Source organism: Hakea prostrata, chromosome 7 (assembly GCF_041222555.1).
Source record: "Hakea prostrata isolate BN-2017 chromosome 7, UWA_Hpros_2, whole genome shotgun sequence".
Lineage (NCBI taxonomy): Eukaryota > Viridiplantae > Streptophyta > Magnoliopsida > Proteales > Proteaceae > Hakea > Hakea prostrata.
This window is the reverse complement of record NC_142606.1, coordinates 7,881,765-7,989,403: the sequence shown is the minus strand read 5'-3', so window position 1 is coordinate 7,989,403 and position 107,639 is coordinate 7,881,765. Positions and strand designations below refer to the sequence as shown.

The following is a 107,639-nucleotide window of genomic DNA, read 5'->3' as shown; positions in this document are numbered from 1 at the left end:
CTATAGTTTACTATCCGCTTCGAAACTTGTATCGTTTTAGAGTTAAACTTCACCTGAAAAATTATTTATTTAAAATAAAGTAAAACAAGTGGTAAAAATTTTTGTCTCAATCACAAGTTTTGATTTAAATCATAAATTGCATTCTTTTTATTGCATAGCACTGTGGAGTCTTTGAAATAACAGTTGTACTTAAAAGGGGAAGGTTTCTAATTTCGCTTCCATGAAAGTCATTGTCTCTCATTGGAAGGGAAAGGTTTAATTATTTAATTCCAATAATTGTCTCTCACTTGAAATCAAATATGTTTTGTAAATGATTTAGTCCATATTTTAAATTTCAGTAGCCTCTTGAAAAATAATTGTGCTTACCTATCATACAATCATGAGGTCAAACAATGGAACAGCTTTAATTATTATTTTTTTTTACAAAAAATAAAATAAAATGCGTCATGTCACATGTCATTTCTTATGCTTTTATATATGTTTTTTATTATTATATTAGTAATAACATCAGGGTTTATTTTTTTACCTTCTAAAACTTGCAAGCTATATTTCTATAGTTATCAACACTTATCAGCATATACAATAAGACTAGCTTACACACCTTGATGTTATCGTCATGATAGCTTTTTTATGTACGACTTAAATTTACAACGGACTGAACTTAGAAGATTTAAACTCTTGATATCATGCTATGAGGCATTAGCCTTTGTCAAGTGAGCCAAATCTTTGAGATCAAAATAAAATATTACAATTAATCAACTTAAAAGATAAATACACTATTACAGTAAACTTCAAAACAACTCCTAAAGTCAACTAGCATGATTCACATACCAAACCCAAGTAACCAAAGAGCAGAGCTAAGACTCAACATGAGGGGAGAGGGCATAATAACCTTTCTACTCATTTTTTTTAACCTTAAAAGTTTTCCCCACTAACCGACAACCCCAAGCCAAAAAAAAGACAAAACAGGCAAGAAGAAAAGGGGGAACGAAAAAAGAAGGAAAAAAGGGGCAAGAAAAATGAAAAGAAGAGACAAGGAAAAAGAAGGAAAAAGAGGGAAAGAGGAGACATCCCCACCGAACAGAAACCCAAAGAAGAAAGAATCACAACCAAGGACAAAAGAAGGATTTGGAGGTTTTCATATTAATAAAAAAATCTTGTGCCAACAAAAAAAAGAAATTCAAGCAGCTGCCAAGGCCTAAGTGCGGGCAAGTGCTCAAATTTTATATATATATAGAGAAGACCGGGTGTCCAAAAAACAAAAGAAAGAGGACCAGAAGGTAAAACTCAAAAAAATTAAATAGGGGCGGGTGGAGGGTTATGACTCTGGTGCAGTTCTCGCCTGTATGTAAAAAGATCAAGACTATCCATCTATTTCTTTAGTTCCCATAACCTTCAAGCCTTGTGATCGTATGAGATGATTGAGCTCCTCTTCAATCCAAGATGATGTGTAGAACAAGTTGGGATTACTCAGCAACTATGCTACACACATGTATCTGATGTTCACTTGTGAGAGGAGTTGAATCCTTAACAACAAGCAAGTTTCTCGAAAATTCATGAGTTGTATAACTGTAGGAAAGAAAATCTATGATTTTCAAGATATTTTTTATAAGATTTAAGACAACATTAGTAAAGATGTTTTTCCCCTTTTTCTTGGATTCAAGTAAACTTGTTCATTTTTTTCCCCGTTAAAGAAAAAAGCAAAAAGTGAAGAATCATAATATAGAATCATTGATCAACATCGACCCCTTAAATTTGTAGATTTCATTTGAACCACTTATCCCATAACTAATCCATAACAACTCATGATCTTAGAATTATTTATTTTTGTTTATGTATTTTCAATGAAGAATCAATCAATATAATTTCAGGTTTGAATGCAGTCTCAAATCCATATCCAACTTGTTTTTTATTTTTTTAGTCCACATCAAACTTACTATTAAAATGACACTCATTTTTGGACCACTTTCCTAATAAAAGGAAATCTACCAAATACCCAGCATCATAGGTCAACATTTTTGTTTATCTAAAAAAATAATATTAGAAGTTATTAAGAAAGAAACAAATAATAGACCTTTTATTTTTTTCTTTTCTTTTTTTATTTGGGTAGGAAAAAACAAACACAGCAAAGAATATTTTGTCACTTGCAAACCCGTGAATGTCTTATATGAGTATTTTGTCATTAAAATTTTAACTTACTAATTGGGTTAAAGGGTGTACACTTTCTTCTATGATTTCAAGAAAGGGTCCACTTCAGTTTTTTCTTTGAATTTTAATCAATAGATTATAGCTGTTGCAATCAAACTATGAAAATACTTTCTTAAACTAGACATTTCTTCTCCACATGTAAAATTAGTAAGCCTTCGAGAAAAGAATAAGAAGAGAATCATATTCATTTTAATTTCGAAGAGGATAGGAATACATTAAGGAGTGTAACGATCGTTACATGTTAAGGACTAAAGACCGTGTTGGCTAGATCTTTCACATGTTGTCATGAGGCTCCAACGGGTATTAAGGGATTATCATTGAGAGATTCCACGTAAATAAAATAATATCATTAGGACTTGTGAAATGCATGGTGAATAAGAACTATTATGAACGTTATAAAATAAGTCAAAGAGAACTGTTAAAGAGAAAGTCATTGTTCATATATCGTCTATGTGCCTCTTTTTTTATAATATTACTTCATATCACATGCACTTTCTTTTTTAAGGTTTTTCATATTAGATCTACATTTTCCTTTCCTTAGTAGAAAGACGTATTATATATGCAATTTTGGTTTTTTATCATAAGAATTCATATTAAACCTTCTTTTTTTTCTTTCATTATTTTAGCAGAAATTTATATCAACTTACATTTTTTTAAGAAATTTTTGTCACATTTGAGTAGTACAAATGGCTACACGTATGAGAGACAGCGAAAGAGAGGGATTTAAATGTGTGTACACATATAGCATGATGTCCTTGTGACTTCTACCAAAAAAAAAAAAAAAAAAGTCCTTGTGACTAAACACATTATGCCCTAAAAAAAATGGTGAAAATCCCTCAAAATGATATAACAATCATCTGAGACACCACTATATTTACCCATTGGAGCAATGCCTTGCACATTCTCATTCTTTCCTTCTCCATGTCTCTGAATCTATCAAAGCACATTTCAAAATTTTGGCTTCTTTTTGTCTCAATTAAGTTCAAAATCTTTTCAGAGTTAGAAAAAGACCTAACAATTCAATTTCAAATTCGTTTAGACAGAACTTGTAGACTTTGAGAGAAAAAGACCTTATGTTTCTTTCTCAATTGAAATGATGTGTCCACCTACTTGTCTTGGCATCATCAATCAATGCCAAAAGAAGGGACCAAGTAGAAAGAAATTGGTTTCTCTTAAAAAGTTTGGTGGAGCCTGTATTCATTTGCCTTCTTGCAGCATTTATTCTTGGACTTGGAGGTAGACAAATGTAAATTGATAAACACATATAAGATAGAAAGAGAGAAAGAGAGAGAAATGTTCGATATGTGGGATCTCTGCCAAACATGCCCAACTACATATCTGGTAGATATCCATTGATGTTCTTACCAAAAGAACGACATCCATTGATGGGTTATACTTACTTGGGTTGTAAGGTACATTAAACTTTGAGAGTTCCATTTGTGTGAGAGAGAGAGAGACAGAGATGCTATATGAGATGTGCTGCCCCAACTTCTGTTTGTGTTGATTGGCATTTTGTACTTGTTTGGTTGTTTCTGGTTGTGTTCGAGCTCTAATTATACAATATAAAATTCATCCAACATTTTTTGGCCTTATAACATACTACCCTTAGCTTAAATCATTATTTATTTATTTATTTCACATAAACATATTTATAAGGAGTCCAATATCCTAATAATGCTCATATAATTAGAACTTTACCCTTCTACAACTAGTTGAACTTAAAAGTATTTTCCAATTACATATATAAACTTAATTATAATCAAACTTTAATTATGTGAGTGACCTCAGTAAATAGACGACACACCCAACCCTACCCATGAGATATAAGAATTAATTTGAGATGCGGAATCTTCCTTCATTTATGGTTGAAAATCAATCCAAAATGGAGGACTAGTGACCTATATATGCGTTTATTGAAAGAAATATGAAGTTGCCAACTTGACACCAGTTTTCGTTGTCTAGCTACATATGGGTATGGTACCAGAACTACTACTTTTCCTTTATTGAATTTGAATCCCACCTCCATTTGATGAAAATAATAGATTTTAAATTTCTCAATCGCATCAATATCTCCATCCGTCATATTGACTTTATGTCCACAAGAAAGATTCAGAATTGTGATTTTAAGGCCAAACAGTTAAACCCAGATGCATTTTGAACTTGAATTTTGGGACTCATTGTCTGGAGGATATTATCAGAAAAGAACAAGAACTACATATATGTTTTCTCCACTTTTTTTCACGATAACAAAGACAAGAACTAAAAATAGTCTGATAACAAATCACTTCCAAATTATTTTACAAATATGTATGGTTGATTGGTGGGCTTAACTAAATTTTGAGAATAATTTTAGATAGACAAAAATGTAAGGTCATCCAGCTACCTGGTGACAGAAAAGTATAACCTACTTGTTATTTGGAATCCATGGCGTTAAATACTTTGAAATTTGTTCACGAACTTAAAGCGCATAATGGTCCAACGGCCACTGGTCCATGCTTTTGTTCAAATTGAAAAGCTTTGACATGATGATAGAAACAAATAATGTTCAGCAATTGTTGCCCGTGAGACATAGCTGCTTCACCTAATCAATTTTGGTCTTGTTAGGGATTGTATAGCGACGTTCTTCTTTTCAATGTGTAATCCAATTTTTTTCTTCTTCTTGAAATGGTTTTTCTCATCTTGAATACCCGTACATGGTTTTAGCATATCATAAACAGAGAGGGAAAAAAATGAGAATACATAAAAACAAAGAAAAACTGTTTCATAGTTAAAAGACATTATCAACCATATATGAGCCTCTTATCCAATGGATGGTGGAAGTTTGCACACACAATCTAACAACCAAACGTGGCCCACCAGATGCATGAAGAAACCCTTTTTCTCATGCTTTCAAGTCGTCAACATCAGCTGCTGGAATGCTGGGTTTTTTAAAATAAAATTAAAATGAAATCCAAGTCTAAGCAGATGGCCGACCTGAATTGCATGTTTTGATTCGCATTCACCTGTTTTTGTCACACATGATCTGATACTGATAGCAACCCCATTTCACTAATTTTCATTTAAAATAGAAATATGGAGGATGATATTCTAAGCATAATCCTTTCATGGATTAGAGATTCTCTTATGGGGGGGTCACAGCTTTAAATGTAATGTAGTTAATGTACCACGAGTACTTAAAGGCTGCAACGACAAAGAGACGATCGTTCCAGATTTCAATTCCCAGTAAGCAGAGAAAGAGTATTTTAATGGTCTGGACTCTGGACACAGTGTTTTCTGCTATTGCTTTCGGTGCATTACAGCTCTACGTAAAAAGCTACGACGACAAAAAGGACATTTCAGAAGTGGAGAAGAAGGTTGGTTATATAAATAATCTTCCTTACATTGTCTTTTCCGTAGCAAAGGAGGAGGATATTCTCTGAATCTAATAGAGTATCCAAAATTCAAAAGTAATGGCTTTTTGCAACCAATAGCAACTCCAGAATTCACAACTAAAGTGGTGCAGTTACGTCCCCATCAATAATATAATAGAGGATGAGATGAGGAAGTTTGCTGATAATTCATTTCGACTGTGAGAAGAGAAGGCATACTACTACTGCCCAAGGAGAAACAAAAGCAAAGGGAGATCTAATCCAAAGTGACAAAACTACTATGAAAGCACCACTAAATTCAATTAACATAAGATGATGGCATTCTTGTAATATTGTGGGTATTTGAACTAGCTTTTCAACCAATTCCATGCTCTCTCTCTCTCTCTCTCTTCAAGGTAACAACTGACCAGCAATCATGCGTAAAACAAGAAAACAGTACAAAATACATTTTATACACATATTCACACATATAACCTAGGTACTAAATTGAAAGCCATGTCGTTACTCACAATTCCATACGCATTAGAAGCTTTGCCTTTTCTGAACTAGTAGTAGGTGCAGTTTCTACCATCTGCAGTCATTATATGAACAATAGATGAGAATACAGCTAATAGAAAGCTACTACTTAAGGTAAGTTTTCAGACCACACAGCAGGAAACAAGAAATCAGTATTAACATAATGACACAGTTGGACACACACATATGAACCATGACACAACATGTACATCTGTAAACATCAACCAAACCTTCCAAGTTTGCCAGTAAAATGTCTAAGAAGACTGGATAGTTCAATAAAGTACAAGTGCAAAGACTAAGTTTTTGATTATATACTTCCAACTTCCAAGTACCATATCTTGGAAGTTCATTTAAAAGAGATGCAAGTTTATAAAGAACAATTTGGCATGCTATAAAAGATGAAGAAATTGCCCTGGGTAAGAAAGTTCTAATGGATAATAAAGTGAACTTACTTGGATAAGATGATAGCAGATCTTTGAAGCAAGAAATATTTTATTTTATTTTTAACGAAGTCGTTGAGTAATTCGATGTATACACGATAAGGATAACCAAAGCATATGACATTAGCAAAGAGCTGGATATGGCACATACAGAGGTGTGGAATTTCACAGGCAACTTTCTTAAAACATGGTGAGGATAGGAATCAAATGGATCCAGACTCAAGTGAGTCTGAGGATACAGGGACGTCACCAAATGAGCTGGCAAATTTTAAAACAAAGGCAATGGGAGGGAGAAGGATTTTTAGCAGTCCAATTCTGTTTCCTACTGTGGCCATTATACCATAAACTACATTGATGGCTTTGCTTCTCTAAGTAAATTCCATGATTTCCTATAAACATGGTTTCTTAGGAAGCACAGTTCAGTGCTCAGGTTTCTATTGATAAGCTAACTTTGAAATTACTGCACTTGTAAATTACAGGGAAAACAATTTGCAGAAAACTGACACTTGTCTGAGACAAGAAACTACTATTGTGGAGAGCCAATTCGGCTTTATGGTATGAAGATCCATAGAAGTTATTTACTTAGAAGACTCAAGGAAGATATAGAAGTTGCAGAAGGATCCCTCTATAGTCTCTATTGAGCTAGAAAGAATTTGTGATCCTAGAGAGTTAACCTGGCAAGTATTAGAGAACAGTATTTCAAGTTAATGTGCAAACATAATTGAAGACATGTATTATGTATATTAGCGTACTGACTGATGTAAAAACTATAGGGGATCAAGGAATGAATCCTGATTTCAATCGGGACAAATCAATGATCAAAGAAAAGCCCATATCCATTTGCACTTATCATGGACAATAAAACGCCATAGACATCCAAGCTAAGGTTCCTTCAGTATGATTTTGGCCGATAAAATTGCTTTCAGGGATGAGACAAAAGCAGGGTTTAAGACGAGTAAAATGAAAGTATATGGACTGTAGATATAGTAACACTAAGGCAGATCAGGAGGTGGCGAAAATTAATGAGAGTGAGATTCCGAAGTGGTTAATTTGGGTAATATGGGTCAATCATAAACAAATAGGTTATAGAGCATGTTGTTTCAGAAATTAAAGTAGGATGGATCAACTAGAGAGATGTCACCTAAGTGGTGTGATTGACTTGGGTATGTTAGGAAGCATTATATAGATAAATTCAACGTAGTTGAGATGGATGTATGGCAAAACTAAGAACTTATCATATTAGAGCTGATTTAGGAGTAGTCTTGATGCTTGTGAAAGCTGTTTATGGTGCCATGACCTTGCTCAATGCAAGCCTTTGGTTGCTCCTGTACAAAGAATGATTTGATTCAGATTGAAGGAGCCAACAGCGCCAATGGCAAACCTGATATAACCCTAGCTGTCAATTCAAGCTAACAAAAATTAACTAAGCATTCTATTGGAACTTGGAAGAGAAATGTCCCATCATGATCTTTCTTTTATTTTGAGTAAGAAAACAAAGAATTCACCAAAAAAAAGAAGAAGCTATATCATCAATAGGGATTACAAAAGGTTCCCCATCATGATCTATTTTGATCTAAATTAATACAAACAAATATTCCTATTCTTTTTCCCTTCCGCCCTCCACCATGGAGGGTGGGCCCTCTACATATTTACCTATGCCATGAAAGCTAGCTATTTAAATATTCCAAAATATGTTATTTGGCTCAATAAGGATCTGTTCCTATGCTGCAAATGTGCAACATCAATGATGATCAAACCTAACACACAACCCCCCCCAAAAAAAAAAAAAAAAAACCCAAAGAATTTATTTATTTATTTATTTTACTAGTGGCCCACTTAAGTGGGGGTGAAACTCTAGGCACTTCCCTTAGGCTGCGGTTGTTTGCAAAGGTGGGGTGGGAGAAAAAAACCTGTGGGCCCCATGTGTAGTGGGGTGAGGGAAAAAGAAAGGAAAGGATTTTGTGGAAAAGTGTTAATAATGGCTCCCACTTTTTGGTTTTCCACACTTTTCCACAAAGTCCCACATATTTTGTGGGGTTTTGAAAAGGCATGGGGTAGGAAAGTTAGCTTGCCACCTCACCAGACAAGTTTCCCTAATTTAAATAAGTTTGTTTCTAACTTTCCCACCCCAAGCAACCAAACAAACCACACTTTTAGGATTTAATGGAAAAATTTTCCCACCCCACATTTATTCCAGCAAACAAACGCAGCCTTAAGGGCCAACTATTACTGATGGCCCACTTAAAAAATTATTGGTTACCCACACTTAACTGATTGGCCTTGATTATGTTAAGTCCCAATTAAAATGACGAAATACCCTCCAATATCAATTTACAAAGCTACCCTCCCATACCCAACCCTTAGGGAATCCCTTCACCCACCTCCTTCCTACTCCTTGCCTATCAGAAACCACCTGCTACCGCTGGGGCCCTTGCTGGAAATCACCCTTCACTGATGCTCTCAATAGATCCTCCAAATCAAAGCACTATAAATCCCACTCTCAAAGAATACTAACTTGTATCTCAAGTAAAAACCATCGAGTGGGGCTGATTTAGGAACATCATCTATAGCAACAGAGTTATCAGTAACCTCAACAACACATATGGCATAAGCTCACATCCTACGATCGGAATGACGGACGGAAGGTGCACCTGCAGCACGCTCAGCATACTTTCCACTGCAACTTCCGCTCCATAATCCTCATAAGAAAACCCAAAACCAGACACTAAAACCTTCTCCACTATTAAACTAAAACTGAATCCCAGGAAGAGGGGAAACCAGGCAGATCCGCCATCACTTGACCTTGAAATACACCAGCCTTGATAAATCCAACTTAACCATTGATATCAATTATCTTTGAAATGTAACATATCAAAGCAAAATGTTTCTAAAACCCTAAAGAAACACAAAGATTCACCTCAAGAATCTTCGAACAATTCGATTTGAATCCAACGAAATTCTCAAGCAAAAAAATAATCTTTCTGTTGAAAGGCAAACAACAATCGTCAAGAGATGTGATGATTCTATAAATAACAAGAATGGAAAGTGAAGAACCTCTTCTGGCTTGATTTTCTCTCCATTTTCTTAGGGCCTGTTTGGTTACATGAGTCTGGAGATTTCAAATATCTCGAGATTTCAAATCTATAGACTTCAAATCTATGGAGTTATAATTTATAAAATTAAGTGTTTGGTTGTGGAATGAAATCTGTGAATTCATCCTAAAAATTTATTTGATCGACATGATTTTTGTGAATGTACAATTGTATAGCTTTTCTCAAATCTCTCTATTTCACCCCTTACCCATAAATCTACAGATTCACCTTTTTACACTAAAAACGTGAATCTGTAGATTTCATGAATCTAGAGATTTTTACAACCAAACGGGTATAATTCTCAGATTCATGAATCCAGAGATTTGAAATCTCTAGATTCATGTAACCAAACAGGCCCTTAAGGAGCAAACCAGAGAAGCCCCTCCTCTATATATATATATTTCTGCTTCGTTTCTTTTGGTATTTCCGCCCTTTTGATTCTTCCACGGCCTTCTCTTTCTCTCTCCCTAGCATCCACTGTTTAATGTCTATCAACAATTTTTCTCCTTGAGTGGGACGGTGGTGGGTAATTTCTAGCGGGGGGCGGCGGCGGCAGGTGGTTTCCAGCAGGCAAGGCATAGGAAGGAGATGGGTGAAGGGGGAATCCCTTCACCCGCCTAAGGGTTGGATATGGAAGAGTAGTTTAGTAAATTGATAAGGGAGGTATTATAGTCATTTTAATTGGGACTTAACAGAATCAAGGCCAATTTGTTAAGTGTGGGTAACCAGTAATTTTTGAAGTGGGCCACCAGTAATATTTGGCCCTTAAGGGAGGTGCCTAGACTAGAGTTTCACCCCCACTTAAGTGGGCCACTAGTAAAAAAAACTCAAAAAAATTGCTTAAAGCCTAATGTGGACGGTTACCATAAGAAACCCAAACCATTATATATATATGGAGCCGCAATGAAGGATCACGAAGCCAGCATGCATCCCAAGGCCAACTTAGATCCAACAGAGATCATGAAAGACTGAGACAGGAACTTGGCTTCAAGATTCTCTTCTTTTGCTTCTCAAGTTTCTTCGTTGATAAAACACTACAGTTTTGTTGATTAGGTGACTAATTTCACAGAAGTAGATTCACAAACATACAAGTACATCCCCCTGGTACAAAGATGATAGAGATCTATGGGGGTTGAAGAAAAGAAAGAACCAGCAAAAGCCAGTGCTGAAGCCCCATCATAGGGGCCATATGGATAAAAAATGAAGTCCATAAGCCAGTTTTAGAACTTGAACTGATAGACTAAGTATTTATTGGGGTTTACTAATTTTACTATCTAACTCTAACCATATGCTACTGTTGAATTGGGAGCCATTACATGAAGAGGATTCTTGAGATGGTTTACTGTCCATTATATGCAGAACCTCTTTGGTATTTTACAATATTCTGTCTGCTGGACTAGAGTATACCAGCAATTGTTAAGTTGCAACAAGATTCCTTAGATATTTGGCCACCGGTTTTGGCTGTGATTCTTATATTTGTTGATGTCCTTAACACCCTTAAGCCCTTAAGGACTAAGGACTATGACTTTGTTTTGTCATTTAAAGTAGGTAATGAGACATGGTGTTAAACTATCATTTTGAATCTGCTAACTAGTTCCTATTTCAGTCTTCTGCTCATAACCTGAAATCTCACCAATGGCATCTTAGTTTCAGAGAATGAAGTGCCACTAGTTGACTGTATGTGACACGATCTTGGGGTGGATCAGAAATTATACATTTCGGTCAGTACTGGTGATAGTTTTTTGGTTTGAACCCTCCAATTATACCTTTCGGTTAGAATTGGAAACCCCTAAAATATGCAATGGTTCCACACTTCCACCACAAGATCCTTTTGCCAATCTCTCTTTGCAACCCTGGGTAATGGAGGGGCTGGTGGGTTTTCAGAGATGAAAATTCATTAGTAATGTACTCATTTCAACAGCTTCTAGGCATCTATACCAACTTCGTGGCTGAAGTGGGAAGTACTGATGAAAGCATTTGAACAAGCAAGGCAGCTGCAGATAAACATGTTGTGGGTGGAGGCTGACTCTAGGGCTGCAGTGATGACGTTCCAGAATTATAAGATACCATGGTTAATTTACAACAATGGAGGAACCACTCCGGAGTTAGTATAATATTGAATGGAAAATTCCTCACTGTTTCCATGAGGCAAACCCTGTAACTGATTGGTAAGCAAAAGAAGCAGTGAAGACTCGGAATTATATAGTCCAGAGATGGTCAAAAATGATGATCATGGAACCTGAAAGGGATGTGCAGTAAGGCAGCCAAGATTCAGGCTTGATTTCCCATATTATTACTGTTTCTTCCTGTACTGTTAACACTATTTTTTTTTCTAATCAAAGTCAATCTTTGATGCATACAACTATTTTAGTTGGAAAGATGGTACATAACCAATGGAATGCTTAAAGTGCCTCCATTGCCCAAGAAAGTGATCTTGTCAGTACCTCTATAAAAGATCTTGACCTCACGTTTTGCCATAGCAGAAACCCCTGAATCTAAAGCCACTTGGCGTTCCAACTTCCAACCCAGTTCCAACAACGCAATTTTTAGATTGAGAAAGGGGAACTGTTGAATATATCTCTTTCCATGAGAAACCGTTTTGCTGGCGAAGTAGTTTACTAAAAGGATTCTAGTCACTGACTCACTTGCTCTCCTTATTTTGCTCCAATTTTATGATGTAGTTCACAAATTCCAAGAACTAAAGTTCACACTATTTTAACTTTTATATGAATAAGAAGTTGCTTCTTTTGAGGCCTTTCTCTGTCAGTACGAAAAGGAAATCAAAGCACAAATACCAGAATCACCCGATAGTCATTCTGGTCATATGTCAATGATTTTGAGACCATACCTCAAAGCCAATTTTTCTGTACAGATCCTGGGCAGGTGTGTTCTTAGCATTCACATGAATGTACAGTTGCTTCACACCTGTAGGAGCAATCCAAAAATAGAACAGGTTACTAGTCATTATTCATTAAGGTAAAAGTTCAACAAATAGAAAATGCGACAAATTTTTAAAGTGATACGAGGTACCTGCTGCAGAAGCAACATCTATGGCAAAATAAAGCATATTAGATGCAATTCCTTGACGCCGAGCACATTTTGAAACAGAGACATTTGCAACATATGCATAATTCAAGGCATCATAACCTTCACGGCCAGCCACAAAAGCAGACGATCTCCTGATTTCCTGAAGATAATTAACAGTGTCAAAAAAAAAAAAAAATCTAATCATGAAGTTAAGACTATGAAGAAAGAAAGTTTATAGGTGTCATCGCTAAACAAGGAAGCATGCTTACGTACTCATATCTCACTATAGATGGCATGTCTTTGCAAGTCATCTACAAAAGAGATGAGTAAAGCTTAAAAGTGAATTAAGGGCATACCCCAGGGTATAATTCTCCTCGCAATAATTGCCGGATACTAACATCCAGTGTTCCAACAACACTGTTTAACACAGAGCGTCTTACATTTTTCTCTTCCTTCTTAACCTGAAACATGTGCAAAAACATTAGTACTGAATCAATCCTATGTTCCACCAGTACTGCAATGGTAAGTGAAAATGTCTTTAGCTCATTGTTGAACAATACTTTGAACACGTGAAGAGAAAAGGTTCCAAGATCATTAAAGATCTAAAACTAACACCAACAGAATGCCGAAGTGAGCAGCCGTGCAAGACATAGGAGGAGCAAAATGACCTCGTTGACTTGCCCCTCAGGATTCTTCCACACATTCAGATTCAGGGTACCAGACTCCCGAATGGTAAACACTTTCTTTAACATAGGTCACTAAAACAGTTTCAGGAAATTAAACAGGTTCTATATCATCTTTCCAATCCCATTTCTTCAAGAAAGTGACCTCCTCTTACATCTGTGAAGCATCAGGGTTTGCCCAGACTCAGTTTAATCTCAGTAACACAAGTGATAGATCAAATTGAGGTGGTCAATCAACCTAAAACAGTAATCCAGTTAACATAAATTCATAAGTTCATATATAGTTTCAACAGTTCACAACTGGACTACAAACTCTTAAAATAAATGTAATGTAACTAGCTTGTTCTCCAACAAATCTATGTATAAAAGAAAAATGACCACTTTTTTTATTTTTTTTTTTTTTTTTTTTTTTTTTTTGGGGGGGGGGGGGTTGTTTCAAAAGTAAGCCCCATTACAAGCTGGTCCCTTCTGCAACTCTTGTTTGTTTTCCTTCACTATCAATTTTCCAACAAGGAATCTTTTGTAAAAGGAATAAAAGGGCAGGCACCAGGGGGAAGGCAAAAAATTGAGGACATATAATCTTGCTTCCTAGTAGAACCTCAAGTCAAGCATACAAAAGATTGAGGGGCATTCTAATTGATCTTCCTGATGGAGCCTCAAATAAAGCACACTATTGGTCAAATTTACCAGGAACCTAATTCTTGTGCTATCAATTACTTGTGAGCACCAAGAATATGTTTTGCACGACCATCAACAGCGCAACAAGAGATCTGACTGTTGAAATACATTGTTGGCCTGGGCTCCAGTGGCGGAGCCACGTTGGGACCGGAGGGGGCCACGGCCCCCCCCAGATTTTTTGAAATTGTAAATATCCTTGTTTTTTTCCTTATTTCTCTATCTTTAAATGTGAAATACCACTATTTGGCCCCCTCCAAAAATTAAAAATAAAAAAAGATAAAGATGAGAAAAGAAAAACAAGGAAAATCCTATAAGGAATAAAAGGAAAAAAAAAAAACACGATCAAAAAACAAATATTGAAAAAGCACAAAATATTAAAGAGAAATAATAAACAAGACACCAAAATAACACCGAATATAATATAATAAGTAGACCACATAAAATAAAAATAACGAGATGGGATACTGGGTCAATTGGCACATACATTGGCCCCTCCATGTTCAATCCTGGCTCCGCCCCTGCTGGGCTCCAAGGCACATTTGACAACTGGTCCCCTTGATTATGTCCAGCCATCAGGGTACCATGTAACCTAGGAAGCAGCCAATAAATACCTTGGTAATTATGCTGGTAAGGCATCTCATGTTCTTGGCCATTGTCCAAAAGTTTAAAACCTTTGAAATGTGATCAGGCTTTTGGGTTTTATTCAATTAAGTCATTTATATAACTTTGCTTGATTATCGATTCACAAAACTTCAATTTTAAGCATCTAGAGTACTTGGACTTGTGCAACTCTTTTTATTCTTTCATTTGAGCCTTCCTGCTTTTCTGTCATGTAGACATGAAAGAAGAAGACATGGATCAACACGATGAGAGAAAGCTCATTGGAGTAAACAATTAACTGTGGATTTACTTGTCCTATATAAGCCAACTAATATTCTCCGGAAAAAAGAAAGAAGCAAAAGCTAAGACAAGTAAAAGGAACAACGTACTGTGAGAATGCAGAAATACTTCAATAAATTCCAATCCCGGCCTGCACACCGTTGTTTTAATGTATAGAACTCCTGAAATTTATTGAGTATAAGTTGTATATAACCCCCAAAAATAAAGAAAAAAAGGGTAAGTAATTCAAATTGATTATATTAAAAGATTCAAGCTACTACAAAAGGCCAGAGCAATAAATAGGTATTCTAATTTGCAAAATATTGCTGAAATGAGCCTAGACAGCTCTCGGTTTGAAAATAATGTGGGTAATCACTGATAAATAGGATAACCAAATTAAAAGCTCAGGGGAATTTGTGATCTTGTCATAACCAAGTCTCAAGAACCAAGTCTCAAGAACCCCACTACGTGGCAGATTTCTCTTCATCCTGGAACTCTTCAGGGATTTTAACACCTCATGGCACAGGGAATCTACTAAAGGCTTATTGGGGGATCAGCCTAAGAGCCAAACAGTCTTAAAAATAATGCAGGTAATCCCCAACGTAAGAGATTTTGAATGGAAAAAATTTACAGTGGGAATAACCACATTTTAGACTGAATTCAGTTCTACGTATTCTTGAGAAGAGCTGGCAGATGATACAATATTTTGTGCAAGATCTAGGCTGAGATATCAGCATCTCACTGATCTCGAGTTATATCTCAATCTCAAGTAGAGCAAAACCCAACCAAACCAAACCGAGGGTACAAAGGCATTGCCTCTGCGAGATTTCCACCTCAATGCAAAATATAGCCTCTCACTCTGCTGTAAAGAAAAAGTCAAAAAACACCTCCAAGTTGGGACTTTGGTGCTTTTTTTTTTTTGGCTTCAAATCTTACATCTCCAGAAGATTTAAGTTTGGAGATTCAAGATTGAAGCTTCACCATCAAGAGAGGGAGCGACACTGCATCTCAAGAACAGGTTTAGATAAAAACTTATCTATAGGAAAATACAGACCAAAGTGATGATCACTACGGTGTGCTTCACAGAGAAGAATAGAAGAACAGAAGGAACCAGCGCAGTAGGGGGAGAGGAGAAATTACATTAGAAGAGGAGGTGGGGGAAAGAATCACACACACACAACCCAGAGGTTGTTCAAACCATGATGCAGACCAGTCCCTCAAATATGATTAAAACTTTTGACTATTTATAAACCCAAAGATATAAAGATTCCTAATTACTTAAAAAACATAGATTAATAAGAATAGAAAATCAATAAAACTCAAATTGGAAATTTCCCTAATAGCTGCCCAAAATAAAAGACTAGATATTTTTCCATATAAAATAAATCCTAAATATCTTACTGAATGAGAACATGGTAAAGCTCACTTAAGCCATAGTCTTCCAACCTAGGGTCCATGGAAAAAGTACCCCACTTCAGGTTTGAATTTTAAAAAATTGATGATTCCATTCAGTTCAGAAGGAAGATACTATAATGGATGACAAGTTTCCGCCTTTCAAGACCTATCTTGGCCATATGTCCACCAAAACCCACCACCAAGTCAATAAGGGGAAAAATACACAAACTCATCAGAATCTCAACAGAAGTGGGTTTCATGGCCTGGCAAAACAAAGACCTAAAACATTGCTTGTTAGTCCATTACAATCAGAAGTTAACTGACTCCTTTAAGTGATATTATTTGGGCACATTAAGCATGAGGAGTAGAAAATATGGACCTAGTCTTACTTCTGCTTTTTTCATACTTGCCCCCATGGAGGAGGATACACAGAAACTTCCACAAAGGCGTCACATGATTCAATACCATCATACTTACAGCCAACTCTTCAGGATCTGTCCAAGGTGACGACATCGTCTAACTTCATTTCTGACTCCTGTATGCTTGTGCACTAAGAGAGTAGTGGCTTTGACAGGTTCTAAAGAGAATCCTAAACCCACTTAAAGAAGAATCCAAAACTTCATTGTCCAAAGATTCTTTTAAGGCACTAAATATGGCCCTATGTAATTAGAACACTCAACCCAAACAGTTTGCCAATTGTTTGTGAGTTTGCTTCTACTGTCTATATATTACCAGTCAAAAAATCCTGATAAGCTGAAAACAAAATTCCAAGCACGAAAAGCAAACATTAACTTCTACAGCTTACATATTACCGGCCAAAAAATCACCAAACTGCTGAATGAACGCACAGCACAGACAATGAAAAGTTCATGTCCTATTTCATGGCACACATATTCATATTAGGTTTTGTTACCCTAAGAAAGATTCATACTGGCTCTTCAGTGTAAAATTATTCTTACCTGTTCTACATATGTCCTCTTGAAATTCTCATGATTCCTGAAATCACATGGCTATCATTAATACTCAAACTCAGGTATCTGAATATTATGGTGCATGGCATCAGAATAAGCTTAGTCCAAAAAGCACAACACAGTCAACGTGAAAATTTCAAGATTATAAGTAGTAGTAGAAGGAAACAGACCTTACATAATAGTCTTCACAATGAGCTTCTGCCCGCAGCCATGCTGCTGCCTGAGGAAGAATAAACAGGCTGTAACAAGCGTAAATATGAGAAAAGAAACTTAAGGACGTGTTCAAAGAACAGAAAGTAATAAGAGTCAAGCCTACCCAGTATTCTTCATCCAACACAGCTTCGCGAACAACAAATCGTCCAAATGCTCGGTTCTGTAGTGCACAACATTCCAGGTCATTTGGTTGCAAGCGGTTAAACGAGAGTTGTGGCAGCATTCCCCTGTCATTCTTGATAGCAGGGGACTGTTGAATAATACCATGTGAGTTGTTGTTGCAATGGACTCTAATAGGTTTCCATCTACGGTATGACTCTGGAAAGGTCTCCCTGCAAGAACTTGTAAAGATCAATAAACCCGGATGCTAAGAAAGATATAAATTAGTCATAACTACCAAGAACATAAATCTACATGGCTTATTAACCTAAAATTGCAGACATTACAATTTAACTTTTACGCGACCATTGGGAGCATCTAAAGCTACTTCAGTGTTGAGGGTAACCAACCAGAGAATCCTATTGCTGTGGAGAATGGGAAGGCCAAAATACTTTTAATCATTAAAGTCCCTATAGAGGGTCATCTAAGGTCTAATGCGAGCTAAGACCCAATTTCACTCCAGTGCTCAATGTTGTAGTCGGTTACAATATTAATAAAAATCTATGGAGATCAAGTAGTTTACCATGCAGAAACAGATTGACGAAGATATCAGAATGGGAAGAAATTATAGATACCCGATTGATGTTGAAACCTTCGTCAGTCGAATCAGAGGATAGCGCTTGGTTCTTTTGACGACCACCTTGTTTATACGAGAAAGCGGAACTCGAAACTGAGGGACAAATGTCCCTTTAAGCTCCATTACTTTCTCAAGCAGATCTTGTAACTAAATGTCATAAGCAATCAGGAAAATCTTGATGTTTTCTCCCCCTCAAAAGAGAGAATTATAAGACGATAACCGAAAACTGTCCCTCCTCGTACAGAACTTCAAGATCATAAGAAATCAGTGACTTCAATTACTGACTGCACATGGAGAATTTGTAGATGCATAAAGAAATTAATGCAAATCCAGGAACTATGAAGAAACCGAACGAAATGAAGAATTCGAAAGCATGTCGAAGGAAAAAATCGATGAAACCCTAGAATACAAAGAGACGTGAAATCAAACGAGAAATGCGAACAACAAAAACGATGAAATTATTTATAGGTTGGTCTTACCGGGAAAATCTGATTGGGCTGGACTTGGATCATGCCTTTGTGACTCGGAAACTTGTCTTTTACGTTATCCATTCATCATCGCACGTGGCACTATTTATTTCCGCTTTTGGGTGAGTGGTCTGACCTCTGAAGGACACAAGACTTCCGATATTGCAATAGAATACCAGGAAAAGGTTAAAATTGCATTTTCAAAATATCATGAAACTCGGAAATCACAGAATTGTTCAACTAGGGTTGGATCAAACCAAGATCGGCAGGAATGAGAGTCAAGACACCAAAACATGTGATGGTTTATGCTAAAAAACAAATGAATGCAATATTCTCGGGCCTCGTTTGTGAATCTTAAATCCTAGAAGGGTTATGTTGCAACAAAATTTGACCAGATCTTATTGCTTGGCTTGGTGTTGAAAGCCTACACAATAAATAAAACAAGTCAAAGGTGAGCTGACCCTTTGGCCGACCGATCACCTTCGATGTTGAAGTCAAATTATGCCCAACACCCTCCCCTTTGGATTAGAAGAAAGCTATCCGGTAGCTTAAGAGAAGACAAATGAGAATAAATTGAATTGCAAAAGTTTTGAGCCCCTTTATGGGTGGGGAGAGCCAAGTATTTATAGTTTGACCAAACCATTGATTTGCCCACGTGGATCAGCCATTGAGCTGAGTTTGAACACATACTTATTTAGTGAATAACCATCAATACCTACCCAATTGCACCATTGCAGGTATAAATGGGGTCTAAGGTGACACATGTCACATGAGAGATCATCGTACGCACCGACTAGTACTGTTCACCATGTATTCCTTTGTCAGGGGATTTTCTAGACAACCTCCAAGACTAATTATAATTTTTTTGTTCTCTTTAGCTTCCTTGCCTCTCATCCTCTCACTACAATATCTCGTATGTTTCTCTCCTCCTCTCTTCACTTCCTTACCCCTTCACCTCCCATTACAACACCCAATGGCCCCTACTTCTCATTATGTTCACTTCACTTAACCATAGCAAAACGAAGTGTTAGGTCAGCCCAAAACATTTTAGCCAATGCGTAACTTAACTAAACTTTGGTTGATCCTACTATGGGCTAAGGCTTGTTATAATTATCTGTTATCTATAATCTCTGAATTTGATTTTTCAAATTCAAAACTGATAACAAATCTTATCTGTTATATTGTTTTTTAATTTGATTTATATAAATTAAAATTGGATAATAATCTTACAAAATTTAGGACAATTTTAGAGTTCGAATTCACTTTGTAACTGATAGAAGCATATCAAAGCCCTGCGGCTAAACAAATCTGCATGTAATCTCTTGTAGGTTCTGAGAACAACAACCCCTCATGCCCAAAAAAAAAAAAACGAAAAATTCCTTGAATGTGAATCGACAGGCTCTATATTCAGAGACTCATACGGAAAAGTAAAGCGGGCTTCTCAGCTTCTAAATTCTCTCAACTAAATTCCACTATTTGAGAGCCCATACACTCAAAATTCAAAATCAGAACTTCCAATTTTTTCTATAATGGAGCCTCGGCTTGTTTTGTCTAGTGTTCATGAACTCCCTCCACACCTGCTTCGGTTTCTCGATGAAAACTTCAAGACCCAAGAAGATCTCAGTAGGGCTCCCACTCTTTCTATGGAATTGAAGAAAAGCTGCATAAATTTGGACAGGAATCTTAGGACCCTGCAGAAGAATCTGTCTTCATGGATTTCTCGTCCAAATAGCGCCACAAGTGCCCTTCACGATCTCAATATTAGACTTCAAAACTTTAGTCTCCTGACGTCTCAAGGTCTAGATCTTTTACCCTAAGTGGAGATCCAAGATTCCCTTCATTTCTCCTTTTCCTTGTGCGTTATTATGCTGGTTGCTTCTTCCTTCTCGTTAGAGAAAACCTGGGTTCTCCTTAATTTGACAGATATGTTTTGATTGATTTCTGTTTTCATTTGGCGTCTTCATTCATATTTATATTCATGTATTAACTTTGGTTGAATTCAGATGCAACGGGGATGGTGGGTTTGGAGAAAACACGGGAAATGTTATGCGAGGGCTTGACATTGCTTGCAAAGGAAGGGCATCGAATCGAGATGGTTCGCATCTATGCTGGTACGCGTTGAATTTTTTCTATAAATCGGTCTGCATGTTGCTAGTTCGTAGCTTCTTTTCCATAATGCTTTGTTTACTGTGGGATGTAATTTAGTGTCTCAGTTTAGTTGAATATGTTTAGTTATCCATCCCACCATGGGAGAAGATACTGATTGCCTTGGAGAGAACTATAGCTCCTCACAAATAGGTTGTTTCCATTTCTTTTCGGGAGAGAATTATTTTCCAATTATTTCCTAATTGCTTCTTATAAATTTCCTAGTATTGAATCCTAAGCAATAATAAAGCTTATAGGGTAAGGTTCTTTCTGTGGATTGAACCTTTTTGCATCAACTGCTGCCCATGCAGAACGATACTGAAAAGAAATAAAAGCATCTGCTATGATAGCACCAGGTGGCCTTTGTCGTAGTAGGAAATAGTCCATAGCCTCCACCTGGCTTTAGATAATTTCAGGTTCTAAGCCATGGTATAAATGAAAGAGGCTTAGTGCACTAGGTTTCCAGCAATTGTTCATTCAGGTGCCAGTAATGTCATAAATATTTCTGCTAGTTCAATTTATATGTTTCTGATTATGCTTTATTTATGGCTTGAGAAGCCAGGAACTTGTTCGTTTAAACCCAATGTGGCAGGATGTAGGTTTGGAATTAAGCCAGCTTCTTATCAGTAGGCAGATCTAAACCCTTGGAGCTGTCTGTGATCCGTGGTGCCAGCTTCATATCATGAAATAGCCCCATAACCCTTCCATGGGAATTTAGAAGTCCAACTTGTCACCAGTTTGAAAGTCTGGACATGCACAGATTGTTCTCAATTTTCAAAGTGACGAATGAACAAAAAAGTTCAGAAGGTTCAGTTCTCCATTTTAAGAAGATATATTGTACCCTCTGGATGATTTGCATTGTTGTCAACCTTGCTGAATTTTCAATCTGCACTAGAACAGGTATCCAAGTTATGAAGCAATGGTGAGAATTCTTGGCTTCAATTAGGGAATACAAGTGGTAGAACCCATTGATCTTCTTTGCTTATGGGTATTTTGCGAACCATTTAGTAGGACTAGCCTCTAGGAGAAGGACACCATCGGCTATTCTGATATTGGATCTTTAGGAAAGCAGCTAAGGTTTGGCAAATTTCAAGTTTTAAATTTCCAATTTCCAAGCTGTCTCTGGGTCTGTAAGTTCTTTTATAACCCACTAGATTTTTCTCAAAAGAGGGGGGGGGGGGGGATACAACTTCTATATATCTAGATCTGTAGTGGACTTCTGATTTTGTGTTGTTATTTTCACAAGGATGTAAATAATCCAACATTCAGTGAGATGGCTTTAGTAGCAACTGGATTGCTTGAATCAGAGGAAGGGAATGAGGATTCTGGCTTAACTGTGAAAGAGGCAAGAGTGCATACCGTATATAAGGTTGCTGCTGCATTTAGGAGTTTTTTCCCTTCCTCCTCAAGCTGATAATGATCTTACTTTCAGGCGAGTCTCAACTTGACAGCATACACAACACGCCTAGCTAGTGGAGTGGCTACCAAGTGACTCACCTATTGAGCCAGGTAAAAATGGAACTGAAAGAAGGACCAAAGGACAGTCATATCCTAAAGTAGGAGGAACTAATTTGAACCGGAACAAAGATTATGAGAAAAAAAATGAGATACGTCAAACATGAGAGAGCACTTAGACACTTTACCTTTTTACTGACAACTCTTCTGTGAGGAATTCTCTGGGTGTATTATAGTTTTTCACCAGGTGGGTCGATCCTGCATTGAAGAATTGACCTGGAAAAAAGCACTTCAAATATGAGCAAAGAGAAGATAGAGTATAACCCTGATGCTCAACTCTCTTATTGGATTTGTCCTGTATGATGGATTGAGTGGATTCAGCTAGGCTGCCAAAGCAAATGCAACAAGATAGAACAGTTCGCTCTGATGTGTAAGATCCCCAAACCTGTGCGAACACTTCTTTAACCCAACAAGTGATCACTGAACCAAGCTTGGTAGTCTCCTAATTCACTACTCTCACCAACCACAGATTGAGATCAATAGCTGTAGCAGCACTATCCATAGAGGCAGAGTTTCACCAGGGGAAAATTCTTGAACTGCTGCAGTAACAACTTGGCAGTTGGTGTTGTTCATGTTGTTCTTGGAAGCTTTTACCTCGATTAAAATGCTCTTAAATCATTATTTTTCCTATCTTTAAGATGCTGCTTCAACATAGACACATTGATCAACCACTCGTCCACCCTTGTGAAACGAAAGAACATATAGGAATTTGAACCTCTTATCACATTCTCAAGGAAAGGCAAGAGACTTCATTGATCACATTCGATTTAGTAATATGTAGAGAGAATCAAGAGCTTGCTCGATTGAGTATTTGCACAGTTAGCAAGACGTCACTTAGTCACCTTGTTGGCATTCACTGTTCAGGGCCCTCAGACCTCCTCCAATGGCTTGGTCTTCTAGATAGCATGACAACTATGTGGTGTCATTGGTTGAGTTGATCTGCGAGATAAATGCCTTTTATTTTTGCTTATTATTTTTTGTTGGTGACTTGTGAAGTTACCTTGGAATAACTATTGACCTTAACACAATTCGAGGACAATAGATAAAGCATTGTTTTTTATCAGCCCTGGAAGCTTTTCCATGTATGGACTTTTATCATGTGTACATTTCAAGTTCAACCGTACCATGAAATTGCTCCTCCACTGAGTCTGGTTCCAAAGCTTCTGCATTATCAAAGGATATGTTCATCTCTGTTCTCTCTAATCCACCTATAGAACACTTCTTCTTTTTTCCCCTCAAAATGTTGCATTCAGAGTCTTTTTAGCTGAAAGGTTGAGGTATATGCTAAGGAGTTTGAAATTTGGTCTCTTGCTTTAAGGTTACAAGCATCATGTTGTAGTATTGCAGCAAATGGTTCAAATAATGCACCTGTGGCAATAATTAGTTAGCCCTTTCTTTGTCAGTTCTCCATGATATATGGCTTTCTGATTGAATGCTGATCTGTATGTATCTTTGTCAGTTGTCCATGATATATGACCTTCAGGCAACACCTTATAATCAATTATTATCACATCTTACTTCACAGAGACCACCCTGCAGTTGGAAGCTCTGGTGGGAGATCTTGAAGATGCAGTTTACTCCATCATGAATAGAACCACATGGGACACCTTCCAGGCGAATCTATCGCATGACTTAGGTTACACTGTGAGGCTCGCTGGTTGTTTTATTGTTCATTTATATTGCTTTTATGTTGTATTAATGGCTCTAGAAATGTGGCCAAATGCTGAAAATGGTTGACTCTGCTCTATTCTAGGAATGCAGGCTTTTGGTCAAAAGAAAGAAAAACTACTTCTCGCTGTAAAAGCCATGAATGATATGGAGGATATATTGGTGACTATTTCTAGATGTCAGCCTCAGTGGGGTCGTCTGCTGAATTCAGTTGATGCTAGGGTAGACAAAGCTTTTACTGTTCTCAGGCCTCAAGCTCTCACAGATCACAGAATTCTCCTTTCTTCTATTGGTTGGCCACCGCCCCTTCTGACTTCAGAACAAGGAAGAGAAAACAATTCAGGCCTCCCAAACCCACTGGTTCTGATGCAAGGAGACAAAAAGGAGAGATATTGTGAAAGTTTTCTAGCTCTTTGTGCTTTGCAGCATATACATACCAAGAGAGAAAAACGAAAAATGGATCTTGCAGAGCGAAAGCTGGATGATACTTTAAATCTTTGGACTATTGAAGCGTTGGTTTCACCCATTGCCTCCAGGGCTGAACACCATTTCTCAAAATGGTTGGAACAGCCTGAGTATATGTTTGCTCTTGTGTACAGACATACACGGGATTTTGCTCAAGGAGTGGAAGATGTTTTGCAGCCTTTAATTGACAAAGCAAGGTTGGTGGGTTGTAGTGCCAAGGAAGCTTGGGTTTCTGTAATGGTTAAGATGCTTGCAGGGTATCTCTCAACAAGAAAATTTTCTGTCCTTGCTGAAAGATACAAAGATAAAGATAACAAGCCAGAGGTGACTTCTTCATGGCTTCATCTCCTGGACCTTCTTATTGCTTTTGATAAAAGGATGCTATCACTTGCAAGTATGGGAACGCCATACTTTCAGAATAACTGGAGAGTGTCGATGTTGTCGATATTTTGTGATCGACCTGACTGGCTCAGAATTTGGGCTGAGATAGAATTCAAAGAGGCCTGGAGAAAACTGAAGGTGGAGTTGAAAGATGAGAAAGCATGGATGATTGATCCAAAGGCAAACTATGAGTTTTATACTGCCCAAGAACCTAAACCATTTATCATCTCTACTTGGCAAGATCATAAAGCCCCATTAATTGCAGAGGCGGCTGTTAAATTAACATGGGGAATGATAGAACGTTCACAATCCCTGCCAAACATCCTTATGCAAACACAGTTTATTAGATTATCTGCAGACAGATTTTTGTGGCAGTTCCTTAAGTGGTTGCTTCAGCACCACAAGGAAGTACAACTAAGATCTGGGGATGTACAAAATGAAACACTGAAGAGTGTATCTGCATCTGTTAATGCTGCTAGGTATTGTGAATCAGTTCTTCACGAATGGAGTGTGAATGTGGACTTCTTGGAGATGAGTATTGCTGAGGATGATTCACGTATCCAGGCAGATGGTCTAGATGATCGAAGTTGCTTTTTTGTAGAACATATAAAATGCTTGATTGAGCTGGAGGATAACTTGCTGACGGAAATGCATGCTGATCTTCTCTTACAATTCAAAACTCTGACCTGGGAATATGTCCAAAACAAGGAAAAATGGGGGCAAGAGCAAGAGTTCATTATCACAAAAAATGAAACAGGGACAGGTGTATTGACCGTATCTGTTGAGTTTGTTGAAGCACTGGATTCTCTGAGAAGTCAGCTTAGTACTTTGGAGGAGGTCCTGAACTCGAAGGACTTCTTGGATCTATGGAGAAGTGTTGCAGATGGACTTGACCTTTTCATATTCCACAGCATCGTCATGAGTAATGCGAGATTCACTGTTCAAGGAGCCGGTCAATTTGTAACTGACATGCAGGCATTGTTCCTTGTTTTCAGGCCTTTCTGTGTCCGGCCTGAAGCCTTTTTACCCTGTATCAGAGATTCTTTGAAGCTGTTGGAGATGGATGAACAACATGTGAATCAGTTGAGAGATTCATTCAATGATGCAGGAAGAAATGAATCTATGCATCTCCATGGAATTACACACATCTCTCTCCAGCAAGCTGACAAGATTTTGAGGAATAGGAATTTTGCAGTGTGATCCTGATGCAAAGGTTTAGTTCAAATTATTGTTAGCTACATTTCATTGTACATAGTTAGACCTTTAGTCAAGGTTCAAAACTTGGTACAGGAGATGGAATTGGGCTGCATGGATCATGATCTTCAGAGGGTCAGATCCGACCTTATCCCTATCTGGTGATCTTTCGCCAGTGAGCCGACCTATGTCCTTGATGCAATCCTGCATGGCTGATAGATCATGCATTGTCCAGGGTCTGACTCATGAAAATCTTTAAACCTCAGTTCCCCTCAGTGCAAGATTCAATCGACTGAGTGGGCGGAAAGATAGATCTTATGGTCTTGGAGTGTTAGTTTTTTTCCTTATTGGATGCAAGAGGAAACCCAAGAACTTGTGAACTTATTACAACATCAACTACTACTTTATTTCCAGAAAGCCATACAAATCCACAAACTGTCTTTCATCTACTTAAACGAAAACCTTACAACTCACTTTCTATAGATGTTCCCATGAACACAGAAAACATAACAAGGTCATACAAATTCACACAAACACACATTCTGCAAGAAAACAGAGTCTTGCAGGTTATTGGACTTGGTCTGCACGCATCTTACTAGCTCCGTATTGTTCATTGTTATTTATAAGAGAGATGAACTAGAAGCGTATATATATGGTGAAATCACAAAGCATTCCCGTGGCAAACTAGATCTTTACTGGATGCATTAGTAGAGATCAGCGGAAGCTTCTAGCTCGAGGTGTTGGTGGAACAATCTCTTCATCTTGCAACTTCACGGCCGTGTAAACGCCAGCACCTGCCAAGGCTCCCAGAGTTGGTGCTATAAGGTAAATCCAGATTGCTTTGAAATTACCAGCTGCAACTGCAGGTCCTAGGGTACGTACTGGATTCATCGAACCACCACTTGAAGGCCTACATCACATCAAGAACAATGAAGGTATAATTAGCATGAGAACGGAATTATTCCCAATGGAACATTAAATCTCTTTCGAGGAATCATCGCTATTCTCACATTTGTAAGTTGATGTCATACTCCTATCACACAAATCCAAATCCTTAGTGAACTAGTCTACTCAGAGTTAGCCATTATCGGATACCCACAATCCTAGTCCCATTTTAGATAATTTTAATTATAGTTATTAGAAGATCTAGAGCTGCTGGAACCCATTAAAGTGAGTCGATTAACATATTCCATACATAATTAAATGGATTCCCAATAACAAGAAGTACAAATTTTATGAAGATAAAAAGCAGCGATATTGTAAGAGAAAGATTAGTTACTAACCCGGCTATCAAAATGTTAACCATAACTGTTGCCCCAACTGCTATCCCTGCCAATTCTCCAACCTGAATTCAGAAGCCATGGTGAGATGGTGAGTGATTGAGAACGTGTGAGGGAGAGATCGAGAAGTGGTGTTTGAATTAAAACCTACCGCTCGTGTATCCGTGGCAACAGCAGTGACCACAAACAAAAGATTGAAGGTGATGAAGAACTCGAGGGCGAAGGCCTGACCAGTGCTAACGGAGGGGACGGTAACTCCACCAGCCATGAAAGGGTGGAAGACACCCTTGAGAGCAAAAGAAGCGCAGATGGATGCCGAAACCTGTGCTGCAATGTAAGCAGGAACCTGGACCCAAGGGAAGTGACGAAGTGCAGCGAAGGCAATGGTGAGAGATGGGTTAAGGTGTGCCCCTGAAATGTGACCGGTGGAAAGGATTACAGCCATCACTGTGAGACCAGCACATGCTGCATTCCCTATGAGGGTTTCAGCGCCATCATACTTCTGGTTTACTATTGGCCCAGCTGTTGCTATGAATATGAGAATGAAGGTTCCCACAAACTCCGCTCCTAACTGTATGGGGCTCATTAGAAATTTACAAAGAAGATAATTAATAAGCATGTAGAGGATTGACAGAGAATTCTCTAGTCAAGTAAGAAGTTTATTGTTTTCTTTTCCAATTAAAAAAAATGTTACTAAAACTATATACATTTCATGTGTATCTCATCATAATCTTCATGCTATGTATTGAAAATCTAAATCTGGCCTTCCTTCTTATATTTAAATCTTCTATATCCATCGAGATAAATGTTTTTGTTCTCTTCATACATGTACCACACATTAAAAGCCTAGCCCACTTAAGATTCATTAGGGACAATGTTCCCTTTATTTTATCATTACCCAGAGGTGGGTCCTACCCTTAATATGTAGTAGAAAAATATGAATGAAACACAAGTTTCATTGGGTGAAACTACATGATTTATAGAATTAATTTTGTATTAAAGATATAAATTGATATAAACAAGTACTGGGTTGATTGATAATTATCCATTACAAATTATTGACAAGGGCACAAAATCTTCGAACTACTCTTGGTAAAAAGTGTAAGGTACTGCTATCTTTGCAAGTAATTATCGGTACAAATTGAAATTGACATGATATTAATTACAATACCAACACTAATAACATCAAACATAAATCAGGAAGAATAATATAAGAACTAAAACTTCATAAAACCAAAACAATAATTTAGAAGATGCCTTGTGAATGCGTTAAAATACATCAAATGTTGTGGCTGATTATTCGACTCAGTCGACAGCGAAGTTTCAGACTTCTACACTAGTAACGGAGCGGCCATAATTGATGCCTATTGAGATGGGAAGGAATGGTGATAATCAATCAAGTTTTTGGTTGAGTTAGTACTGTGAAACAGTAGATTTTTTAGCCTCTTTCTTAGAAGAAAGGATGTATTAGTTTCTCTAATGGTGTACACTATTTTACGGTTATTTTAATACATATCGATCTTTTATCGAAAAATACACAGGAATCTGGAAAATGATATCACTACAGTGAACATAAATGATTAAAGAGAAGAGGTGGATAGAAAAGAATACCGATATTTCCATATCCACTACAAAAAGGTAAAACGAAAACAATTGATTACTTGCACTCCTAATGTATCTAACCAATGTTGGATCAAACAGGAATATCGTATCATTGACTTAGGCTATTGACCATGATGAACCTCGATTAGCAAAGAAAAACTTCAGCCACTAATTTATTTTTCTGTTTATTTATTTATTTATTTCTTCGTTGTAGCCTTGTTGGTAGGGAAAAGAGCCACGAAAAGAGAGGCCCAAAAGAGTTAAAAAATGAAAAAAAAAATAAAAAAAGGGCATTCACCTCCCACTCCATTCTGCCTCTTAGTCAACATTATTTGCAACTTTCCTTTCTCTTTAATTTGATAGCAATGCCAGGGGATGTCTGTGGTGATTGTGCCTAATAAGGAATCTTAAACTTTTCATTGTAAAAACAAGGGACAGATAGTAATTTAAAGAATGTAGTTTAGCCAACAACAACCAGGTAAAACATATCAAATGACATTAAAATGTTTATTAGATGGGTCACACCTATGAGTTAAAGGAGAGGAATAGTGACGAAAATAAATATGGTAAAGTGATCATATTAGAACAGTGCTAATTTTTAAAGGAGAAAGCCAATACTCAAACCTATATATGCGATGGTCAATTTTAATATACACGAAAACATCATTAGATAGAATTTCTATAATTTCAGAAGGATAAGGTAATAGTCATTACACAACCCCATGAATTTAGGTACAAGCACTAATGGTGTGGCTGTATTTTTTCTCCTAACAGTGAAAAATCAATTAATAAAAAATATACAGTTTTGATGAAATTCTAAATATCGTTATGGGTATTGTTTTGGTCGAAACAGTGATGGGTAGGCACTAGATACGATGGGATAGGTTTCTCTTTTCTGATAAAAAAAAGTCAATGTTTTAACTTTGAGACATTAATGGATGAATACAGTATGACTTTGATGAGAAGAGAGAAACTATAAGAAATATATGAATAATTGAAGAAAGAAGTGAAGAAAACAAAGAAATCTTGGAACTTTCCTCAGCAAAGAATCAAAGAAAACTGAACTAAATATTAAGAAAGAGAATAAGTTAAATGAGAAACGAGTAGTAACAGAAGACAGAGTCACAGAGAGTAAAGAGATAAGAGTAAGGACGTTGAGGATTACCTTTTTGGTGAGGGAGACGTCAGGCTTGGGGAAGTCGGTGAGACATGTGTTTTGTGGACCCCACGAAGAAGCATGCATCACAGGCAAACACTTGCATCGCGGCATCGACATCGACGACAGAGACTTCCGATCATACGACAGTGAGTCGACTCGGTTCGCCGGAAAAAGTGGCCCCCCTGGCGTCCCTGGCGTTGCCACAGGCGATGCATTCGCTGTTGTATTCTCTAATTCCGCCATTCTTTCTTCTTCCTCTCTTCTTCTTTTTTAGGTTTTTTTTTTTTTTGATTCGCGAGTTACAATGTTCAAGGAACTGAGAACAATTCCTTGAAACTATACGGCGAAACAAATCATGGACTCATACAGTAACTCGGCAATTTTTTTTTTTTTTTTTTTTTTTTTGGAAAAGAAAAAATTCAAAGCTAAGTGAGACCTAAATTACATGTTTTTTGAGTTTTTATAAAGGTTTTTCTAAGGAACAGGAAGAAAACGAAAAGCCAGATTGCTTATACACAAAATAAGAAAACTATAAGCTCAAAAAGCATAATGGTAATGACAAATCTAATTTTTTTTTTTGTTTTTTCAGTTAAAATGTCGAAGAAAACTCTGCAGAAAACTAATTTACATGCTTGCCAGGTTTTTATAAAGGTAAATTCAAGGAACAGAAAAGAACAAGCGATCCAGTTTCAGAAGATCAAAATCCTCAATCAAGATAGAAAAACGACAAACTTAAGATATCCAGATCGAGAGAGAAGAATGAGAAATCAAGAACACATGTAAGACAATGACAATAATAATAATACACTGTGTGTACCGGATTTCGAGATCTGGAAAAGCTGCTTGGTGTCTTCTTCGACAGAAATGAGATTGGAGCGATGAAAACAACAAGAGAATCAGGAGGAAGAAATAGAGAAGAGAATGGTAACAAGAACAGCGAGGATTTAACCAAATATAGAGAATGAAAGCAAGCAGTAGTCCAGACTGTTCTGTTGAGTTAATCAGGTTTATATATATAGAGAAACCTCAAATATCAAATACAGAGAGAAAAGAGAAAGCAGAGAGAGAGAGAGAGAGAAAAAAAAAGAGAAGGTCAATGGCTCCACCTCGATTTCAATATCCGAATTCCAAATCATCTATGCGTTTCACTTTCACAGCGTAGATGAACTGAGGATTATTACTCATTCGGTTTAATACTTTAAAAATACGCAACAAATACATGCACCGGTCCAGATGGGCCAGATCTCAATAATGACGTGTACATTAGTACTTAAGCACTAATTATATTGTTAAAAAGATTATTGTTACGGTGGCGTCCAGCTAGGATTCTTTTATCCTGCGCCGTCAGGGGGGAGATGATCATGATCGACACTCGCGGCTCCCTTCAGCCTATATACCCTTTTGTACTGTTGAGATCACGCCATGTCAGCAGCAGAATATATTCGATGATGATGATGATTTAACGATAAAAAAATATAATCTTTTAATTACATGTATTCCAAAAGATAAAAATACTCTGATGTAACATCAAGGGTGGCTCAGTTGGTAAAAAAATCAACTCTTTCATTGAGGTCATCTGAGTTCAAATCTAAGGTAGTTGACGCCCGCATAAATGGACCCAGAAGGAATTCAGATTAAAAAAATAAAAATACTCGACCTAATTAATTGCCAACTTAATTCCCTCTTGCATTCATGCAAGGTTTCGCCTAAGGGTGTCAAAAAGTTGGTCCAAGTCACAAATTATGTTGACGGAACTGATATCACTCTAAATCGGAGTTGATATAAAGGGTTTTGTGACCATTTAGAAGAAAACTAGAACAAAACCCAATATAAAGAATTGATACTGATGTGCCAAGAACCAGAGCTCGGTCCCAAATTGGTGGTCGGACAAGGTTGTTCACAACTTAGTTGCAATGTTCGATATCCCCGGATCTTGGTACAGAGTTGAAAAATGACTTAAAGTGTCGACCCAGCATGAAGACAAAGGTTGGGTTTTAGGAGCTCGGTCTCAGCCCTAAGCATAACAGTAAGGTCACACATGAATAGAAATCGAGAGTCCTCCAAAGAACCTAGATATTTTCTTGCCTAGGAGGATGCACTTATGGGTGAAGCACTGAAGAAGTTCTTCAACTTGGGAAGATATACTTTAGCATCATTAAGCAATTTGCAAATTTAGTACCATATCCATTGTGAACAAAGTATTTGCTATCCACTGAAGGTATTATTCCGGTCGAGTAATCTACAACATGACATTCGGATCCACGATGCTTGGATTGAAAGTTGCCTTAGGATAAATTGATGTGTCCCTTCACTTGTTCCATTCAAAGATAATGCTCATTCACTTTCCTTAAGTTGATGACTACTTACTTGAGAGCTCTTTACTTCCCATCTTTGAGTTAATGTTGTTTTTGTAGTCTAACTTGCTCGTTGGAGGTAACTTCTTGACCACTCAGATTGACTACACCTAAGTAAGTCTCAATTCAATCGTGATTCATTCGATCGAGAAGTCAAATTTGAACACAACAGACATATACAAAAATTGTGTGGGACCAATAAGAATATGTTTAGAATTATTTTGGTTTTAGAGGTAGGGTGCTGGTCCACTTCCTGTGGTGGCCCTATATTTTCACAGCGGTTAGTTATGGGCACACCATTTCTGAAATCAGAAGAACCCAATTTTATAAAAAGAGAAGACTCTTGGCACAAGATATAACTTTAATTTTTATGGGAGGCATGCAAGGATTAAATTCCTCATGTTCCTATATTATCTTATCTTATATAAAATATTTATCTTAATTTGATGTTGACCATTTGCAATAATATCAACACATACGTCAACCTCTATGCATGCAAATAATTTCTTAAAATATAATTTAGAGCAAATTGTTCTGAAATTTCAAAATAGAAGCCTTTGTTTTTTGAAAAGCAAAAACACTTAGAAGTTAGATTTTCAAACATATTAGTCCAGTTTCATTTAATACATCAGTTCAAATTAATTTATTATTGAATCTGACACAGATTACAAAATACAATGTCGCTTATTTATTTATTAATAAATTTAACCATCAAATAAATCAAGCCACCATCATATGAGATAATCTTTTTGTTTTCGCTTTTATAAATTACTCAAAGAAAGAAGAATGGTATTTATATCTACACGGGCTAATACGTCATGGATATAAAAACTATTGATCAGGGAAAAACAAAAGGATTTTTTTTGTTGGCATTTTTTAAGCAAGTGTTCATGGGAGGTAGTGGGTGTTCATTGCTGCACATTTAATGCACAACACTGTGCTGCCAACTACTATGATTTCTATTTCGACCATCACCAGCAGGTGCTGCGTATTTAATGTGTAACATGCAGGTCTCGTTTTATTGAACATTCTTAGCAATCTTATCATTGAATCTAAATCGTTCATTATAAACAGTTCAGATTTAATTCAATAAATTTAAAATAAGATCCATTTACACAATATTTTATATTTTTTTTATTTCAATTATTTTGAATCGTGATTAAATGTATTGTTTATTTGTTTGACTGCAGCCAGCATGGCCATATCCTCATATATATATATATATATATATATATATATATATATATATATATATATATATATATATATATATATATATATATATATATATATATATATATATATACTAAATATGCATATCCTTCCAACTCGGAAATTTTAAAATTAGCATGATAGAAGATTAGAGAATTTGGGAACGTTGTCTCCATCAAAACTTCTTACTGTAATTGTTTTTTTAATAATTCTGTTTAACATAACAGATTATCTAATGGGTTGACGTGAAGATAGGGCGGTGCCGATATTAAATTTTCGTACTAAACAAAATAATAATTTTTCTATCTATTATTTTGATTATTAAAAATTTTCTCCAATAAGAGAGTCAGATACTGATATTTCACATTTGAAAATAGGGCGAGGCGAGAAGAAATATTTCAAAAAATTAATGGGGCCATGGTTGCCCTAGAATAAATCTGCTTTTACGTGGAGATATCTTATTAAAACAAAATTACATGTTAAACATTAATTTGGGGTGAAACCGTGTTCTTTTCTACGAGTAAAAGAAGGAATGTTCCATTAAGAGAGAAAGACAAACCACGTGCCTGATATACGATGAGTGTGCATCTTTTACCCATATGGACAGGAAAAATTCCAATTCATAGGGTTGGATTATTGATACATATCTAATCTAAACACAAAATCCTTTTTTGTAAGAAACGAGAGAGAGAGAGAGAGAGAATAATTGAATTCCTACATTTTTGAAAATTTTCTAGAACTATGGATTTTGTGGTTGGCTCTAACATGTGTCAAGCACTCAACCATATGAATTGAAAATTTTCCTTTCCATGTAGATAGAAGATTCGGACGTATATTTTTTATCTCTTTTTCAAAGTAATGTATATAGTACGTATGTTTCACCTTCTCCACATAACAGCTAGATCGGAAAAAAAAAAAAAGGAGTCTTTTCTAATTGTATTGATTTTATTATCCTCATTAGCATTTCTGGTGAACTTCTCTCTTAATCTGTCCTGTCATTGGCTAGTTTAATCAACCTAACCACAAATAAAAAAATTAATCTAATTACCTGACCATTAGAATTTAGAAGATTAAAAATATTAATCTAATGGAAAAGTTTTCCTACTTTATCAGTTAATCCGGAATTCCGGAGTATTTTAAGTTATAATTTGAGAGCCAGCTGAGCCTTAAACCACATCGATTTGCTCCCCTAATCCTGAGCAAGCATTTGATTAGCCTAAGTAATTATATGAATTAATTAAGAATACTTAATTATTAATGCTCAAGTGATGCTTCATTTCTACCCAAAGAAAAAGTTACGGTTCATTAGTGCTTCCAGCTAGATTCTTCTGCTTAATATTTTCTGCGGAGGATCACATTTTGGTTGTGCATGTTCATAAATTCCTTTCTCCTACTAAAGAAAATGGTTGATTCCCGTGGAACACGTAAAATTATGAGGTTTGTTGAATTTTTTTAGGGTTTAGAAAATTGAGATTCATCTAATTTTCTTTATTGTATCTCGAGGATATAAATGTTATATGCATATGCGACAGGACTTTGCCCAACCAACCACTGACTGAAAGGGCTTTTATGGCTAAGAAATCCGCATGCAACAATATTGGAACTCCTAGGAATATATATAGGAGGCATTACAATGCTAAAATTTGTCTAAGAAAAAAGAAAATATCCTAGATCAGAAGCTCAGTAGACAGAAGAGGTTCGACTTTAACCTTGATGTAGCGGATTAATTTGTTGCAATTGGACTCAATAGGGACGGAGTCAAACCCATAGGCTATAGCCTCCAACAAACTAGTCCTGAAAGCCACCGTGGTTTCACTTTCACCGTCCTCAGCCAAGTTTTCAAGTCCCTAGAAACGACAGTGCGTGCCTCCCAAATCTCTAGCTAGTTATAACGACTCCAACACCTCTCTTAATTTGGTTTTTTCAATCCACGAAGCATCTGTATTTACCTTTCTTAAAGAAACCTATGGAAGGCGGTTCTCGTCATGCAAGGAGTACATTTGATTTGATATAGACACTGGCACCTTTACACGAGTGCAGTTTCTTTATCTTGACATTCTTGTTCTGCCAAACAGTACTTAGAAGAAGAACTCACCACTGAACAGTACTAAACAGTACTGATGATAAGATACATTATCACCTCTATATATACTCTTGAAAAAGTGATCACAACTATTATTTACATACCAACTATGTTCTGTCGTTGCACCTTGTCCATGTGAAGAAGGGCAACCAAAAATAAAAGAGAGACATGGAAAAGCCAGAGCGTTGAAATTTGATAGACAAGAATCAGAGATTGAAATTTGATAGACAAGAGTCACATAGCTAGCCTTACAGTTGGAGTGAAGGAGACCTTTGTGGTTTAAATGTAAAGTTTCTTCTCTGTAGTGTGTCCATCTCTATACAGTGTTAAATGCTTATCGATCGAGATCTCATGCATAGACATTATTATTATTATTTTACCTTAACCCTACCACCATCCATAAGTCCATTGATGATCACGACAGCCACTGCAACCAAAACCCTAGAAATACAACACTTTCACTGCTATCAACTTTCTAAGCATGTGATCGATGTGGTGCTGGAAGAGATTAGAATCAAAAGTCAAATCCATGAAATGAAAATACACTCTCAAGTAAGGACAAATTAATTTAAACTGGAAATATTGGACCGGCCGGTTTTACATTCAATGATTTTGTTGTTTGAAATTGGATAATCCAGATCGATTGTGGAAGTTAATTTGTCCCCATTGATATTTGAAATGATGATCAAACATTATGAAAGAATAGGCAGCAGCAGGAACTGAGTTCCACTCCACCAGGCACCAGCACACATGTACACCCATTAACTCTTAAACCTTTTTAATATATATATGGTTTCAAATAACTTTGCATGGAAGAACCTAGATATATAGTACTCATTGATCACTCTAATTAAAGTCTAAAGTATTCTATAGTCTAAAACCAACCAGAAAAGCTAAAATCAAATTGCAGCCTAGCTTACTTCCTTTTCTAATTCTTTATGTTCACGTTCTCATCATTTGTTTTGTTCTTTCTCTTTTCTATAATTTGTCTTTTGACTTAATTAGGAGAAAGCCATGAGTTCTTTAAGGGAATGGTGGGCCTTGCATATACACAGGACTACACAATAACATCAAGAGTCACATTTCTAGCAGTTTATTTCATAGAGTTGTAGTAAAATGAATTATAGACGATGTGAATCCGTATTTGAATGAGAACTTATGTCAATTGCTCAACTAATATAAGAATTTAAATCCTCTACGTTCAGGCAAGGCATCCGCCCAGACATCCAGCCATTTGATGCCCTATCCATGATACCTAAATACCATGAGTAGAGGGCATCAAGCAGCTGGATGCCTAGACGGACGACCCCTGTCAAGACGCAGGGATCTCAATTCCATATATAATGCACGAGTGTGGGTCCCACATGATGAATCTCATATGCGTGCATTTACTTAGAACTTGGCATTCATACAAGTGAGTTGCCATGGTGATTTACCCTCTTCCCCCCTCCTTGTCTAGGTCACTTGACCTCTACTACACCAATATGCAAGAAAACCAATGAGCTAGAATGCTTAAGAAGGCATTTCATAGAAAATCAATAAGTAGATCTAACTTTACAAATTTCTTTTCCACTTTAATTAAATGTGCTCTCCACTAAGCATATCCTAGTCCCCTTCAATTCCTTTCATTTCAATCCTTAATTTTAAACACATCACCAAAAGAAAGACAATTCTAAATTACACACAATAACGGGTTCAACTCCAGTGCTGCGTGTAAAAAACTGTACTGCCAGTGGTTGAGATTGAAATCTTTACCTCAGTCTCGCTTTTAACCAGGATGGTCGATCTCGACCGTTGTTGATAGCAGGTGTAAACACACACACAACATTCAACTCTGCCTCCATAATAAGTGAGAATCCCACCTCCTCCCTCTTCTGCATTATTTCTTGTGAGAATCATTATTAAATCTTGCCCTTTGAAGGTAGAAAATGTTCCAAAGAGTTGACTACTATATGCATGATTGGAAAGCAGGAAAACTCCAGATGCAGTGCTCACTTCTTTAATGGCAGAGAAAGCCTGACATAACTTAATCAGAAGGAAGGGTCTTGTCCTTGTCCTTGTCTTATGGTGGAGCTATAGAAAATCCATGACCGAGGTTAGGTGGAGTGTATTTTGGAATTTGGATGTCCTTACCCATTCATTGCATCACTTTCTCTTTTTGGTGAAATTCATTGCTAGCACCCACATCTACTCAATGAACTCAGAAAAAGAAAAGAGAATCTAAAATTATAATCAATACCAATAACTTATTTATTTATTGTTAATTAATGAATCTATTCAATACTTAATATGTAGCTTGTTATGTTATTTTTCTTTTTACATATGTTCTTGGTTATGCCTTTTCAGAGTTATGTTTTGTAGTGTGTCTGGTAGTTAATTTGCTTTAATTTTGGTTTGTTTTATCACCTTTGTAAGATTATTAATATATAGTTAATTACTTATGTTATTAGGGGTAGGTCATAACATCTTTAACATATTAAATAATTTATTCTTTTAAATAAATAATTTTATTTATTTTTTCAATGTGGATAAAAGATAGTTTTTATATTGCAAGTGGATAAAAACTCTCATTTCATACATTAAATATGCTTGAAATATGTGCATGATAATTTTTTTATTTTATAGAGAAGAGAAAAAAATTTAGTGACATAAAGGGAGGGTCTTAATAAAAACACAGAAAAAGAGGGAATTTTATTTTATTTTATCTTTGATTAGAAGGGGGTTGGGATTGGTTGATAGGGGTTGGTGAAGGAGTAATTTGTTTGTATAATAAAATAGGAAGATGCATTAGTTAAAAACAATATATATGGGGTGGGATGAGGGGATAAAAAGTTAAAAATTAAAAAAAAAATGAGGGAAAAAGAAAAATATATAAGCTTCACAATTTTAATGTTTTTCACAAATCTCTTTTAAAATGGTTTCGTTTAGCCATAGGGTAGGAAAGAGTGGGTACCAAATAAGCAAAGTTTATCTCCTTATTCCGTCACATCGGTCTTAACTATTGAATTTGTATTAGAAACAACACATTTTTCCCACATTCTTTCTATTCCATCAAACAAAAGTTCTCTAAACCGAAAAGATTGCTGACTAATATAGGTGACCCTTGTAATGGCACAGGGACGATACATGCTTGCGTTGAATCTTAATTCATCACTTTCTTTTTTTTCTTTTTCTAAACCTTAATTCATCATTGAATCGAAAAAATCTTGGTGGATTTGAACCACCATCTCTTGAAACATGCTCATGTTCCAAATGTTCTATCAATTGAGCTAAAGATCCATAAAATAAAATTGTCAATTAAATAAGATTACAAAAATGTTTGCACTAAGGATAAAGTGCCTGAAATAACAAACATCATTTCTCTCACATCAAGAAAAGTTTAGTGTTTCTAGCATCATAATAAACATATGATTGAGACAACACCAAGCTCTTGTATTCAGTGAATTTAGGTTACAAAGTATAAGTTAGCAGCACCTTAGAATCAATGTCTTTAAATAACAATCACACTTCTTCTTAATTAGAATCATTGGATAATTAAAGAACAATTAATAAAGCACCACTGAAAACGTACAATCTAAAACTAATTCCACTGCAAAGAGGATTCATAAGAAATTTGGAAGGCTAGAGTACAATTCTATTATTTTAATTGATACCCCACTTCAATCATATGAGAGAATTGCATATTCTGTGATTGTCGAATACTATCTAGTCATAGCAATGAGAGATGGAGTAAGTTTCATACCTTATGAATACATTATATGTAGGCAAGGAAACGAGAAACTATATCATACTTTGCAAGTTCTAGACCCATTAGCTCCAAAGTAGAACATATGTAAATCCTGTTTCAAAATCATATATTAAGTCAAAATGGAGATGAGGATTGGAAAACTTGATGATTCATTCATTGAGACAAAAAAACAAGTGTAATGATTTGGCATTATCAATATGTTGATCTAGATTTTAGCTCTTATCAAGCTAGATAACTTCTTGATCACCTTAAAAGTAGTATTAACATTGGGAGGAACGGATAATGAGAAACTGGATCATCTCCCTATCAAATGAACAATAATACTTTTTCACCACATATTTTATGGGCCTATGTGGGATCTACTAAAAATCTCAGCTTTGAATTATATTATTATGTTTAGACATGACCCTTACACTCACATATTAAAAATATAAGTAATCATTAATAATAATATTTTTACCATTACAAAAAATATATAAATTATTTACCTAAAAAAAAAAAAGGCTAACAATTAAATATCTTATAAAATACTTTTAAGAATTATGAATTAATTTTTATTTTTATTTTTATTTTATTTTGTTCCCTCTCCTCCTTAGGGAGTAGTTAGGAGTTAGCAGCCGTCGAAGCTTGCCGACCTTTCTTCTTTCCCATCATCACAAAGATCAATGAGAATGCACAGAAAGGCATCAACGTTTGGAACTTTGGACACTGGGCTTCGGTGGACACCACAAAAAGCCCACTCTTGTATCATGATAATCCAATGTATGTATATGCACTTCATCCCTTTTAAATCAAGGGTGGGCTAAATGTTGGGCTTGGGTATTCCAATTAAGCGAGGCTTTGCTTGCAGGAGGATCCAAGCCCAAGCCCAAGGCAAGGCCCACCCACTTGCTTAAATTTTCAGCATTAATTGCACAAAAACAATGAACAAGTGATTCTGGATTTAAAAAGACTAGTCAAATTTGGTTTCCAATTTATTTATTCTGATCCAACGAAGGACATGCTAGCTACAAGTGAGAATCATGCCCAAGTGTGCGACAAGACTGCTTACCTTGCTTCATAGGGGATAAAATAGAATAAATTGGTCCATTGAAAGATTTGTCACAGGCCAATGACGTAGTTAGATAATAATGATACGAATAACAGTAGTAATAATAATATGATTATTATATTTATTTTAATATGATCAATTAATAGTATTATTAGATATCGAGTAATAATAATTATACTTATGAATGAAAGATTAAAATCTTTCATATCATTCATCAATCACTAATTAAAGGCTTGATGAATTGAATGGATACAGGTATTTAAGAAAATGACAATATAGTCATGTTTCTTGAATTCATACTACTTTTACAATATTGGTATGATTTAGCACATGATTACATTTTCTTTTCTTTTTTTTGGGAGGGGCGGGGTGTGGTTTGGGGAAGAACGAGAAGAAGTTACATGGTGCCTAGGGTTACAATAGGGTCGAGGTGGGTCAGGCTTTTGTAATCCCAAACTCAACTAGCCTTATACATTCTATTCTAAGTCCATTCCGCCCTGACCCTAATTTAGGGCTAATGATGATTGTCTCTGACCCTAAGTGCTACAAGGCCAAGATAAGCCCATTCCCGCCCTGATTTGCTCTGTCTCTGACCCTGATTGTCCCTATCATTAGCCCTGTTCATGTCCCTAGCTAAGTTTGAATGGCCCTATCCCTGATCCTGATTGGCCATATCCTTGTTCATATTCCTAATTCATTGAAATCAAACATCAGGGACAAAATTAGAATTACAATCAAGACTAAAATCAGAGCCATGATCAAGGCCAAAATCAGAGCTAGGGCTAGGGCAAAAAGTCAAGGACAGGTCAGGACAAGCCCGACAAACTAAAGAGTAATCCCAAGCCCATTACCCTTGGCCCTAACTCACCTTCAGGGCCAAAATCTTGAGCCCATGCCCTCTTTGAGCTCAGGGCGGGCTTAAGGCAAGTCAAGGTCTTTAGGGCCATACTTGCACTGGTGCCCCACTAGAGCCTCTCTTTTTGTTTTTGTTTTTTTTTTTCCTTGGGAGGGGGGGGGGTGTGGTTTGGGGAAGAAGCTGTATGGTGCGCCCGGCTAGGGCCTCCCTTTCTAATGTTTTCCGGAGAGCTTGCTGGCTTAGGCTTGTAGAAAAGGAAAACCAGTAATGCTGACGGAATCATCATGATAATGGGTATGAGAGTGACTGCTGCAATTGATCAAACAGTTGGTGAGCTAATATATCAACTGATGATATAACCTGCTTTGTCTGTTCTTAATGATTAGGTAAGCATTATTGGTGTCGTGTTAATTAAACCCATATTGTGAGTGATTACAGAAAAAAGAAAACCCATCTCGAGTTGGCTGTTCTTTCTTGTGAATCATATCCAAGAAGGTGGGGCTTCTTATATGATCCAAAATGAAGAGGAGTAGAGCATTTTAGGTTTACCTGACAATTCCCTTTTCCAAAACATAAAACTGAACTAGTTTAGGACCACTAACCATATTGTTTTAACGGGGTTTTTTTTTTTTTTTTTTTAATTTCTTGTTAATACAAGTAATATATACACAATCTTATCTCTATTTTCAAAGAAATTATTTTCAGAACTGAAATAAATACAATTCTATCAAAACATAATCAAGTAATGTCACATAAGAAATGCATAAATATTAATCTTCTTTGGATGCTGTGTGCTGAACCATATTAAATTTCTTTCAAAACCTTGGCTTATATGAGTTCAGCACCTTCATCCATTATACATGTAGTTCTTCATGTGCTGAATAGTGAAAACACAACCAGCGATGATCAGAAACTAAAGCAGTGGTTGAATATATTTAGATGTTCAGATATTAAAGAACTTTAGCTTCTTATTCATTTGGGTCATTAGATAAATGTTCAGTTCCACGGTCCAAATCAAAAGCCAATACTGGCGAATCATTTGTCTAATAAAAACAAGAACAACAAACAATAATTCTATTTTATCCAACTAAATGGAATTGATTATTAGATTCTTTTTTCTCCATTAATCAGCTAGTCTATATATCTAAACCCATATTTGTTAGTGAATCATTGATGTAATTAGAAAAGAATCAATTATTTATATGACTCTAACCAACCTTCTCGCCCACCCACATTGAAGCATGGTTGAGAATATAAAAGTTTATGGTTCTCAATCTATTTACGTCAAGGGTGGCTAACCTTTATATATATAATACATCCAATTAATGATTTAGTGGCTTGTCTATACAGGTTTCCTTTGTGCACAGCCCTGGTATCTACCCTTTATTAACTTGGATATATATTTTGATGAAGAGTTTCTTCTATGAGACTTTCCACAAGACCTTGTGATTCATACTGATATTTCCTCTTCTGCTAGGAGGTTATAATGTCCATTTTCAATAAATAAATAAATAAAATACAAATCAAATTGTACGTGGGTTCTCTCTCTCTTCTATTTTATTTTTATTTTTGTTATGGAGGGGAAGAAAAACCCTTCTGTCCATGCACTGCAAGTAGCATGCGTAGAAAATGTGAGAAAACCTTTGGTATGTTCAAGCAATTAAATAAGATCTACTTGAAACTCTTTCCTGCAAAATTAGTTTTGGTATTGAACCCAACGACCTGGATGAATCATTCATGCATGAAAGTTGAGACGTCGCTTCGAGTGGTCAAATGCCACGGGAGCTCAAAATAATTTGATTTTTTTTAAGTAGCACAACAATCAAACGCTACCCAATTTAGATTCCTAGTTTCTGTTCATTCAGATTGTCTCTTACTATATATCCTATTTCTGCAAGCAAACGAATGCCAAAAAAACACAAACACACACCAACAGCGCAATATTTTCCTTAAAACTGCTTGATTGAGCAGGAAAACATAAACCTCTGTGTTCTCTAGCTCTTTCTTCTATCCTGTCTAGTTCTTTAAAGGATGGTACCTAAGTTGGGTTATATGCTTCTTCATCTTCTTCCTCTTCTGTCACGGTTTCTGGTTTCCATGTCTGCTGCTGATTTGGGCTCAGATTTTGAGTATCTGTTTGGAGAACAACGTGTGAAGTTATCTGAAGATGGGAAACAGATAGATCTCAGCCTTGACCAGTATAGTGGTTCAGGCTTCCAATCCAAAGAATCTTTCATCTATGGGAGGTTTGATATACTAATGAAGCTCCCACCTGGGAATTCTGCTGGCACAGTCACCACTTTCTATGTATGCTTCTACCATCATTCCAACTTCTTATTCTTCTTCTACTTTTCCTTTATAATATATATCACTGGGTTTTTGATGATTAACTGTGTTGCTTTGTTCTTCTTGCTTATTGTAACAGCTTAATTCTACAAAAGGAGAATGGCATGATGAGCTTGACTTAGAGTTTCTGGGTCATGTTGATGGAAGCAAATTTATTCTGCAAACCAATGTTTTTACAAAAGGTGTAGGCAACAGAGAACAAAGGATTAGATTGTGGTTTGATCCAACAATTGACTTCCACAAATACTCAATTCTATGGAATCCTCAACAAATAGTGTAAGTTAATCTTCAAAATCTACACAAACTCGAAGGAAAGAAGATTTATGTTGTCTTACATAGTCCATTTGCTTACCTTGAAAAGTCATAGAACACCCACCCTAGTGAGCCATCTAAATTTGAGTAAGTAGAATAGAATGAGAAGAACTGTTACGTGAGGGCTCCAGTTGGTGTACGAATGTTAAATTAAAGAACTCGATTAAACTCATTCCTAATTTTAGAGCTTTTGTTGCACTGGTCAAATACCCAACAAGAACTATTGTTTCCATGGGTGAAGTTACTAAATGGATACCAACAGCTTAATGATTTCTTGATTCATAAACATAGCATATCATAATGAGTATCTAATCAACAGTTTGTTTTATGTTGTTTTTTGTTTCAACTTGCAGTTTCTATGTGGATGATGTTCCAGTTGATTTTTTCAAAGCTGGAAGAGAAGGAATTCCATATCCACACCAACAACCAATGACACTATATGCAACTATATGGGATGGAAGTTCTTGGGCAACAGAATATGGAAAGATCAAGCTTAACATGAGCTATGCTCCCTTCATTGTCTCTTACCGTGATTATGAAGTTGATGCCTGTGTATGGACTGGAAATGGTTCTAACACCATTTGTTCCAACTCTGATGGCCCATGGATGACACATAAAATCACCCCCCTAGAGAAAGAGATGATAGCACATATACACAGGAACTACATCTTTTATGATTACTGCACAAGTGATCCCTCAAAATTTAATCCTACTGAATGTGCTGCTGGGCTGCTCGAATAGTGGTGGTAGCTCCAGAAAATCATTTTGGTGGTTTTGATCAAAACCTGTTCATGTATTTCACAAATTTTTTTTCTTCCAGATTCTTTAATTGGATTATTATTATTATGGATATGTAAATATAACCGGCAGGCTGAGATTTTGTTGGTGTGAAATGGAAAATTGTGTGGGAATTATTCTTTCTTGGTTGAAACTCGTATTTCCCTTGGAAAAATGAAGAGATGATAAGAAACAAAACCCATTACAAGAAGAAACCCATAAATATTTTTCAGTAAGTCAGAAGTCTCCCAGTGAAGATACCATTAGAGATTCTCAATAGAAGATAAAGTTTAGTTTCATGGAGCTCTTTCAGGTCAACAATCGAAAGCGATACGATTCGAAAAAGTTCTACACCTAAAAAGATCAGGAAGGACCTCAAGGGCGGGTCATGCGTCTATTTCTTGTGGTTGCACGACAAACCAAGCAATCTACAGAGTAAGCAGACAGGTGTCAAACAAGTCAAGGTTTCAGGTTTGATTATCTTAACTAATCAAATTTTCAAATACCTGCGCTACCAAACATGGGAGAGGCATTTGGTGTTTGGACTTTGAAGACCCCTTTTAAATTTAATTGGAACTCAGTTGTCCATTTTCTTGAAAATATATCAAATGGAAGTACTTTTCCTCCTTCTTGTAAATGTTACGCTATGCCATCCAGGGTTACCTGGCTTACGGAAAGAAATTCCAATCAGAAGAAAATGAGTTTCGACCACATATGACTTATAAAGTTGTAGATGTGGAAAGCCTAATCTAGATTTCCATTTGAAGACAAAACCAACTCCAAGCCACCAACCCTGGAATACAAATCGAAGCATACTTGTGAAAACAAATTTCATGTAAGCTAACTCTAAAAATTAAGATATATATAATAAAATAAAGGTGAGATGAAGAGAGAGCATGTTTCCAATCTCATTAAAGAGACCATTTTAGGATATAATAGGTTTAAGGGTTTGACTCGTTCCATCAGCTTTGGAAATCTTACAAAATACATGATAACATTAAATTTTTAAACTAATGCACAGTATCTTTCCGAAATCCGTAAACACCCAGAAGAGACAGTGCAGAGACGATGGCTCTTCCCATTCGGAAAAGAGTTAAGAAATAACATTTGAGCATCTTTCTTCGCCATCAACATCAGAACTCACAAAAGTAGCAACACCATGTCTCGTCCACTGGTAGAAAACATAAAAGGCAGAGTACTGCTATCGTTATTCGAAGGCACCCTACAAAGTTCAATATTAATTCCATCACTGAAGAAATATCAAAATCTAGGGTAAGCCAGGATTGCTTATATTTCTCGTTAGTAACTTGAAAAAGGTCACATTTGTCTCCGCAACAGCTGCAAAATTTTCAGGTGCATAAAGAGATTAAATTGATTCCACTTTCTTCATGGTGCTATTTGAGCATTCTACATGGCTACCGATTTTATAAGAATTCAATTATTTCAAAATAGAGAATACATTTTCTGATATTTTGGAGATGCTGGAAACCCCCAACAGTGACTTGGCAAAAGAATGATGTACTCCAAAAATGTTAACATGTAATAAGCTTGAAAAAAGTGTTTGTTGGCAGATTGAATAGAATTCCATCAATCCATAACTGCTATCACTGCATCCACTATTTCTTGGGTGGTGCTGTCACCCCCAAGATCTTTTGCTCGGTACTTGCCTTCTGAGATCACACGCTTCACAGCAGTTTCCAGTCGATCAGCAAATGAAGGGAACTGGAGATGCCTCAGCATCATTGCAGAAGAAAGAAGCAGGGCCACTGGGTTAGCTTTTTTCTGCTCCAGCAACTTCTCATTCCCGACGTTACCTGCTGAAGCACCTTGCTCGAAGACAGCATGATCGGCTCCAACATTGCCTGTGAAATGCCAAAATCATGAAAGGAGAAAACTAGGACAGAAAAGATAAGAAACAGGAGAAAATCAGGGGTGCATCTGCAAATTCTTTTACGAAAACAATAACAATAATAATAAAAATTTCTGAAGACCAAATAGCAGTTGAAGTAACTCCACCCCACATGTGCTAGGATGAAAAAAGCCACTAAAAAGTAAATTGGCATTCTCTTATGTATATGAAATTAATCTCCTTGATAGAACACGGTCAAGTTAAAACTTGACGTCATTGGGCAGAATGAGCTAAATTGATAACTTAAAAATCTATTCATTTTGGTTTTAAAAAAAATATAATAATAACACAAATGTTAACATCAATGCGTAAGGACAAAATATGAAGTCCAAGAGTACCTATTCACAAGTGAAAATTAGCATCTAAAATCATAGCATGGAAAGACATCACAAAAGAAAATCAGGGATATTGAGTGGCATCAATTTTTAAAAGCCTACCACCGGGCATGACACCAGTCCCTCCAGCAATACCCGCTGCTGTATTTGCCACTAGGTTACCATAAAGATTGGGTGTTACCTGCAAAAAATAAATAAATACACATGAACTATATACAAAAGTGTTTGGGAGTAATACCTCCAACAACATAAAAATAGAGCTATTGAGTCAAAACTTAATCCTAATTTTGAAAGGCTTCTGAATAACCAAATCAAGTTAGTGAATCGGCATGAAACAATACAAATGAACAAGCATGAAATGCAGACAGAACTGTCTTTACAATAAAGAATCTTAAAGACAACTACAAAAGCAAAAGCCCTAATTTATAAGGGCTGCAACCAATACACCAATTCTAGTTAGTGTATTGCATGTTCATTTGTCACGAAACAGGAAGGCATAAAATTTCACCCACTAAACAAATCTGCTACACAACCTAAAGTATTGACCAAGTCCCATGGATCCTTCAAGCACTAGATGCAAGTTAGAAACCCCGTCAATAAGTCAAAACTAGAGATCAGTCCTAAAGAACTGGCATCCTCCAAGGTGTTTTCTGCATCATATAAATCTAATCATCTTCTAATAAGCCTCAAGCCTATGAATGCCTTGCAACACCCATTGTGTAGTTTCATTCGTCACTTCAAAGATACAAGTGGTAAACAGAAAAATTTAACCACTGAAGTCATTATGACGAAGAAACCATTAATAATTAGAAAAACGCCCATTATCCAACATATGCTGAGAGCCATACACAGAAACAATTCCCACATCAGAAGAATATAAGAATCAGTCGCTCACTTATTTGCACTTCATAGAAAAAAACATAAACTATATTAATCTTTGACCTATGAAGAGCATCTCTATTTGTAGGTCCGAGCCTCCCAGGGGTGAATTGAGGATTCTTTTCAAGAGTGGGAACAATACGCCTATCCAATAATTGTATTTGGTCTAGTATTATTTTCTACTAATGTAAACTTTTGACTCATTAAGTCGATGACAAATTGCAGGACAAAGAGGAATTTTTTTTAAATAAGAAAAAAGACCATTTAAGTCATCAAAAACAAAAGATCATCAATAATTAGAAAGAGTCCTCTATCCAACATATGCTGAAAGCTGAACACATAATGATTCCAATTCAGAAAACAGAGCAGCAGTCGTTCACTTTGAATTGCTTCACAGCAAGCCAAATAAAATTTACTTATCATTCACCTAAGAAAAAGGTGCTAGGGGAAACTTCTCCATGGCAGAATGATGTGGAAATCCAACCGTTGGATAGATAGTGGTCGCCTGGATATACCACCTGTCAAATTTTTTAAACTTAAATTCACCAATATATTCCACCATTTGTTGGCATGCATCCCCATGTCAAGCATGCATACAGAACTCCGACCAATACAGTGCACCCTTACATAGCCCTGGATTCTTTAAAGCTCTATTTTTCAGTGGACAAGCTTTGTTTCTGCTGAAATTTGAAATGTGAAAGCTATGAAGGTGTATATGGAGGTTATGAACTGGTGAGAACGAAGAAGGGATTACAGCTTTAACTATTGGTGTCACCTATGGTTCATCCATTCTAAGTACTTGATTTTTAAAAGAAAGGTACATGTTACTTATAAAGGTAAGCATCATAATAGCCAAATAAATTTCTTCCTTACCTATGAGGCTTGTACAATTACAATGTAAGGATTGTAAGGTGTTACCAGGTGACAACCCATCCACTTGACATAGACTAGCGGTCATGGACATATGCCTCCCTCCAATGGATCATAAGGAAGAAGAGTTTCTTGGCCCTAGGAGATAGTGGTCATTTTACCATGAAGCCATTCGCTAATGAAGTAATTAAACAAGAAATAAACAAGGAAAACCAGTACTTTCAGGGGGAACCCAACACAATGCGAAGGGAGACGACAACTTCTACTGAAAGTTGCCAAAGATGTCTTAGCAGAATCAAAAGGAAAACATCAAGCTGCAAGAGAGACTTGGTGGTGAAATCATGAGGTTCAAGCAGGCAGTAATACTAAGAAAACCAGTGTTCAGACTTCAATTTGTAGTTTTGACTTTTGGACCCTAGGAAACTCTGTCCTAAATTGCTGTATATACAAATGTACATCTAGAATACGCATATTTATAATAAAACAACTAAAATACAACTTAGGAATGAGCAACATAAATTAGAAAGCATGTCATAATTATCAAATCTTCAAAAGATATGGCAGTGATTTGGCCAAAAGTCACAAAAAAAGAGGTCTTCTAGGAGGCAGTTGCCATCTTTGAAGTCTGACACTAGAAAAGCAATATCAAACCTCAAAACATTGTCGAAATTTCATTGAAACAGCAAAATTTTGTTCAAAAGCGTGCGTTTCATGAAAAGATTAGATTGAAACAATACAGAAATCCAAGCATGGTTGAAATTTTAGTTGAAACTGCAAATTTCAGTCTAAACGTTGAGGAAAAAGTATATTTTGAGTCATTAAGAAGCAAAACCATACTTGACACAACCTCATACATTGACCATTAATCTCTACCGAAAAAACATTGTAACTCTGTCCTCAAAAGCACATCAACTTCAAAACTCTCCATTATAACAATTGAGCATTCCTACCAAGGAGAAATAAGAATAGAAGACAATATTCAGGAAGATTTGTCTTGCTTCATTACTTGCTCCAAGTATTAAAACCATTTTTCCATAATTTATCCACAAAAAAGGATAATTCTGTACTTAAATTCAATAGGACAGAAATCATGATACAGAAGTCAGAAGAATCAAATGCGGGTACACAAATATAAATGAGGACAAGAGTAATTTAACAGCAGAATATACCATGACATCAAATTGCTCCGGCTTTGAAACAAGTTGCATGCAGCAGTTGTCGACAATAATCTCATTATATTTGATTCCTGGATATTTTGTTGCTACCTCCCGACAAGATTCTAAGAATAGACCATCTGCAAGCTTCATAATATTGGCCTTGTGCACAGCAGTTACTTTCTTCCTATTGTTAAGGTATGCATACTCAAAGGCATATTTGGCAATCCGCTCCGAGCAAAACTTGGTAATTACCTAACAGAAGGTCTAGATGAGAAACAAACAATACCAGACCAAGGGGTCCTACATAAACATTTTATATTAAATACAAGATACGAAATTTGAAGAAGAAACACTATTAGAAACTAAAAATGGAAAAAGATCAGTTATCGCAAATCCCACCTAAAACTTTAAACCAAGAACAAAGCAATCAGCAACCTCACAATGTAATCCATTAGGCAGAGGTAGATTCAGCAGTTAAATAACACTACAACCTAACTGGAGGATAAGAAAGCTCACCCCATGTCCCATATCAAAGATGAAGTTACATTCCAGGGTTTCATGCATCTCAAGAGATCAAGTCATGTTACTTAAGAAATGGAAAATAAGATGATTGCTTATAATGCAGGGATGGCTCCAGAAGCTTTACATGCTAACCATCTTCCAGGTAATTTCACTTATGGGTGCATCAATGCCACCATAAAATTAAAATGACAGTAAGAGGGGGGAAAAGATCAAATCCTTCATGTAATTGTTTGCTAGATAAAGATAACTACAAATCACAATATTCTTTTTAGAAAAAATAATATCATTCTAAATCTAATCATTAGGAGTAGCAACGAATTGCAAAATTATATAGAATCACAATGGGAAAGATAATGGAATGTAATAACAGTTGTCATGGCATTCAGGCAAATCAAGGAATTGCAAAATCAAGGGGACTAACACACCCAAGGCAATCAAGGCACCTCAACATTGACAATGTAAGATAGCCATGAGATTCTGAAAAGGCTGAAGAAACCCCCAAGAATAGAAATTAAGAAAAATAATTCAGACATAATGAGTCATCCATGACCGCTTAATGAGAAGAAACACTAAACCAACCACAACCTATAATCTTCCAGTATGTGACAAAGCTTTCACGTCACTGGCTTCTTGTTTCGTTCATGCAATATGAACTCATTAGTTCAGAAACACTGGAAGAAACGACAAAAAGAATAATCTAAGGGCTTCAAGACATTTTAAAAAAAAATTTAAAAAAAAAATTTGAAAATCACATTCTCCACTTCTTCGGTGGAAACGCCTATCTTCAAAGTAATGGACTAAAGCAACAGAAAACCTGAAGATCAACAAAATTTCCTGCAAATCCGTCAGAGTAATTCTCAGTGATGAACTTCCAAGAATTAAGCGTACAAGATTTTTTTTATTTTTCTTATTTTTTGTGTGCTCATGCGTTATATGAATATAATTATATATTAAAAGCAGTGGCAGAAAATACAGGGCAATGCCCACAAGGTCGAAAAAAATAACTAACACAACAGACTCAAGATCCAAAAAGTCCAAAGATCACTTCTCCAAGAACCAAAATTAGCATCACAGTACCCATGAACCACCAAATTCCCAGATTAACAAGGGCAAATAAAAAAAGAGACACACACAAAATGGCATAGAAAGAATACCTTAAGGCTCTCAACAACACCAGGAACAACTTCATGCTCAAGCCCTGAATACTCCCCTTCCGTATTCTCTCTAATCACCACAATATCAACATTTTGATGCCTTGTTGGCAGACCAGGCAGATTGAAACAATTTACAAGCGAGGCATAGAGATCAAGCTCCTTTCTCAATTGAACGTTCAACGAGCTAACACCTCCTCCAACTGGAGTGGCCAAACCACCCTTCAAGCAAACCTTGTTCTTTCGTATTGAATCAATCAACTCCTGAGGAACCTTTGTCATGTCACCATGAACTTCATACTTCTCAAAATAGATTGGAGCATGCATTGCTTCCATGACCTGCTCAACCGCACCTGTAACTAGAGGACCAATCCCATCACCTGGGATTAAGGTAACAGCTCTTGGAGCACCATCACCAGGCCGGGGCATGTAGGTTACAGATCTAGTTGTCTGAAGATTCAACCCCTGAGATGGAGTTGCAGTTCTAAGGAGCTGCTTAAGAAGCCGTATACTTCTTGCCATTGTACCTGTTCAAACTTTCGATTTAGTAACAGCTTTGAAAAGCCAGAATGAGGGAGCAAGAAATATTTAGAAAAACAAGATGACAAAAGGTAGCATAAAATTTCCAAGATGATATAAGTACAAACTTTAACATGCTCAATTCTATCGCTGACGTATTAGATTTTCCAAGCTTCCTCTTAAATATCAACAATATACATCCAACCACACAACTCTTTTTCTAATAAGTCAAGATCAACAGTTGTCCCAACTCCCAAGTGAAAAAAATTAAATGTCAGTAGTTTCACTACAATTAGCACGAAAGGATAGCATCTGGAAATATTACCCTTAATGCATTGTATCTGGACATTGGAATAGCTAGATCAATATCTAATCACTCAACTTTTCTTCTGATACGTCAAGATCAACACTTGTCCAAAAATGAGACAGAGTATATGTGACATCCAGCCCAAACCTAGCCCGGGATACCCTATTTGTTTTGGGATAAAGAAAGACTTGTTTAATGTTAGACCTTGAAGTTGGACCTTGATTTCAATGTTGTTATCCTTGAAAGCCTTAGGAGGCCATATCCGGCCTTATCCTTACCCTGACCCGGCCCGGAATTTGTATTGTCTGTTGATCCAATGACCCGAAGTGGTGGGAAAAGTCCTTGTATACCCTTTTGGTTGATGATTTGGTGTCGGAGCCCAAGCCCATGGACATTGACGATGATGCCCCTCACTTGAGAGCGTTGTCAGTGTTAGTTTTGAATCTGCGCACCGAAGAGGGGTGAATTAGTTGGTAGACCTAATGAACACCTGTGCACAATCCAAAAGTATTTCCCGAAACTAGACTTCTTGATGGACTTGTAGGAGAAAACCCCACCCAATTTGACCCCATATAGCCCTCCAAATCCCTGTCCGAAGTTGCTGAACTATGTCTGGCAAATCCTGCTTGCGCATCGAAGAAGGTGAGCTTAGTTGGTAGACCTAATGAACTCCCATGCTTGATCCAAAGGTATTTCTGGAAACTAGACTTCTTTATTGACTTGTAGGAGAAAACCTCACTCAATTTGACCTTGTATAGCCTTCCGAATCCCTGTTCGAAGTTGCTGAACTATTCCTGAGAATTCTGTTGAAACTGCTGTTGGTCGATACTATTGGTCGATACTATCAACCAAAGGTATCGACCAAAACAAGCCCAGAATCGTGAAAAAGATGCTGTTTGGATATTCCTTTGTCCTTTTAAGTGAAACCTTGAACCTAAATCATTATTTCACTCATTTCAACATCTGAGAAGGTGGGAAAGCTCCTCTAAGCCTCCTCCTTGGCTTGGGTGATGATCTTCTACAAGAATCATTGTTTCTCTTCTCTAATCTCTTCTCCAAGGTATGTAATCTCTCACTCTCTCTCTAATCTACTTCTACCTCATCTTGTTCTTGCTATCGAGTTCGTGAAGAAGGTGCTGCAACCTTGCAACCACCTCTTCTACAAGCTCTCTTGGGTTGATTAAACCTCTCTTCATTCCTTCCATGCTATGTTTCTTATACTTGATATTCTTGCTTTCTTATTTTGATTTCCTCTTCATGGAAACATGAGTTCATATTCTTAATCTGATTTTCTTTAGCAAATAGGTCTGATTATATGTTAGTAATTGTCTATATTTTGCTGCTCATCATTCTATTGATTAAATTCCTAAGTTCTCTTGCAATTTCAATTGATTCCATTGAAGAACATGATTCTTGCAAGTTTACACCTAGGACCTCAATTTGGGGGTTTTCAATCCGACCGTTGGATCATGTTAATTCTTTCTACGTAGTCTCCCGCTCTTGTTCTTAAGCATCCCTCCAAGTTTCATATCGATCCGAGACCCGGAAGACCCATTTTGAGCCAAAACCCAAAAATCCCATTTTGTTGTCCAAGACTCTGTTGGTCGATACTATTGGTCGATACCATCAACCCAATGTATCAACCAACAAGGTTGTTGTCAGAAACTTTTGCCCGATTTTGATCCGTTCGATCTCCGATTGTTTTGATTTCTTCTCTAATCCTTCATATATGTTTGTTTAGGGTTTTAAGACTATAATTGGACCATTCTCTTGTGACTTCGGATCATCTTCTTCACAATTTGAGGTAAGGATGGTTATTGCCATATAACATAGACTCGTATGACTTTTACACTGCTGTTGGTAACTTAGTAGACTTAACTTATTAATTGATTTTAGACATCATATGACTACTGTAGTTACCTTATGACAGTAACACCATGCTTAATTACTTGATTTATCATGTTTACTTATTCTTGTCATTTATTTATATCTTGTATTATGAGATGTTATGACATGTTTTCAATATGATAATGTATTGTTGATATGTAATGGATGGAAATAAGCATGTGATTGCTTAGGTATGATTTGGGATTGGGGAGTGCCCCTCTGGTACTCCGTCCTTGGACATCGGAAGGAATAGTATGGGATGTTCTCCGAAGATGCCCATCGACGCTTTCTGGATCATTGGATGACATACATAGGACTTGTCTAGATGTATGGCTAGGATGCCCCTGTCATATCGGACCCGAATCGGAAGGGCATTGAGACCGAACGACCCGTGGTAGTAGTGTGGATTTGTGGGCGCTCAAGACCGGTAACCACTCCGTGAGAGGACATAAATTGCATTGCGGATACCCGGAAGGGGCCATTTATTGGTAGGGTTGCAAATGGCTAGACTTGGGCTCACGGGCACTCAAGACCGGTGAAATGATCCGTGAGGGGACGTGAGAGCTTCCCGTTTACCATTTGTGGATGACCAATAGGGTTGATGAGTCCGGTGAGTAATATCCGTGACTCTAGTGTGAAGGATACCGGAAAGGATCCCGAGAGGGGAGGAATGGACGTATCCGGAACCGACATGATATGACTAAGTAGATGACTTGCATTGGGCTAGGCTTTACTTTGACATGCGCCAATACTTAGACCAAATGGTGATGTGAGAGAGTGGTGACCGAAACCCCCAACCATGGATTTGTCCGAGAGGGATGCGGGACCCAACTTCCCCCGGTGATGAGTGATCGAGACTACCTAAAGAAGTATGGTGCTATGACTTAAAGCATGTCTACCATAGAGACCAGCATACTTAGAGTTAGAATCATATTTGCATCTTATGTCTCATATCATCTCGCATCGGTTCATGATTGATATCATATGGCTTATGTATTATGGAATAACTTTCCTTGCTTGAGTTCTTTTGAACTCACTCCTTTTTGCAACATATTTTGTTAGACTTTTCTGCGGGTACTCCTACCGTTGGATTGTGACGGTCAACACTTTGAGGACTAAGTTGGTGACTCATACCACTTTGGCTACGGTGACTACATCGGTGAAGGCTATCGGTTCAAGACTCATATTTGTCGGGAGTAGATCCGGCCTGGCTTAGTTTCTTATGATTATGTTATTGAGGAGACATTGTATAAGTTAGAAGAAACTGTAACTTAGTTGCTTACCTTTTTATTTTCCTTCTTTGGAGATTTGGTTGTAACCTTTACCTTATTTCGATCTACCTTCCGCACAGTTGTCTTTTGATTTGGTACTTGTTATTCCGCACTCTGATGTTCGTTGTGATCCTTCTGTGATCATTTCTTAACTTTTATTATTAGATTACTTGAATACTATAAATTGTTCTTGTTTTTGATTATATTATTGTGATAAGTGGATATGATCGTTCCTAAACTGGATCTGTTGGGCTGTGGATCACTCCCGAGTAACCCAGATAGGGTACCCCCGGGGGGTTTGGGGGGGGGGGGGGGGGAAGAAGGAAGAGATATTATATTTAGTAGGGAGGAAGAAAAAAAAAAAAAAAGCAAGGGATGTAACTTTTTTAAAAAGGAGGAGAGAGAAAAACACCAATCTTTAAAAAAAAAAAAAAAAAAAAACGAAAAAAAAAAAAAAAAAAAACAAAAAAAAAGGAAAGGGAAAAAAAAAAAAAAACAAAACAAATTTCTTATTTCTTCATAAAAATCAAAACACAAAACCGAACAAAAAAAAAAAGAGAAAGAGAAAAAATTAAAAATAATAAAAAAAAAAAAAAAAAAAAAAGAAAAAACATTAAGTAAAAAGGTATGGGGCTAGACCCATATCTGTCTCGTGATTTAGGAAATGAATAGCTGACTCCCTTTTTGGCCCTTTCCTATGGCAACATAGTCCATCCACCCATACATTCATACCCATATCCTAACTGTTAGAATTCATGAATTAGGGATTATATCATCCTAGCACCATTGCAACATGAGTTATGAAATTTTCATGACTCAAGAGTTGGTACAGTAAATAATTATGAGCCATCCAAATGGCATGCGTGATTTCCACTCAACCCAGAACAATCCCTACCCCTCTTTTTGCTTTATATTGTGGTCAAAACATCCTACTGAGGCAAAATTTGATATTGGTATATCTCAAACAAAAGAGTGTGATTTCAAGAAACCTTCAAGGTGTCAACGGGGGGGGGGGGGGAAATACATTTTAGTTGAATATCCAGTAGACAGAAAACAAAGAGCTCAGAGAATTGCAAATCTGTATTTCAATTAAGAATAGTTGCATTAGATTCCCCCCCCCCCAAAAAAAAAAGTCTGTTTCCGGAATATGGTTCAACTTCTGTTTAAATGTATCCAACAACTAACTTTAGACAGAAATGTAAAGCATACAAGTATAGATCCTTAAGACACATAATTTGCACAGCCTGTGTCCCGAATACTATTGTAAAACCACTTCTTCATCAGTTCAAATAGAAGTTACTCCCAATCAACAATTTTTTCTTGATATTACCATGAAATATGATGCGACTCTGGGTTGGATTGTCATGCACCCAACCAAGGAACAAAAAACAGAATCAATCAGAATGACCACCCTGTAATCATCTTCAAACTGAGAATCAATAATGTGAAGGAAGGTAGAATTAAGGTAATACTGGAAACTAACATGCAGGCGGGGGTGGAAATCACACTTGAGGAGGGAAGTAGAAGATTAAATAACAACAAGGATTAATAGAAGGGAAAGAGGTAACACTACACACGAATGGCAACTGAAATGAGATAAGATCAGGGAAGACAGTAGCAGTAGCAGTATATGTGCATTCCCAGCTTTTGGCAGCAGCACAATCAATATAATCTACTTGATTGTAAGTCCCACACCAATAAATAAAGAAAAATAAGGACTCCTAATCGGATTACAAAATTGAAAATACACTTGGAACTTGACTCGGTCTCCTACTAATTCCTATGGCAGCTACCATTACCTAATTGCAACAAAATTGCACAAACAAAACATGAGTGTAACTGCATAACATCAAGATTTAATCATGCATCAGCAATCACCCGTGTGCATCCTTCATGGCAATATCAGTAAGCACCCCACACAATTGTGGACATAGCCAATCATCATTAAATTATGTCCAACTCACCATTTGAGATACGCTCAATGATGCTTTGGAAATTGTTAAGTTAGTAAGGGGCACAACTGAAAGACAAGAGGAAAGACCCATACATGACATTTTGAGATAGCCCAAAAAACTTCACATTCCACCACTCAACAGATTATCCATCTCAATAACAATCAGGATGAACAAAGGAGAAGTCTATGTGACAGAAACTGGCAGGAAGCAAGAAATATTTCCGGCCAAGGCTCAGACAAACAAAGCTCCCATATTCAAAATGAGTAAATTTCCAGAATAGGCTGTTAAAATAAACTAATCAGAATTGCCCCACTATCTGTCTTGTGGGCCTGTGGCAGATCCAACACAGCCCAAGTTGTATCAAAGGGCAGACCCCAAGGTCCACCATCTGCCTGTCAAGTATCAGCAAAGACAGATTTTGCCAAGTGGCCACATAGAACTTTCGAAAAATGAATAACTTCTAGAAAATGCAGGGAATACAAAAACAGAAGGTCGAAAAATAGAAAGAATAAATGGATCAACATAATGCAAGAAGCAAGTTGTAACTCCCCCCATGACCTCACAGTTTGGCTCCACTCACCTTCTAAATATTTCTCCACCTTTTCTGCTTGGAATCTGCTTTGCTCTCCATCCCCCCCTCCCGGGCCCTCCCTTGTTTGGTTCAAAAGCCACATCCTCCGTCACTCTCTCACCATTTGGAAAGCCCTTAACCTTGCCCTCCCCTCCCATCCTTTCTCATTAGCCACCACATTCTAGTTAGCCATAACTGTATCTTGTGTTGGAATGATTCAGAGGACCTTGATCATCTTTTCTTTACTTGTTCCTTCTCCAACTCCCTTTGGGGAAAACCCTTGCTTCGATATGGCCCCGTTTGACACTGTCATTTGGTTTTGCTCGAGATTGGTCTTGCATTTTGAGAAACTTTTCAGGTTCCTCTATTTGCGACTAGATTGGGAGGCTAATCTTTAGTGTCATTGTCCATCACCTGTGGTGGGAACACAACCTCAGAAGATGGAAATCCAAATTCCGCTCTATAGACTTGATTAGGAATGCCATCTAGTTTGATGTTTCCGCAAGGCTTCTTTCTATTCTCCACCCCCCCCGGTTACTGATACCCCAAGAAACAGGCTCATTGTTATTACTTGGGGTCTTAGCTCTTCTTTCTGGCCTTTTGATTGAAGGCTTGTCTCCTTTTGTTTATTCTCCACTCTTTGTTTTAATTTAATTATCTACATACTCATCCCCCCCCCCCCCCCAAAAAAAAAAAAACACACACAAAAAAAAAAAAAAAACCCATACTACAGAACCATTCAACAGTCAGTTGGCCAAATTTAACCATCCATGTGGCTCAAAATCATGGATCATCCCCATAAGCTTATCAGAACATAGACAATGAAACCAACATAACTCAAAATGATGGAGCATATTAACTAGCTTCTTAGAATAAAGACCCTTTTTTTTTGGGGGGGGGGGGGAATCCTTATAAAATATGGAAAGATTTTATCTAAAACTCAAACAACATCAAATATAAATTCACCCATCACTAAATAAAATAATTATAAAAAATATTTAAAAATATATATATATTATACAAAGCCATGAGATTTTAAATTAGATCTTCGTTCTTCTTCTTTTGTGAATGGATCCCCATAATACACCTCTCACTCTTGATTAATAACAGTTTTAGTAGAACAAAAAAAAATTATGATGGTACAGCCTACCAAAGAGGAGAAAGGTCAAAAGATCCCTATAATACAGCACAAACTAAAAAAGACAGTAGATCTTCTACGTGTAGATCCTTTATTAAAACTGATAGACAACCAATTAGAACAAAGAACTATAGTACTGCAGTTTTCCAAAGAGCATCATCAAAAGATTAAGATAATAAAGGACAAGCTAAAATACAGAGTGAAAACTCTTGCTTTTTCAATTTCCTTGTCCTAACAAAATTTCTTCAGGTAAAAAGAAAAAAAAATTATCCAGCAAAAAATTATAGCTGCAGTCCTTCAAATGGAATGATCAAAATATCAGGATACTAAATTAGAACCTGAAATAAAGAATGAAGATTCTTACCTTTTCAATTTTCTTGTCCTTCCAAAACTGCTTCAGAATAACTAACTGCTCCTGCAAATGAATAATATCAAAGCAGATCTTACTAGAAGACTTTAATAAATATTAGTAGCCGAATTGTCCAATAGAAACAAAGAATATGCCTTAAAATAATTCCAGGAAGGAGTAAGCAGCTTCGTAATGTTAACTAACCTTAAAAATTCAAATCTATAATGGGAAAACTGAGAGAAATAAAGTCTCACAGTTTCCCTCTAGCCTGTGTATCAGCTTTTACCTGTGAAAATAAGAGAAAAATCACATTATAAGCATGAAAATTTGTTTCAAAATTTAGTGCATGCATCACCATGTACTGAAGCTGCTCTTTCCTTTCCTTAAGGCCATACTACTAATTTGTTTATAAATAAAATTATGCTATATATCAAAGAATAAATAAATAAGACCAAAACCAACATGCTGCCACTAGAAATTTACTATTTAATTCATACAACGAAAAACAAACAAAAAAATAGCCCTTCGCATACAGTCTATTGGATTCCAATTGTTTGTAGGAGCCTAGGACTGCTACTATTAAATAAGACGAAAGAAGTAAGTCAAGTAACTAACTGAAAACCCCAATAGCCATAAAAAGAGAAAAAGGAGAAAACGTCCTGTGCAGTACTCATTGGCTTAAGATTACCTCTCCATTGCTGGAAAGAGAGTTGCTAAGCCATCTCTCTGTCCTTACTAAGTTCTATGTCCAAGGAATGCTTCATGCTGTTACATTGGACAGTTTAACTTCTGAAGGCAAGTTGATAAACATCAAACACAACCTAGAGTCATAAAACTCAATGCTGATACTTTTGCTAGGTCTATTCACCTGTGTCGTTTCATTGAGATCCAAGCTCATTTCGTAATATCAATTAGACTGATTTCAGAATTGAGTTTCTAACAGCCTTGCCAGGTCAATCTGGACCTCATTGGCTTAAGATTACCTCTCCATTGCTGGAAAGAGAGTTGCTAAGCCATCTCTCTGTCCTTACTAAGTTCTATGTCCAAGGAATGCTTCATGCTGTTACATTGGACAGTTTAACTTCTGAAGGCAAGTTGATAAACATCAAACACAACCTAGAGTCATAAAACTCGATGCTGATACTTTTCCTAGGTCTATTCACCTGTGTCGTTTCATTGAGATCCAAGCTCATTTCGTAATATCAATTAGACTGATTTCAGAATTGAGTTTCTAACAGCCTTGCCAGGTCAATCTGGACCTTCCAGTGCATTTAATATGGCTTTATTCTTTACTTGCATTTCTACCTATAAAATTCTGCAATTTCACATTTCAAACTCCATTATGACATTCCAATTAGTTTCTATTGGATGCATTTGATTAGTATCACGGGCACAGGCTTCCTAAACTACCAAATTCAGACCACATGTGATCCTTAATCCCTATGTCACCCCCAAATGATTAAACGAAACTCCATGTTTAGCTGCTTTACTGACAGTCTGTTCCCCGATGCCACCCTACCTTTAACTCTGTCGACTCTTGGATGATGGAGGCTCTGAAACCACTAGGGGCACGGCCCAGGCGGCCCAAAAAAATTAATGAGAGACCCTGAATTAGGTTATCATAAGACTATTTGAATCGATTACCATGCAAAAAAGATAAATTAGTTCAGAATAGCTTAGTTTCTCCAGCGGATCATCAAACAAACGATTCTCATCTCCCAATGTTTTTTTCTCGATTAGAACGTCAATAGGTTTGTTCAGCTAAAGCATAAAAGTTAGTAATAACCAGTATCGCACTGATTGTACAAACGAAATCTCAAATCACAAAACACCAATAAATTTCATCAAACCCCAACAACAAATAAAAATTGGATATTCGAAAAGGTGGGTAGGAAAACGATACATGAACTCTCTTGATACAAAAGCAAAATCTGGTCAATGAAAATACCTACAATTCTTAATTTTTAAGAGTTGGAAGCAGATAAGCAATAAATGAAGAACATAGATGTGATCAAAGTCGATTAACCCTAAAAAAATTCATGAAATACCTGAAAATTAGCAACTATTACAGTTCCTGGATAGCCAATTTTAAACGCCGACCGCTGCCGGCTTCGATCGCAAGCCCTTTCCTTGTCTGGGTAGAGCTGACCAAAGGTAAAATGAGAGGAGAAATAATGAATACTCGTTTAAGAGAAACTGAGAAAAATCGGCACAGGGATTATAGAAAGGGGAAATGATAGCGTGTGGTCTCCCAACCAATGGCACGGTCAGAAAGATAATCTAAGGGCATACATCCGAAGTGGAGGGCGGCGTCTATGGGATTGAGCACGCCACTAATGGCATCAAGCCTTCAACCAATGAGAATAGAGGCACTTTTCAGTTCAGTCCTCGCTGGATTAAAAAATGTCGGCGTAGGAAAACCTTGAACAGCCAGCGTAGATAAATGGACCAATGATGTGTATGTGCACCATAAGAAAATCATGACTGTTTACCAAAAAAAAAAAAAAAAGAAAGAAAATCATGACCTAAAACGCTCTCTCTCGGGTAGTGGATTATGTTCCGTCACATTTCTCCACCGCATATTTAGGAGAGAAATCTAGCTCTATTCCAACTTGTCATTTCTCCACCACATATTTAAGAGAAAAATCTAACTCTATTCCACCTTGTCACGACTCAAAGATGGACCAACTGTCTTAAATGTACAGTGGAAGGGTGTGAAGAATCGAAATTCTATACTTTAAAGGATTGAAAATAATACTATATTATTTTAATTTTCTTCTACCATACATTAAGGAGGGAAGAGATTCATTTATAAATAATATTAAGATAGAACCTTGTGAGTATATGTTATGAGACACCAACATGAGTGAGTCATTTGACAATATCAAACAAGCAGTTCAGAGGGATACATTCAACCGGATGAGAACTCGCCTATTTAACAATTTCAATACTAACAATTTCAATACTAGCATTATTTTGCCTACTTCAAAAGTATACAATGATTTTCCTGAAAATACAATAATGACAATATACTGTAATCACTTATAAATTATTTTGGAAGTTTCATTTTATTTTTGTATTTAACTCTTGAACACAAGAGAACAGAAAATCCACACAAGGTTCTAGAGACCCTGCTCTGTTTGAGAGTTGTGGTTTTCATGGTGTGGAAAAGGGTGGAGATGGAAGCCTCACAGCCTTTACAAACGCAAGTCCAAAGGCAAGGAAGAATGTCAAGGATCTCAAGGCAAGACGGCAGTCACTTTACCCCCAATATTTCCCCAATGTTTGGGCAGAGGAATAAAGAATTATGTTTCCTCATATCTTTCCGCTATACATTTGAAAAGAGGCAAAACATGCACCGAGCGGATCATACAAATAAGGTAACAAACAATTATTAATCATATAAATTACGAAGTCAGAAAGTTGGAATGAGTTCTGTCATAAGAATTATGGACCTACAACATGTAGTCAGCTAATTCTACAAGTCGATTTTCCACTAGATCTTTTATAATCTCCCTTCTCTCGAGACATGACAACCTCAAATATGATAGATTCAACTAAAATAATCCCGCAAGCAAGAATGGAAAGAGCAATGAATCTCTGCAAGGCCATTCCATATGAACTCATCTTCCAATAATCTGAGTTCTATATAACTTGTGTGGTGTAACTAACGAAATCCGATGCTGGGAAAAATACTCTCTGAACACCATGTAACATTAAGCTAATTCCATCTTCAAGATAAACGAAACTCTTCCTCTTGATACCAAACAATAAACTTCTTTTCGACTGCAACTATTCCGTGTTTTAAGAACAAATCCGATCATTCTGCACTTTTCTTGCTTCTAAAGTTCTCCTTCAACATGGCAAACTTCTTCTTGCATTGATTCACCGTCTTCCCAGGAACTGCAGTTGCAACTCGTTCCCACCGCTGGTTTGCTTCCTTCGGGAAGGTTTTTAAAGCCTGAATTAGTGCCCTTTCTTGAATAGCAGACCACTCATCCTGTTGTTCGGTACTTGAAGAAGTGCCATTTGCCATGACCCCAACATCACTACTCAAAGGCTTAGAATTAATTATCTCAGACACATCTTTCTTGGGAAGATCCACCGGGATAACTGTTTCTCCTGATTCTTGTCTTGTGGTAAGAGGGGATGCAATGGTTGGAGCCGGTTTTCTCTTCTCAAGGAACGAATCAAAAGCTTTTGCAGAGTCAGGCTTCTGTAGCAGAACCGTTTTCGTTGCCTTAAGAATCTCTTCCACGGATCTTCCAGTACCAAGGTATTCTGAGATAACTTCCCACCTACGAGAAGTTCCTTTGGCGTACTTCTGCATTCCTTTCCGCAATAGCTCAATCTCCTCTCTGCTCCATGGTTTTTCCCTTTTCTCGTAGCTGCTTAATGGATTTGCTTCCTTTAACTGGCTACCAGACACATTGTTATTAACTTCTACTGAACCATTTTGTAGAGCATTCTTCTCATCTTGTTTTGGCCCCTCAGAATTTTTATTCCCTCCCAATGCATCTTTTATGAGCTGTGCACGCTCAATCCCCTCTTTGTGTTCAACCTCATCACACAGACTTCTCAACTTCTCAATCTCAAATGACATACAAATACTCTCCACATCATCCTCAGTAAGACCAACCAAATGTTTAGACAAAACAGACCCGGAGAGTGTCCGCAGACGGGTTCGCTCTTTGCGCAAGAGCTTCTTTTCTTTCTCTTTCATTTTCTTCTGATTTGCAGCAGCTTCAGCGGCCCTTCTGTCTTCTTCCTCTTTCTTGCGTTTCTCCTCTTCAGCAACCCTGGCAGCTTCTTCCTCTTGCATCTTCCTAGCAAGGAACCTGGCCTCCTTCTTCCTTTGCTTCTCCGCCTTCTCTTCTTCCTTTCTCTTCAGAATTCGAGGGTCCCTCTTGTAAGCATTGTCAACAAGTGCACGTACTCGTGCATATTCTTCTTTCCTTGCTTTCTCTCTAAGTTTGGAATTTTGTCTCTCCATCCACCTCCTATGGTCACGAGACTCAGCTTGCTCAAGATCAAAATCATCCGACTGTGGAAACTCTCTCCAGCTCTTAAAGTTGTACCAAAAACTGTAGAAATGGTCAACTTCATTCACTGGGTTATTCTCTTCGCCCAGTGATGGCACTGGTTGGTTCACAGACCACCTCGCATTTCTCATGAAAGCTGGACCAAACACCTTGAAGAAGTCCTGTGGTGCACAGTCTGTGGGGATTTCATCATCAAACTCATCAGTGGAATCATATATCCTTCGCTTCACAGGATCCATAAGGACTTCATATGCTTCCTGGATGGCTTTGAAATGATTCTCTATCTCATCTTTCTTTGCTTGCTTTGCAGCTTCAGTTTCCACCGCAAGAAGAAGAGAAGCTAGCTTGTCAGGATGATGCTTTAAGGCAGCCTCCCTATAACTTCTTTTAATCTGCTCTTCAGTTGCCAGAAAACGTAGATGCCCCAAACCCAGGAAAGCATAATGGTCTTGTTGCTTGCCTTCGCCAGATTTCTTTTTGCCTTTGCTGCTATAAGAATCAGCTGAAGGAATATAATCACTTCTCTTGTCAGGTGAATCATTCTGCTCAACAGCATCTGTATCTTCTTCCTTGCCAAAACCAAGAAGTTTGAGTGCTGCAGAATGGAATGCATGTCCTGCAGGTTCAAAATTTGCAGCCTTGATAGGAAGGCAATTCGATGAAACATAGACCGGCTCTCCATCTATGATATCTGATGAGTATGTTATAAGACGACAATTAAGCGTCATACTGAATTCAGAAGGATCCACTAACTCAAAGACTCAGATATATGAACCCCTCAGTCTCTTCAAAATTCACCACCAGACAGAACTTGGATACTCTTTCAGGGAAAAGATGACAGTTTCACATAAAACCTGCATTTTGCCGGTAAGCAGAATCAGGAATAGTTTAACTTAAATAACAAGCAAGAAGGCAAAGGAGAAATTGTCAACATATTACTATGGTTGTTCACCGATCCAAGTGTTCAATTGCTGAAGCACTTGGTTTTGGAATACATATAAATTATTCAGTCTATTAACACAGTGTTTCCAGATGTGCTCAATGTGTCAGATCAATAGAATGATAAATTCAATTTTATGAAACATTTTCTTTTTTAATCAAAAGAAGTAAATTCTTTTAATCTTAAATAGTGACTATATGCACAAAGTTAGAGATACTAGCATACAATGGAAGCAACCATGATGATAATAAAAGGCTTTTAAAGGTCATAAGAAGCAGAATATTGCCCTAGTAACAGATAATATTCAAATGCTAAGATTTTTATTCATTTTATTTATTGTTACCCAACCAAGTCCGCATACATTGATTCCAGCAGAGTGACCATGCAAAATGCACTTCAATCTCTCAAAGGGTACCCTATGCAAAATCAAACTGGGCAGATACTCAGTGAAGAAAATTCTAAGAGGTTTGTTTTCTTCTCTTTTTTCTTTACTCTTTTTTTTTTTTTGGGGGGGGGGGGGCGGAGGGGGAGTAATAATTCAGAGTCAGGAATTACAAAGACCTAAAAAAGAGCATCTTGAAAGGAGATAATTTTTAGGGTCAAAATATGCAATCCAATTACACATTTTTTATGATTGCATACGTGCATGCGTGAGAGGGAGGGGGGAGAGAGAGTTGCCCCACAAAATCCAAGAAAGTGAATGGCAAGAAAAAAACCTTGAGGGGGAAATGGACATATTCAAAATAAATAAATACAAGCATAAAAGTGCAATTAATAAGGAGGAAGTGATTAAGTGTTCACATTCAAAGTGAAGACCCTATTTCATTCTCAACATGAGATCAGAGCAGACAAAGGACATATAGAGAAGGCCAGGTGTCTGAAAGTGGGGATCAATAGGAAAAAAAACTCTTCAATTTAGATAACATGGAGTTGTTGTGCATAAAATCTAACTCATAGGAACACTGCAGTCCAAATAAAGATTGGAATCCTCACTCCTTCATAAAGCCTATTAAAACCACGAATCAAAATTGAGCTAGCTTCAGTAAACAGCTCAATAGGCCAATATCTTTAGATGCATCCTCTTACCTAATCATTAGCATTATCTATGGAAACCCTACCTGGGCAGGTTAGAGTAACACACCCTCTTCCCTTCAGAGGGATAAGGGGGAAAAACAAGGGGGTGGGGGGTGTTCTGTCGTTGGTAAGATTTAGCCCAGAGGCAACTACGATAGTCCAGCCCCAGTTAGTCCCATAACAGTATGTGAAGGGAACATTGAAATATATATTTATGTAAGGTTTGGAGTCCTCACTCCTTGATGAAGCCTTTTAAAGCCATTACGACAACATTACGCTACCTCAGCAGGCAGCCAAAAGTGGAGAATATCCTGAGACGTATTCCTGACCTCATCATATGGTAGGTTGTAAATAAGTTCTAAATTATTAAGTCGCAATAACCCATGCGAGCAACAATCAGGAAAAAGAAAGAAGAAAAAAAATAAACAAATAATACAACATTAGGAGTTCCAGTTAAAAACAAAAATACACCAAAAACAAAAAAGTAGAAGAGGAAAAAGAAAAAGGCCGTGTTTCGTCAACCGTAACCGTGTCTTTTCTCGCTACAACGAGCCTTGTTCTTGCGCCAATCAGATCAGTTAAGCAACAAATTCAGCTTTCAGCATAACAAAGAACTAAATAAAACAAAACAATCAAAGGAAAATATGCATGATTCCAATAACATCTGAGATCATCAATCAGCTGAAAATCCCCTTTCTCTTCCAAATCGTAAACAGAATCACTTAAATAAGACCACGAAACACAGAAAAATTGACATGGAACTCTTAAAAGAAAAGAAGAAGTAAAAAATTACAAGTTGATCGAGCCGTGCTGTAGCAGAAAACAAAAGGTAAATTAGAAGAACAGCTTACCTCGTGATCATGGAAGCGAATCAGGTTAGACGGGAAGTAGATAACCGAAACTGCGAATCGGGTAGTGCTCTCTCTAATGCTTTATTTTCTAGGGTTTTGTAGCAAAGCGGGGCGGAGAGAGAGGGAGAGAGAGGGGACTAATAAGGGTTTTAATTGGCCTCTCCTTCTTCTGCTTGGAACAGATATTATTATGACTTTGGAATGTGAGTACTTCAAATCGACGAACAGAAACTAACGGGTGAAGGGCATATCCGTCTTCTCAACTACGCCAAATTCCTTATTTCCTTATTTCCTTTCCTTTCCTTTAATCTCACGAGATTAGCGGTTCGCTCAACCCGAAAAGAACAAGTCCTAGTCCGAGTCCATGATTGACACTATATTTTTGGAAATTTTCTTAATTCCGTAAAATTGCCCTAGGGTTTGTTTGGTTCTCTCTTTTTACATTTTCTTTTCCTTCGTTTTTCTATAATGGATTTAGGAGGTTTTTCTATTATTTTAAATAAGAATATAAATGACAATAGATGCTAAACAATTTAAAATAAGAAAAATTTGTCATAATTGTGAATGATAATTGAAACAAAAAAACATAATTAATTATGGAATCCAAACTCAACGTTGATAAGTGAGGATTATCAACAAAATATCTCTCTATCCATCTCTTGAGTCTTTATTGCAATTAAGAAAATCACAATGAATGAATTTTGAAGGGTGGCTTAGGCTCTTTTTTGTATCAATTCTCTTTCTCTGTCTGCTTATTCAAAAGATATAAGTACAATAATTAATTATTGGTCAATAATGAAAAATGGTTTGGTGAATTTTGTCAAAAATAAATTATAGAATGAAAAATAAGTTTGATATGTCAAAATAAAAAATAATTAGAAAATAATAGTGAGCAAGTGAACAAAAGAGAAAAGAAGAAAAAAATTAATAAAAGAATGTGTATTGACTATTTTACCCTCATCTTAACTATCAAATTTTATGTATACCTTTGCATAAATGAAGAGAATGAAATTCTCACCATAATTCATAAATAGACAAAAAATTTATTATGGATTTTGGAAGTTTTTCTATTATTTTAAATAAAAACAATATTGATAATAGATACCAAATAATTTAAAATAATAAAAAATTATCATAATTGAGAATGATAAAAAGGGCCTTATTTAGCAAAAGACCAATGTTTTTATATAGGAGGTTAGAGTTCAAATATTCTCCAAGTTAGGGGTGAAACATTGCCTATAATAATTAAGCTCCTCTGAAACTGTAGTCGAGATGCATTTAAGCTAAAAAAAAACCCTTAAAATTGAACCGCACGGATGAGCCCGGTTCAGGATGACCCATTTATATTTCAACTTTAAACCCCTGACCTTCAAAATTGAAAATTCATTACGGCGTTACAGGTTAATGATGGATCAGGTCGACCGGACCAAACTTTTAGGGGGTGAAGCATTGCCTATAATAATTAAGCTCCTCTAAAGTTGTAGTCAATATGCACTTAAGCTAAAAAAAAAAACCTAAAATTGAACTGCACGGGATGAGTCTGGTTCAGATGACCCATTTATATTTAAACTTCGGACCCCTGACCTTCAAAATTGGAAATTCGTTACGGCGTTACAGGTTAATGATGGATCAGTCGACCGGACCAAACTTTTAGGGGGTGAAGCATTGCCTATAATAATTAAGCTCCTCTAAAGTTGTAGTCAATATGCACTTAAGCTAAAAAAAAAACCCTAAAATTGAACTGCACGGGATGAGTCTGGTTCAGATGACCCATTTATATTTAAACTTCGGACCCCTGACCTTCAAAATTGGAAATTCGTTACGGCGTTACAGGTTAATGATGGATCAGGTCGACCGGACCAAACTTTTAGGGGGTGAAGCATTGCCTATAATAATTAAGCTCCTCTAAAGTTGTAGTCGAGATGCACTTAAGCTAAAAAAAACCCCTAAAATTGAACTGCACGGGATGAGCCCGGTTCAGATGACCCATTTATATTTAAACTTCGGACCCCTGACCTTCAAAATTGGAAATTCGTTACGGCGTTACAGGTTAATGATGGATCAGGTCGACCGGACCAAACTTTTAGGGGGTGAAGCATTGCCTATAATAATTAAGCTCCTCTAAAGTTGTAGTCGAGATGCACTTAAGCTAAAAAAAACCCCTAAAATTGAACTGCACGGGATGAGCCTGGTTCAGGATGACCCATTTATATTTCAACTTCAAACCCCTGACCTTCAAAATTGGAAATTCGTTACGGCGTTACAAGTTAAGGATGGATCAGGTCGACCAGACCAAACTTTTAGGGGGTGAAGCATTGCCTATAATAATTAAGCTCCTTTGAAGCTGTAGTCGAGATGCACTTAAGCTAAAAAAAAAAACCCTAAAATTGAACCACACGGGATGAGCCCGGTTCAAGATGACCCATTTATATTTCAACTTCGAACCCCTGACCTTCAAAATTGGAAATTTGTTACGGCGTTACAGGTTAAGATGGATCAGGTCAACCAGACCAAACTTTTAGGGGGTGAAGCATTGCTTATAATAATTAAGCTCCTCTGGAGCTGTAGTTGAGATGCACTTAAGCTAAAAAAAAAACCCTAAAATTGAACCGCATGGGATGAGCCCGGTTCAGATGACCCATTGACCTTCAAAATTGGAAATTCGTTACGGCGTTACAGGTTAATGATGGATCAGGTCAACCGGAACAAACTTTTAGGGGGTAAAGCATTGCCTATAATAATTAAGCTCCTCTAAAGCTGTAGTCGAGATGCACTTAAGCTAAAAAGCCCCCATAGAATTGAACCGCACGGGATGAGCCTGGTTTAGGATGACCCATTTATATTTCAACTTCGAACCCTTGACCTTCAAAATTGGAAATTCATTACGACGTTACAGGTTAAGGATGGATCAAGTCGACCGGACCAAACTTTTGGGGGGTGAAGCATTGCCTATAATAATTAAGCTCCTCTGAAGCTGTAGTTGAGATGCACTTAAGCTAAAAAAAAAACCCTAAAATTGAACCGCACGGGATGAGCCCGGTTCAGAATGACCCATTTATATTTCAACTTCGAACCCCTGACCTTCAAAATTGGAAATTCGTTACGACGTTACAGGTTAAGGATGGATCAGGTCAACCGGACCAAACTTTAAAGGGGTGAAGCATTGCCTATAATAATTAAGCTCCTCTAAAGCTGTAGTCGAGATGCACTTAAGCTAAAAAAAAACCTAAAATTGAACTGCACGGGATGAGCCCGGTTCAGGATGACCCATTTATATTTCAACTTCGAACCCTTGACCTTCAAACTTGGAAATTCGTTACGGCGTTACAGGTTAAGGATGGATCAGGTCGACCAGACCAAACTTTTAGGGGGTGAAGCATTGCCTATAATAATTAAGCTCCTCTGAAGCTGTAGTCGAGATGCACTTAAGCTTAAAAAAACCCCTAAAATTGAACCGCACGGGATGAGCCCGGTTCAAGATTACCCATTTATATTTCAATTTCGAACCCCTGACCTTCAAAATTGGAAATTCGTTATGGCGTTACGGGTTAAGGATGGATCAGGTCGATGGGACCAAACTTTTAGGTGGTGAAGCATTGCCTATAATAATTAAGCTCATCTGAATCTGTAGTTGAGATGCACTTAAGACAAAAAAAAACCCCTAAAATTGAACCGCATGGGATGAGCCCGGTTCAGGATGACCCGTTTATATTTCAATTTCGAACCCCTGACCTTCAAAATTGGAAATTCGTTACGGCGTTACAGGTTAAGGATGGATCAAGTTGACCGGACCAAACTTTTAGGGGGTGAAGCATTGCCTATAATAATTAAGCTCCTCTAAAGCTATAGTCGAGATGCACTTAAGCTAAAAAACCCCCCCTAAAATTGAACCGCACGGGATGAGCTCGTTTCAGGATGACCCATTTATATTTCAACTTCGAACCCCTGACCTTCAAAATTGGAAATTTGTTACGACGTTACAGGTTAATGATGGATCAGGTCGACCAGACCAAACTTTTAGGGGGTGAAGCATTGCCTATAATAATTAAGCTCCCCTGAAGTTGTAGTTGAGATGCACTTAAGCTAAAAAAAGCCCCCCTAGAATTGAATCGCACGGGATGAGCCCGGTTCAGGATGACCCATTTATATTTCAACTTCGAACCCCTGACCTTCAAAATTGGAAATTCGTTACGGCGTTACAGGTTAATGATGGATCAGGTCGACCGGACCAAACTTTTAGGGGGTAAAGCATTGCCTATAATAATTAAGCTCCTCTGAAGTTGTAGTTGAGATGCACTTAAGCTAAAAAAACCCCCCTAAAATTGAACCGCAGGGGATGAGCCCGGTTCAGGATGACCCATTTATATTTCAACTTCGAACCCCTGACCTTCAAAATTGGAAATTTGTTACGGCATTACACATTAAGGATGGATTAGGTCGACCGGACCAAAATTTTAGGGGGTGAAGCATTGCCTATAATAATTAAGTTCCTCTGAAGCTGTAGTCGAGATGCACTTAAGTTAAAAAAAACCCCATAAAATTGAACCGCACGGGATGAGCCCGGTTCTGGATGACCCATTTATATTTCAACTTCGAACCCCTGACCTTCAAAATTGAAAATTCGTTACGGCATTATAGGTTAATGATGGATCAGATGGACCGGACCAAACTTGCATCCCGATATATATCCCAATTGTTCCCAAGACTCCGATAACGCTCCGTGCCCGCTAGCTCAGGGGGCCACGCGACCTTTACTCATTATAGTACCAAGAGTCCCAAGTAGCTTCTTCGCGTAGTTCCTTACAGGCTTACACATTGTCTTGATGCCCTTCTCTCTCGTCTCTTCTGTGTAAGGGGGAGGGGTTTCTCTTCCTAGCCTCGGCGAGGTAACCATTAATTTCTGGATTTGTTCCAGTTGGATTCACTCACTACTTTTGTCTGCAAATCGACGCCATCGAAGCGATATCTGACTTCAATCTTGATAACCCTTTTTCCTTTTTGGTTTGCGTTCTGCTGAGCAATCATGGGCTCCGGTAACGAACATACATCTCCTATTTGTTCTGTTCACCTATTTTTTAATAGTTTTCAGTGACCTGAATTTGAAGGATGAAGATTGTTTCAATGAACATTTACAACTCTCTGTTTATTTCTTATCTTATCGACCTTCTGCAGCGGTTTCTCAGGATGTATAGTCTTTAATATGCTGATTTTAATTGTTTTTGATATTTAATATGATATTAGATAAGCGGTTATGAACTAGGGTTGAACAAATAGACGGAACTGTAGATGAAGCACGCCAAAATTGTGATTTATTAGTACCGTAAATCGTACCAAGCAGAGTTAAAATGTCCTTTTTCCCGCTTCCTAGTTTAGATTTATTTCATTCTCAATATAATGTAAACATTGATTTAAAACTACTTTTTGCGTTTTAACTTGCTCAGAGTGAAAATTTTTATTTTTATTTTTTTTGGCATATGAAGTAATCTTGCTGAAGATATACGACCTTTAATCATTCGGTGAATTTTACCCGTAGTCTGGGTTCTGTAGTTACTTAAATCACTCACTGATTTATTTATTTATTTTGAATTTTGGTGCTGTTGTCTGCCCAGATGCTGATATGGAGGATTATGGGTTCGAGTACTCAGAAGAAGAGCCTGAAGAGCAGGATGTTGATATTGAGAATCAATATTATAACTCAAAAGGTAATTTTCTTGGTCTTTCAGGAATTTATGGTCATGGACTGTTATAAAGTCCATTTGTTTGATTTTCTTTGGGGACCTAGGTTGATTTGATATTGTAGCTGTTGCTTGGTATTAGGTTTCTCCCATTCAAATGATGTTTGTACTCTGTGGTTGAGAGGATTTACTGGATTGAGATAATGTGGGGTTTCCTTTTAATTTTTCAAGTATGTCCTATTCATGTGTGCAAATACTTATTTGTTTATATATATATATTTACGAGGTAAACCTAAACCAACTCAAAACTAAACTGATGATACATAATATATTATTCACCCAACTATGCCAAACCTGTTTCTTGTTATATAATATATTATGTCTAGTAATAACCAAACGATTATTGTTTATCAATCATAACCTATTACCACAATTGATTATTCATAAAAAGGTCATAAACATAAATATAAATTATGACAAAGAGAGCCTTAAACCTAGTTTATTTTTTAATTGGGTTGATACTTGCAAGCCCTAATCCAGCACTTGAATAAAAGCTAACAAGCGGAAGCATAAACCATTTATTTGTTCCTAGCACCTTTGCAAATTTAAGAAATTTCATGTGACATGTTTATTGTTGGGTGTTCATTTCCCCATTTACAACCCACTCTCCCCCTCAACTTACCCTTTTCTTCTTTTGTAGGTTTGGTTGAAACTGACCCAGAAGGGGCACTTGCTGGTTTTGCTGAGGTTGTTCGTATGGAACCAGAGAAGGCTGAATGGTGAGTATAACTGACTTCAAGTTTTTATTCTTTTATTTTTCCTGACCAGTTAGATTTTATAGATCTTCTGAATGTTTGGTTCCTTTTCTTTTTTGGAGAAACTTGTTATTTGCTTCTCACTTTGTATTAAACAATCTGTATGCATCTTTGGTACATGTTTTTATGGTTCCAGCTCCTAATAGAACTAAGAATTATACTCTTAAAAGGAATAGAATGTAAAAACCTATTAGATCTAGGACTTCTACTAGACTTATAATTCGGAAATATAAAACTAAAATAAAACTTGATAAATCAATCCCAGGTTGATTTCAAAAGAAAAAGGTCCAGTTTGGTGCTGATTTGCATGATAAGTTTTCTATTTCAATTATTTTTATCTAGGTGATGTATCCCGAAAACAAATGTCTTCAAGTCCAAGATGATTAAATATCGGGAGGTTGCAGGCCAATTTCAACCCAAGTATCCAATGCCAACTTTATTTGCTTTCATAATTCAAAAATTTTCCCCCATCCCTCCTGAAACATTAGCAAAATAAGTCAAACAGCTACTGCAAATTTACTGTGATAACAATGGCATGCTGAAGGAAAAACCTCCTGCCTCAGTCCAGCTGCTTGCTTTTTTGCAACTAAAACACATGACTTTTGTGTGTTTGCTTCCTCTTATCACCTGGTTGCATGACTTGCTTGTTTTGTGTGCGTGTCGTTTTTGTTACTATTCTGCTGCATTTCGTCCTGAATTCCTTCTTTTGGGATTTTTTTTTGATTGGTTTAATTTGTTCTGTTTGTATTTTTTTGTAGCCTCCCTCAGAAGGGAAATGTTCATACTCTCCTAAAAAATTGCTGTATTTATGCATCATCTTACCTACCATTTTCTGGGAGATTAGATATATGGGTCATAACTCATCATTTGCCTAATGGATCATTATGGATCATTTCATCAGGGGATTCAAAGCTTTAAAGCAAACTGTTAAACTCTATTATCGGTTGGGAAGGTATAAAGAGATGATGGAAGCTTATCGAGTCATGTTGACATACATTAAATCAGCTGTAACTCGAAATTACAGTGAAAAATGTATAAACAATATAATGGATTTTGTTTCTGGGTCAGCTAGCCAGAACTTTGGTCTTCTACAAGAGTTCTATCAGACTACTCTTAAAGCCCTTGAAGAAGCTAAGAATGAGGTCAGCGATTTATCTGTGTTCACAAAACTGCATATGCTCCTGCTCACATACACGCAGAAAGTTTGATTTGCTACTTTTTGGTAATGCAGAGATTGTGGTTTAAAACAAACCTTAAACTTTGCAAGATTTGGTTTGACATGGGTGAATATGGACGGATGAATAAGGTAATATCAGATTATATTTTGGGCAATATTTTCATACTAGATAAGGCCGTAAGCGTAATGTTTCCTCAATGTTTAGATTTTGAAGGAGCTTCACAAGTCTTGTCGAAGAGAAGATGGCACTGATGATCAAAAGAAAGGAACACAACTTCTGGAGGTGTATGCAATTGAGATTCAAATGTATACTGAGACTAAAAATAACAAAAAACTCAAGGTAAGGGTTGTTTCGGAGCCCCTTTTTCATTTTATTTTTATGTTACTGTTCTTGATCAAGATGTTAATACCTGATTACCATTAATATAGATGATACTCCAGAACATTACCCTGCTATTTAATTGAACTCTTAATAGCTAATAGGTTAGTTTTTGATGAACATTTTACTTTTTATTTAACTAAATGGGATCGGCTTCATGGATTATTGCCCTCTAATCAGTTCTGTTCGAGGCCATGCTAGATACAAGGCCTAAGCTATACATATCCTTTCTCACCACTTCTTCTAAGGTTATCTTAGGTCTACTTCTAGTTCATTCAATATGGATTATATCACTTCTCCGTACAGGGGCATTTATATGTCTCCGTTGAATGTGGCCGTGCCACCTCAAACTTATCCAAGACCAACTCTTATATGATCATTTCTTATCTTATCCATCCTAGTTTTGCCACTCATCCATCTTAGCATCCTCATTTCTGCTACACTGAGTTTATCTATATAATTCTTTTTAACAGCCCAACACTTTGCACCGTACATCATAGCTGGTCGAACAACGGTCCTATAAAATTTTCCTTTAAGCTTTAATGGAATACGCCGATCACATAAGACCCCGGATGCACCTCTCCACTTCATCCACCCTATTTTAATTCTTTGGGAAACCTCATCCTCTAAATCATCTCTTTTACTTATGATTGAACCTAGGTACCTAAAACAATCACTCTGAGGAATCTCTTTATCTTTAAGTATCACCACCTCATCATCTACCCGATCATGACTAAAGTTACAAACTAGATATTGTCTTCGATCTACTAAGTTTAAAGCCTTTTGATTCCAAAGCTACTCGCTATGATTCTAATTTGGTATTAATCCCCACTTGGGTCTCATCGATCAACACAATGTCATCCGCAAAAAACATACACTAGGGGACCTCATCTTGAATGTCTTTGGTTAATTCATCCATTACCAGTGCAAATAGATATGGGCTTAAAGTTGACCCTTGATGTAGCCCAACTGTTATCGGGAATTCGTTACTTTGTCCCCCCACTGTTCTAACACTAGTCACCGAACCATCATACATATCCTTAACTATATCTACATATTTACCTGCAGCATTTCTTATCTTTAGTACTTGCCAAATTAACGCTCTAGGGACTCTATCATAAGCTTTTTCTAGGTCAATAAATACCATATGAAGGTCTTTCCTACATTCTCTATACCTTTCCATAAATCTACTAATTAGGTAAATAGCCTCCGTTGCATAGTTGTCACGGCGACGAGGCAATGCGAGGCGGTTTTAGCTAGTTGGGGCAATGAGTCGACGAGGTGCTTTTGAGGCGGTCGAGGCGTTTTATTGTACATCTCATACACTAATTCATTATAAACATATCTTATATATAATAAAAAAAACTAATATTAGCCATTTAGCCTACCTCAAGTCATCCAACATACTACAAACCACACATAGTAGGTCTTAAATAAATTTCAAGTATCATACTATCATTAATAAGAATCAAGATATGATTAAATGTAACTAAATAGTAAACACATGGATGCATGAGCAAAACAAATAAATAGTAGACAACATACCTTCATTAAATGTCACCAACACTAGCACTGAGAAGATCTCACAGAAGAAGGTTTACTGATCGAAGCAAAGCTGATGGCAACAAAGCATCAATCTCAACTGTTTGATGCTGAAAACAAATGGTTTGCACATGGTTCATCAACCAAGCTTCTGAAAAATTCATGCTTGGGAGCAAATCGCAGGAAAAAAGAAGAAGCAACATACAGTGATAATACAGTCATACACCAAGCAAAGTATGCAACAACCAAACCAGAAAAAAAAGAAAAAAAAAGCAAGTTGTAACAATCGCAGGAAAAAAAACAAATCTGGCGACATACCGTCGCCTTAAATGGTGACCGACGCCGCTGCAACTTGATCGCTGCAACTACAGTGGCCTTTGTATGAGCCTATGAGGGGGGGAAAAAAGAAGAAGCAGAAGTAAGAGAGTAGAGTGACTAGAAGTAAGAAAAAAAAGAGAGTATTCTGGCGACTTACCGTCGCCTGAGATGGAGACCAGAGTGATCGGAAGTGACTCACTGCAAGCCTGCAACCGCCGGAGGAGTTGCAGAAGAAAGAAGAAGGCTGAGATACGGTGGAGTTGCAGAAGAAAGAAGAAGAAAGAGAGTCGCACGAGTCCAAATCCTCCAAAGGCTGTCGCTAGTGATGACACTAGCTGTTGCCGGTGTCACTGGTGTCGCCGGTAGTCGCTGTCAGAGTCGGAGACGAAGAGAGTTGCAGAGGGAGAGTAGTAGAGAGCGAGAGAGAGACTGAGAGAGAGGAGCGAGAGGTTAGGGCTGAGTTTCGATCGATTTCAATAATTCAATCTCGTTTTTCCTTTTTTTTTTTAAAAAATAAAATTAATTTAATGTTACAAATGATAATATGTAATAATATGTAACACCTATATAACAACTCACCCATTAGATTCTTTTCGATTGGAATCTACGTTTCAAATTAATTTTTACCTTTGATTTGGAATCAAATAATTTACAATTTCTAAACCCCCAATAAGGCGATCGGCCAGTGCAATAAGGCGTCCGAGTCGTCGACTCAGACGACTCGGAGACGCCTCATCTCTGAGGCGACCACCTTATTCACTTTGCCTGAGGCGATGGTCGCCACAGGCCCTAGATACCCGCCAGGACTCCAAGGCGACGCCTTGACAACTATGCTCCGTTGTAGATCTTCCCGGCATAAACCCAAATTGATTCTCCATAATTGTAGTTAAGTGTCTCAAACGGGTTTCAATTATTCTCTCCCATAATTTCATCGTATGGCTCATCAATTTAATGCCCCTATAGTTATTATAACTTTGAATATCTCATTTATTTTTGTAAATTGGAACCATGACGCTTCTCTTCCATTCATCTGGCATTTTCCCTGTGCTCATAATCTTATTAAACAATTTAGTCAACCAAACTAGTGCATGGGTTCCTAAGCTCTTCCATTATTCAATTGAGATTTCATCAGGACCTTGTGTCTTGCCGAGTTTCATCCTCCTCAAAGCTTCTTTTACTTCGAACATCGAAATTCTAAGTATATAAGTTCGGACATTGGTGCCTTGGTGAAAGGTGTAATCATCCGAATCATAATTGCTTGAAAAATGCTCATTTAGTAAACTAGAGAAATAGGTTTCCCATCTTTTCTTAATGTCCTCCTCACAAACTAAAACTTTACCATCTCTATTTTTAATACATCTAACATGGTCAAGATTTTTACTCTTCCTATCCCTCATCTTAGCTATCTTATAAATAGATTTTTCTCTTTCCTTCGTGCCCAACTTATTGTATAACTCTTCATGCTTCTTTTCATTGCTTTTCCCGCAATTTTCTTAACTTCATTTCTATCTAACCTATACCTTTGAAGATCCTTAACATCCTTAGTTCTTTGCCATGTTTTAAAACTAGCTTTTTTATTCCTAATGGCAACTTGAACCTCACTATCCCACCACCACGTTTCTCTATAAGAATGGAGCTTTCCTTTTGATTCTCCTACGACATCTTTAGCCACCTTCTTAATACATATAGCCATCTCATTCCACATTGCATTGGTATCCCCTTTAAGCTCCCATTTTTCTTGTTTGACTACTTCATTAACGAAGGATTTCGAGCACTCTCATTTCAAATTCCACCATCTTATTCTAGGATAGTTTACCTTGGACCTTTTATGTGTTCTTGGAATTAAGCACATATCCAAGACCACAAGTCTATGTTGCGCAGTTAAGCTTTCCCTCGGTATCACCTTGCAATCCTTGCATAACAATCTATTAGTCCTTTTAGTTAGGAAGAAATCTATTTGGCTTCTATGCTGTCCACTTATGAAGGTAATTAAATGCCCATCTTTCTTTTTGAAGTAAGTATTTCTAATAGATAGATCAAAAGCAGTAGAAAAATCTAAAATTGAAATCCCCTCCTCATTCCTTTCTCCAAAACCATATCCTCCATGTACATTGTACACTCTCATATCCTCTTTGATCTTTTCCAATATGTCCATTTAAATCACCTCCTATGATAATCTTTTCTCCTTGACGAATTCCTTGCATTAATCCATCCATATTTTTCCAAAATTCTAGCTTAAGACTTTCATCTAATCCTACTTGAGGTGCATATGCACAAATTATATTTACGAACTCTTTCTCCATTACAACCTTTATAGCAATAATCCTATCACCCACTCTTCGAACATCCACCACATCATTTTTTAGATCTTTATCCACTATATACCCACTCCATTTTTATTTGTTTTATCCCCAGTATACCAAAGTTTAAAGTCATCCAACTCTTTGGCTTTTTTATCCTTCCATCTAGTTTCTTAAATGCAAGCTACATTAATCCTTCTTTTCCTCATAACATCTATCAGTTCTAAGCTCTTACCAGTTAAAGATCCTATGTTCCAAGATGCCAATCTAATCCTACGTTTATGGACTAGCTTCTTTACCCGCACTTGTCCACGGTGCGGGAACCCTTGCCTACTTATCACGCATCCGGGCGCCGATGTGATGCGTCCCTTACAGGGGACGCCCTAGCTAACCCTTGCCCACTTATCACTACACTTGGGCCATAATGTAGCGCTTACAGGGTAGTAATATGGATGCCTTTCTTATATGCACATCATAATAGGAAAATTTAGATTTTGAGATTTCTAATCAAATGATTGTGATCTTTGTGAGTAGAGTGTGACTTCTTTGGTGCTGAGCTAGCATTGCTTTGGTCCTTAGGAATTCCATATCCAGAGGTTTCAGGAATATCATAATGAATAATCAACACCCGGTGAAAATGTTTTTTAAATGGTAAATAAATGATTGTATGCTCATTTCTGGCATAAAGAGTTCGTAGAGCAATGCATAAACAGTAACTTTATTGAGATCGGCTAGCACATGATTATACCCAGAAGGAATTACTGAATAACTGAATAGAATTGCAGTCAGTATAGAGTGTACTGACTCAACCTTCAGGAGTCATTACTCCAAAAACTAAGCTGCTACCACTTAGGAACTAGGAAGTGTCCAAGTGATACATGTGGATTGAGGCCACGAGGGGGAGCTGCTGTGCCAGGGCAATACCCTAATGTCTGTCATTAGCACCCAGAGGTCCAAGACATGAGGGATTCATATGTAGTGCTTTTCTGACTGTCTTTTTGCCTCTGGCCGGTCTATGTCCCAGTTGCAACTTTAGATGCATTTGAATTCTGTAGGTTAAAGCAGTTGCTTACCAAAGCTTTGATGATGTCATGATACTATGTTAAATCTTTCTGCTATGCTAGCTTCAGTAGTTCTCTTGTATTTTCTTTTCAATGGCTAGATCCTGAGGTTTTCTCTCTTGGTGCTTCATGTTTCAGATTAATCTCGTTAGATAATTGATTCTGATGCTTATATATTTTTCATTATTTGCTTCTTTATGCTCTACTGGATGAGTGTTTCTTATGGTTGGATCATTGCAGCAATTGTACCAGAAAGCACTCTCGATCAAATCAGCAATACCCCATCCAAGAATTATGGGAATTATTCATGAATGTGGTGGTAAAATGCACATGGCAGAGCGCCAATGGGCAGAGGCAGCTACAGATTTTTTTGAGGCTTTTAAGAACTATGATGAAGCTGGGAATCAGCGTCGTATTCAGTGTCTAAAGTATGATCACAAACACTTCATTTTTGCTTCTTAGATTCTTTATTGCCCTCTTTCAACAGAAGTGCACATGTCTGGACAAAAAACACAAACTTCTAGAGACCATTTGTTTGCAGGAGAAAAAAAGGGTGGGATGGTTAAAAGTGTCAGATCCATATGAAGTGGGGTGAGGGGACAGAATAATAAAGGAAAGAAAAGTGAGAAAACAGTAAAGCATGTGGGATCCACAAGCTTATTTACATTTTTCACAAAATCCCACAAAAAATGTTTCAGACTTTTTTAAGGCATGGGGTGAGAAAAAGTGGGTGCCAGTTCAGCAGACAAGCTCCTTAATCTCCCACTAGTGAACCAAATAAACTCAACTACTGGGATTTCATTGGAAATAGTACACATTTTCCACCACCTTTTTCCACCTTATTTTATTCAGTCAAACAAACGGTCTATGAAGGACTTATTGTTTCGACCTTTTTGTTTTCCTTTGCTCATTCTGGATCTACGCATCGGCACTTGTGAAGACAGCCTGTATAATGCTAGAAACAGACGAGATCGTGTGTTTGTTTTTTTTCTCTTTTCTCACTCTCTCTTTAATCATTTGTGTGTGATTGGACCTTGAATGCTGAACTGAATGTGTAGATTTCTGTCTCTGGGTGTACTGTTGTTGTTGTTGTTGTTGTTATGATCACTTGGAACTATGGATAATGCTTCATTCTAGTGAAACTACGAATGTTGAATTGTCAAATGAGGCTTTTGATGGATCTTGAGTTGCTGTTTCAACTTGTCCCATTTCCTTCATCGTTGATCTTCGGGTATGCCTTTTAGAAGTGTCTGATTTGGATCTAGGTGGCCTATGTAAACCTCCAAATGCTGTACATTGTACAATATTAGAAATCCTCTGATGGGTTTCTAGAAGTTTAAGATTACTTGAGTTCAAAAACCCAATGAAACCAGAATAGTGATTACAGGTTTTAAACCCAGCTTCCAAGAAAAAAATTTAATTATTGAGAACCACAAACTCAGGTGAGCAGATTAGTGGTTCAAGATTACCAGAGTTCAAAAACCCAATGAAACCAGAGTAGTGGTTACAGGTTTTAAACCCAGCTTTCAAGAGAAAATTTAATTATTGGGAACTACACAGGTGAGCAGATAAGTTTCATTTAATGGTTTGATCTAGAGTTATAACCGTAGTCTACTTGGAATATGGTTTTCTAAAACATAATTTTGATAATTGAATACTGATATCATATCTTAATGGGCTCAAAACAGTATCAAAGGTGCATCAAAACACCAACATATTTTAGCAATAGATGGTAATCTGAAACAGAAAAACGAAGATGGTCTTTCTGATATATTAGAAACTAAGTTATCCAACTAAAAAAAGGACTTTTAAGGAGACAGCGATTATACCAAACTTTGGAACTTGAAGTGTGTTTAGACTTTAAAGTATCATGATGGTTAAATATGACGTTGAATTTGAAATCTTAGATGGCAAAAAATGGAGAAGTTGAAATTTGAGCAAATAGAAGGTATGCATCTGAACATAATAAAAACCAGAAAAAGCTTACTTGAAGGTATTAGGATGGAGAAGTAGATGGATATGAACCAATCAACTTACCTTGAACTAGGCCGACACTTCATCATCAATTTTTAATCTCACCAAGGTTTCTTGCATCCTACATGAGGTGAAGTCCATTATTCTGACGTGAAAGTTTTAAAGGCAGACTTGGGGAAAAAGAAGAATTAAGCAATTCCTAAATTGTTTTGGTATTACATGTGTCTAGGTACCGTAAACCAACTTGGAAGATATAATAAAATAAACCATTCCGAGTAAGGTCTTTGATTAACTATATTGTAATTCTACCTCCTACCCATAGTTTAGACCCATTAAAGTAGAGCCCATTAGAATGAATATCCATTGGACTAAAGATCTGACACTTCCAACACATAATAACCCAACTCATGGCTTATTTTCACTAGAATAGACGCCCAATCAGCCCATTCTGTGTTTTACCTGCATTATCCTTTTGAAAAGTGTAAAATACATTTCTTATGTGGTATAATTCTTGTTCACACTGCTATTTTTGCTTCTTCAATGAGCAGATACTTGGTTCTGGCAAACATGCTGATGGAATCTGAAGTTAATCCATTTGATGGGCAGGAGGCAAAGCCGTAAGTTCTTCATGAAGTAATTTTTCATCTTTGGGAGATTCTTGGTACATGTGGCCTCTTTTTGTTTCTTTTCTTTTCTTTTTGTCATGTCATGTCATGTGCCAAGTGTTTATGTGCTGCAGATACAAAAATGACCCTGAGATTTTGGCCATGACGAATCTGATAGCGGCTTACCAACGGAATGAAATATTAGAATTTGAGAAAATTCTCAAGGTAATATGTTCCGTGTACAATTAGCATTACCCTCGTGCATATGCTTGCTGGTTTTACAGTACCTCTATCTACAGTGTTTCTCTCATGGGATTCACTTTTTCTTTTTAATCTCCAGAGTAATAGGCGGACTATAATGGATGATCCATTCATTAGAAATTACATTGAGGATCTTTTGAAAAATATTAGAACCCAAGTTTTGCTTAAGCTCATCAAACCCTACACAAGAATTCGAATTCCGTTCATATCTAAGGTAATGTATTCAACTTGCCAAATTCGTTTTTCTTGTTTTGGTCTCTTACTATGTTTTTATTTTCATTCTCCCCCCCCCCTTTCGTATTCTTCTTCTTTTACATTGCCTCTTTTGTCCAATCTTTCCTCTTGACCAACTATCATGAACTAGCAGACCTGGTCCATTACGATTCATTTGTAATAAATTACTTAGAATTTGGTGGGTCTGTGATTTGACTATTATTGAAATACTACTAGAATAATGGTACTGGTTGAACCTGCATCTTGTTTCAACCTGACTTTATGATGTATTGCATGTGACTGCTTTCCTGGATTTATTTTGCTTCTTTTTGTTGTGGTACCAATATTGTAATAGCAGAATGTTGATTTTCACAATCAGATGCCAGTTGCTCTTTTAGTTTTTGCTAGGCAAGACTTATTATCATATGGAATTCCCACTAAATGGGATTTGGCTACATGGATCCTTGCTCTCCAGTTCTATTTGACATCATAACCAGTATGAAGCCTAAGGCTGTACGTCTTTCCTCAATTCTTCAATGGTTAATTTAGCTCTGTTGATGCAGGTTCATCACCAAAATTGTGCTTCTTTACTTAGGAATAAGTCTAGGGTAGGATTATATTCATGTTGGGCCTTTGATACCATGGTTGTGTATGTATTAGACCACTTTTATGGGCCTAAACTATGTGTGTGCATGTTGAGTACGAAATTAGTTTCCGTGCTCCGTTTTATCAAGTGTTTCATTGAACTGGGTTTATTGGTTGGACCGGTCGTTCAATTTAAGTATTTTTGTGCAATATAAGTCATAGGGAGATTCCTATAGTTGTAGGTGATTTAAAAAATAAGAAAATTATAGGGCAGTTTTACACCCTCCAAGAATATGACAGCTGTTACTTGTTGAGACCTTGCCTAGGAGTGCAAGTCGGGAAATCTCTCCAAAAAGCGTGGGATAAGAGATACAACCTCCAACTGCTGCTGCTTCTGTTCTTCATCCTTTTTGAGAGCTCAATTTAGTGTTTGACCTTAGCTCCGGTGGGATTGGTGGAACCAATTGACTCCTTGATGCAAAAATGCCTAGGATGTTCTCCCTCAATTTCTTGAGGTTTTGTCAGTTTTTTCATCACATTGGTCCGTTAACAAGCCTGCTGCTAATAATTTCCTGCAACTACAGTGAGTTTTTGACAATCCCCTGCTCCCAATTCTTCGAATTTCCTATGAACCAATTTTTTGGTGGAATTTAAAATTCAGCATTCAAACCTCTTACTTGAAAACCCAAACCTTCACTGTTAGATTCCCCATCGTCTACTGGTTAGAGTCATTCCATCAATTGCTAATCCTCAAGTGGTCCTCACTCAATTTCGGTTTTCTCAAATTTATTCATACAAGATCTTGTGTAAATGGCATTTAGTTGATCCTCTTTAATCCAGTGCTATGTCACATAATCTACCCCTGGCCCTTTTGGTACCTTTGATCTGACCATGGAGACCTGCTTGCCTGAACCCTAAGTGGGGCCCACTAGATGGCTCCAAAAAGCCCCCTTGTGCTGGATGAATCCCTAGTAGGGGTATTTAGGACATTTTCAGCTCCTTTTTCTATTGCTGGAATGATTTCCAGCTCTATTTCTAGAGTTTGAGTTGGTTTTTACGTCTTAATTTGAGTTGTGTTTGAATGGGCTACTCTATGGATAAGATAAGACTCTTCTTGTACAAAGAGGTTCCTATCTTTTAGGAGGGTTCTTATCTTTTAGGAGTTTACTTTTACTTAGAAGTCGTTTTTTAAGTAGTTGTTGGTTGAGTGTCTTATGGAGTTCTTTTTCAAGTAAACTTCCTTCGATAGAGTCCGAAGTTAATTATTCTTTTATTTTCAGCTTGTGTTTTTAATTGTTTAGATTCCAATTTGAAGAGTCCAGATTATGAGGTAGTATCCTTGTCTGTTAAGGAATCCCACAGTGTTAAGAGTCTTTTAGTAGGCTATAAATAAGCCTATTGTTTCTTTTTCTGATTACTTATTGTTTCTTTAATATGTGGACATCTTTAAAGATATGTATGATGGTTTAGTGACAAGTATAAAAATGGTTGGGGGGGTGGATAAGGTGTTAAATTTCCTATCACGGTTCGGCTACATCAAGGATAAACTTTAAGCCCATACTTCTTTGCATTTATAATTATAATGGATGATTTAAGCAAAGACGTTTAAGATGAGGTTCCTTGGTGTACGTTTTTTGCTGTTGATATTGTTTTGATAGATGAGACACAATTAGGGATTTAATACTAAGTTAGAATGATGGAATGATGGAGAGCAACTTTGGAATCAAAATGCTTTAAACTAAATGAAGACAAAATATCTAGTGTCTAACTTTGGTTCTAATCGGACAGATGATTATGTGGTGATACTTGATTAGGAGATTCCACAAACTGTTTATTTGAAGTACCTTGGCTCAATCACAAACAAATGTCATATAGAGGGTGATGTGTCTCTAGAATTAAAATAGGGTGGATGGAGTGGAGAGGTGAGTACGTGGTCTTGTGTGATCGATGTATTCCTTTAAAGCTTACAGAAAAATTCTATAGGACTGTCATTTGACCAGCTATGCTGTGTGGTGTAAAGCATTAGGTTTTTAAGAAGTATCATTAGGTTCACGAAGGCTCTTTTTGGTATCAATTTTCATTCTCTATTATGCCCATTTAAAAGAAATAAGTACAATAATTCATTATTGGTCAAGAATGAAAAATGGTTTGGTGAATTTTGTCAAAAATAAATTATGGAATGAAAAATAAGTTTGGTTTGTCAAAATAAAAAATTGTTAGAAATGATAATGAGCAAGTGAGAAAAGAGAAAAGAGAAAAAAAGTATGGTTTTTTATAAAAGAAAGTGTATTGACTATTTTACTCTCATCTTAACTATTATATTTTAAGTAAACCTTTGCATAAATGAAGAGAATGAAATTCTCACCATAATCCATAATAGACAAAAAGTCTATTATGGATTTTGGAGGCTTTTCTATTATTTTAAATAAAAAAAATTGATAATAGATGCCAAATAATTTAAAATAATAAAAAATTCTCATAATTGTGAATGATAATTGATACCAAAAAGAGCCTTAGTGTAAAAAAAATGAGGATGTTAAGATGGATGAATGACAAATATGAAAGATAAGGTAAGGAATGATCATAATAGAGCTGGTCTGGAAGTAGCTCCAATAAATGATAAGTTAGAGAAAGTCAATTGGGGCAGCACAACCTCATTCAATAATGGGCTTTAAAGGCCGCTGTACAGGGAAATGATTTAATCTAGGTCGAAAGAACTAGAACTAGGGCAGACCTATGATCACCTTAGGAGAAATGGTGAGAAAGGATATGCATGGCTTAGGCCTTGTATTTAGTATAGTCTCAAATATAGCTGCTGATTGGAAGGTAAGGGTCCATGTAGCCGACCCTATTTAGTTGGGATGAGGCTGCTTGTTTTTTATGTTAACTTGCTGGCTGCATAGCTAATGCAGCAATAATAACGCCCCTGAACCCTCAGTGGTCCTGCATTTGTGAAGGTTTATTTTCCACTTGGCATTATCCTTATTGGGTTGAGATTTGACTTGTGTGGGCATAACTGTTCAGTAAATTTGGGTCCTACTGGGTGTGACCTAAATTCTGTGTTGTCTTAATACTCTGGCAATTAGGCTCAACCATGTTTTTTTTTGGTTGTTTTTAAATGGTCTCCCTGTCCTTCTAATGTCCATCTGCTGCACAGGAGCTTAATGTGCCAGAGAAAGATGTCGAACAATTGCTTGTTTCGCTGATTTTGGATAACCGTATCCAGGGCCATATTGATCAAGTTAATAGGCTATTAGAGCGTGGGGACAGGTATAACCGTTTCTAACCGTTGACATTTGAATTTGAACTTATATTTTCCCTCTTGATAAACAGAGTATTTATTCTGTGATTTTTACTTTGTTTCCTTGAAAGTGTGATGCTAATTTATTTTTCCTTGCCTTGTTGATGAAATATATCATCCAGGTCCAAAGGGATGAAAAAATATGCTGCGATAGATAAGTGGAACACACAGCTTAGATCTCTCTACCAAACTATCAGCAACCGTGTAGGATAATATTTCTTTGTGTAAGGTAGTATGTTGAGCTCCCAGTTTTGGTAATACTGCAGTGTTGTTTAAGTTGGGGGGAAGGGGACTTTTCACTCAATTCATATTTATTCCCCATTCATATCATGGAGTAGGCGACTTGTGAATACCGAGAGGTGCTTTTATTTTGGTATCATTTGGTCTTGATTGAACTTTTGTAATGTGTACATTACATTCGAAGTTTTTTTCTGTTATGGCAATCAGCCAATCAGCTTCCTGACGGGTGTTGCGCGGAAGCGTGACAATTGGATGTGTTTATTTGTAGTTGAAGTGGGTTGTTGATGTCGTATTTAGTTTCTGGAAAAAAGTGATGGGGATTCAATTTACTTGGAATGAAAATTTGCAGTCCTGATCAGCTACAGTATTTTGGGAGAAGGTGAATTCGTACAGGTAGCAAGTTAAGGAAGAAATTTTAAACCAAGTTGAAAGGGGAAAGTTACGCATGAGTTATGTCAATATGATATTGGATCAAGCAAACATGTCACGAGCATAATTTCATCTTAAAAAGTGGTAGGCGATGTACTTAACTACGAAGGATTTTATATTGCGGTTTGTAGTTGTTTCCTCTTGATGATTTAAGTGATTTTGCTTTTGCTTTTGCAATTGTATCAAACATTAAACAGAGTAGATCCAGATCATCAACCTATCAATCATGACAGAGAGATGTTTTCTCTTAAATTTCTTCACAGACACATTGAAAGTGAAATTTACTTTTGATTTTTCTTATCAAATTCAGATGTGGGTTCTCTCTTAATCTCTTAATCTCCTAATGTGTGTGTGAAGAGAAGTGATGGAAACAAAACATGACCCTAATATAAAGAGTATCTATATTAATGTTTGTTTGGCCATTGAGGTGAGAGAAAAGAAAAGATTCTCTCTCATTGTATGACATTTTGACGTAGGTGGATTCCTAGAAAACCTCGTCAACAATTTTTCACGTTCTAACCATTTTCCTAGTTTGTTAAGCAACAAAATGGGTTCGTGTTTACCTCCCCATCCGCGGTTTGTACGCTAAAATCGCAAGCATAGAATTGGACTTCAATTCTGCTCACCTTCCCTTTCTTCTTCTTCTTCTACAACTCTTTGCCTTGTGTGAGGTTGGAGCCTAGAGGGTTGGAGTGAGTTGGGACAAGTGTCGAACACATGGCAGGGGCAGTGGATCTTATTAGTTTATTGGAAACAGACGTTGACGTTTCATGAGAACAAGTGGTCGCTCAAATGTTCATCTATGCGTGCACTGTGTTGTCAAACAGTTGAGGTTGAAATTTCGTATTGCATATTTAATGTTTAGCATTCAAGTCAGCCGACGACAGTGAGACTTAAAAATGAACATACAGTCCATCCTCCAGAAAAAGAAAAAAAAAAGCCCTTCACTTCACACTCTTGAAGGGGTTCCCTTGGTTCTCCCTCCCTTGCTCTCTTCCCCAAAGACCAGGGACCAGGGTCGCCAGACTGCTCCAGCTCTGATGATTCTAGGGTTTTAAAGAATAAGAGGTCGGGTGGCTGAACTGAACTTCAACTGGTGAGACTTGTCTAGCTTTGGATTGGTCCAAATTTACTCTTCATTCCCATTAACAATTGACTGACTTGTGTTGCTTATATGTGCAGAATATATTGTCTTCCAAGTTCCAACACGCCTAGAAGATCACTATTTCTGCGGCCACTGGTGCTTTTTTTTCTCTGTCGTGATCTTTGGTGTCTACATTTGCTCTGTTTGTCTAAAGCAGATAAATCCAACAAATATACTTACTGTTGCGGCGCTGACCGACACAAATTGTGTTATAAATGGAACTCTACCTGAGGAAATTCACTTTGTGCATTTTCCGCTACCTAAAACTTACAGCAGGTTATTAAATCATTCCAATTTAGTATTGCATCTAGTCCAGTTCCCGAGTTAACAAGTTCTAACTAGTGTTGCTTTTTCACAGGAAGGAATGTTTATGTACTCCCAGTCAGGTTCTTTGTTATTTTTTATCCATGCAGAGATCTGGAAGTGGGTGGTTTGAAACTTTGTCTGGACAGTCACCCTAATTTTAGTTCCAATGGTGAAATCTTCTCCGTGAAACAAAGGTGAAGTAATATTTCATCCATTTTGAAGACATTAGATAGTGTATAATATAGCTTAGACTGGATGAGTAGTGCTGCAAAAAATGATTGTGTCGCTGCAATTGGTTTCAAGTGGATGCTTAACCAAGTTTTTTATTAATTACTTGTTCCTGCTCATTTTTGTTTACTTTGTTCTTTGAAATTCAAAATGTCTGTTTTTAAATAATGTAGTTATTCCTCGTTTTGAATGCTTGAAAGTACATATTTGTCGTTCTTTGGTGCCTTACCTGCACCTCACTCATCATAGTGGGTACACTTTGAAGATGGAAATTGATATATTTGAATCATTAGTCTGCAATTGTACTAGTATATTTTTTCCCCATTGTCTTGTTTATCTAGTAATAGCATTAGATTCACTAGATTTTGAAATTAATGGATAGAGAATTTGTAACAAGGTGAAGTGGATTACTTACTCACACATGGCCACATGGGTTTGTATGCTAGTAGGCATGACTAGCAATGTTGCTGCTGCAAATGTTGTGGCTGTTAGAGAGAAGTTTGGGTTTTTTCATCTCCAGGGAGGAAATCCGGAAGATAGGGCAGAGTTGCGTTCCTTTTTTCTGGTCGGTCGAATATCTCAACTTCTCTTGCCTGCTCTCCAATGCTTTTCACAGTCATTCCGATTCCCATGATCTTTTTCCCAAACACACTATCTTTGTGCTTACTGGAAAAGTGGGGAGGGTACAACATCGATAATCTGTGGCTATGGGGCCATCAGGAGTGGGCGAGGTGGTTTGCTTATTGACTTTAATGCTTTGGATATGCCTTTGTACTTCGTTCTACAATGTGCTTGGTGTGGGGTTGTCTGGTTGCAACACTTTGCTATGCATATGTATCTTCTCTTTTCCTCTGTTTTAATAAGCCTATTTGGAATGATAAGAAGAAATCTCAGTGCAGTTATTTTGTTTTATTTTATTTTTGGTTTGGGGGAGGGAATGTTGGTAGATGGGACCATAAGACTGAGACACATTTGACAGGTGGATATAGGGAAGCGGCCAAATGCTCCAGGTTCCTCATGAGATGAACAGGCCATAGCTACCCTCAGTGAAGGGATTAAAAGGCAATTTTCACAAGAGTTCCAAGGGAAGAGTTCAATGATTCAATATTGGAGAGGGAAGCAAGGCATGGCAGATGCTGATTCTGATCCTGTCGAGGAGTTTATGCCGGCTGAGTAAGCAATTGAACATGGAACCATGAGGTAGACTAGAGAGTATCTCACTCTAACTTGTAGGTATGAATCACAATTCAAATATTTCTTGATCTATTCAGATACTTAAATTATTATTGACGATGTAAAACGATCTTTCTCGAGTTAAAGACCAATTATCTAACTATCAATAGGATCTATGTTTTTTAAGCCTCTTTAGCAATTAGCCTTTCATGCAGTTTTCTTTTTGTATTCATGGAAAGGACTAATCCTATTGTCTAATAACTTCTACATCCTTTGAAATATCATGAACAAATTCCATTCCATATCCAGATCTGAAAGTCAAAATTTTATGTTTCGAACTCATCGCAGTAAATTTGAATTCAAACCAGGGTGTGATTTGCATATAAAACATATAAATGACACATTTTATGTGCAAATCATGTGATACCCTCATATGCTCTTGGCGATTGATGCAAACCAATATTCGGAGTAGTAGTTTAGCTTATGCTTGAATATGCTAGTGGGTTCCTCATGACACTAAGTCCATACTGCACTCAATGTTATTGTTGTGCCAGATTATCCTGTATTGGTTTCTTCTGTTTGACATTGAAATTACGGATGGTTCTTTTCAGGCTGTCATGGTTAGTCATCATCAGATCATTGACTGTTTAGTCACATAAGAAACATCTCATTCTTTAATTTTCATTTACCCACTACATAAATGCAGTCAATATTATTGTTGTGGCACACTACCTGCATTTGCTTCTTCTGTTTGATACTGAAATTACTGATAGCTCTTTTCAGGCTGTTATGGCTAATCATCAGCAGATTGTCAATTATTTTAACTGGAAGGGTGTATCGATTATATTTCTATTTCGTAGAAATCTACTGAGAAGGCTTATTTCTTTAGTGGCAAATGATTATGATAGAGAAGCAAAGCTGCTCAATGGTAACCCATAAATCCCATGTGCATACAAAAGAAGAGGTCTCTCTCTCTCACTTGTGTTTTTCACTAATCAATTTCTTATCTAGGTATATGGGCTGAATGTCCAACTTATTTTTCCATCTGATCTTGTTTAGTTTTGTTTATTACCAAAATGAAGGCTGATAGGATAAGTTGGTTTCAATGCTGCCACCACTGATTTGCACTGCAGCTTCAAATTGGTTCTCATTATTGGGGAACTACCATCTTTAGCCAACTATCTGATTCTTCTCCCTTTTGCTCAGGCAAGTCAATCATTTGTTTAGATAATTCAGCATTACTGTCTCAAGACTGATATGAGGGTCTTTGCTATGAGTCTCCAGACTCTAGCAACAAAACAAGCTAGCATCGTGTACTTTCTGTTTTAAAAATTGAGAATTCCCACTTATGTGTGTGAGGATTTTGGATTTTTCAGTTGCTTGTCAACCTTCTTTCATGGCTTTAATTGAAAGGCCAAGTGCTCTGAATTGCTAAAAGGAGTAATTTGTAGGAAATATTTGCTTATAGCTTCACTTCAATATTTAGTATTGATGCTTTATTTTCTATGCATGTTTTAGCACTAGGTTGAATCTAATTTGAATAGACCATTGTGTTTGTGAAAATATAAAACTGGAAGCCCCTCCTTAAATATATTGGGTTCAAATTTCTTGCTAAATTTTGACTAGTCAAGAGAAAAGTGGATGCAATTATTTTCAGGAAAGCTTCATTTCACCTTTTTCATAGGTAAAATTTCTCTAGGTTTTTTATTGTTTGGAATCACTGCTTTGGCTTAATAAAATGCAATGCCTGTAGGATGTAGCGTGTGATTTGCCTTCACAGTTTGATAGATTCATTGGTCTCTTTTCTCTGGAATCTCCTTGAGACTCAGTGCGCATGCTTATGCACTTAATCAGCTAAGTTGTTGCAGGCTGGAATACTGGCGCAATTCAAGCCTACGCTCAATATCAGTGACTTGATACGAGGTTTTAAGAATTATCAGCGCATCCTGGAAGATTCATTACAGAAGTTCAGTAACACCCACCATAAAATTTTATATTATGAAGATTTTGTCAACAACCAAGAGTTGATTTTCTAGATATTTAGAATTTCTTTGATGTTATTTTCTGTTCTATTGCTGATGCATGTAATCTCATTACCATATTAGGTATTATCTGATGTTGAAGAGTTTCTTGGGGTTCCGGTTAGGGAACTGCAAAGCCCCAAGTGAAGATTCACACCGGACCCCTTCTTGAGCAAGTTGAAAACTGGGAAGACCTCTGTAAAACACTCAAAAGGAACGCAGTATGAGCATTTCCCTCCTCCATACCGGTTACATTACGTAGTCTTAGTACTTTCTTCCATCTTTCTTAATAGCATATATATTATGATTTTAGCTGTGCCCTACAACATCTTCTGTGTGTGGGACTGGGCTTACATTCACATTTAACTTATGACTGAGATTTTGTGCAAGTTCAATAGAAATTCCTTTCTTTCTTATAGAATTTCCTGTAGCCATTTCCTTCTTCCTTATGCTCTGAAATTATCTACAGTTGGTTCTCTTCCCCCCCACCCCCCCCCCACCCTCCTTGGGGTGCAGGATTGTTATGGGGGGTGGTGGGTTTTTTAAAGCAAGTTGGGTGTGCGTTTTTAAATATTCCTGATTCTACCAAAAATATTTAGTTTGTTTTTCGGAAAATAAATAATGGATTTTTGGAGTACTAACAATGCAATATTTGGTCTGCTTCATACTACTGCCTTGTTTATCCAGAGCAATTCCTTTCACCCTGATATTTACATGGAAGAAGCTTTGGATAGCTTGATATATTTTCAGATCATGGAATGTTGTTGTAAAATATTTTATCCATGCATTGTGATCAGATGTACTGTTGATGTGTAAAAATAGATTTTATCAATCCATATATGTTGATATACCCAATTCCCAGTAGCTCAAAAGATAAGAGACCAGACAGACACATGCACAGGAACAAAGATTTAGCAGGGCTGTCTGATCTGCTTGAAAGACAAGTAAAGGGTATTTAATTTATATCCAACCAGATCACTCGAAAGAACAGGGGTTTCCCCTTCGCTTGCAACCAAATGGATCCTACCAGTTACCCCTTTTAGAGTAGATTAACAATTTTACTTTTTTGTATTTTGAATTCATTTATCAATAGAAGTAAAATGATAACCTTGAATAGATTAATAATTCATTGCTGATTTGATTAGGATTATTAATCCGTCTCTGTAGCGCCTATGATAGGGACTTGGAACGCTTGCAAAAGCAGGAACGAGAAAAGAGTAGATTTTCATCCCTAATGAACCTTAACATTCATTACTCACATGTCCAACTTTATGAATTAAATGGAGCAGGAGCAGCCGAGCAGTTGATTAATAAATGGTCGAAAATTATACAAATTTATGCATATGAAAAACCGCACAGCCAATAAAATACGAGTTTTGAAGGTTCTCCATTTTCTCTCGTATAACTGATCGTTCATAGAGGAAAAAATACGGTAATTTTTTACCTAGAACCCATAATGCAGCATGCATGGGAGTATTTGATTGAATCTAAGAGAAAGGCGAGTCCAATCACTATGTAGACACAATGGTTCTTTTGGATTGCGCCTAATATAAACTAGTTGGTCCATTTGTAAAAATGCAAAAGAAGCAGCAGAGATATAATGTTTTAATTTTTTTTTCTTTTTCTTTTTCTGGTAATGTATAATTTTAATAGATATTTTTGGTAAATGGTAAGGTAGCGGAATATTTATCTACAGGGTCAACATAGGTCATTCTCAATTTTCATTGCATCACATGTATAGATGATGGATGTGGTTGTTCTTGTGATGGGATATGTTGGATATAATATGAATTATTACTCTATACTTGTCAGAAACACGATCAATCCAATGTAGGCAAATAATTAATATATGTAGAAACATGCATGTAAGAAGTTACTCCTTTCATCGAGCATAAACAAAATGATTATCATAACTGAAAAGGAGACAGTGACCACGACCCGAATAGAGGCTTAAACACTTTTAAAGGGTAGAAGTAGTTTTAAATTAAAAGACAAAACGAAGCACTAAAACAATTTCACATAATTTTGTTTCTACAGCATCAGTTGGTTGTGGAAGTCACCCAGTTTGATCATCTGACACTCTGAACAATGGGCAAATATTCAAAACCATACACAAGATGTCTTGGTATTCTCGATTATCCAAAAGCTACACAGGCCAAAAGGATTTATCATCTGAAGCCTAATAAGTGAACCAAGAAGAATGGTTGGAAAATGTCACAGAAAAAAACTAAGTGAACCATGATGGAAAATCAAGCTACTTCAATATCCAGCAAAACTTACGATTCAAGAAGAATGGTTGGAAAATGTCATAGACACAACGGTGAGGCATATTTACCACCAATGAGGGTGACACTTTTTAAACTTCGAATAAGCTGGACACCCACCCGCCTCCCTAACAGAATCAATCACAGCCTTTAGCCTTCTCTTCAAGAAAACAGAAATTGCAGGAATTACCTTGTGTAGCTGGTTTCATTTGAAGGCTAGCTAGCTCCTTAAGCAGGACCCCTGAACCTTTCCTGCTCTGTGAGTGCGTGACGGAAGTGGCAACGGTGGCCATAGGGGCAATTATCCCCTGAAAGAACCATCCGACACACCTCAGTTTTATACCGAGGGTGGCGAATCACAGGGCGGAGCTCAGAGATGCCGTGCGCAAACTGGCAGTGGTCTCCATAAGGACATGCGCCAGTCTCTCGCCATTTGTTGCACATTTCTGTCTTCAACATTCCTTGGTTGAATGCCTCCAACTCCTACGGTGCATGCCAAGAGTTAAGCAGTAGATAACGGAATAAAAAAAAGCCATATATAAATTATCATAATCTGTAACGAATTTGATGGTGTAAGAGTTGCTGATCATTATCATTTTTTCAAAATTTTCAAACAAGAGTAAACTATATAACGAGGGGTGTTTTGGGCCTCGACGGAAGGAAATAGAAAGCTTTTCATTGCTCCGAAAAGGACTGAAGTCAGATAAGAACTTCCATTTATGAGTTATTACTTATTAGACACCCCGTTTCCCCCACCCCCACCCCACCTTTTGGGGTTAGAAAGTGTAGAGCAACTGTATCAAATAGTGATTCCCATTCTCTTTTCGTAGTACGATTATTTGTTTAAGGAAACTAAAGCCAGTACTTCTTACATTTGATCCAAATTACACCCTATTTTCCCCCTTAAAGCTCAAATTTCTATTGAGCCCTAATTCCATCTTAAAGCCCTACAGCTGCAACTCTTCATCCTTTGCCTCCCTATATCAGAATTGATTTATATTCTGAAAACACAACCACCCAAACAGTACCTATGCTTGAATCCAGCATTGTACCCAAAAGCCAACCTCTAGCCCTAGTTGTCTAATTTCCCTAAATCTGAAACCTAACCCTAAAACAGATTTTTCGCTGATTGTGTGATTTGATAGCTTGACATTGTCCTGATTATGGTTGCTATTCTAAGAGGGGGTCTCAAGTTGAGTCCATTACCTTCACTCTTCTTATAATGAGTTAATTATTAAAATTTTGATTAATAGGGTTTTTTATGTATCAATTTTCATTGTCATATTCTAACAATTACCATTTTGACATACTTAACGGACGGACAATTACCTATACAAATCCTAATCTCAAATCCACATCACATGGTAACTGTCAATGTTTTTTGGTGCTAGGGAATATCTTCCACCATTATTGTCGTTTTACTGTCAAATGTCATCAACGTATCCATAATGAAATAAGAGCAAACCCAAATGAATGATATATATATATATATATATATATATATATATATATATATATATATATATATATATATATATATATATATATATATATATATATATATATATATATATATATATATATATATATATATATATATATATATATATATATATATATATATTTTATATATATATATATTAAAGAAAAACTCCTAGTAGTTTGGGATTCACAATTAATCATTTTGTAGCTATCAAGATGTTGCAACTTCTACCCAAAAAAAAAATAATTAAAAAAAAATTTATCGCACACAATCCACACAGCTTACTTGATAATGTTGGTCACACAATCCACAACACTTGGTGTTATTATTAGTTAAAGGAAAGTAAAAGACGGTCAGTAAAGACAGTTGTTACATGCTAGCGCCACATAAAGAAATAGGGCAATATTTATATTCTGCACATGCCAATCAAACCCGGGAAAAGAGTTCTCCAATTTAGGCATGTTTTTGGAATTCTTATCTTCTTTTCATTTTTTTCAGCTGATGAGGAACAGAAATTCTTCATATTAGTATTTTAATAAATTTTGTCTAGTCCACGAAAATTAATAAATGAATATATAAATTAAAGGGTTAGGGAGTTGTTACCTTTCCAGTGTCGACTGGACTAGCAACTCGAAGTCGGCTGGTGCCAGTTGATGCTCCATTGGTCCCATTTGTTTGATTCAATTTCAAGAATCCACTGGAACGAATTGATATGCTTTTTGGCAGCGAAACCCGATCCAAGTTTCTTCCGTCGAATGGATTATTTCCAATGACACTAGTTGGACTAGCGTCCAGAAGTTGTTCACCTGATACGCGACCTGCGACAATGTTATGATCACCACCAAGACAGAGACGACGAAAATCTTCAGTGATCGATTGAGAAGGAAAAGTAGAGGGGATGAAGAGGTTCTCAAGGCTTGTCTTAGTAATGAGTCTCAATCGGTTGGTCAACTCTCTGTTCGCAACTCGGAGTTGTGCGTTCTCCCGCCGAAGAGCTTCTGCTTCATTGAGAGCCTCATGAAGATGACTGTTGCTTATGCGATACCTACCAACGAGTTGATCGTACTCCAAGGTGAGACGAGCAAGGTAAAGGCGATAATCTGTCTCTACTTCATTTTTATCTTCGTCATCGCACGAGCAACCAGAGGGACTTAATGAGACGGATTTCGAGAAAGATGCACCAGTACTTGGGAATGAAGATGAGCAGAGCGAGGCAAAGCCGATATCCTCATATTGCTGATGAGGCGAAGGAAGCCGCTGATCTTTCGATTGTGTTGAAGCTGAAGAACTAATGCCTTCATCAGTTGGAGATTTATCTTTCTGCATTTATTATTTTATATATATATATATAGCTGCAAAGCAAGAAAAAGAAAAAAGAAAAACAAGAAAGACAATCAAACAATCAATTTGCAAGCAACATTCCTGGATCTGATTCGATTATTTATTTCTAGTCATAAGTACTGGTTCAAATCGAGAAAATGCAGCATACAAGAATAACAGTACTCGAGGAAGATCATAACGAATCATTGGAGATCGCACTAAAACGAAAACAACTATCTATTTGAACTTAACAGATCACAGGAAAGATCATAAGGAGTCAGTGGAGGAAGATCATAAAAAGTTTGAACTATCCTTAAATGATTCCTGACAATCTTTCCTGTGATCACCGATAGCTTCAAGAATTTGTGCAAGAAGCTTACCTTACCTGCACAAAAAGGAGGTAGAGTAACTAAACTCTCTGTTTTTTCAGAAACGCGCGCAGCTTTGAAACCTCAAGTAGCAGCAGAGTTCAACAGAGAAGAGGATGACCTGTTTATATAGAGATTTGCAGTGCAGGGGAAGCACATGCTCTTCTCGAGGGAGACTAGGGTCTTGAAAGTAAAATGGTCTAACAGAAATACCCGCACGAACGTGACGGGACCCACCAAGTTGCTTGACGGCGTTAAGTTTCCAAACCATTAAACGTTACGTCACTCAGTCACTGGTTCATCTTGCATTGCCCCCGAAGACGACCAGGTACGTTAATTACCACATGTACCCAAGACGTTTTCTAATGGATGCAGCTTCAATAGGGGTGATATGGTAACCTCACAGAAAATCTACATGGATCTTACCGACAGACGAAACTACGAAAGGAGCTGTAAAAATCTCCAAATCGCAACAAAAACGCACGTCCCATGATTATGCACGCATATAATAGTTCTTGTTAGAGAATGAGCATATCAGTTGGAATTACCAGTTTTGTCCCTAAGGCAGGCATCTAATTATGAAAGTGCCCGCCCTTTAAATGAGTCGTCACTGACTGACCACCGGTCTACGAATCCAATTTCAAGTGAAAATAGTTTGGACCGGATTATTTTAACACAAACCCGGATTGGTTTGAAAAGGCCGGGTTTTGATTTCGATTCAAAATTGGCCTACTTACGTGGACGATATAACCCAAGAAGAAAAGAGCGTAACGTTAACTTCATCATGCACGAAGGTCATGATCATATATGGTATATAGTTTCTGGATTAACTTAATTTATGGGCAACTTGTATGTCACATAATGTTTAAAGCTGATTCTAACAACCCGGGTGGGCCACGGGGTGTCCTAAAGGTTTGGTGATACATGAACAATGGTTTCTAATCCAGATCGAATCGGAAATTGGTTAAAATGTTGTTGGAATTGAGTTTAGCATAGATGTAACCTCAAATGAACTTAGGAGAAACCACTCCGATTCAATAATAAGAATCAGGATTAATCACTGTTTATTCCTAATTTGAAATAGTCGATTTCATCGGGATTTTCATTCGTTGGTGCATCCGTGGTGTGGTAGTGTCCATTGTTGGATGTACGTCCCGTGAATTTTTCTTCAATTCCATCCATTCAAACTATGAAATTAAAGAATAAGTTGTGATTGCTTGACCTAAAAGTTTGAGGGAGGGGGGCGGTTGTGATGGTGGTTTGGTTAGTTTTCTTATCATATATAATTCATGACATGGATTAAAACATGCTCATAAACTAGTTTTAAAAATTAATATTATAAAAGACATCATGTGTTTGTTTGCATAGTTGCTTCTTGGTCACAACTATAACCATAAACAATTAACTATAACTAACTTCTTACCAAAAAGGCCTTTTCAAAAAAAAAAAAAAAAAAATTTAAGAACAACTATAACTAACTCTATGTAGTTATGGTTGTCCCATCAAATCTATCTAAGGCGTTTGGTGCACGAAATGATTTTTCTACGTGGCTTCTCAACTCCGAGTATCTCATTATTTTGACTCCAATCTGTGCTTATAATTAGCATGTTTATAGACATTTTTCATGATGTTCACCAATTGAATTGGCTGAGAGCTGGGGGCTTTGTATTTTCTAATTTGTTTTAAGGGCACAAAATTATTTTACGTCTTACCTAAGAAGGCTGTATACATTCGTATAATGCAGCTTACGGTCTAGATCGAAACAAAAGTCAAAATTTCTATTATTTGGACAGAGGAAGGTAAATGAGGAGTCAGCGCCGGATCCCGTCTTCCCGAGTTGTGAACTTGTGATGATGACTCAAACTGGTTGGATCCAGTGAAGGGGATGGAGTGGGCCTCATATGGGCTCTGGGTTAAGGCCCTCGAAGGGAGAGACCCACCAGGCACCAGGGACATGACATGGGTTATTACATGGGCCGTTGTAACGGTAGGGCTTTGCGCTGAAATGGGTCACGGGAGGGAGCCAACGGGTAAGGACTAAGGAGGGGTGAAGGCTGATGGGCCCTGGTAGTAGTGGGCCGGCCGGGTATGGGCTATAGATAGAGGCCCATCATGCATGGTTGCTAAATCTTGGTTTTTAGTTATTGTTTTGCATTACTGCTTCGGCTCATCATTAAAATGCGATGCCTGCTGTAGGATGTAGCGTTTGAACTGCAAAGCCACCAAGTGAAGAAGATTCACACAAGTTCTCTTCTGGAGCAAGTGTGTGAAGAGGTCCTCGTTTGGTATTTTTTTTTTCTTATCTGGATGTTTTTGAGTCAGGAACATATTGATAATCAAATTTGACTCGTGAGTGGTCTAGATTAATTGCAACTTTTGGGTTCATGAGAATCTGATTCGTCAAAGTAGAATGTCCAATTTCAGTTATCTGACTCTAGCTGGTGTAGTGAGTTTTTAACTCATCTCTGTATAAACGTTTGGATTATGTAGTTGTTCACAGTACTGTTTTGGATTCTTCAGTACAGACAACTGGAGCTTCCTTTGCTAGGTTCAAGTGATATATACAACTTTTGAGTCATTTCTCAAGACATTGCATAATCCTTCAACTTTATTTTTTGGACAGCCATTCTTAACCTACATTTATCCAGAATGAGTGAGAAACGAACCCTTGCATGGAATCACTAAAAGGGTTTTATGCTTAATTGTCTGCTTAATTAACAAACTTTTCTAAATACCCAAATCAAAATATATAATTTTAATCTATCTGATGAACACCTAAATTCGGTTTTTTTGTGGATATATAGCTACTAATCATGCTATGAATTTTAAAGACTAAGTTATGATTGGCCAATAGAAGAGGAGCAATAAGTAGTAGAGGTTTAATTTGTTGGTGGCCATGAAAGATTTAGGAGTCAGCAGTAGTACTTATCCTTAGTGCTCCAATTATATGCTAAAACCACACAGGCTGTAGCTGCTTTCAACCCAAATATCTCTAATGGTTGTGGAGGAAATGATATTAGCCATTCATATCATAAAATAATCTAATTATTTCTCTCATCTCTTTTCATTGGCTAATCAGTAATCACAGTCATTAATTTTAATGTGGTACGAGCTGGTTACCATGAGAAATTCAAACAGTATGACTATGAGTTCCACTTGGTGCTTATTAAATCATGAATCGTAAGCATATAAGGAGAAAATATTGTTCTGCGTTGGATATATATATATATATATATTTTTTTTTCTTCCTCTCATTGGATTATAGTTTGCTTAATGGGTTGGATTTTCATTTGATTGAGAGAAAAGATAAAAAGGATTAAATATTTTATCATAATTTTAAATATATCTATCTTGTCATGTAACTTATCTGGAAGTCAATGCCGGCAGATAACTTAGCATCAATAACCATGAAATTTTATATATGTTGAGTTTCATCACATGCTGATAATATAACAACAGGAATCATAATTTTATCTCAACTTAATGGGGTTGGCTACCAGAATCTACTAAGGTGTCATTTGTTGATATGAAGTTTCAAAAGATAATTGAAGATAAAAAAAAAAAAAATAAAAAAAAAGAAAAGAATTTAAAATAATGAGGTTGCTTGATAGATTCATGAATAATTTCTGTCTTGAAATGATCAATGAGTTTAATCATTTTGAAATTCTTATGGTCAGCACTCAACAAGAGAAATATTAAACTCAAAATCTTATCTATTTATTTTTTAGAGAGGGAGTAGAACTAAAATTCAAGTTTCTAACAATGAAGATACAACCTTAAAGAAGATAACAATTTAAAGCTACCAATCAACTTTTGAGAAGATTCTTTGATTCTCTTAAATAGAAATTCGGTTTCAATACAAGGCATCTCTTCTGATGCATGAATGGATAGGCCAAAATATGGAATACTTCTGTTCTTACTATTGAGGTTCTAAAATGTAAAATCATTTCAGATTCTCTTTATAAAAAATTACCTTTGAAATAATTCTTAATTTGTTAAAACGTCTTTTTGTAGTGGTTTTTATAAGAAAACTCTTTTAAGATGAAAATTTATTACTGTTGTTTGAAAAAACTTTATTACTTTTAAGAATTCAAGGTAAAAAAAAGATAATTATTTTAATTATCTCAATTTTTATAAGCCTTCTGGATTATCTTAAACTAATGTTTCATATCATTTTTACTTGTTACTCTTAAAAGCTTTCCAAAATCTAGTTCAAAATTTACTAATTTTGATATTCTGCCATTTTTTAAAAAATTTGGCTTGTATTATTTGTTGTGATGTGCATGGCTTGCTTGTAGGCCAGTTGGCCCTAGCCATGCATGACTTATTGGCATGGCCCTTCCAAGCCAAAGGATTTTTGAGTTGTTGATGTATATGTATCACTAGCTAGCTTCTGTGACTGCCAATAAGGTAAATCATCACTAAATGCTTATATATATAAGTATCTTCAATGAATGAATGTCATCATCTATATACCCATGTTATTCATGAATATTGAATGTCATCATGCATCGCATTTATATTTCCAACATGGTTTCAATATAAAACATGCGTGTAAATCAAATCTTAGACATGTTAGTCATGTCACTAACTGTACATACTAGACAAAGTTAATCAAATCATTTGCTAGCTGGTGTGTGTCATCACCCTATGTGACTGCTACATCATGTATGCTGTAATTCTTTCCCATCCATACCTCATGCTATAACTATATGGATGAACCTTATACATGCAATTAAACATACACATATACTTATAAACAATTTCTTAGAATTAGTCTTGGTTTATTTCCTAATAGCAGAGATTCAATCATAAAATGTTAAGGTTTCTTTTCAATCACATAATTAAGGGTACAATTGTTCTCTCAGATTAAGCTATAGTGTCAAATTCTAGGGTTTTTTGGTGGTCAAAAAGTGAAATACTAAGTGGGGAGAAAAAGTACACTGGAATCTGATCATTGGATAGAATTTCTATTACAATAGAACATATAGAGCCAAGATGTCTTCTTCTTTTGATATGATTTTGCACCTGCCAATCTCAAAAGCTATCAATCAAACAACGAAACATCTGGGGCATTGTAGAGTAGCATTTGTATTCTAGGGTTTATACGGCTCTTTAAAATAGATTTATTAAAACTCTACATGAGATATCAATCGTCCATTTACAACTTGTACTCTTAAGAGGCTATATTAGTGTATTGCAAAATTAAAGAACCATATCTTTCATTTTCTATAGATTATCATTTATGAGCAAACTATGTTAATATATTTTAATATTGAAGAGTCCATTTCTTAGTGACCAGAGAAATCAAATTTGTTGTCCATACATGGTAGCTTTTGTCTTTTGAAAGATTAGGTTGTGAAACATTACTATACAAAGCAATATCATAAGCTTTTGAGTTCAAAAAAGAAGTGACCCCTCAATACATCTAACCATTTGAGATTCTAGTCAAAGCTCAAAAATACAGTCTTCCTTTGGTCTTTCTAAGTGACATAAAGGAAATGAATTTGTGTTATATATAATGACACTTCGTGTCACTATTCACGCAATTGATTAAAATTAGTGAAACTAAAAAGATTGTCCTTAAGCTTCCATTAGTGCAATACGGTTTAAGAGAGGTGATACGTAGTCTTATCCCTACTTCATGCATGGATAAACTATTATTATGTTATGAACTGACGATTTGACAATTACAATAATGCAACTTACGTGTGATGTTCAACGAAGACCGTCAAACTCAAGTTTCAATCAATCAACAAAACATAATATAGCTGTGTTGTCTCTCTCTCTCTTCCATTGCAAACTAATAAGCTTTTGGAGGAAAGCAAAGTGCATTCTCTTTACATTCAATTGATATAAGGTGATCAACTATTCTCCGTCGGTTAATTAACAACAACAGGAAAAGGCTGTAAAGCAAAGCGTCTGGGTGGCTATCATTGATTGAACATAAAGAGATTCAAGGTATGGGGTTTTAGAAAATTAAATGAATCTTTTTTGACCAGAAACTAACTTTTGAATGAGATCATAACTCACTCCTAGTTCAATTATAGAGCCTTTTATCAAACAAATGGGATCTCTGGATGTTTCAATGGCATATCAAAGGATTGGAAAGCTAATAAGTTGATGATACCTTAACAAGGGCTGTCTTTTGCTAGCTCCTTGGGGCCGACACCTTAATGCAGTTCATCATTTAATTATTTTTCTCTACATTAAGAGATCCTGACAAGTGCCAAACAAGTTGGATTAGGTGGAATAGTAGGAACTTTTATATTTTGGATGTTTAGAACACAACAAACCTCTACACAGAAGAATTTGATTTTAATGTTATAGAATTCACACAGTCTTGGTTTCGTGGATTGTAAAGTTTGCCCTAATCAAAAAATTAACTGATCAAGATTATTAATGTCCCTTTTATTATCATGTTACATGTCTAAACTTTCCTTTTCCTTTTTGGACACAAAAGATGTAAAGAGAAGGCCTTGGGTGCACCAGTGCATGGTGGCCTCCATAAGAGACTTCAACTTGCTTTTATTATTGCGTAAATGTCTTGAACTTGAACCCATATGCTATTTAGCAGGAAAGTTAAGAACCTGTGGAGATTCTTTCAAGGTGATGGATCAAGTTGGAAATGTCATCAGACAGTGGTTACCTTTGGTGCCATTGTCGCTAATGAAGACAATAAAGTGTTCAATGCAGTTTCTGACTCGCCCAGATTACATTGCAAAGTAGTTTTATTTGGTCCACTTGCTTGACGTATTGATTTTGCAGACCTTTTCCTTTTGATTGCGAAGCATGCACGGATCTTTATCTTATCAATATATCCTAGAGGATTGGCTCTTGTGTGTTCTTATAGCAACTAGGCATGGAATCTCTCATGCTTAGTTACGGCTATTAGAATCTCTCTGGTTAACAGAGAGAAAGAGAGAGATTCCATAGTTCAAAGTAGTCTCTTTAATGGTGGGTAATTGAGCTTTTATAAGAAAGATGATCTCCAAGTCAGCAAATGGGACCTGGGTGATGAGAAAGGAGGTAAAGAATTCAAAGGAATTCACTACATCCATTAATTGCTATTCTTACATTCATCAAATGCCCAAATTCCAACAGGAAACCCATAAACCCTAGTGATTGAAAAACAAAAGAAAGAAGAAAAAAATCATCAACAGAAATAAAGCCAACAAGAGAGCAAAACATCATCCCTTCTTTCCTTAGTCTTGGAGCTTGCCTCACAAGTTCCAGCATGTATGCCCACCATTTGATTAGGACTCCATTATGATGCCACCACCACAAACTCTCCTATAGTACTCCCATATCATTTCAAGGTGTAGGATACCCATTAGTTTTTTCTCTTTTTTTCATCTTCTGAAGTGTACTCAACTCACCATGTTGGCCTCTTAATTGCCTTTGTTTCTGTAATTATCCTGATCACAGATATTTCATCTTCTTCTCCACTTCCTTGTCCCCCATTATGATTTCCCTATGAAATCTATATGATCAGGCTTTCCTTAATTTGTTCCTTCAAACTTTGTGGGAGACTTGCCAGTCTTATGTGGCAAAATCTGACGTGGTCTAGACATATGATTGGAAGTGATTAGACTCCCATTTTGTTCTTGGTGCTCCACTTGACCTCTCTCATGTCTCAGAGTTCCTTTCCCAATTATATATAGGACATCATAGTCAAGGATATATAGCTTTGCCATTTTACAAGAATCCTTCGTCAGGGTATTTTTAAAGTTAAAAATGTCTTTGAGGGTGTGGAGCCCCTTGCTTCCACCACATGACCTTGTGGCTTTTACAACATGCAATGTTGCCTTCTCATATATCAAGTTGATCCCTAGTTACCGACTTACATTTTTTTTCCTGCCCACTTAATTGTATCATACACTTTAATGCAAGAAAGGGAAAAGCATGAAAGGCCCCCACAAAGTTGGGTACTATCAAAAAGACCCTTCCGAAGTCCATTTTGATGAAGCTGCCCTTGGTTTCAACTTTTATCAGATATGGGTCCCCATTTTTTCCTATTTGGTTGCACAATAAAACACTCTCTTGTTGAGTGTTGGTTTGGGGGAGGGGGTGTTAATCTACATTAGCAACTTTTTCTTTATAAATATTCTAAACATTTTCTTTATTGAATAAGACGCAAAACTTTTTAACAAGCAAAAAATGTGTTATCAATCGACCTCAGCATCCAAATAGACTCATAAATGTTACGAATGAAAAGAAAGGAAGATGTACGTGAATAAAATGATATCTATTTCCCAGAGAAGGTTCTCCACGATGTTTGTGTGGGGAAAAAAAATATACACAATATATCGATAGATAATGGATTCAAGAAATCTACATAAGTTACCAATACCATTGAAAATAATAGAATCATCCAAATGACCAGGGTAGGTAAAGAAAAACAAAAATCCAACGTGACTCTTGATGCCGTGTGAAACGTCTTCTCTTTACTTTTCTTTTTTGTACCAGCCGCAGAAGAGGAGAGAAACCAGCAAGTGGCATCATTGTTGGGATCCTTATCTTGTAACTCAGAAGATGAGATAGGAGAAAAGGGAAGAGTTAATTTGACGATGAAAAGATATCTACCTACATACTCTTAATAATGTAGCTGGTAAATGATGGAGGACTATTTTGAGAATATGTTTTCTTGTTAGTCCTGTTATGTCAAAACAAAATCTATCCAGCCAGAATAAATTCAAAAACACTCCCAAAATCATACAATCCCAAGGACAAGACACCTCTCTTTACATAGGCCATTTCCTAAAAGGTTTTCACACACTGGATACTCTATCCAGTCTCATCACATCTATGCTTTAGAACAACCATTATAATGAAAATTCAAAGCAGTTCAAATTTTAGGGTTATGTCCCATCTAGATATTATCATTTGGATTCGATTCCCGGCAATGC

The 107,639-nt window shown here is 36.8% G+C and overlaps 8 protein-coding genes and 1 pseudogene across 13 annotated transcripts; 4 read left to right on the top strand and 5 right to left on the bottom strand.

Moving 5' to 3' along the window:
• Positions 1-4,537: 4,537 nt before the first annotated feature.
• Positions 4,538-18,758, bottom strand: LOC149009414 (GCN5-related N-acetyltransferase 6, chloroplastic-like). 2 transcript variants are annotated; one of them, XM_089163969.1, is made up of 10 exons: positions 18,686-18,758; positions 18,205-18,490; positions 17,574-17,802; positions 17,428-17,477; positions 17,246-17,282; positions 15,002-15,073; positions 13,008-13,112; positions 12,655-12,811; positions 12,473-12,549; positions 4,538-6,147 (listed from the first exon to the last, which is right to left on the bottom strand). In XM_089163969.1, exons 2-10 carry the CDS (start codon positions 18,327-18,329, stop codon positions 6,082-6,084), a joined length of 918 nt encoding a protein of 305 aa, XP_089020095.1. In that variant the 5' UTR covers positions 18,330-18,490; positions 18,686-18,758; the 3' UTR covers positions 4,538-6,081. The 2 variants fall into 2 exon arrangements, with proteins under 2 accessions (XP_089020095.1, XP_089020094.1); XM_089163968.1 differs by lacking the exon at positions 18,686-18,758 and having other exon boundaries at positions 18,205-18,663.
• Positions 18,759-19,958: 1,200 nt separating this feature from the next.
• On the top strand, positions 19,959-26,230 carry LOC149009413 (RINT-1 / TIP-1 family). 4 transcript variants are annotated; one of them, XM_089161330.1, is made up of 4 exons: positions 19,959-20,470; positions 20,677-20,784; positions 23,859-23,969; positions 24,087-26,230. In XM_089161330.1, the coding sequence occupies exons 1-4, from the start codon at positions 20,203-20,205 to the stop codon at positions 26,045-26,047; spliced, it is 2,448 nt and encodes an 815-aa protein (XP_089017456.1). In that variant the 5' UTR covers positions 19,959-20,202; the 3' UTR covers positions 26,048-26,230. The 4 variants fall into 4 exon arrangements, with proteins under 4 accessions (XP_089017456.1, XP_089017454.1, XP_089017455.1 ...); XM_089161328.1 differs by having other exon boundaries at positions 23,859-23,990; XM_089161329.1 differs by having other exon boundaries at positions 19,960-20,470; positions 23,859-23,977; positions 24,095-26,230.
• Positions 26,231-26,413: 183 nt separating this feature from the next.
• On the bottom strand, positions 26,414-30,992 carry NIP5;1 (NOD26-like intrinsic protein 5;1). Its single transcript, XM_089161332.1, has 4 exons — positions 30,089-30,992; positions 27,473-27,892; positions 27,325-27,386; positions 26,414-26,951 (listed from the first exon to the last, which is right to left on the bottom strand). The coding sequence occupies exons 1-4, from the start codon at positions 30,323-30,325 to the stop codon at positions 26,756-26,758; spliced, it is 915 nt and encodes a 304-aa protein (XP_089017458.1). The 5' UTR covers positions 30,326-30,992; the 3' UTR covers positions 26,414-26,755.
• A 12,033-nt stretch (positions 30,993-43,025) lies between these two features.
• LOC149009411 (xyloglucan endotransglucosylase protein 7-like) lies at positions 43,026-45,359 on the top strand. Its single transcript, XM_089163300.1, has 3 exons — positions 43,026-43,693; positions 43,812-44,008; positions 44,398-45,359. Exons 1-3 carry the CDS (start codon positions 43,418-43,420, stop codon positions 44,783-44,785), a joined length of 861 nt encoding a protein of 286 aa, XP_089019426.1. The 5' UTR covers positions 43,026-43,417; the 3' UTR covers positions 44,786-45,359.
• Positions 45,360-46,092: 733 nt separating this feature from the next.
• Positions 46,093-59,899, bottom strand: LOC149009410 (isocitrate dehydrogenase [NAD] regulatory subunit 1, mitochondrial). Of its 2 annotated transcripts, none has more exons than XM_089161145.1 (6): positions 59,846-59,899; positions 59,657-59,701; positions 51,648-52,171; positions 49,984-50,223; positions 47,168-47,246; positions 46,093-46,683 (listed from the first exon to the last, which is right to left on the bottom strand). In XM_089161145.1, the coding sequence occupies exons 3-6, from the start codon at positions 52,164-52,166 to the stop codon at positions 46,409-46,411; spliced, it is 1,113 nt and encodes a 370-aa protein (XP_089017271.1). In that variant the 5' UTR covers positions 52,167-52,171; positions 59,657-59,701; positions 59,846-59,899; the 3' UTR covers positions 46,093-46,408. The 2 variants fall into 2 exon arrangements, with proteins under 2 accessions (XP_089017271.1, XP_089017270.1); XM_089161144.1 differs by having other exon boundaries at positions 59,657-59,707; positions 59,846-59,893.
• Positions 59,900-62,944: 3,045 nt separating this feature from the next.
• LOC149009409 (uncharacterized) lies at positions 62,945-67,712 on the bottom strand. The gene is made up of 2 exons (XM_089163478.1): positions 67,549-67,712; positions 62,945-65,537 (listed from the first exon to the last, which is right to left on the bottom strand). The coding sequence occupies exon 2, from the start codon at positions 65,409-65,411 to the stop codon at positions 63,462-63,464; it is 1,950 nt and encodes a 649-aa protein (XP_089019604.1). The 5' UTR covers positions 65,412-65,537; positions 67,549-67,712; the 3' UTR covers positions 62,945-63,461.
• Positions 67,713-72,303: 4,591 nt separating this feature from the next.
• Positions 72,304-88,465, top strand: FUS12 (proteasome family protein). Its single transcript, XM_089160930.1, has 12 exons — positions 72,304-72,581; positions 73,158-73,250; positions 73,924-74,002; positions 74,940-75,180; positions 75,270-75,344; positions 75,421-75,555; positions 81,056-81,243; positions 83,338-83,406; positions 83,529-83,619; positions 83,735-83,869; positions 87,611-87,723; positions 87,877-88,465. Exons 1-12 carry the CDS (start codon positions 72,572-72,574, stop codon positions 87,965-87,967), a joined length of 1,320 nt encoding a protein of 439 aa, XP_089017056.1. The 5' UTR covers positions 72,304-72,571; the 3' UTR covers positions 87,968-88,465.
• A 505-nt stretch (positions 88,466-88,970) lies between these two features.
• On the top strand, positions 88,971-93,557 carry LOC149009407 (uncharacterized; annotated as a pseudogene).
• A 1,675-nt stretch (positions 93,558-95,232) lies between these two features.
• Positions 95,233-98,816, bottom strand: LOC149009406 (zinc finger CCCH domain-containing protein 9-like). The gene is made up of 3 exons (XM_089163257.1): positions 98,748-98,816; positions 97,646-98,394; positions 95,233-96,042 (listed from the first exon to the last, which is right to left on the bottom strand). Exons 2-3 carry the CDS (start codon positions 98,366-98,368, stop codon positions 95,788-95,790), a joined length of 978 nt encoding a protein of 325 aa, XP_089019383.1. The 5' UTR covers positions 98,369-98,394; positions 98,748-98,816; the 3' UTR covers positions 95,233-95,787.
• Between the last annotated feature and the right edge of the window lie 8,823 nt (positions 98,817-107,639).

What these genes read in the sequence shown, in the direction of transcription:
- LOC149009414 (XM_089163969.1), bottom strand. Translation starts at nt 18,329, where the DNA reads ATGGAGCTTAAAGGGACATTTGTCCCTCAGTTTCGAGTTCCGCTTTCT. An exon ending in GAGGAGAATTATACCCTGGG is followed by an intron (nt 12,812 to 13,007) that starts GTATGCCCTTAA and finishes AATTATCTTCAG; the next exon opens with GAAATCAGGAGATCGTCTGC. An exon ending in AGATGTTGCTTCTGCAGCAG is followed by an intron (nt 12,550 to 12,654) that starts GTACCTCGTATC and finishes TTGCTCCTACAG; the next exon opens with GTGTGAAGCAACTGTACATT.
- LOC149009413 (XM_089161328.1), top strand. Translation starts at nt 20,203, where the DNA reads ATGGAGCCTCGGCTTGTTTTGTCTAGTGTTCATGAACTCCCTCCACAC. An exon ending in TAGTCTCCTGACGTCTCAAG is followed by an intron (nt 20,471 to 20,676) that starts GTCTAGATCTTT and finishes GGTTGAATTCAG; the next exon opens with ATGCAACGGGGATGGTGGGT. An exon ending in TTACACTGTGAGGCTCGCTG is followed by an intron (nt 23,991 to 24,086) that starts GTTGTTTTATTG and finishes GCTCTATTCTAG; the next exon opens with GAATGCAGGCTTTTGGTCAA.
- LOC149009411 (XM_089163300.1), top strand. Translation starts at nt 43,418, where the DNA reads ATGGTACCTAAGTTGGGTTATATGCTTCTTCATCTTCTTCCTCTTCTG. An exon ending in GCACAGTCACCACTTTCTAT is followed by an intron (nt 43,694 to 43,811) that starts GTATGCTTCTAC and finishes TTATTGTAACAG; the next exon opens with CTTAATTCTACAAAAGGAGA. An exon ending in TGGAATCCTCAACAAATAGT is followed by an intron (nt 44,009 to 44,397) that starts GTAAGTTAATCT and finishes TTCAACTTGCAG; the next exon opens with TTTCTATGTGGATGATGTTC.
- LOC149009410 (XM_089161145.1), bottom strand. Translation starts at nt 52,166, where the DNA reads ATGGCAAGAAGTATACGGCTTCTTAAGCAGCTCCTTAGAACTGCAACT. An exon ending in GTGTTGTTGAGAGCCTTAAG is followed by an intron (nt 50,224 to 51,647) that starts GTATTCTTTCTA and finishes ACCTTCTGTTAG; the next exon opens with GTAATTACCAAGTTTTGCTC. An exon ending in GACTGGTGTCATGCCCGGTG is followed by an intron (nt 46,684 to 47,167) that starts GTAGGCTTTTAA and finishes GGCATTTCACAG; the next exon opens with GCAATGTTGGAGCCGATCAT.
- LOC149009409 (XM_089163478.1), bottom strand. Translation starts at nt 65,411, where the DNA reads ATGACGCTTAATTGTCGTCTTATAACATACTCATCAGATATCATAGAT.
- FUS12 (XM_089160930.1), top strand. An exon ending in AAAATAACAAAAAACTCAAG is followed by an intron (nt 75,556 to 81,055) that starts GTAAGGGTTGTT and finishes GGATCATTGCAG; the next exon opens with CAATTGTACCAGAAAGCACT. An exon ending in CTATTAGAGCGTGGGGACAG is followed by an intron (nt 87,724 to 87,876) that starts GTATAACCGTTT and finishes TATATCATCCAG; the next exon opens with GTCCAAAGGGATGAAAAAAT.
- LOC149009406 (XM_089163257.1), bottom strand. Translation starts at nt 98,368, where the DNA reads ATGCAGAAAGATAAATCTCCAACTGATGAAGGCATTAGTTCTTCAGCT. An exon ending in GTCCAGTCGACACTGGAAAG is followed by an intron (nt 96,043 to 97,645) that starts GTAACAACTCCC and finishes CATGCACCGTAG; the next exon opens with GAGTTGGAGGCATTCAACCA.